The sequence below is a fragment of the Diplotaxodon limnothrissa genome, linkage group LG16 (assembly GCF_057381915.1).
Source record: "Diplotaxodon limnothrissa isolate DT_005_m linkage group LG16, D_limnothrissa_male_GT1.1, whole genome shotgun sequence".
Classification (NCBI taxonomy): domain Eukaryota; kingdom Metazoa; phylum Chordata; class Actinopteri; order Cichliformes; family Cichlidae; genus Diplotaxodon; species Diplotaxodon limnothrissa.
Genome location: NC_140611.1, coordinates 19,085,844 through 19,224,252, shown reverse-complemented (window position 1 = coordinate 19,224,252; position 138,409 = coordinate 19,085,844). Strand labels below are relative to the sequence as shown.

The following is a 138,409-nucleotide window of genomic DNA, read 5'->3' as shown; positions in this document are numbered from 1 at the left end:
GAAGGATCAGGTCAACAATCAATATTGGATGTCCGTGACTTAGAAAGACACCACCAGTGCTGAAAGATTTTAAAGCAACATATGCCTTACATATTTCAACAGCACAATGACAAACCACATATCGGATCTACAATATGGCCAGCATGGCTTTGTAGCAGAAGAGTGCGGGTGCTGAACTGGCCTGCCTGCACTCCAGACCTTTCATTGGCTGAAGACGCCTCGAGCGTCACAAAACAAAAAACATGACGAATCCTTTATCAGACAAGAATCGGTCAGCATTCCTCTCCTGAAAGTCCGACAGCTGGTCTTCTCAGTTCCCAGATGTTTACAGCCACACAATGGTAAACATAAACCCTGCCCCAACCTTTCTGAGACACGCAGCTCCCATCAAACTAAAAATGACCTTATTTTTTTCTTAAAATTGTACATTTTTTTCAGTTGCCTTCTCCACCCTATTGTGAATAAATAAACTCCAAAACTCATTTTTTATTTTTACACAGCATCCAAACTTTGTTGGAATTGGGGTTGTAATTTTGGGAGGGTGAGTTGAGTTGAGCGTTACCTCTGTGAGCTTGTAGCACTGCTCTGCTGTGCACTCGGCCTTGCTGGTAGGATTACTCAGAGCAAAGATGATTGGCCTCTCGTTGAAAGACGCCATGTCTTTAATTATCTTCTCTGTAAAGGCTCCTCCAATTGCAGCGACGCCTTTTCCAAAACAAGAACACGCCAGGTTCACCACAACAACGGCACTAACACGATGTATCAATGCTGGCATTTAAAGGACTCTGATCCTGGTTTAGTGAAATCTGTTTAAAATTAAAGCCTCAGTTTTTAGTTTTTAAGTTAGGATCCATTTCTTTTTGTAGTTATCTTAATTTATTTAACTTAATTTAAGTAACTTAAAAAATTATAACTTGAATGTTGAAACAACGCTGTCTTGTCATCCAAGTGGTTCTACAATTCTGGCAGTTCATCAAACATGCAGTGTTTGGAATTTAAACCAATAAACATTGAAAATACTGTTGAATTTGATGAATTGGGTTAAATGGAAAGAGAGAGAATTAGTTGATTTGTAGCAAATTACTAAGGTGTTACTGTAATAAACAAAGCTGGATGCAAGAAATTCACCTTAAATAGCGTTGTGTGTTTTCCTGTACCTGGTTGGGAATTAGTGTAAATGGTTAAATAAAAAAGGTTAAAAAAATAGTTTTACGTATGACACTGTGGATGTTTTTAGCCTTTAAAGTAATACAAAGCTAAAAAAAATCCCAGGATTTATCCACTGCATGCACTTTACTGAAGTAAACTCACCTATAATGGCAGTGGGTTTGATGGTGCTCACCACCTCCTCCAGCGTTTTGATTTGCGCGTGCTCATGAGCAAACTCCTCCTTCTCATGGTTTAGGTGGCTTCTTCCCTGTATTTGTGTATAAAGATCTTGTTTCACGACTCCACATCCAGCTGTTTTTTGCTTTAGGAAACACATGAGGAAATATTTTACCTTCACAATGAGGCCCTTTGAGTCCACCATCCAGATCTTCTTGGCAGCTTCTTCTTTACTCAATCCTTCCTTGGCCATGGCCATTATAAGCAGATGAGCAATACCCAAAGCAGCCTGGTGGGGAGAGAAAAGAAAAGAAAAATTCTCCATCTGCATTATAGTCCCCACTTTTAGATACAAACCTAATCTGAATAAATATTTAGGCTACGGTGGCACAAAGGCAGTTAGTGAATTCTGAATACGATGCCAGCACTACATTTAAAAAAACTGGGATTATGCTAGAAAGTAATGCTAAACAAATTGAGTTAATTTGTAATGGGAGAGGGTATTTAAAAAAAAAAAAAAACACCAATAAAAAAGATGGAGATAGCTGGACCACTCTGTGAAAGACTTGGTAATGAAATAGTCAAATGAAGGACATTTTTATTCATTGAGTTCTATTGACGTAGAACCCAATCATAACAATAGTCACCTCAAGGTCCTTTAGGCTGTAAAGTAAAGACCCTACAATGTTAGAGAGAAAACCCCCAACAACAAGATGATCCTCTATCAGCAGCACTTGGCGACAGTGGAAAGGAAAAACCCCCTTTTAACAGGAAGAAACCGGTGGCAGTACCAGGCTTAAGGAAAAGGAGCCTTTTGCCTCGATTGGTTGGTGGTGATGGGAAAGAGAAAAAGGAGAGCCCAGAGAGATGAGGGTGAGGAATAACCAAGGCGAGAGAAGAGCCAAATTTTAATGACATCCAGATGTGGTGTATAAACATCTGAGGCGATGTTCCAAAGAGATAAATGGAGAAAATTCACTCATGGGAAGCCACCCAGCCTCTTAGGACTTCCTCTGAGTCACCTATTCCAGCACTATAACTATATTTACATCATTATGGCCGAGTTACGACAATACCTGATCAGCCTATTACAACTGAGAGGTAAAAAGTAAAGGGTATTAAGCCTAATATTAAACGACGAAATGGTGTCTCCTAAAGCCAAACTGGCAGCTGGTGTTCTCCAGGTTATCACTCCAGGAACCACAAAATTCAACAAATTTTCACCAAAGAATTTGTGGATTTCATGATGCATCCATTCATTTTATTCTGCTTATCCAAGATCAGCTGATTTTATGATTCATTTTATCAAAAGCAGAGATAATTCTCTCTGCGAGAGACAACACAGAACCTTAAATGGTTGTGATCTTTAAAGCAAATAATATTTATTATTATTTATTTGCTAATAAACAATTTGCCAGTCTATTTTCATTAACAACAACCAATGCAAAATTTTAAAAAGTAAAGAAAAGACATAAGAAACACGTGTCAGCCATCAGAGCTGCCGGGCGTGACATGAACGATGAATAAATAACTACAAATAAAAATGTTAGGAAAATCTTTTTACATTTTGTGTTCCTGAAAAGAAAAGTTGCTTGCTATATTAGAATATTGAATTTATAAAAATCACCAAATATGTGATTTAGGGCCTAGCATTACAAACAGACACTGTGCTGCAGTGTTAATAACTCCCTTAAAACCACTTTCACTGGTGGCTGGGCTCGTTCAAGATGGAATGAGGTGAAGTGGAAAACTGTCCCATGACCCAAAAATCCAAAACTGAAATTTTCCTAGAAAGTTATGGAAGCTGTATTCTCTAAACTCAAAAGAATAACGACCATCTTATTCGTCAGTTCGCACACATTTCGAAAGCTGGGACGCTACAGAGGTGCATTAGTGGACATGTCATGTGAATCTCCACATCTGTGCACCATTAATGGCAGACTGTATATATATATATATATATACACAGCTAATGGCAGGGTTCATACACATTTTTCAGGGTCAAATTCAAGCACTTTGTAAGCACATTCAAGGTCAATTTTCAAGCTTTTCCAGCATATTACCAAAAAAGAAGAAAGCATGTTTCACTTTGCATCACCTCAGTAAGACCTTCAAGATAATTGAAACAAATCATCTTAGGTCGACTTAAATGTCTTTTGTTCCCCTTTTGTTAAAAGAGAAAAATGCAGCACACAAAAATAGTGAAAAAGGAAACGGTTGCCTTACATGCATATAGTGTACAAACTCAAAAAACACATTCCTCTTAAAAATTAAGATGAGCAAATGTGAACAAATCAACTTGTTAGAGATCTTCATCTCCATGTAAATAAACAACAACCAAGAAAACAACACCAAAACTGCACCAAACACCACAAACACCAACAAATGAATGTCTTCTCATCAGATATTGAAGCTTCTTTCCTGTGTGACATTAAAAATAGGAGACAGATGTTTGTTTGTTTTTTTGTTCTTTTTAACTAGTTAAGCACCCACGCCCAGAAAAATGGTAAATGGCCTGTATTTGTACAGCGCTTTATTTTACTAAGGAAAGCGCTTTACACGTTCCGTCATCCACCCATTCACGCACACATTCACACACTGGTGATGGCAAGCTACATTGTAGCTACAGCCACCCTGGGGCGCACTGACAGAGGCGAGGCTGCCGGACACTGGCGCCACCGGGCCCTCTGACCACCACCAGTAGGCAACGGGCAAAGTGTCTTGCCCAAGGACACAACGGCCGAGACTGTCCAAGCCGGGGCTCGAATCAGCAACCTTCCGATTACAAGGCAAACTCCTAACTCTTGAGCCACGATCGCCCAGTGGGGACATTTCATTTTTGAGCAGGAAGCTCCCCCTTTTTGTTATACTCTTTAGATCAGGGGTCGGCAACCTGCGGCTCCGGAGCCGCATGCGGCTCTTTAGTCCTTATAGTGCGGCTCCGCGTGGTTTGGGAAAATAAATTAGAAGTATTTAGCTGAAGTGTATTTTATTTATGTTAGTTCTTTTTTTTGTTAACTTGTAGTTCTAAATTGGAAGATTATTGTGATTTTGCAATATACAAATAAAATTATATTTTGTTATTTTTTCATCGCTCAAAATAAGCGTCACACTCGCGGAAGCCGGTGTACCCGGCGAAAAGCAAAACACAGAAACAATCGATGAGCTGAGAAATCTCATCCTGGAGAAAAAAGCGCTTGTGGAAAAGTGCATGAAAAAAAAAAGAAAAAGTGGTTCCACTTGTTCCGGAGGAGAGATGCTACTGCTTCCTCACCTGATGTAGCCTCGTCTTGCTCCACCTCTGTTAACCCCCCCCAACCAGTGCCGGCAGTTAACTGTCCCCTCCTGAGCCTGGTTCTGCCGGAGGTTTCTGCCTGTTTAAAGGCAGTTTTTCCTCCCCACTGTCTCCTCTGCCTTTTTTCTTTATTTACTTGCTTGTTTAACTTTTTTTCCCAACTTATCTAAATAATAAACCAATTGAATTTATCCTTTGAGTATTTTTCATCTCATCTTTACAGAATTTTTCTAAAACATTTTCAAACATTCAGATCTGTCTTTTATTTTCTTCTTGAAACCTAAATGGAGAAACACATTGTGCACTTTACTTCTCAAAGAAAAATGCTGCTTTCTCATTATTTTTTAATGTAGTGCTGGCATCAAATTACAAATCTAGTGTATAGCATGTTTTCTTATTCAAAACACAGTAAAATCTGGCATTTTGTCTTTCAAACATTTTTTTTGTAAAAGTAAATGAAACCCTTTGTCATTCCAATTTGACAGAAGGCACTGTTTTCCTATCTCTCGGGGATTAAGGACAGTTATTTTTGCTCCAAACACCATAAAATCCTAGAGAGCAAATCCTCTTACCTCGCCTGCCCCTTGGAAGACAAAAGTGTGGTCTGACAATTTGTTCTTGGTGATCTTTAAAGCTGCTAAGATCCCTGCAACAGCTACAGAAGCCGTGCCTGCAGGAAAAACAAAACACTCGTGATTGCAGTCTGAAGTCTCTCTCATGATCTCTTACAGTGAAACGCTGTACAAACAACAAACAGAAAAGGATTTGTATGAAAGTGGTCAGGTAGAAGAACGTGGTTGAAAATCAGTGGGAAAAAGCAGTCAATGTCCAGAGAAAACCCTCAGGTTAACTCTCACTGATGAGGTGAGAGTTAATAGTTAACAGGTGAACTGTGAGTGCACGATGACAATACGGAAAGTAAAGATGGTGAAATTTAAATAAATACTTTTTGATGTGTTGAAGTGAAACTTTGTAACTATTGAAAGAAAATTAAAGGGGCAACATTATCAGAACTGACACTGATGTTTTTAAATTTCCATGTGTGGTTTTCTTCAGCTAGTATGACCTGTTACTTTAATTACAAAGCATTAGTTTGACTTTTATTTGTATGACCTGCGTCACTGTACTAAACAGCCAGAAAGTAGCTGATCTTGGACTTAAGAAGTTTGCTGAAGCAGCAGCTATTTGATTTCCTCTAAGTAACCTGATGCGTTACAGTAACAAAGATAAAGTTTTTCTGATTTCCTTTTTGTTGCAGAACTAAAATGATGATCATCACTGGGGAACAGTTGGTGCTTTATGACTTAGGCTAGTGAGGGCAAATATAACCGCCTGTTTAGAGTAAGCTGCTTTATTTTTACTTCTTTGTTTCATTTTTAGTTTTGAGTCTTCACAGAATCTTGATCTGTGTTGGCTACGTTTTCGTTTGCTGTCTGAAGCATTGTATTTCTGAAACAGGAATCCTGAAATGAGGAAGATTTCAGAAATTTTTTACCCAACTGAACCCATCAACATATTGTAGTGTATATTATAAAAGGTAAGACGCTCCTGGCTGTAACGCCATGAGTAATAAAGCACCTTGGATGTCGTCGTTGAAGGTACAGTATCGATTTCTGTACTTGTTGAGGATGCGAAATGCGTTGCTGTTGGCGAAATCCTCAAACTGTATGAGGCAGTTCATCCCGTACCTGTGGAGGAACAGCGTGGTTAGTCTGACATCAGCACTGCCTCCTCATCCTTCATTCACCTGTGCTTTCACTTACTTATCTGTCACTGCTTGCATGAACTCATCAATCAGTTCATCATACTCCTTTCCTCTGATTCTCTTGTGCTTCAGTCCAATGTACAGAGGGTCATTGAGCAGTGCCTGAACGGAAGGACGTTTAACAGGTCAGCAAATTAATGAAAGACTTAAACCGTGCATGCATGCATCGACATCTGTAAACTATTGCCAGATCTTTGATGAACCAGGTTTTATGAGCTGCTATACTAGCTCATAAAACCTGATTGCTCTGAGGTCATGCTCACCTGGTTGTCTGTGCCAACATCCAGTAGCACAGGGAGACACTGCTGTGGCCGAACCCCACCGCAGGCTGTGTAGAGCGCCAGCTTCCCCACAGGAATGCCCATCCCATAGCTGCCCAGGTCCCCCAGGCCAAGGATACGCTCCCCATCAGTCACTACAATGGCCTGTGGATGAAGGCAAACACTTTCACTAACGTGTCTGAGACATTATTTTCTCAGAAATCAGCAGCCGCCAGATTAATTGCGTGCCGTTTACCTTTATGTCTTCTTCTGGCCAGGAGTTGAGCATCGTGGCAATGTGGCCTCGGTCATGGATGGTGATGAAGAGTCCTCTGTAAATGAGTCAAGTGATGATACAAGTAGTTAAATCTGTTTTCCGACTGACACTGACGCCGATGCACATGCATACCAAAAACGGCACAAAAATGAGCCCAAAACAAGCATGAGAACAAGGAAAAAAACATTTAAGCCGATGCTCAGTGTGGGGCTCAAATCTAACCCATTTATTTTAATTAAAGCAAATATCTAACCCAGCACTAGCAAGGTGTACCTAATGAAGTGGCTGATGAGTGGAATGAAGTTTACCTTGGTCTCCTGAAGGCGAGTCCATATTGCTGGCAAGCCAGGCCGACAGTGGGAGTGTAGACGATTGGCATGAACTCCTCGATGTCAGAGGTCAGCAAACGGTAGAACAACTTCTCATTCCTGTCCTGTAGTGTCATCAACAGGATGTACCTGAGACAGAAAAAAACATTATGATGTGTTTCAGAAACGCAGTAGGCCATTTCTGATCTAAATATTTCTGTATAATTACAATGTGTCTAGTACAAAAATTCCCTAAAACCCCTTTTAAAAATTATTATTTTTTTGCATATTTAACCATTATTTGGCTAAACGCAGTGAGATGCTGGTCGTTTGATTCAGTGAACCGCTTTGTTCAAGACTGAAATCTGGACAAAATTTTGGGAACTGAGGAAAACTTCTCCCGTGGTTTTGTGCCGTTCTTGTTTCATGTAAGATTTCAGTTGCTCAAAGGTTTGTGGCTGTTTTAGACTGCAGGCAGGTCGGTTAACACTCTGACTCTACTACAGGGCCATACTGTTTTTTGAAAAGCACCGCTTTGGTATTACTGCATTTTTGCACCATTGTGGCTTTAATATTTTAACCAAACAGTTTTAATGACTTGGAAAGAGTCACATATGATGTGTGAAACAACCACAAGTCTGGACACTGCTTTGAAAGCATTTAGCGGGAGCCCTGATAAGCAGCATGTTCAGTGGGTCAACCTCACTGAACTTCTGCAGCTGTCGTGTGGTTTCCATCTTGAACAGCACCAGCTTTATTGTTAATGAGTCTGTTCTCTCACTTGTCCAGAGGATTGGTGCGTGTTTCGTAGCTCTTCATGACGCGCAGGACTTGGACATCCTGGGACAGGAAGCAGGGGGGTAGCAAGCCGTGGATACCCAGTTGTAAGCGCTCCTCCAGGGTGAATGCCATTCCCTGTAGGGCGGAAGAAGGCCGATTATGTAACGCTAAACTAAGTAACCAACTCAGTCAATCCAGACCACAATGACTCATCCTTTAGGCATCACAATTTTGAGCTTAATTATGAGTTAGTCATATACAAGCACGGTGGCCTTTTCCATGTTTTTTTCTTTATGTAAACCGGTTGCCATCTTTGCACTGAAAACAAATGCAGAGCAAAAAGAACACGTAGTAAACAACAGGAGAAGGAGACTGACGTTTTTTTTCTGGTCAGCAGACTTGTACCCTTCTGCCTTCTGGTTACAGTTACTGTTGCTGCTCTCCTCCCTCCACGCTGGCATTCTTCCCACAAAGAGTGCTCATAGGTGGGGGTGTGGGGTTTAATCTATTTATTCTGCCCAATAGTAAAGGGAGCCTGAACCCACTCCCCTGTCAGCTCGACTTCTCTTTCCTCCTCGTCCCTTCCTTTGATTCTTCCTCTAGTGAAAACACTGACCTACATGGGGAAAAAACTGGCCTTTCTAGGCTCAGCTTGTTTTTCTGTGGGTCTTCATGAGCCCATGTCCTGCAAATTATTCATGCTGGCAGAGTGGGGGGTGAAATATGATAGTGCTATTTACAACTATTACTCCTAGAGTTATTACACAAGCTGCACGCTTTGCATTTTAATTGCGAGTTGCATGCCACGTGGCACCACCGTGCTCGACAATGGGTTCTGCAGCTTAGGGCAGGTCGTTAAATGGAAACGATGATTCATTAGTACATTAAATAACAAAAAAGATTGGCGTTGAACAGAAAGAAGGAAGGACAACTGTATGGAAAACATTTTAATGTATTCCTGGAAGCAGAGGTGACTGAGAAGAAAGTCACAGATTAACAAAGATGTGCAAAACCTATCAGAGCGAGCAAGTAAAGAGGCGCTAAAGTAAACCCATTAAGGTGACACGCCTCACCAGGAGTTATAATCAACCCACGTTACACACAGCATGTTAGCACACGGAGGAGAAAGTGAAGCTGAAAATGTGGGCTTGTGTGTGAGCTGTAAAGTGCTATTAGCTTAACCTTTAATCAGACCTTATCATTGGTAAAAGATTAAAAGCTGTAATATAGTTTTACAGCACAATACAGCGAAGGGTACAATGAGATTCACATGAACTAATTCAGTTAAATGTGTTTTTTTTTAGTTGGGTGAGGGAAGGGGGACTGATTTGGACTGTAACACTGTGTGATCAGAGCTCATCTGGTTTCTATGGAAACACTGAGTGCAGACTGCATACTGTCATCTGTGCTGTTTGACAGAAAGTTTGAAACACAAAGATTTCACTCGGTAGTTTGAAAAGTTGTTTTTTTCATCTAAGCGGGGCTTCACTTCCTGATTGCTTGCACTTAACTGACCTATGAATCAGCACGTAGCTGCTGACTCGACACCAGCGCTGGTGGAAGGAAACATGACCGACCTGATATCAAGCAAAATCTGGTGTTTTTGCAGTGCTAGCAAGGCACAAAAAAGTACTCTCTCTGTGAATTCACTTTTTGAAAATGGTGACAGTCTATGTATTTATTACACTCCACAAGGAGAGACAAAGGCAGAGTACGACAGATGTTACAGGAATCTGTAGAAAGACCATTCACAGCTATGTCAGTCTACTATGTTGTATAAATAGGAAGTGCTGTGGCATTCATAGTTTACTTAGGAGCAGTTCAGAATGTGATATTTTTATTGTACTCTCTGTTTATGTTCCCTCACCATCATACATGGTATGCGGGACATCATGTGGCCTGTAGACACAGCTGTGTGACCCAGGCTGGGTTTAAGAAATATGGTTCCTTGCAGTAGTTTGACATCAAAGTTAAAAAAGTATATTAATGTCCTTTGTTATGGCCTTAAAATTATGCGCTTGCTACTACCTCGGTGCCTTTTGTGATGCTTCCCCCCCCCCCCAAGCGTTGCTCATAAATGTCAAATCTTTGGTCATTTTACCATTTCACCTTATGTTACACACCCAAAAGAAATACATTTACATTACGATTAGGCTTTGATTATGAAGCCACTATCAGCTCTGGCATATGGCCTCTGTGTGCGTCTGTGTGTAATACAAACAACATCACACACATTATTCATTAGCTGTGTTACATCAACAGAAGCAACTAAAATCATTTAAAGGCACACAACAGGCAAATCACATCTACATGGATCTAAAGTAGAAGTGACTGATCCATAATAATAATAAGCATAATCTGCAGTGGAAAACTCACTGTATGCCGTCATTACCTGATATTAAACATATGCACGAAGCATTGTAAGATGTGCTGCTTTCCTCACTCTGGATTGGGGAAGCTGTAATACAGGACAGGCGTGTGCTCACCTTGTTGAGGTAGGGGTTTCTGGTGATGTCGTAGCCCCTCTTCTTGGTATTGACGGTGGGCTTGCGGCTTGTCCCGGAGTGGCAGACCCGCACAGCTTGGAAAGAGGCCCTGTCGGCCGACAGGACCCCTGCAGCCGGGGCACCTGAAAGGACCCTCATCATCCCGCCTGTGGCCGTGCGCCTGCACAGGGACAGTGCGGCTCTTCCTGGGAGAGAGTTCATGCTGCCAGAGGGTAGCAAAGACACAGAATACATGCTGTGAATAATACGGGTTCAGCTGATCCTGCACTGCAAGAGAGTCTGACCCGGGTCACCAACTAAGATAAACAACAGGTGCTCCGGTCTCAGCAGACCTCACACATACAGTGATAGCACTGAAATGAGTCAGTGATGAAGACTAAAGCCGCTGCGATAGGCATGTTTTTACAGAAACCTTGCTCCGTGGCGCTAAGCTAACAGCAGCTTTTCTTTACCGGCGGAATGCTGTCAAGCTGCTAATGCTAGCTAGCATGTGGCTAATACTTCGTTAGCCGCTGCCCTCACCTGAAATCTACGAAAAGCTGCTGTCCACCTGACTTCTGTCTTCACAGGCAGACGCTGTGTCTTCTCTGGCCGGGTACTCCGGTTGTTTTTTTTTGTTTTTTTGTTTTTTTTTACTTGACGCTGGGGAGGGTGGTGGTGGTGAGGGGAGGAAGGAGGATCGACAGCTAACAGCTGATCCAGACTCACTTCCCTCCTTCAGTCAGCCTCTCCAATCAGCTTGCAGCCTAACCCACTTTCCCCCCTCACAGTCTCCATCCTCACAGCCTCCATCTTCAGCATCTGCACATAGAAATGACACTTTAAGCTCCGTGGATTGGATTACCAAGGAGAACCGCAGTCTGTTTTTAATAGTAGAAGCATGCGCATAAAGTGAATGTTTGCACTTGATCTTCCTGATCACCTATATGCAAGTACATTGAAAGTCACTGTAAGCCACATTTATTGAAAAAAATAAAAATAAAAAATCAGTTCCCTGGCACCAACTGACATTTCAAAAGCCTTAGTCACGACCAGTGACTGTGTAAATAAATATACATGTTTTCAACAGTCACTGGTCATGACACCGCGCGAAAATAAAACATAGAAGATAAAACCATCTGTGGTCACAGGTCATATTAAAATGTGCTGGCTCCCTCTGCTGCAGCCTGACAGTATCTACAAATCTAGAGCACTTGGGAAAGACTTCATGTAGTGAACAACATGCTTTGCCTGAGTGGTGATACCCCGGAGCACTGTTGCCTACAAGTACAAGATACACAGCAGTATAAATGGAATATTCAGACCTCCAGTGAAAGGATCTACCACCATTTTCTGGCTGCTCCTGGTAGTAAATGCTACAAGTAGCTCATCTGCCTCCATCCAGGCCTTGATGAGGGATGAGGGAAGGTTTATTTTGATTGGTATATTACCACTTTTGCCTTCAGAACTGCCTTAAATCTTTGCGACATAGAGTCAAAAAGGTGCTGGAAATATTTCTCAGAGATTTTGGTCCATATTAACATGACAAGATCACACAGTTGCTGCTCGTGTTCCACCTGATGACAACGGTGCTCTACTGGATTAAGGCCATTTAAGTACAATGAGCTCACTGTCTGAGATGATCTAAAACAAAAGCAGCCATTAGAAGATGGGTAAACTGCTCATACAGGGATGGACACAATCAGCAACAATCAGAAGTGCAGCTTGCCACCAGAGGAGGCAGACAACATCTTGGGACCCCAGGTTAGTGGGTTTGACTTTAAACGTCAGCAGTGGCAACATGTAAAGTTTCCAAGGACAGTAGAAAAGACCTTAAGTGGGTTGAACAAAAAGATTGCATAAAAGTGTGAAGAACTAGTTTTGTCTTCAACAAGTGAAATGCATATTCAATTGGGTTAAGATCAGGTGACTGGTCTGGCCATTCAAGAATATTCCACTTTAATAAACTCCTGGGTTGCTTTGGCTGTATGTTTTGGGTCATTGTCAGTCTGTATTATGAAATGGCATCCAGTCAATTTGACTGCATTTAAAAACCTCAGAATTCATCTGGCTGGTTCTGTCCTGTGCCACATCATCATAAATACTAGTGTCTCAGTGCCAGTGGCAGCCATGCATGCCCAAGCCATCACACTGCCTCTGCCATGTTTTACAGATGTTTTGGTATGCCTTGGATCATGAGCTGTTCCATGCATGCTTTTTTCTTGCCATCATTCTGGTAGAGGTTGATCTTGCTTTCATTTGTCCAATGAATTTCTGTTTTCCCATCTTAAGGATGGCTTGTTTCACCTGCATAAAGAACTCCTTTAACCACATTTTTCACAAAATCTTCCAAATGCAAGCACCACACCTCAAATCAACTCCAGGCCATTTAGTTGTTTAATAGATAATGACATACCCTCAAATCAAAGCTGAGAGTCTACACATTATGTCCATTTGTTTTAGCATGTATTTAATGTTTTGGCTGCTCTAGGACAGTAATAATAAGGCATATTTTATTTCATTCATTTATTGTAGTGTGTACCATTTATGCACGCATGTACAGTAGATGATTCTGTGGAAAATTAAGTTGGAAAAAAGTTTGAATTCAATTCCTACTATGCTACATTTCTTTGTACAAACCTCAGTATCTTCAGTTACATTTGGTTAGACAAGTACAACTACAGAGAGCTGAAAGCCACTTCTCTCTGTCATATTTTCAGCAAACCTGCCTATGCATGCCCACAGTGGCCAGGTGTGGATGGGTTTTATGGGCAGGGCAAAGCCAAGTTGTCCCTCGCAGACCACAAATGGGTGTGCCCACACACAGCCCAGGGGTTTGTGTGGTTTTGGAGCCCCTGTGTAGGTTTTCTGTGGGCGCAAGTCAATATAGGCTAGGTCATGTTTTCCTCAATTTATTATGTTAAGATTAAAATGTTGTATTTATGTTAAGACCAACTTAAATTACACTATAACATAAATAATAACTGCAGCCAGATGCCTCTGGAATATTTTTACATTGTTGTAATATGAATGATCTGAGAACTTCTTCCACCACAGGCTTCAGTTTTGATTGAGAACAGTTGAGAAATACAGTGGGGCTTTTCAAAACAGTCCTCTCTGGTGACATCTGGTGGCCAAAAATATGAAGAACCGCTTGAATCCACAAAATAAAACCAACTGCTTCATTAAGATTGCCCGCTGTACAGAGTGGAATTCTATCTGATATTGGGCCGCCGTTGTGTTGCTTTGAACGTGTATTTTTTTTTTTTTTTTTTTGGTGGTTAAAAAAAAATGGTTTATTTGTTTAATAAATAATTTTGACCAGTAAACTCTCCTTGTTTAAACATGCACCATTGTGTGGTCTTTCTTTGCTTGAGACTTCTTGATGTTGGTAAATACAATAATTGAAAAATACCACGTTACATATGATAATGTACAACACATTATGGAGTATGCTTCTGCTGTGAGGTCCTGCCTCCATGCACTTATGCAATTAACCGCTAGACGGGTATATATATAAATAATATTATATTAGGGAAATTTTCCCAGACATATTTTTGACCTGGGGGTAGAATTGATTGTGAAATGGAAATTGCTTATGAACTTGCAAATGAAAAACATGATGCATTTAAAGTAGCCCTTTTTCATTTTTATTTAAGAAGAGAATTTGTTCCACTGTGCGATGGCCGAACCTGTTCCTTTTCGTGGCGATAATTTCTCCTGCCTTAAGGAAAATCCCTTCACATGGCCCAGAGGAGGCTGGAGCGCACAGAAACTGGTAGAGATGCAGTTATACAGTCTAACTGGGCCCCACCAACTATTAGCTAAAGAGAATAAATAAATTCAATCGCTGCACATTTGGCAGACTAACATTTTCAGATTAATTAAACAATAAAATATATATTTTACAACATTACATGTAAAGAGTCAAGTGAAAGTTTTTCTACCGAAGCAGTTAGGTTCTAAATGAAGCTTCGGACGTCACTGATCACATGACTCTGGCCAAACGAAGCAAGCTTCGACACAGTGCTTCTGAAGCAGTGTGCTGATTTTTTTGACACACGCACCGGAGCTTCAAGCGGGCCATCACTACCTCAAACAGTCAGACTCCAAACTCTGCCATGGCCAAGACCAAAGAGCTTTCGAAGGACACCAGGAAAAGTATTGTAGACCTGCACCAGACTGGGAAGAGTGAATCTACAATAGGCAAGCAGCTTGGTGTGAAAAAATCAACTGTGGGAGCAATCATCAGAAAATGGAAGACATACAAGACCACTGATAATCTCCCTCGATCTGGGGCTCCACGCAAGATCTCATCCCGTGGGGTCAAAATGATCATGAGAACGGTGAGCAAAGATCCCAGAACCACACGGGGGGACCTGGTGAATGACCTGCAGAGAGCTGGGACCAAAGTAACAAAGGTCACCATCAGTAACACACTACAACGGCAGGGAATCAAATCCCGCAGTGCCAGACGTGTTCCGCTGCTGAAGCCAGTGCATGTCCAGGCCCGTCCGAAGTTTGCCAGAGAGCACATGGATGATACAGCAGAGGATTGGGAGAATGTCATGTGGTCAGATGAAACCAAAGTAGAACTTTTTGGTATAAACTCAACTCGTCGTGTTTGGAGGAAGAAGAATACTGAGTTGCATCCCAAGAACACCATACCTACTGTGAAGCATGGGGGTGGAAACATCATGCTATGGGGCTGTTTTTCTGCCAAGGGGACAGGACGACTGATCCGTGTTAAGGACAGAATGAATGGGGCCATGTATCGTGAGATTTTGAGCCAAAACCTCCTTCCATCAGTGAGAACTTTGAAGATGAAACGAGGCTGGGTCTTCCAACATGACAATCATCCAAAACACACCGCCCGGGCAACAAAGGAGTGGCTCCGTAAGAAGCATTTGAAAGTCCTGGAGTGGCCTAGCCAGTCTCCAGACCTCAACCCCATAGAAAATCTGTGGCGGGAGTTGAAAGTCCGTGTTGCTCGGCGACAGCCCCAAAACATCACTGCTCTCGAGAAGATCTGCATGGAGGAATGGGCCAAAATACCAGCTACTGTGTGTGCAAACCTGGTAAAGACCTATAGTAAACGTTTGACCTCTGTTATTGCCAACAAAGGTTATGTTACAAAGTATTGAGTTGTATTTTTGTTATTGACCAAATACTTATTTTCCACCCTGATTTACGAATAAATTCTTTACAAATCCTACCATGTGGATTCATGGATTTTTTTTTTCACATTCTGTCTCTCACAGTTGAAGTGTACCTCTGGTGCAAATTACTGACCTCTGTCATCATTTTAGGTGGGGGAACTTGCACAATCGGTGGCTGACTAAATACTTTTTTGCCCCACTGTAGCTTTGCATTTGTTATAAGAAAGGAGGAAGAATAGAAGAATTGTCCGCTCGTTCACCTTGACATAAACAGATCACAATGTTCAGTTTGACTCAGTAACACCTCAACAGCTTCTAGACCAAAATGAACAATCTTGGACGCTATGGACAGGAGACACCTGGAACAGTTAGGGAAATATCCCCATCATCAGACTAGGGATTTTAAATTGCTTCCAGCTTATTAGAACTATTAGTTACAGAGTAAATAACACTGATTCTAAAAATCAACCATATTTGAGCCGACATATATTCTGCAGGACAGCAGCTTGATTTTTTACTTCTTTCACCATGACAACCTTCAAAAAAAATGACAAAAGGTGTTTCAGTGATGAACACATACCAGTAAACATGGATCTGTAGGGCAGAAACTGTTTAATGTATGAGCTATTGAGTTTGACTATAAGTATTGGGACCAATGAATGTACTACTTAAGCCTTTTATTTTTTAGCCAGCTGCTTATACTTTGGTGGAAAAAGTGACTCATATACAATAATGGATGCACAGCAGGAACAGGAAATAACAAGCTTATGGCAAATCTTATAATATTTGTCATTTGTTGTGAGAAGAACAAAAACACCATCTACGTATTATTATTATTATTATAAACAGTTTATTGTCTTCTTTTACTAACAAATTGTCATTATTATTGCTTTTAATCATTTTTTTTTTTTGCTATGTGTCCTTATAAGATACTGTATAAATAAAGGTTGTGCTGCATGATCCTTATATGACTTTTACACAGTCTCTGTGGGAATGACAGGCCACACATGAGTGATATCACTACAGTTAAACACAAACATATAGTATGCAGTAGTTACTCGGTTATTTAGCACACGGAGCGTCTTCTCTGCAGTCCCTTCTGCTGAGCGTTGATTGTAAAATTGCCTTATGGTGAATCAGCAGGGGTCGCTGTGGAAATTGCTCTCTGTGGCAAAGTATCCCCGTGTTATGAAAGCACACACGTGAGTTTGTAAACACGAGATAGAGAGAGAGTGGAGGAGGACGGCCATTCTCCCAGCTCAGTAATATGAGGCCTTCTTACTTTCCTTTGGCGCTGTTTGCCAACATCCTGTGTCTGTGTGAGAGCTACACCCTCAGGAGCTCCGTGTCCTGGGTGGTGTCCTCCAACGATGTGGTGGAGGACGGAGACTTGTCGGAGGAGGTCGCCCCGGCGCTGCTGGTGGACAGTGCGGGGCTGTGGAAGCAGGCGTATCCGTCCTCCAACGTCCTCGGAGACAGCGTGGAGAGCCCCGGAGAGCTGGTCAAGCCCGAGGGCGACAGTACCGCACAGCTTTCCTCTCGCCTGTTTTCATATCGGTTAGAGAAGGTGAAGAAGTCCGCCAGCAGCACTCCTCCCCCGCACCAAGACACAGCAAAGACTGCCAGATACATATCTCATTACAGTGACTGGGGGTACCTGGCCACCATTTCCACTCAAGAAAAGGTAACGCACACAGAGGGGATAGTGGTCCCGGTTCAGGATTTCTTTGCGCATTTAAGCGTAATGGGACAAGCTGAGGAACACGCCCATGTTCTCACCATATTATGAAAAAGATACCCCTCTACCTTTGTGCGTGGACCCTTTGATTTTACACGAAACACGATCAGCTTTTTAAATACACTGATGAAGATTTGAAGAAAATTCACCAGTGAAAATCAAACGCATATGCAGGAAATCACACCGAGTGACAAGTACTGAAAATAGCCTTAAAAAAATCTCCTTACGCAAGACCAGAACTGAGATCAGCCCGAAGTGCCCTTGGGATACACCCTGCGTATGTAATGTGAATTTAACTGAGAAATAGCTTCAGTCTAATGGGTGAAGCTCTGCATGGATGGGTGTCCTTCTCGAGCTTCTCCCATCTCAACAAACGAGCTCCATCTGTTTGTTATTTTAAAATGGAGCTCATGAATTTGCTGTTGCACTAAAAACTCTTCCGAGTGATCTCAAATATCAAAGCTGAAGGCATAGCTGTTCTGTTAAGCTTTTGGAAACTGCTGATTTCTGGAACTGATTGGTTGTCATTGGGATATTTCATGTAAAAACTTCATTACATTTTTTAGGATCACGTTTATTTCATTTTAGTGTAATTTTATTGGTTTTATGCGCTAAAATTTACTTACTTAAAACAAGCACAAAGGATCTGTGTTGCTTAAAACCTATGTCTTTATAAATGCATAAAAATATAAGTTTCTATATACTGTAAAAATATAGCACATTTTTTTATGTGTGTGTGTACAGATCAAAGGTCTTCCTTTTGGAAACATCTTCTCAGTGAGTGATGGACCACTGGACAACAGCACTGGAGTCATCTATTTTTATGTGACTCCAATGGACAACACTGTGGCAGACCTGAAAAGCAACCCCTATGCTTCTCTCACCTTCTCAGAGGCTGAGGGGGAATTCTGCAGGTAATCTAAATGTTGTTCTGTGGGGGGGAAAAACACCCATCTATCTGATTATTGAGATTCTCTAGCCAGATGCTCTTAGGTGTTGATTTAGACACAGAGGGGATTGGCCTTTTTTCACTCACAGCCTCTAGACTGGCACTTGATAATCGTACTGCACAGTCTATGCAGTCTTTAAAGTCCCATATTAAAGCTCACATTTTTACCTTGGCTGTTAATTTCAGTTAACTTTGAGTCTCATTAGGTATTCTTGTGTTGTTGCTTCTGTCAGTTTGTTTTTAGTCACATTTTATTGTATTTGTTTTTTTTTATGAGTTATTTTATTGTATTTATTTTATTGATCGCAGTTTTTGTCTCGTTTGCATTTGTAAAGCATGTTGGTCAACCTTGTCGCTTTTAAATGTGCTGTAGAAATAAAATTGACATTATTGCTCATTTAATAAAACACAAAGTGAAATAACAGTTTTAGATATGAAAGAAGCTTTCTTAAAAATATGCCCTAATTACTTCAAGAGAAAGATCATGGATGTAGTGAAGCAGGACATGCAGAGGAGGATGGAGAGGTATAGAGTGGCAACCCTTAAAGAGAGCTGCTGAAAGAAGATGTTTTGAGCTTCAAACAGTTTCCACAAACTAGTTGACACAGTAATCTTGGGGATTTTGGGACAGTTTGCTTGTTTGGTCTAACCTCAGCTAAATCACTGCTGTAGCTTTCTGAAACACTACATACAGCTGTGTGTCTTGCAATGTTGAATGCTCTCCTGTGTGTGTGTGTGTGTGTGTGTGTGTGTGTGTGTGTGTGTGTGTTCTTTTTAAGGCAAATGGTGTACGATCCAGAGGATCCCAGATGTGCTCGACTCACGCTCACGGGCAAGATGATCGAGGTGGCCCCGGAGGAGCTTGCGTTTGCGAAGGAGGCAGTGTTCTCAAGGTAACAGAGCATGTAGAAGATGTATTTTCCTTAGGGAAACACCATTTGGCATGCGTGACATGTATCCTGATATTTTGCACAATGTTTCAAAGGCATCCTGTTATGGCAAAGTGGCCAGTGGGACACAAGTGGTTCTTCATGAAGCTGGAGTTGATTCAGATCTGGCTGCAAGACTGGGTCGGGGGTACAACGCTCATTCCGCTGGAGGACTACTTTAAAGCTACTCCTTTCTGAGAATATCCCTCACAAATGCTATCTGCCCCACAGATATCACTCCAGTAAGGTGTTCGCAAATTCACAAAGCAGAATGTGCAAAGAATGTTTTACATCTTGTTTAAAATCCTGTTTCAATTCATCTGTAAGGCAGGGGTTGTTCTTCATGCCTACATTTTCTCTTCTTTCATATCTTTGTTTGTCACACAAGATCAGTTACTTGTGTTTGATGCGTGAATGTATTTATAGTCAATAAATGACTTAAACTCCTCACATCTGTGAATGCAGTTTGTATGAAACATAGATTGTTTGTTGATTGCATCTTGGGTTCACACTAAGATGCGTTTTCTTTAAAGAAATAAAATTAATATTGTGCATATTATTTAAAGTAAATATAAATTTGTTGTCTATTGTTAGTATTAACTGATTCACACTCCTAAACCTGTCATTTTCATTTTTAAACAAATATGGTGATTGTGTTATTAACAACAGAACATAGAAAACAAATCTAATGTTTAAATTGAGATATTTTACTGCTGCATGAAAAAAACCAACTCATTTTGAATTTGACAGCAACTTGTTTCAAAAAACATTGGGCAGCTACTTTTTGCACAGTTAAACCCTTTTAAATTTCATATTCGAATATGAATATGCTTCTTGTAGTTTAAGTCTTATTATTTGCTTGCATTATGTTCTGCGTTGAGAGGGTGCCAGCTGAGGTTGCATACAAATACAAGCTAAAGTTTTGGGCACTAGATGGTGCACTTAATGCGTGTTGGGGGGAAAAAATAGCCGGTTGGTGGAAAAAGCACAAGTTTGACATTATAGAGTTTTCTAGTAATTTCACAACAATTCCCACGTCAATAATGCTGGTTTATTTTATTTTTTAGGTTTCATCTACAGTGGGGGGTTTGAAACTTAAAAATGATTGTGTTAAAGTTGGAGTGAGAATTTAACAGATTTTTTTTTCCAGGTGCAGCAATGATAGCTTTAAACAAAGATATGAAAATACCAGTCCTTTCAAACGCCTGGAATGACTGTATGCTCGTCCCGTCGTGAGTTGCACCACTGTTGTCGACCACAACAGTGAGTCGAGTGAGTGCTTTATTTTGAAGGTTCTTACCGGAAGCCCAGTTTGCATATACTACCTTATGGGGCACGTTAATTTCCCTAAAAAAGCACCCAAGGTAGACCGGTTTATTTATATAACATGTAAAAAAAAATCATTTGCGCTTGGTTAATTTTAGGGGTTGTGTTAATTGAGGTGTGCCGTAGAACTCCTCCGCGACAGTCAGCGCAGAATGAGCCCCCTGTCCGCTTGGCTTTAGTTTACCCGGGTGGTTTCAACTTCGTGTTAGCTCGTCAGCTAAGTAGCTAACAGACGTTCTGTCGCAGTATGCGGGTCGACTAGCAGTGACGGTTAAAACTTGGTTGTTTTGTGGAAGAGGCTCAGTGAGTTAGCCGCACTCTACCGTGTTTATTTGTGTATGTTTTAACCCTGCTCTCCGTTAAAGCGAAATCAACGTGATTCGAGGCGTAGCCTTTAGGACACCGTCAGCGACCCACCAGCCTATCCCGGACGATCAGTAGTCACACTGTTGAGATGACATCTACTTGTAACTTGTAGCTTAACGGCTGGCTTTGAAAACACTATGGATTGTATTGGCAACTAGTTCGTTCTTTTTAAACCCACAATGTAAGCTATATTGTCTCACAAACAAAGCAGCCGACTGATAACCGATAGGCTAGGTTAGCACGTATGTTTTTTTAGTCCCGCGAACAACGAAAAGAGAAGACGCTCCGACAGGGCTACAGCAGCGCCCTTGTTTCCGTGCGGAGAAGTCGGTGTTCACCCTCCCCGTTAAGCGGAGCGTTTTTACGGGTTGAAGCACCCTATGCCCGTGCCTACGCCCGTCTCCACATCCTGAAGCCAGAGAGAGAGAGAGACGGAGGGAGGGAGGCAGTGGCAGCTCCGGGGTCCCCGACACTCAGCCGAGGAGAGGCATCGCTGAAATGAGATGAGGCTCAGAAATGGAACTGTGGCCACTGCACTTATCTTCTTCACGTCTTTCCTTAGTCTCTCTTGGTATACAGCGTGGCAGAATGGCAAAGGTAAGTTGGACATTTATGTCATCTCGGTTATCCCCCCCACCCCGTATAAAAAAATGTCAGAAGGATCGACGGTCTCTAGACGAGGCCTGGTTAACAAGCTGGCAGGCAGAAAGCTGAAGCATGACCAGCAAGCAGCATGTCTTAAGACACAGCAGGTGAAGTCACCCATCCCGTGGAACTGGTTTCAACGTGGTAATGCGTAATAACCCGTGTTATTGCTATAATAAATGGATGGAGTTCTTTTGTTTTAAGCTTTATTGTGCCCCATCTCCTGTCCCAGTTAATCATACCCAAAGTGCTGTTTCCAGCCATCCTCACTAACTTAGGGATAATCTAGTTTGCCCCTGCCAGGCAAAACCTCTAGATAATTACGCCATTCACTAACATTAGGTTTCTGCATACACGTCTTTTAATGACTCTCATCTGAGCATTACATGTCAGGCATCTGTGCCTGAGCTTATTACACAAGTGTGGCTGTGTTACAGTACACAGCTTATGGCTGAGTGCTTACTTTCCAGTGTGGTGTGGGCAGGAATATGGGCCTTGGTCTTGTTACCAGCAGGGTGTAAATAATTGCAGCCCGTATATAAATTTCAAACCAGGGATTCAGGTTGTGATTACTGCAGATCGTATCAGCTTGATGAAATGTTTTCTTTTAAATGGAGCAGGCTCAGACTGGTGATTATATGAAAGTGGGCGTATGGGGGGGTAGAGGTTATGAGATGATGCCACCATAAATGTTGCACCTGTTGATACAGTTAGTAAGTCTGTATGGGATAAAGCTATGGCAGGTCAGTCTGTTCAATTTGACAGTTGTCACAAGCCAACAAAATTATAATACTGGCTCCTGGTCTTTATATAAATCCTTAACATGTACTGTTTAATTGTGGCTCACAATGTAGATGATGTGCTCACCTGTACAAATTATAAACCATTAAGGTTGCCATTAAAAATACAGTGCATGTGTCCAACCATGGTTATCCAGTAGCAAGTGTATGAGACAATTTGTTATTTTAAATTTGACTTCACACTTGTCCACAAACCATCTCCACATCTCATCCCTGTGAACACAATAACTCAGCTGCTCTGTGAGGATATTTCCTCAAACTTGGCAGAAATAGTCTTGTATGCATGGATGAAGTGATTGAATATTTGTGCTCTGACAGAATAAAATAATGAAGTCACAACTTTTTATCCCAAAAGGTCACCTTCAATTTGACATAATCATACCCTGTATGAATACGTATCTGGACATTATACAACGGCGTAACTCAGGAAGACAAAGGTTGACTGTAAATAAATGTAGCCTGGGGTGGGCGGTTTAATTTGTTCAAACTTAAAATAAATTTTTTGCTTCTCAATTGGCTAAAATAACAGAAAAATACACAGATTTATTTTAGATAGTTAAAAATAGTTTTAGTTAAAATGACATTTTCCCTTCCCATTATCACCAACTGCGTACATTTAGGTGTTTGTCTGATTGTTGGAGTTTCACTTTTTATTTGTTATTCCAGGATTTTTACTGTACAATGAAAAGCGATTTGAGATGACCGTTGCTGTGATTTGGTGCTATATAAATAATTAAAATCCCAAATAACTATTTTGAACCTGGTAAATCTGTGATTGCTGCCAATAGTCTTCAGTTGTAACACTGAAATTGTGGTAATTGAGTATTTGGTTGCGAGCCAGGTGTGCTTTAGAATTTGTAGCTTCCTTGCAGCAACACTCAAATCTGACATTTTTTATACTGTTATTGCCACAACTAAGTGTTCACACTGGGCTTTATTTGTGAAGCTTGTAAATACCTGCAAGGAATTTGACTTTTGTGTTACTCACAATAAAATCACTCCCTAATTGTAGACATACAATTAGAACAAGAAAAAAAAGCTCAGCAAAGTTATTTCCGGTGATTGTTCCTGTTTCACACATTAAAGTCTTAATATACAGTCAACGTCTGTAATGAAACAGAAAAATACAGATATGAAAATGTGACCTGTCTGGCAAGTTGAGCTGATAGTTCTGTTTTTCCTAGAGTCTTGTGGTAATGAAATCCAAACATTGCTCAGTATGGAGTTATTATAACATAGATTTGATCTTGTCCTAGAAGGAGAAGAACTGGTGTCACTTAAAACACAAACCATTAACTTAAGGGCGATCGTGGCTCAAGAGTTGGGAGTTCGCCTTGTAATCGGAAGGTTGCCGGTTCGAGCCCTGGCTTGGACAGTCTCGGTCGTTGTGTCCTTGGGCGAGACACTTCACCCGTTGCCTACTGGTGGTGGTCAGAGGGCCCGGTGGCGCCAGTGTCCGGCAGCCTCGCCTCTGTCAGTGCGCCCCAGGGTGGCTGTGGCTACAATGTAGCTTACCATCACCAGTGTGTGTGAATGGGTGGATGACTGGATATGTAAAGCGCTTTGGGGTCCTTAGGGACTAGTAAAGCGCTATATAAATACAGGCCATTTACCATTTTATTGTATTCAGCTCGGCCTTCGCAGCGGCAGTTAAAGCTCTATGCTCAAAACAAGGATCCTGAAACTGACCTGAACTCCGCTGTTGTCAGTTTTATTACAGCGCTTGTGACTTTCTTAGTGTGAAAACATCTTTGTAGACGAGGGCTACACAGACGGATGCAGTAATGCTGCTATTTAAAGAAAAATGCTTTGAGCTGAAAGATCTCAACATGCTAGAGCTTAAAGGATCCCTGTGGAGCATTTGACCTCTGTGCTTTTTTTTCTTCTTCTTCTGAGTGGCTCCCTGTTTTTGTTTGTCACATGCACGAGCACGAGTGTGTATGTGCAAGACCTCTCATGCACAGTGTCAAATACAATTCACACAAGTCCACTCATCTATGGTTGCAGGAAGATGCCAGGAATGTGCCAACAAAGGCTGGGAAAAACAAGATTGCCAGCTAATAGACGTGCATGTAAACGGATGTTGGTTCTTAAGCTTTATTTGTGCCGTGGTGGCCTGGGGTTTGTGTGTTTGCTTGCAGTTTTGTATATGAAACAAGCTCTTCTTTATGCTTTGTTGGCAAATTGGCCTTTAATGTGATTGTGCTTTTATTATTTGGAGCATTCCTTTCCTAAATGCCGTCTTTGTGTTGAAGTTTTGTTTATGTCTGCATATGCTAAGCTACAGCGCAATAACATGATCCTGAAATAGGGGGGAAAAAATGCATATTTTAAAGAAAATTAGCCGTGACTTTGTTGTTTGTGTGCATCTGTCTCTCGTGTTCTATCTATTGTTAAAAACACCAAACTGTGGGAGTGGGACAGATAAAAGCTATTTAGTTAGAATTAATAAAAATAAATTGTAATTAAAAGCTATATAGCACTTACATGTACACTTAGATTTTTTATTTTTAGAAAGTGATCTAATCACTCAGGCTGTATAATATTTATCAGATCTGTTCCTATAGTGCATTTCATAGTATTAATTCTCCTGATTAGTGTGTGGCTTTTACACGTGTCTTTAGGTATTTTATCTTGTGTTTCACTGGCTCATGGTCTCTGTCCTTTTTCTTATCTTAACACGTGATGCTTTAGCACAGATTGCTTTTCTGTTTTTAATCATATTTTTTATATCATATTATTTCTTACTGTGGGAATAAATGGCTTTTACTCTTAACTCTGGCCAATGTGAGCACTTCTAGTGTTGAACATGAACTCAGGCAGTGAATAATTTTAAAAATGTAAATGTTCAAAACCTCTTTAAGTACCGGTAAGTGTTTTTCAGTGGACTGGGTTGTATAGATAAATATTTGTAGCTCAAAGAGCAATTTCTTTATTGGAGTAGAAAGATTACCTATCAGTTGTTTTTTTTTTCCCTCTTTTTGTTTTGCATTAACCTTTGCTTCTGATAGCCTGTTCTGTTGCTGGTCACTTGACTGCTGTGAATGAGCACTGTGCCAGTCAGCTGTCCAAACACTCTACGGTGAATGACTCTCCAGAATGTGTACTTCTCTGTCAGTCTCCTTCTTTCCCTAGTGAGAAGCTGCTCTCTACTATCTCTTTGGTTATATCTCAAGTAGATCAAAACAACAAGAACAAGCTAGATAAAGACGAATAATATAGGTGAGCTTTGAGTTGCTCAAACAGTATGGTGAGGTCCTCTCTTTTTGTGTCAAAGAAGAAATGCGTATCCACATTTCTGTGTATTTCCTCACAATGAGCATGTCATTGTCGTTTGTTATCATAAATGGGTAGGGCTTTGCAAATATATATCATTTCCTTTCCATCCACAGCAAAGTTCACACACATTAATAACAACCTTGTTTGTCATGAACCTTAGATATGATACCATCATTGTGATTGCCCCCACATGTTGCTTTAAACATTTTTTTCCATTTAGTATTTTTTTTCCTTCAGGCATAGTCAAATCAAGGGGCCTTTGTATTCAAAAACTTTACATTTAGGGTGTTTATATAGTTTAATGCAGTTTTAAATACTGTTGGAAGAAAGGAAAATTAAAATCCTACTGATCTCTATAAATGATTTAATTAATTCTGCTTGGAATATCTATGGAGGGAAAAAAACAAGTGATTTTTATAGTCTTTATAACTTTGTCTTGCATTTCATTCCTATTATTCATTCTTGTAGTATGTGACAGCAGTCTCCTTGTGTTAAGACATCACATGAGGAACTTTAAAAGCCATCTTTCAGAACCATCTGATCAGTGTTGTTCTCTTTGAAGGAAGTTGAGTGTCTTGGCTGCTTTTACACAGTTGAAGTTACAAAAATTATGTGTTGCAGATGTTTTAAAAGCACTCAGTGTTTCATACAGTTGTTTAGGACGTAGTCCGTTATTTTGAGACTAGGATAGTGCCAGTTCTGTGCTTATAGTTTCAGCAGATTCGGTCAATCTTCAGTGTCACGCACAAAACACCCTTTAGTTATGGAAATGTCACTTCCTCCTTGCCTTCCCTGAGTGCATTCCCCTCCCCTCCTCATTGTTTAAAGGCATGACTTCTTCCATCATTGCATCAGTCCAAACACAATGGGACAAAAATAGCTTGTGCTAAAGGAGAAAAAAGCAGGCAGATTCTATAAGGTGGGCTAGCGATGTAGTTTATTAGTTTGATTGGGAGAAGATACGGCTTGCACATTTTGGTTCTTCTTTGTGATATCTGGCTGTGTGTGCAATTGTGTGTGTTTGCTTTTTGGCTTTTGGACTTTGTGAGGTAGGGCTGTCTGCCAGACAAAAGTAGCCTGGAAGGAAGAAGAGTATAAAGACTAAATCTTAAAAGAGGGAATAGAAAAGCCTGAGGTGGGCTCTTATTGTGGAGAGAAAAGGCAGATAGTGCTGACATAGCAGAGAAACAGTAAGATGCTTTTTTTTGTGGAAAGTTGAGTGTTTCTTGGGGGGGGGGGGGTGTTGAGCCTACAACTAACTTTCAAGATCACAAAACAGGCCTTTATATTTCTGAGGTACATAGCATTTTATTTTTTAGATATTGCAAATCCCCGATTGTCCTTAACTATAACATACACGTAATTTAAGCGTTGAGCTCACCCTGAAAGCACGACTCACAAGCACGACTGCAGTGTTTGCTACAGTCATCTTGATATCTTTCCACTTCACCCTGTAGTCCACTGATTACTGGTCAGACTACTTTATCAGATGCATTATAATATAAAATACACTATCATTTACCGTTGCCAAAGGCGGTGTTTTCAGACTAAATCTTTTGCAGTGCCAAGCTCGTTCAGTTTATTGTCATGTCGACTGTAGCACTGAATCTTAATAACATTTGAGAAGAGGTTCCAGTAAACATTTGCTTGAAAAATGAATTGATTAGACAGCAGAGTGTTTTATGTTAGTCAACTAATCTGTATATCAACATATTCTTTCAGCCCCCCAAAAAGCTTTTAATTGACTCGAAGGTTCAAGTCCCAATGGATATCATTAAAAAATTGATTGGACACGACTCTGAAAGTGGAGTTTCCAAAAAAGAGCGCTAGCCTTGGCTGAACGTGGCCTTACAGCAGCCAAGAGGAGGCAGAGGAGTGGAAGTGAGCCGAGTAAGGCTGTGCTCTGAGTTCAACGCTGTCAGACAGCACGATCTTCCATTAAGAGAAACGACCGGCTGCCAGAGTTTGTCATGACTTTTAGCACAATGGAGGGAGAATAGTGGGTGGAGGTCAGGAGCAACTATGAGGCCATGGCGAGGAAGCAGAATTGAAAATATGGGTGGGAAAGTTGCCAAGGGGGCAAACATTTGTCTGGCTTTTTCAGATACTAATTCCCTACAACTTTTTTTTTCTTTTAATCCTTCATTTTAGTGAAGTGAAATGGGCTGTGGTATTAAAAAAACACACACACCAAAAGGATTAGAGCTGTGCCTTCTTTTTGTCTTCTAACATTTGAAAATTGCTCAGGTAGTATCACTTGCCTACTCAAGGCTTGACTTGCAATTCTTGTCAGAAAAATACTGCAAAAAATCTATACTACAACTTTGTGTTTGTGTGCCAAGTATTTTTTGTGTGGCTGTGTGTGTGTGTGGATGTGCACAAACTGTTTAACCCAAAGATGTTTTAACTGGTGTTAACTAGTGTCACTTGAAAGTAACATCTGTTTGATCTGTTATTACCCTGGTATATATAAAAACAGAGCATATCATGCCTAATATGAATGTGGTCAAAACCTAAATACTCATAAGTTGTGCCAACATTTGGATCGCGTTTAAGCAAAGCCACAAAATTTTGTAATGTTGCCTCTCATGGCATCTGCCTCAGTGGATTTGAATTAAAGCAATCAAAATGAGATTTAAGTGTCGAGTTTTAACTTTATTTCAATGGGATTGACAGAAGTACTGTATTAAGTGTTTAAAAATGTGCTTTCTGTATTGTCCCCAAGTCCTCAAACTAACATTTTAGTATTAGTACATGGCTTGTTTCCTACACTCGTGAGCAAATTCTTTGCCATCAGTGGCTCATATCTTGAACTTGTGCAAATCACCAGATGTCAGGTTTCCTCCCCTGAGAGTATGCCAGGCATCTTATGCTGCTATGTTTTAGCCTAATGTAGGTAACTATGTAAGTAACTATGTATAATCAACACAAAAACACTCGGTCACCAGATTGATTTGGGTATTCATTTGTTTGTACACAAATCATCTTTTGATCCTGTTGACATGCGTATTTGTCATGTAGAAGGAGAGCCGTTAAGTTTGCTTTGACGATTTATCACACTGCTGTATTATCAGACATAGACTGCGTGTAATTTACAATTTGACCATATTCAGTTACTGATGGCAACAATCATGCCAGGTTTTAGTGACAATCTTTGTCGTGCTTGACAGTTTAGTTTTCCACTACAACTTCAGAATTTATGAACAACTTAAGTGGGCTAATGTTATCTTATTGGATAAAACGGTTGTTGACAGTTTAAATTTTAGAAGGATAATTTGAAGTTGAATAAAAAGTAATAAATTACAGTAATTGTTATTGCAAAACTCACCGAACCGCTAAACGTTAAAAATTGCAGTATTATGGTATTATGAGTAAAGTATTGTGATAATATTGTGTCGTGGGGTGTCTGGTGAGTCCCACCACATCACTGTTCAGATCTGGCTAAGTCCTTTGTCTTGCACACAGCAGCTGCAGTATAGAACCACATGGCTGACAGGTGCACCACTGCAGGGGCTTCATACATGCATAATGCAAGTAGACATGCTTTTCCCAAAGACTCTTCAGTTTGTTATGGTTGTTGGTTGTATAGCAAAATATGAATGAAAGCTAAAGTGCTTTTAAGGTAAATTAGCAACTGTGTAGAGACTGAATGGCCTGTGGGATGCTGCCCTTGGTTTTGTGGCATATGTGGATAGCCTATAATTGTACGCTGCTCTGTGGTTGGTATGGCACTTGTATACTAATGCTATACTGGTTATTCACCATTTTGTATTGCATGTAACTTAATAAGGGCTATACTTTCAAGGGAATTTTTGTTTTTTAGGAAGCAGTTCCAATGAAAACGGTTGATGGATGGATCCGTTTTAACAACTTTGGACAAGGCCAGACATGTTCACAATACTGGCAGCACTCAATGTTTAGACCAGGAAGGTGACTAGATAGAGCATGTTGAAGGCAGCCCATTTCGCCTACTTGCTAGCAATACATGCATCTAACTATTAGCTGTGCTATTTGCACCTCGACACAATCTGTCATCACAGTCTTTGTGCTAGGGAGCTGTCAGTGTTATCCAATCTCAGGAACTGACGTGTCGGGTAAAGGTTGTGATTTTGTATATAAAAATGGTTTCGTTTTGAACATTAGTAGCAGGGAAGCTGCTTTTGTACTTTTGGTCCACAACCATATTTCTTTTTCCATTTCATTGGAAAGGGTTATATCCCTAAACTGCAGAAAATAAATCCAAACCATTACTATAGTGGGATATTGTGATGTGTGTGTGTGTGTGTATGTGTGTGTGTGTGGGGGGGGGGGGGGGTCTAACGGCACACACATGTGTAACTGTGTTAAATTACCCTTTAAACACAATTTCCTCTTAACAGCTGTTGTATCATCCTCTAGCTGAGCTTGTTTTGAGCAGAATGATTCACGACAAGCCTTTCAGTATTTCGCAGAGTCAGTTTCCACAGTTTTCCAAAGCTCCTTTTATCAGCACAGAGTTTATCCTGTGTATGGATTTCTTGATTATTCCTTTATAAATGGTAAATGGCCTGTATTTATATAGCGCTTTACTAGTCCCTAAGGACCCCAAAGCGCTTTACATATCCAGTCATCCACCCATTCACACACACATTCACACACTGGTGATGGCACCAGTTTATACATGATTGCTGTTATTAAGTGCTGAACTGGGCTGCTGTGCCTTTCACAGTAAAAATATGCTTTAACAGGTGCATCTACATATAATGCACTGCAGTTCTCGTACTGGTGTGGACATAAACTGGACAGTCTCCTCATCAGCACTCCTGAATTCGCTGTTGGCAGCATACATCAGCAAGGGAAAATCAGGTCAAGGACAGCATCACTGTGAGGGCTTTTGATGAGCTAATAGACAGGCTGATAAAACTCTTTAACACTGCAGTGAGCTCAGGGATGGGTTTTTATGAAGTGTTTCTTAGCACTAAGATCATCCTTGCCCTCACTTAAACTGATATGTGCAGGAGTTCTCTCTCTTCCTCATGAATTTAGTCAGATGCTTAAATTACTGATGGCAAGATAAGTAACAGCACTGTCACAATAAATTCAACAATTATCATGTCATGACTGTGACTCGCTAAGTGCTGCTAAACATTGTTTCCAAAAGAGAGTTTTGAGGGTTTTTAAAAAAAGAAATATAATAAACTGCAACCTTGATGTAACTACTGATATTCCTTCATTAAACTGTAGTTATTCCTACAGAACCAACAGTATGTTCCTCTTTCTTGGTTAAAAATAAAAATTAATAAAGTTTAACATTTTTGCTGCTTGACATTTTCTTTACTTAACTTCTTAAACCCCATGTGGTTTAACGGGATGTTATTTAACCTCCTAGGACCTGGCGTCCACATATGTGGACATCACATTTTGGGTTATTTAGACCAAAATACTCAATTTTGCTCTACAAGGGCCTGATATCCACTTACGAGGACATTATACTGCTACTGTTCTATCAAAATTTTAAGCGAATATCCTCATATGTGGCTCTCATTTTTCTTAGAAACAAAAATTAGGTTAAAAAAATCTGGTAATTCTTTGTTTTTACATTTATCAGGTCCCAATCAGCCGAAATATCAAAGAGAAATGAAAAATACATGCCGTGTAAGAGTTCGGGTCTTAGGAGGTTAAATATAGTTGTCAAAATTTCAGCTTAAAGCTCACAAAAACCATTTCTATGTCCACCAAACACAGCTAAATAAACAATTAAAGTAGCAGGTAAACAAATTGCACAAATGGGTGTAAACACAAAGCACCGATTCCCCTGTTCGCTCAACAGCATGCACGCAGACAAACGATGCCGCTGCTCTCTGAGGTTTCATCACGCTCCAACCAAAACATATTGAACCAACAGCAAAAAGAGACCAACTCTTCACATTTGAAAAAGCGTAACATGAATTCTGTCCTGCCTCAAAATTATTATTATTTTTGCCTTATTTGCTTGTTTACATACTTGAAGCATTACTCACTAGACTACTGTTGTGCATAATGTTGGCCTCCAAAAAGAGAGGCTATTTCTTGTTACCTAAGAAAGTTCAGCTTTCACAGGTGGTGTTAAATTGCAAAATGCCTAGCTACATTATTAAAAAACCTCTGTAATTTTGCTCTGTTTCACTTCAGCAGCATCAGTCTTTCCACAGTAAATGCCCATGTGTTCATTTGTAGTTTTCTTGAGTTTACTTTGTGTTACTTTAACACAATGGCACCTGCTGTGAAGCTTACACGTCTTATGAAGTCTCACAAGTGTTAGCTTTACTTTGATAGCAAGATGGTTTACACACTTTGTAATTGCTGAAAAATACTCAATTTTATGCATATCATTTTCCAGCAGAAAGACCCTTGGGGCTTAAGAGGACAACTCATCACAGAGCATGGCTGTAGAAATTTGCAGCGCTGTCAGTTTTGGCATGAAGTTTGAAGTCTGAACTGTCTTTTCTCTTTTAATTCATTTTAACACAGGGTCCTTTTTGTGTGTCTGTCTGTGAATGTGAGGGCTTGATTGAGTTAGTTTTAAAGAGTAGTTGCCAAATTTACATACACCTATGATTCATCCAGCATTTCTCATTAATAAATAATATAAACCAAGCAAAGGAATCTAGGATGACAAATCAAGACGATATCTCACAGGAAAGGCCATTACAAGATACTGAAATATGAAAAAAATTGTATCAAAACATGAGGCAGGAATAAGAAAACAGAAAAAGGAGATCTTATTTAGTTCTCAGGCAGAGCGTAGCCCTACCCCCACTACCCATGATGCTAGAGAGCAGAGAGGAATAATGAGATTTTATAGCTGTACTCCAGACCCCAGGTAGGTCTAATTATTTAATGCATCTTGTGCACCTGTCCTTCATCCAAAGGCTCTGTAGCATGGCTGTGAAGTATGTCAACCATTAACCCTGTAGACCATTTGACCAGTAAAAAATTAAAGTCCTTTCTATAGATTAGGCAACATTTTTGAAGCCGGGGCTAAATTTTCTTTAACAGTAATGAGATGTGTAATGAAATGTCAAGAGGGTTGTGTGAAAACTGTCTGGCGTATATATGTGTTACCTACTAGGTAATGTACTTCCAAATAAAAAAAGACCCATAGTTTTACCACCTAATACAACTGTGGATGAATAATCCAGTTAAATAGAAACCTTATCCACACCTTGTCCCCCTTTCTGAGGTATTTGGTGTATCTTTTGTCTGCACTGTGGGATTACAGGTGTGGTTTCACCTCAGCAGACCTGGAGTCCTCCAGTCAAAGAACTGATGTGAAGATGAAAGTCTTGTTTTAGTTTGAAGCTGCCCTATTCAGGAGTATTGGACCAAATGACAGCATCTGTCTGTGTGTCTTAGAGATCAACATTCAGGAGGAACAACATGGTTCTGTGCAACAGAGTAGCCAGGCCAGAGTGGATGGACAATAGCTCAGTGAGAGAGAGAGCGATGGAAAGGGAAAGATAAAGGCAGGGGTTTTCTTTTTCGTTGAAAGGGCACGCTAAACCTATGAGAAGAAGAAGATCAGAGACTAGCCGACGCACGCACGCACACACACACACACACACACACACACACAAACATGGACCTGGATTTTGGTCACTGTGAGGCACAAATATAGTCAATTTCAGATTTTTGGTCCCCACCAAGAAAGGAAAAACCGGTACACACACACGCCAGATATTTTCTTTGTAGCCTCTCTCTAATCTTATAAATTTTGAAACAAAGTAAAGTCTTTACTGCTGCTTATACCAAACTATAGGACTTGCAATGATTGGCATAAATGTAGATTTTAACCAACCAACAGACAACTAAGGGTGTTCGCAGACTGACTAACTTGGTTAACTCTGTGCTTTAGTCTGATTGCACAATAGGAGGCATTTGAGTTAGAGAGAAACCTGAAAGTCAAGCTGGTGCAGAGTAAGCTTTGCACTGTGACTTCTGTATAATGTGGTCTCAGTGCAGTTTGCGGTGGACTTGGAAGTCTTCCTACACACCACTCAGCTTCATTTGTTTTCTGAAAGCAAATGGACTGTTGTGTGCTGTTTGTGGGCGGCTCAAGAAGGGATCTGATCGATCACTTTCAGAGATGTTGATGCAAATCCTTTGTTACCGGTAGTTCTAAAAAAGCAGATGGCAATGTTATCTAAACCAGAACAGTCCCCATAAAATATAATGTAAAAACAGTAAACCTCGAAATACACACTGTCCTGCTGACAGTCAACCAGAATTAGATTTTCAGACACAGGTCCTGACCGTTTCCTGTTAAAGCAAGGGGTCATCACCACAACAGTCCAAGAGCATTACCTGTCAGTCTACATTACATCATGTCATACATACGTCATCTGTAAAATGTCTTTGTGAATTGGAAATTTACCAGAGGTATGGATCACATGAACACAGATTCTGGTTAAAACTCTGAGGCTTTGTCAGTGTTGTATCAAGAATGTTTCTTACAGCTGTTCCCTTTTTCTTTCCAGCTTCTTGTTTCAAACTCCTACACACACTACTCAAAGTCTGCCCCATGATGAATGATTAGAAAGACAGTTCTGTTCAGTTTTTCGCAGTAAATTACCTCTAAACTTCATGAGTAAGCATGGGGGTATTTCCAGTAATGGCGTGATCATGTGTTGGTCACAGATTTGAAAGCTGGGTTCTTTTGCAAGTTCTTTAGGTCCTTGCACCATCGGAGCAAGCAATTTTTTTCCTGATTTTGTTTTTGCTCTCGTTTTTATTTTTTTTTGTGGTGTCTCTTTTCCTTCCTCTTGAAACTTAAACATTCACCGACCTCTAAACCTGTTTGGTAAACCAATTCAGAAAATGATCAGATTAGATCTGTCTTTGCTGGTCAATTTAAAGGTTTTATGTCTGTAACTATGCACATATTTTCAGTTATTATTAACAAGCTTACCTCCTTGGTATAGGAATTGATGCCTGGGGTCGGCATTTACTCATTTTTAACATCAGTGCAGGTTCTTGCCTAGCTTAGCATTAGCATGTTGTCTGTGCAGATGTTTTCAAAGAGTGGAAGTTGTGTTAGCAAGTTGTGATTAATTCAGTGAAAAATTCATTACATTTCTGTATATTCTCACTTGCTAATGTCTCCTAATTTTTTCCCCTTCATGTAGAGAAGCTGATAGCGTACCAACGGGAGTTCCACGCTTTGAAAGAGCGCCTTCGTGTGGCAGAGCACAGGACGCTGCAGCGTTCGTCGGAGCTCAACAACATTCTCGAGCAGTTCAGACGCGCCATTGCTGAAACTAACAGCAGCAAAGATGCCCTCACAAACTTCTCAGGTAACAGAAGTAACTGTTTTTACTCATCAACATCCGGCTGAGCTTTCAGTCATTTGCGTGCAACAGATGTACGAGTGTTTGTGTGTAAAGTCTGGAAAATTTCAATAAAGCGTCACCTTTTATCTGCTCTGCATCTTCTGCTTATTGCGTTAAGCTTAAAATATCCTGCCCTTTTAGATGTTTTGTGTGATTATTATGACAGTGCTGTGGGAAAGTACCTTTCTTTGTCTAGCTCTAGACTTTTGAATGTCTCCACTCTTCAGGCTAGATTCCTAAAAAAAAAACAACAACCCCAGAAATAAAAAAACAAAACAAAACTCCTGCTCTTCTTGAGCACCACTAGTGTTAAGCAGGTTGGTGTTGTTCTGGCAACTGAACAAAAATGGGGAACATATTGAATTTTTACGTTAGTGCCACTTCACGCCCAAGCAAAACCAGCTTGTTGGAGTGGCTTAGCATCAGTTTCGACCTCAAGTGACTTTAGATTCATGGGCATGTGTTGGTTTCCTGTCTTAAGTTAGTGGAAATTTAATTTCCTCACTGATAGAAAGCTGCTAGACTAAAGTAACGTCAGACTTAAAATAGAAACTGAGTACAACATGTGAAATATTCTGAGATCAGGCTGTACATTTTCTAAGACGTACTTCATTTGTGAAATTTTCCTTGATCAATTTCAGATAGACAGACTCATCTCTCAAAACCACCAGGTGGGTTTAAAATCTAGGTGGGTGAAAGACAGCAGTCAGACAGAGAGATCCAATCATGTTGCTTATTTTATTTAGTTAAATAAGTAAGTGAAATTTGTTTTTGAAACACATTTATACATGGAAAAAAATCTGTCCAAAGGTGCTGTACAAAAGAATAAAAAGTGAGTAACGTACAAGATTACAAAAAAACCATGGATTAAATACAAAATAAAACAACATGGTCAACAGATTATGAACCCAAGAATGCCATAAAATACAAGTAGGTCTTTAACCTAGATTTAAAGATGGCAATATTTGGAGAATTTGCAGCTTTGTCAGTAATCCACATCAAAGTCATTTATTCTGAAGAGATGACGCTTCTGTTGCTTTTTTTCAGTCATTAAAGTGATTGTAATGGCAGAGATATGCTATCGAAGACAATCAAAATAAGGGATGACATACTCCCATCTCCCATCAAGAATATCATTGTTACATGATCTGTGTGTAAACAGTTGGGTCATGTCTCTTAAATGTTTCATGAAAATGAGGAAGAGCGCTTCACTTAATGTGTTTCTCTGTGCTTGTTTTCAGATGAGACACAGAAACTCCTGAAGGAGTTAGCAAACAGGAAACCTCTTCAGGTGCCAAATATCTACCACCACCTGCCTCATCTCCTCAACAATGAGGGCAGCCTGCACCCCGCAGTGCAGGTTGGTCTTGGCCGCACTGGAGGTGAGAAGTGCATACCTACACTGCAGATTCAGTTTAATGTTCCTAATTTACAAGGCTTTCTGTTTTGTTTTGTTTTTCTCTGCAATGTGCATTGCATGCTTATCCTGCATAAGCACAGCAAACCCTCCAGAGATCCTCATTACACCAGAGAGAAAATCAAGTCTCAACAAGTTTTCACTCTTTGACTAGTTCACAACAAGTACCCATCTGGACTGAGCTATGCAAAACAATATTTGCACAGTTGGAGATAATTGTAGTCTGTGTTTGATTTTTTTTGTAGTCTAACCGTTTAGATTCAAATAATTTCACTTTCACATTACCCTCCTTTGTTCCTCTGACTTATTTCTTCACTTGCTTACACATTTTTCCTGTTTACTTGTATAAGCCACCCGAGCTACATACATTCTGGGTTCTTATGAAAGAGCTTTAGAACAGTGTGAAGATGGTAATCAATAAACATGCCTGTGTGTATCAGCCCTGCCCCCGTGTGTGTCTGTGTGAGTACAAGGCGGATGAGTACCGTACATCCTGATGAGTAGGAACTGGAGAATTGTTGTTACTTTTTTACTTTCACTTATCTTTTTACTTTGGCTTTGTAAGTGTGATAGTTGGCCTGAGTGCCAAACAGTTCATTTGATGTTTTCACATTGCAGTTAATGGCTGGACAAATTTAGATTTAAGACATTTTAAAGGAAAACAAAACAGGGACAACTCGGAGAAATAGTTTACTTCTCTCTGGCTGCCTGCCAGGTCAGTGGTTAAGTAGCGGAAGGTATGGTGGCTCATAAGCACAAAGCTGATGGAACGCTAAAAGTACATTAAAACTAAAGCCATATGTTCCTTGATGCTAAACTACAGGAGAAAAGTTTAAAGCTGTTTTAATCTGCGTCCTTTGGTTGGTGAGAAGGTGACCCTCAAATTCCAAGTGCTGGTCAAATAAAGCACATGTTACATAATAAGGTACTACATTAAAGAAAAAAGTGCAAATTCTGATGTTGCCATCTCTTGGTTGTTACCACCCCATCTGATGTTTCACAGATTGTATATGTTACCTGCATTTTGGCTTTCTTTTAGACATGAGCCTTCCCACTGATGATGCTGAGTTTGTTGCTGCCTGTTGTCATCCTGTCACCAACTTTCCCCTCTAAAGTGCTGTCAGTTGTTTTCACTGGAATGCACAAATGAGCTGGAGTTGTTGCTGCTGGGAAGTAGTCGCTGATCTGTGCGGTTGGTGGGTCACAGAGACAAATGACTCCACACACGCTTTCTGCCCCTCCACTAACCATGCATGTCATATGGCATACTTGGCTGGCTGCTGAGAAGTTTTGTGTCACGATACCAACAATGCCTTTAATGCCCCTTCTTCTCTTAGTTTGTTATTTTTAATCTATCTTAGCTTTTTTTTTTAACCCTTCCTTTTGTTTCTTTGCTACTCTAAGCATATCTGACATTGGGATAATTATAGCTATGAAAATTAGGACATGACACTGAGCGAGGATAAGAGATGAGGATGAGAGAAAGAAACCGTTGAAGGAACCTCTGAGACCTATATGATTGGAGTGAGACCTGCCTGAAATCCCTTCAGACAAAAGTCAACAAGAGTGTTACTGTAAAAGGAGCCGTGCCGGGTCACACATATGTAGCCTTTAGCAAGTCATCTGCTTGTCATCTTGTGCCGTTACACAATGACTGCTTTGTCCGTTGCTAAGCAACATCAGTTATACACTAGTATTTGCTTCTGCTGACCATCTATTTAACATGTCACAGGCTACACTTGAAGACCTCTTTTCATCCTTTTTTTCCAGAATGAGAAATTTCTTACAGTGATCTCTGTTGCTGCTCGGTTGTTGATCATAGGAAGTTATGTGTTTCTCTTAGCACACACGCTGTTGTTTTCTTCCTCACAACTGGAAAAAACAAAAAAGCAAAGTAAATTACCTCGAGGGCTAAACGTAACTTGCTTCACAGATCTCTCCGATACTGTTTGACGCTGCCCTGCTTGTCTCTGTAAACTAGGCGTGATGCAACAAAATGCTGAACAAACCACATCTTTGCATGTTTTATTCTTTGCTCTTTTGCCTGGATCACATTTTCATATAAACCATGTAAAGCGGTGGTAAATATCAAGTCTGTGTTCAGTGGGATCTTAGCTGGGATCGTAGTTCATTATTGTGGCTCAAGAGTTGGCAGTTTGCCTTGTAATCGGAAGGTTGCCGGTTCGAGCCCCGGCTCGGACAGTCTCGGTCGTTGTGTCCTTGGGCAAGACCACCAGAGGGCCCGGTGGCGCCAGTGTCCGGCAGCCTCGCCTCTGTCAGTGCGCCCCAGGGTGGCTGTAGCTACAATGTAGCTTTCCATCACCAGTGTGTGAATGTGTGGGTGGATGACTGGATGTGTAAAGCGCTTTGGGGTCCTTAGGGACTAGTAAAGCGCTGTACAAAATATAGGCCATTTGCCATTTAACATTTCATTAAACAACACAAAACCAATAAATTTAGTGTTAGCTCTAAAGATTTTTAACATCCTGTCATATCTGCTTCAGTCATATCCACTTTTACACCAAGGACTGGGGTTCAGCCAAAGTCCTTCTAAAGAGCACATCCTGTCACTTGGAACGTCTGCAGGCAGTTATTTTGAAGCATTATCTAAATTAGCTGATGAAAAAAAAAAACAGTTCAGGGCGTGTGCAGATTTTAACCCAAGGCAAGTGTTAAAAAGCTTTTTTTTTTTTTTTTCCATCTGTCAGGCTAAGTGGAGACAATGCTATGGCATAGACATGCATGGCTGGCCCCAAAACCGTGCCATTGGTGTTTACTGATCATGCCGATAGAAGCAGCAGGATGAATTGTGAAGTATACAGGGCTATCCTGTCTGCACAGGTTCTGTCAAATGTTGGAAAAGTGATTGGAAGGCGCTTCTCAGTAAATGGATAATGACCCAGTGCATACTACAAAACCAACCCAAGAGTTTCCATTGCCAAGTCAGTCATCTTATCTCAAACCCAGTACGACATGCTTTTTAGTTACTGAAGCAATAAAAACCTGTAAACAAGCACCAATAAAAGGTGGCTGCAGTAAAGGCCTGGCAGAGGATTTTAAGCGAGGAAACAGAGCACTTGGTGATGTCCATGGAGTCTAGACTTATTTATTATTATATTTGTATTCTATATGTATCCTCTAAATAAAAAAAAATAAAAAAAAGGGGGAAATGACTGAAATCCCTGAATAGGTCAATTAAACATTTTGGGAAGTTCCTTGAATTAAAGCTTGAAGGCTTCACTTTGTCACATATTGATTGGTTGACTTTAAAGTTCACTATGACAGTGAACAGAGGCAAAAGTAGAAAAATTGTGCATTTGTCCAATAAAATATGGCCATAAGTGTACATATACCTTTTGTCCCAGACTTGGAGAGTAATGGAACAAATAATGCCTTATTTGTAGATATAGTTGAAGACCTGCTTTTCTTATATGCATGCTCTGTCATACGCAGTCCTTTCACTGCTGTGCCAGAAGCAGACAGAAATGCTTTTTTTACATGAAGGAGATGAAAGGGTGCCAGAATGATGCGGGCGAGCTGATCAAGGGACATGGGGAGGGGGCGACGCTGGAGTCGGGCCTGTTCGTGCTGCACTCGCATGCATTATCACTCATTCACTGTCTGCCATCCTCTCTTATTCTGCCACTCTCTGTCTCTTTTCCTTCCTCCCACATTCTCCTTTCATCCTCGACCTACTTTCTTGGTAGTGGTGGTGGGTGTCGCTATATGACATGGAGCTCCATGTGAAAAACACAAAGCAGAACTGGGACAGATTCTCCACGCTCTGGAGCAATCTCACTCTGCTCCTCACTTATCCACACCTCAAGTTTGTTTTATGCTTTTGTTGTAGCCCCTCGTGTCCCCACATTGGCTCAGTTAGCATGGTGCTCCCTACAAATACACCCCTGCATACACACAGGTTCATGCACATAACATGACGTGCACTTCAGTCATAATTTTTTCTAAGAGGTCTCTTGTAACTTTCATGAGCACTGTAGCTCTCTGGGAGCTCCCAGAGAGCTCTGGGATGTTTTCCTCTTGGACATCGTTGTACAGCTTATGTAAAATACCCCAAACCTCCTTTATGTGTGAACTTGGGATTTAAATGCAACATATGCAATATAGACATAGAAAGCTGAACATAAAAAAGGGGGCATACAGATGAATAGCCATTTTCGTGCTGCAGGAAAACACAAATTATTTGTCAGATAGCCAGCCTGATTACTTTCACACCAGTGTGGGCTTGCTGTACACTTTCTGCTCACTCATTTTATCATTATCATGTTCGCCAGAAAAGGTGATTCGTGTGTCCTTCAAAGTAAAATAAACTGCTTTCAGTCTGGTGTAGATATCGGCAAATATCTCGATAATAAAAAAATAACCCTGTTCAATATCAGCCATAAAGAGGTCATACAATTAAATTTCCTAATGATCTTAATGTTGTTAAGATATTAATAACAAATGTTAATAAATGTTTTAACGATTTAATTAATGTTGATCAGCTAAATGTAATGTTAGTTGATGTCATTTCTATTGTGGATGTCACGTCTCCTTCTAATTGAGGGCTCACTTAGCTTCATAATTTGTGACTGGTGTTTGTTTCTTTGTTTATTTTTAATCTTCTCCCAGCATATGTAGTAAATTAACTGATGACAGTTTAGGTTGGCTGCCATATATTAACAGACTGGGTTTACCAGCTTATCAAAATGTGAAATTTTGTTTTTATATTACCATAACTATAACTTTTAGATTATTCATATAAAGCAAAACCCTAGAATATATGAGGTTATAAAAGTATATGATTAAATCAAAAGCTCTACTTTGTGGCTTTGTTTCCTTATTTCTCTTGGCTTTGCCCTGCCTTACTTTTTTATTTAATGATTATTATTTTAACTTTAAGAATGTTCTACAGATCCAATGTTGAAATTAATGTCACATAATAGAAGTTTATATATTATTTTAACCTATGTCTAAAGTCCACTAGTTTTTGCCTTCACACAGTAATTTGGGAAACCTTTGCCTTTGAGTTAGTGTTGATTAAAGAGAACATTTCGTTAAGAACACAAAGCATGGTATTGCAGATGCATTACAAGCCGTCTTCATCAGTCATCCTTCCCACTGACATCTGTCATTGTGGGCATGAAGTGCTGTTCATGTGGCTTCAGGCCAGTGTTGGCCTGTTGTCTAACAGCAAACTTTATTTGGTTTTGGATCCACTTGATTAAACCGCCACCTCTGCAGCCCTGGACTCTTCTTGTTTCTCACCTGTCTCCGTCTTCCTCCTAGTTACCATGGTGATGGGGATCCCCACCGTGAAGCGGAAGGTGAAGTCTTATTTGTCAGAGACGCTGCGCTCGCTAATAGACAAGCTGTCACCGGAGGAAAAACTCGACTGTGTCATTATAGTCTTTGTTGGGGAGGTGAGATTTTCGCATTTATAAACCATGAGTCACAGCACCGTGTTCTGCACAGTGAAAGAAAAATTATTCTAAAAGGTCTCTGTCTGATATGTCTTTATGCTACGATCGATCCAGACTGACCTGGAATACGTTCACAGCGTGGTTGCTGGCTTGGAGAAAGAGTGAGTATATTTTTCTGCTTTTTTTTTTTTTTTGATGGGTATAAACAAAAAAGTATAAATATTGTTAAGGACTGAAAAGACTGTAAATGCGTGTGTGTGTGTGTCCCATATTTGATGTCACAAATGGACTTCATTCCCCAGGTTTTCTACAGAGCTGAGCTCAGGCTTGCTGGAGGTGATCTCCCCACCAGCTTCCTATTACCCCGATCTCAACAACCTCAAAGAGACTTTTGGAGACTCCAAAGAGAGAGTCAGGTATGGAAGTCAGAGCTGTGACACTGAATGAGGGCAAAAAATGTGATGGCAATTATTATGGAAACGGTGGAGAAATCAGCCCTGGGAGAATGAAATAGGGCAGAGCTGTGATGAGGATTGCAGAAAAACTATAAAGGATGAGTCAGGGGAAAGTAGGAGGGGAGAGAGCAGGCGAGAGCTTTTAGGTAGGTTGCGTAGGTACTTAGTATTCCACAGACATTTCTCAAAGTCAGATCAAGGTCATCAGCAGCAGCACCCTCTGCCTCTGTCTCTCTGTAGTGTTCAGCTCTTGTTATCCTCCCTACTCATCTTCGCTTTGTAGTAGGCTAACAACTGGCTTAATTAAAAATCTGTTCATGGTGCAGTTTGAGCCAACACTTGTGAAGACTTACAATACACACTTGAATAATAGGACTGTGTGTTAGGTTCATTTGTGGGTGTTTGTTAGCACTGATGCTTCTGATGGGGATATAAATAGTACAGTGTGTTGTTGAACATGCTCGCTGTGGTGTGTTGTATATTACACACTTATTTTCTGTGTGAGTGTGCATCCATGCCCTCAGCCTGTATCTTCTCTTGATCTTTTTATTAATAGTATGTGTATGTATATGTGACAGTGCATGTGCACCCTCAGGCACCTCCCACACAAGAACACCTGCTGCCTTCAGTCAATCTGCAACACCATGTAGATCAAACAATTAGTGTGACAGTTTGGTTCATCAATTATTCAGAGTCTGCTGCTGCAACTTTGTGTGTAGCCGAGACTACAGCTTTGCTTTCTGCATGTAAAGCAAAGTGTCTGACATGCTGCGTGCACATATATGATATTCCTGAGAAGAAAATACAATAATCTGTTTGTTTGTTTTTAATGTTTTTTTTTAGATGGCGTACGAAGCAGAACCTGGATTATTCTTTCCTCATGATGTATGCTGTAAGCAAAGGAGTTTATTATGTCCAGGTATGTCTTTGGTGCAGTAGCATGTAAAGCTGAGCACACACTTTGTTCAGTTCTGGTATTGGTTTGTTACTGGTTCGGCCCGGGTTCGAACCCAGAACCTTTCGGTACATGTCCCTCTCTACTTTCCTCTCTACTTCATTGTTTTTATTAAACGTTAAAAATAGAAATATTTTTAAAAAAAAGTTCATCAGGAAGAACAGTGCAACATGTTCATATTGACCTTTGATTATCTGTTTTATCCAACAGTCCAGTTTGGGCTTTAGAATCAAAAGTGAGGCTTTACGTGCTCTGAAAGTCATTTAAAATTATTCTATTTTATCGACTTCCAAGACTAAACTTTCTCCTTTTCTCTGCTACGGCAACACTGAGGACACAGTCATCTTGGTTGAATAAACTTTATTGGAATTTCTGTGTAAGCCTTTGACCTCTTTCACTTCCACTCTGAGCTCCACGTCATTGTTGGTTTGTTGCCAGCAGAAAAGACTCCGGCTTTGGCCTTACAGGGAGGCCGATTAAAACGTGTAGTGCGTAATTAAAATTGGATGGTGTCTGCCCAGATTTAACAGTTAATCCTACTAGCATGCTATAGCTCATAGATAAGAACTGAAGCAGAGCGAATGACAGGGTGTACCAAAACAAACATGTATCACACTGGAAATATACTGTGCTCAACAATTTAGGCTGACTATGCAAAATGTTACACACTCAGTTCCCAGATTTGGATGGACTGCGATGTATTTTTTGCAAATGTGAAAGCCTGTTTTCATGCATAGTAAGGAAACAGGTTTTCTTTTATCAATGAAAACCAGGTCATTTTTCAGAGGCACTATGGTTTATTGTTGTAGCTAGGTTTACTTAGTAGGCTGATCCTCTTAGATTTCTGCAGCCCTGAAGTTAAAGTAGATGTCACATATGGGATTTGATTCTTATACAAGCCATTCAAAACTGAATGTAACTGCTGTGATCTTTTATCTTTCTGTCTTCTTTGTGCGATGTGTCATTTCCATACTGTGCTCTCACCTGAAGGCAAAAGGTACTGCCTAGCATAGCGTCGCGCTACTCTAGTTTAGTGCGCAAACTCAGAAGTGTTTCTTAACTGAGCTCAGAGAGCTGTGCTTGTGTGAAAATAGAAGAGTCTCCCTCCTACTATTCACCCTCTATGCCACAATTAAAGCCCTAAACTTTAAGGGTTTCTTCTGTTTTACAGTCTGATTTTCCTGTGTGTGTTTGTTTAGCTGGAGGATGACATTGTGGCCAAGCCCAACTACTTTGCCACCATGAAGAACTTTGCCCTGCAGCTGTCTTCAGAAGACTGGATGATCCTGGAGTTCTCTCAGCTTGGCTTCATTGGTACTACGCATTAAGCACTGAGCATCCACCAGTGTTCTGTCAAAACAAAGCACAGTCAGCAAAAACACATTTGTGATAAGGCATTTCCATCCTGTAGCACTTGATTATGACAACAGTGAAATGAAATGAAGCACATTGGGAGCAGCCAGTAAAGAAAGAGGAAAGTGATATTGATCACTATGGAAATTAGGTAGTTGCAATAAGCAGGAAAAAACAAAAGTAAATGAGGAGTGGGTACGTCTTTAGCTCATGTTGCATGCCTTTTAAGATTTTTAGAGAATTGAGGTTTCCAAAACAGTATTTTTACTTTCTTGCTGTATTAATTCCTGTTGATTTGCTCTGTTTTTCTCTTGTTTACTCTGTACCAGAAAGTCCCCTGAGCCCTTTTCATGCTTTAATCATCTTGCTGCAGATAATTTGTTGCTAATGAGCTTCTGTGGAGGATCAATGAATGTCTATAAACTTGTTTCCTACAGGAAAAATGTTCCAGGCTCCAGACTTGAACCTTATTGTTGAGTTCATTTTTATGTTCTACAAAGAGAAGCCCATCGACTGGCTGCTGGACCATATTCTGTGGGTCAAAGTCTGCAATCCTGAAAAAGATGCGGTATGCATTCTACTTCTACTACTTGTATGAATGAGAGAAATAGTCTAGCAAAAATAGGTCTTACCATTGTTCTCCTGCCACTTCCCCCCCAGAAACACTGTGAGAGGCAGAAGTCCAGCCTTCGTGTACGGTTTAGACCTTCACTATTTCAGCACGTGGGGCTCCATTCCTCTCTCGCTGGAAAGATTCAGAAACTTACGGTGAGTCACGGGTGTTTATTTTCCACAGCAGTTGAAATGTCTTCCTGTGTAGAAACACTTGTTTCCTCTTTGTGTAGGACAAGGACTTCCTGAAGCCCCTTCTGCACAAGATGCATGTTAACCCACCTGCTGAGGTCTCCACTTCAATGAAGGTATCACTCTGGAGTTTTGGTACCTTTGTATTCATTGTATAGTTACTAGTAATAATTACAGATAAAAATATAATTAGCTATTTGCAAAATGATGTGAGGAATAAAAGAGCGTGTCTCTTTCAGGTTTATCAGGGTCACACGTTGGAGAAGACGTATCTAGGGGAGGATTTCTTCTGGGCCATCACTCCTACTGCTGGAGACTATATCCTGTTCAAATTTGACAGGCCTGTTAGCATAGAGAGGTAAATAAAGAGCTGCTTTATTTGTGTGGTTTTTACCCCTTATTGCCCCAACAGGCAAGCCACGTGGACATCCAAATTTGCAAACAAGGTGTCATACTTTTCAAGTTTCAAATTAATACCATAGGTCCACCTAATAAAAATGACCTTGACCCCAAGGTTAGAGATCAAGTTTAGAGATAGTGTTTATTCAGATTTAGCTTTTGTGCTTTCTGTGCAGTGCAAATCCAAGGAACGGGATGAGCTAATGAGAGTACTCTAAATGAAGCATTTTCAGGCCGGCTTCCTACTCTCTGTGGAGTGAGGGTAGAAAGGGAACAAGGAGCTAATAACTATACTGGCAGGTTTAAGCAGAGCAGACAGAAATATTGCATTTTATAGTATTTAAAAATAATAATAATGGCTTGAATATGAAATCTAAGAAACACCAGCCTGGACATTTTAACCAAGCTGGTGTACCCAGTTGTCTCAGCTCAGATATAGCGTGCAGCGGGTTTGTGTACTTTTGCATACCCAAATTCAGCCGTCTTGGCTCCCAGCTCCAATTTGACAGACTGTGTGCATCTGTGTGGCTGGTACCATTGGGGAGAAAGAAAGTGCAGGGATGCTTATCCATGAATGACGGCGCTAAAACATGTGCTTGATTTGACTGGCAGGTTCCTGTTTCGCAGCGGTAACCAGGAGCACCCAGGGGACAAGATCGAGAACACCACGGTGGAAATACTGCCCGTCTCGGTATGAAAACACCCACACACACACAGACTCTTACACACGTCTGCCACCTTTCTCTGGTGCGGTGTGTGAATGGCTCTGATTAGATTATATCGAATGGCTGCTCTGAGGGACGTGGGGTATTGATTATTGACAGGAATGTGAGTGTGACAGAATCGCATACTCTTCCAGAGGTGATTCATTCTGACACTGTGCGCCACGCTTTGAGAACTGTTGCCAACATGTCTTTGAATGCAGCTCAAATGAGAGTCATCATTAAGATTATAAGATGAGTGTTTTATTTCATTTCATTTCGCTGTCCATCTGTTGTTGCCCTCTTATGTTAGGAAAGTGGACTTCAGACCAAAGACAAGTACAAGCGAACTGAAGATCGCTTTTATAGGATCGGTATGTGAATGTAATGAATTGCTACATGCTGTTTAAATACATGTTTTCTAGTTAGCTTTAGCATATTGGTTTAGAAAATATGTGTAAATCAGTTAAGGTTAAGGATCGTTTTTGCCTCTGATCGCTTACAAGTTTTGAGGTGTGCCTGTTTATTTAAACACACAGGTCAGTTTGAAAAGGGTGTGGCCGAAGGGGCTGTAGATCCTTCGCTGAATCCTGTTGTTGCGCTCCGACTTTCGGTTCTCAAGGACTCTGCTGTGTGGGCCATTCTCAGTGAAGTAAGCCAATCACACTTGCCATCTGTTGATGTGTTGCACAATAAACAATGAATATCAATGCACTAACTCCATGGTTGTACCTGTTTCCCCACAGATACATATAAAAAGGGTAACAAGCTGAACGGTCCTGAGGGCCTACGTGAGTGATGGCCCCTGGGGAACAGAGCCCCCCTAGGCTGCTTATGCAGGGCCCCTGGCACCTAGCGACCAGCAGTAAAGTCATTAGGGCTTAGAGTTGCTCGTCCGAGCTTGTCTGACGAATGCCACCTGTTTGTCCCCCGCTCTCCCTAATATACTTTTGCTTCTCATCAGTCTGTTTCTCCCCTTCTTCATTCTTCTCTCCCTCACTCTTTTGCTCTTCGTTTATTTGTGAGAATGTGAATACTACTGTCTGACAAACAACAGCGGAGTGTGTGAGGACTTTTGATCCATGCTCTGTTGTTAAGCAGCTTTTAAAACAATCAGAAAAAAAATACTGGGACAAATTAATCAAGCATCTGAGGGAGAACCGGTCACCTGGCCACTGGTGTAGATGCTGCCAAATCCTTCAGTTACTCAATGCTGCCACCTTTTGGGCGAGCTGGGGCATTGCACTGTCACTAGCGCCTCAGCGAAGCCTGCCATGATCAAGAATGTTGTCATCACTAGTGGCCAGTTGCTCTCTGTTCTCTGCAGAGATGACGGAGCTCCAGATCAACACCAGCCCAAACATTAGAAAAAAATGTTTCCATCTAGAAAGGTGTGGGTTCCATTTAAATGCTCAGCTTATCCTGAAACACACACTCAGGATGAGCTTACCATTAAAAAGATCCTGCCTGTAACCAGACGGTGACACCTTTGACCACATGCCAGTATCAGTGGTAACTACCCTACTCCATGAAGACAATGAATACCAACACCTCTTATCTGACAGGCTGTGTATGACCTCAGTGTCCATTTATAGGAAATCAATCGGACATTGCCTTGGCACCATTTTCCTGAAGGAATATATTGTTATATTGATATATTATTACAGCTACGACTGACGATCTATGAAGGTGATTTAATTTATTTGAAATAAATCTTTAATTTGTACAAGAGGTAAAATATATTTTTATTCTATCAAGAGATGTTTATGGTAGTTCAGAGTCTGTGTCTTTGTGTACTTTTGTGCGTTTTTCTTTTCTAAATGCTATTGTACATATTATTTTCATTATAACAGCTACTTGCAGTTGCTTTCTCTGTCAGTACAAATAGCTTGGTTCAGTTTCTTATTGTTTCTCTCCTTTTGACGCAAAATGTCATAACTAATTTATTGGAACTGACAAAAAAAAACTTGATCGTAGGAAATCTGCTGAACAAAGCTGTAGCTGTGTGGGTCGAAATTGGTAATATGTGCCTTATATGTTGGTCCCTTGAAAGTATTTAACGTTATTCCCGCTCACGTTTGCCTACACGTCAATTGCTGGATATACTAATGTTTTGAATATTTTGAACCCACACAGTCCAATTAGTGATTGGATGTCAACGACAATAATTGTGTGTTGTGCTGAAAGTGGTAAATGAGCAGGGTTTGTGCCAGACGACCATCTGAAACGGCGTGATTTGCACTGCTTTCTTTTTTACAATCTTAGCCTTCATCGCTGTACCCAGTTTTCCATTTTTCCCACGTTTTTTTCCTCCACATTGCAATTCGTTTGTCCAGTCATGTGTCAGTTTTTTTTTGATTGGACATAATATTATGACTACTGATAATTGTGGAGAGTGCCACTGATTGTATATATAAATACAGTAACAATTTATGTCTCTCTATTACTTCCTCTTGCCTCTCTGATAGTTTCTAGAAATCAACTTGTATTTGTGGCTGATTTACTGAGTGGAAGCTGTTTTAAAGTGGAACTTCACTCATTTTTACTTGTTAAAAGGGTTTTTTTCAAGGGGGTAGTGAAGTGCCTTTTGGTGGAATCAATATGAATATTTTTTAATTGACTAATCACGCTTGTTCATGTGCATTATTATTATTTGTAATTCATTAAAAAATGCCTTTTGGGTCACAGCAGGCTCCTCTGCCCCCTGATCAAACCTGAGCTGACTAAAGAAAAGTGGTACATTCTTCACATTTACAGAGGAGATGGGAGAAAATGCAACTCAAGTTGCTGTTTTGAGAGTTTGCTGCATCCATATTTAAACAAACTGAATGCATGTAAACGGCATGAAACGGTCATTTGATCCTTAGGACCCCGCTCCTTCCTGCATTTGTAGAAAGTAGAAGGCAAACAGGAAAGGAGTGTTGCTTCACAGCTGCCGCTCACCTCCAAACATCCATCAGTTCATGTGCCTTCATCGTGTACATGCGTATGCCTGACTTGCATCATTTTTCATTGGACATCTTCCCAAATAAATGCTAAAGGTTGTTACGAGCCATGGCCATTTTGTGTTGATTTTGTTCTACTTGCATTATTCATGTCATCTGCATCACCGGGTTTAATTAAAGACATTGAAAACTTTGCAAATAAGACCTAAAAGTCCAGCGTGTTAAGTTTTCGCAAGTTGATGAATAAAAAAACATACAAGGAAAACTACAATCGTTCCCAGCATGCATAGCTGAGTACTTCCGTTTCCCCATCATGCCATTTCAGAAAGATGGTAGCTTACAGCTTTCATAATAACGTCGGTTTTAGTGCTGTGAACTAGCTGATTTTTCTCACTTGTTAGTTTACTAGTACGGTGATAACTGGTGTTAAATTGAATTCCGAACAATGCCGAAATATTACGAAGACAAGGAGGAGGATAACAGAGCATGTGCAGGCATCAGAGAAGACTTTAAGGCATGTCTCCTTCAGCACGACTGTGTTGTTAAGGTAAGTTAATGTACCCTAGTTGAGGGTGCTTAGCTTAAAACCAAAGCAATCAATTCTGTTACACCTAAAAGACAATCTGGAGACAGAGCCATAAATAAAGCGCGGGAAAGAAATACTTGTGAAAGATTCCTGAGGTTAGCCATGCTTTGTAGCCTACCCACTGTCCTAGAGTACAGCCCATAGACAGTGCTTTAGTTTAACAGCTGCTAGAAACTATGAATTACATATTACCCAAGATTATTATTGGTTGTCCTTCTTTCTGTCGATTGGCGACACTTGTTTACCTTAAAACTTACACCTGTCCTACGATCGTCATTTCGCTGGGTTGTCAAATGTTGCCAATAACAAGAATTAGCAGCACCACATTAGCCAAGTCGGCGCAGTCTCCCCAAAATACATGTTTGCTTGTTTTTTTTGTGCCTTTAACTGACCGGAGCTGTGGTCGAATATAATAAATAAATAACAACTACTTCGTCTTTTTCTTGACCTCGATAAAAAACACCATGAGGTCGTGGAATAGCGAAAGACTTGGGTAAACAGGATCAGAAAGCCTGCAGGCTCTGCCTCCCATTCTACTTTTAAAAATACCTGTAATCACAAATTAACAGTCTGAGAGCCAAGCGATTCGTAACTTTCTGTGTTAAAAGGATTTAACGGGGAGCCAATGAAGAGAAGCCAGTATGGGAGGAATATCCTCTCTTTCTAGTCCCTGACAGTACCCTCGCTGCAGCAACTGAAAGCTTTTCAGGGAATTTTTAGGACAGCGTGATAATAATAAATGACAGCAGTCCAGCCTATAAATAATAAATGCACCCTGTGTCACCCTGAGACAGGATATTTTTAATTTTAGAGATATTGTGCAGGTGAAAGAAAGCAGTCCTACATATTTGGTCAGAAATGACTCCAAGAATCCTCACAGGAATCTTTCCCTGAGGCCGGGGTAACTCCTTCCATAGCAAGTATCATCAAAAAAAGAAAGCTCACAAAGTGAAATAAAATGTTTATCACTGTGAGGTTACATGAAAAAAACAGGTGGTGATCCTGTCCACTCTTATATGAGTAAAGAGGATCCAGTGTTTAATGGTATGTCACCGATGCCAGTTATACTTGTGTTTATATACAGTGTGGATATAATGTACATTTTACTAATAGGAAGGGCCCAGTGTATGAAGTGGTTTCTTATTTTTTCAGGAGGGAAAGAAACCCAGTGAGTGTCTAAAGGAAGGCCACTGCAAAGCCCTGCAGACATCCTTCTTTGAGTGCAAGAGGTCAATGGTGAGTTTTAGGAAACAGTCAACTAGTCATTAAAACAGAGAGCTTTCTAATTTCTGATAGGGGCTTATTGTGCAGTTAAAAAAAAAAAAACTTAACCAAGATCATCTGTTTACAGCTGGATGCAAGGTCAAGATTCAGAGGAAGGAAAGGAGAATGAGGAACCAGGCGAAATCTGATGCATCTTTTTAGGGTTCAAGCAGCTCCGAGTACGTGCATTGATGTCCAGGGAATGTTCCAGCGTTACAAATACCTGCTGTGGACATGTGTTGAGAAAGTTGGTGACGCACTGAAAACAGGATTACCGACTAATCAAGCGAAGTGCAGGACTGGGGACAAAACCTGTACAACTCTTCTGATCGATGGGAGTTTTTATTTCTTGGGAGAAAAATGTTGGATGAGTGTGTGTTTAAGGAAATGCAAACACTTGTAATAAATTAATGATTACAATGGACAAGATTTTGTTTCAAAACATTATATTGAACTTCTGATTGATAGCAAACTTGTCTACAGTATAAACATTATACAAATGAGGTGTCCTGCAGAGAGGCAGTTCCCAGGTGTAGCTTGCAGTTTCTGCTCTATGCAGGGTGCTGACTTATGACCACCATTGCAAACAGTTTCTTCAGTCACAGAACAAGCAAATCAAGTTCTTCATGTCCTCCCCATGTACCTTCACAGTTGGGTCAATCCACAATTAAAGTCAGTTCAACGCCTTCAGAATTAGACTATAATTAAAAAACTAACAAACAAACAGATGTGGCTCAAAACTCTTCATTTTTGAGTCCATTTAAGAGTGAGCTCAAATTCAGTGTCATTAAATAAAGATAAGTCTGATTTTTATTCAAGACCTTTTTTTTCCTTCTTATTAACTCTGAGCATCGATATCATGGGATGTGTCTGTTTCAGTAGCAAAACTACAACACTTGTCCATCACAGTAATTATGAAGGAAATATAAAGGCTTTCTAAAATCCTAGCGGGAGATTGGCCGATCACAACAGTGATTATAAACTTTCTGTTAAGCAGGGCTCTTTATTTTAGGCTCCGCATTCTTTCACATAATAATGGGTGTTTTACATGCCACGCAACTCTTCCATATGAAGGCATGACTGTAGCTGAGCAAATCATCGACTGATGGAAGACTGGTGGTTTGATCAGAATACAGAATTAGAATACTTTATTAATCCCTAAGGAAATTATGTCAATTTTAATACTCGAACAGGGACTTGGACCCTCAATCATCGCATTCACAAACCTGGACGTCCATGTTACCCGCCCCATAAAAACAAACCTGTAAAGGTGCCGCTTCTGGCCGATTTAAATATTATTGTAAAGCTGCCATCATCATCTGCTTGAACTTCTCCAAGTCCACCTTCCTCATGAGACAAACCTCGCGAGCGTCCTTCAGGAAACCCACAGTGTCTACTATCATCATGCCCCTGGTGTGCGTGCCTGACAGCTCCACGCTGACTGGGTATTGGTCGCTTTCTATGATGAACGAATCATCTATGGCGGCAGCCACTGCATACGAGTCGCAGGAAATGAAACCCGAACCCGCGACGCACTCTTTCTGCAAGCGTTCAGTCTGCGCCGCCTGGTAGCTGTGGTGGAATATCTTCTTCATGAAGCGAGCTTTACTGGTGTTCTGCGCCAACCATTCATCGCAGAACTCCTGTTGAAGTGCGAGCAGAGAAAAGTGTTTTGTTTTGGTCACTTGACGACAAACATGTAGCACGAATCAACTTCTAAACGCTAAAACGTGTAAACACAGGCATTACCCAGGTTAACTTGTTGTAGCAGGTGAACTCCCAGCCGGCCAAGTAGGTGGGACAGCGGTACTCTTTAAGCACGATGTATGCAGCTTCTGGATCCACAGCAAAATTAAACTCCCCACACACTGTGGTGTTCCCTCGAGCTGGATTACACAGGGTAGAGACAATAATGAGAACCCCACACAGACAAAGATTACAATTCTGGTGAAAAAATAATAAATTACCAGTTGATATTTGATGGACTATGTTGTAAACAAAATGTTACTGATAAATCCAATTACCTTGTTTTGTTTTGAGATTAATTTAAACTGAAAGGGTGGAAAGCAATACTTGGAAAACTTCATAAAGTTTGGTAATGAAAAGCAACAGCTAACGACTTAAATGTTCCATCAATTAAATAATTGTTTCTGCTGTTAGAATGGGTCCACTGGTTATTTAGTCACGTCTGTCTGGAAACACCATAGAATTCATTCTAACGTGTATTTCTTCATAAACAGTTTATATCCTCTGGCCCTATGTAGACTTATGAAGCGACAGTGTTTTACTGACATTCAGTGTTGCCTCCCATGATGTAGAGGCCTTTGAGTTTGCTCGGCAGAGATGGATCCATCTTCACAGCCAGAGCCAAGTTGGTGAGGGGTGCCGTGGCAACCAGAGATACCTGGGAGAAGACACACGGATTAAAATTTTGCAAAAAGCGCACTTGTGCAAGCGCAGAGAGCTTTCCCCCAGAACCTTTTACGTGATAAAGAAAATGTCACTGTGATATTAATGACATTTATTGCTGACATAGCGACGTCATGTGTTTACTTTCCCTAGCGCACATGATGAGAGGAGCCCAGACATCTCAGAGAGCGAGACAGACTGTCATATTTGACAGCAACTTACAGGAGAAATATGGAAACTATCACAATCTCATTCTGAGGGTCTATCACTCACACATTCCTCACCTCTCCTGGGTTCTCGTTTACAATCCTGATCATAGCAATCGCAGCGTTTTCCTTCTGAACAAGCTCCAAACCGGGAGCCTTGGAGTCAGGAGCGTCACCCAGGCCATCCTTCCCGTGGAAGTGCCCCGAGCTGATGCCGCTGTCGCCGAGGATCGGCATAGCAGCGCCTTTAAACACTGGAATCTGCAGAAACATGCAAACGCAGAACCGGTTATAATTCATCCCTGCTTTTATTCCATCAGCATTCCCAAACCAACTTCAGCTTTTAGGCAACTGTAACATTCAGACTTCTGTTTCAAGCTAGAACATACTGCCACTAAGCAGCAGTGGCATTTTTATTTATAGAACACATTTCATTATGTTCAAACTCAATGTGCTGAACACAGAGGTTTAAATATAAAAAGCTTTTGAGTCTGTTTCTGTGTGTTGGCACAGATGTAATTGATCTCAGGTCAGCAGCTTGTTACAAAGAGCTGGAACACACTAACTGAAAGCACCTTCAGCACACTTAGATTTCATTCTGGGAACAGTTAAACCATCTGCTGATGACTTGAGAGGTCAGAGTGGCTCGTAAACAAGGTTGTAAACGGGGGAGCAAATCAGATTAGTCAATTATGAAACTTACGTGAATTTCAAGAAGTGTTTAGAGTTTATTACACCTTCTGTGTGCATGTGAATTGGGGTGGCTGTAGCTCGGGTGGTAGAGCAGGTCATCTGCTCATTAGAAGGTTTGTGTGCCAAATATCCTTGGGCAGGATACTAACCCCAATTTGCTAGAATGAATATTACATAGCAAACACTTAGAAAGAAAAAAAATTGTATAAAATCTAATTTTCGGATTCATCCCTCTCAGCAGAGGTAAAACAGTGCTGTGAGTGACTTTCCACCTTCTGACAATGGTCATTCTGTGGTAAACATAATAAGAACAGTATTGGTTTACTTAGCAGGGAAGCTAGTTAGTGCTGATCGCGAGGAAAAGCCCTCTCAGCTTTGTATATCAATAAAACCAAAATAATTATCTCTGGAGTAACATCTGAATATATTCTGTTCTTCTTTCTCCTAGAAAGAAAAAGCTGAAAGTATTCAGAGTGACCAGAAGCAGATGAGGGAGAGGCGACTACAGAGCTCAACCTAACATAGATAGAAGGATAGATAAAAATCTTTATTTCCTCCAAAGGGAAATTCAAATAAAATTTCAAGGAGCAATAAAAATAAAGGTGGGCTCACCACTGAGAGTACTATGCTCGCCATGCTGTGTGTATTTTAATAACAGATACAGCCTGGTACATCCTCCAGGGTAAAGAGGGTTAATAAAACACCTGATTTATGTTACTCATTTATCCTGAAGCCTTTTTGAAGCGGCCTAAACTGGCAGTCTTCTGTTTTGTATGTTTGGAAAAAAGTAGAAAGGTACATCTCCATGTGGAAGGATTAACTTGAGAAATGGATGAACATAAATCCTGTAACTTTTGTGCTCATTTCTCTTTATTCATGTTATGAATACATGCATAAAAAAAAAACTAAGTAAATGTCAACAATTGACCACTTTGACAAATCTGAATTAACAAAAATATTCCTCTGAGTGAGACGAGGTGCTTTGTGTTTAACTTTGCCCAATTGTTTCCAAGCAGTAGCTGGTTTAATATAATAACTAATATGTGAGATGCTTGATTTCATTTTCAGAGAATTTGGACAAAACTAGAGAACTAAAGCCAACTCCTTCAAACTGTCCACTTTCTGCATCGGGTCATGTGGCATGAGGAACAACTCCTCATTGTTAGACAATTCTATAAAATGCAACCTCGCTTATCACATGAGGCCAGGAAATTCCAACAATGTCACGCTACTTGATTTTAACACGAGTGTGCAACTACAGAGCACCCTACCTCGAGGTGACTGCAGGCTTTCAGGACTCGCAGTGCGTTTTTACACACATTCTCCACTGAGGTGTTTCCATGCACACAGGTAATGCCCAAGATCTGCACATTGGGGGCAGCCAGGGCCATCATGATGGCCTGAGCATCGTCCACGCCACAGTCCACATCCAACAGCAGCTTCTTCCTCATCCTGGACCCTGCGGTAAGAACACAGTTATCCAAGTGTCTGGTTAAACTAAGCTGAAAGAACACGGTCTTTGCACTGTGATAAAGAGGGCAGGAATCAGCTACACCGAGATCAGCTACACCATCTCAGTCAGTGAACCTGATATGAAACAGAAACGTATGCTATTTTCACATCATTACCTGCAGCAGTGTGACAGAAGGATAACCTGCAGTGGGTCACTCTCATAGACGGGAACCGGCCAAATTCAACTGGAAACAACCTTTGAACAGCAATAAAAACACGAAAAGCTGAATGGACAGTGGACCTTGTCCTAGTAGCAAAAGTTAATATTCCATCTACTTTATGGTCTGCTGATTAAAATTCATAATCTGTGACGGAACTACAATCAACCTGTGGAAAGACTGCTTCCTTAAATCCTTCCTACAAAGCGCTTTTTGCAGAAGAAATGTCCCTGAAATGACAGAATAAAGCATCGATGCTGTGTTTTCTAAAACTAAGCAGTCAGTTAAACGCAGTAAAATAAACGTAAACAAGCAAAGCCTGATTTGAGTCCAGCAAGAAAAAGTAACACGTTAATCCCTCACCTTTCCACAGAGGTCGACAAAACATCAGCCACTGCTACAAAGTCCCACAGAAACACAAATTGCTTCTGGGTCCTTATTCTTCGTCTTCTTCTGCCGCTGGTTCTTCTTCGGTGGTTAACACTAACAATCGGGTAGATTACCGCCACCCAGTGAGCTGGAGTGATATTCTGCAGCACGGGATAGGAGGTTCCCAGTTTATCTTTTTATTTATTTCAAATTTTATTTAATTAGTGACAAATTAAATTATTTAATTATGTATTTATTTAATTTATTCTGGCACAGCAGAGAGTTCAATTCAGTCTGCCAGACGGCTGTGGAAAATGTGAAGGAGGGCATAGATTTTTCATGTCTAACTGCAACTATTTTTTTTTTTTACAGCTTTTCTTGCTGAGAAAGATCTCTCTCGTGGGCTATTCATACCACGCCATAGTAATTACGTAATGAATAAAATATTAAAACAGAAAAATTCAATTTTTTTTCACTGTTTAGAAATAGAAATTTCTTTTTTTTGTACAATGGATCTATGTGAAGGAAAAAGGACATTTACTATGAATGATGTAGATTATACATCTCAGCAGTGAGCTACCAGAACTCTGTAATTTTGTATTTATTCATGCTGGCAGATTTCTTACATTTACTGCAGCAGCAGTTATCATCATTTGACTTCATCAGAGTCTTGAGAATTTAATTTCTCCCTTTCTATCTCATCCAGTTGCTTTTCTTTGCCCCATTTTTCCTGTATATTAAATATGCCTTCCCTCTGACCCTTGTCCCACCTCCAATGCTTTTACATTCATTTTACTTAGTGCCAGCTCCACTGTTCCCTGTTTAAGTGCCTGTTTTACCCCAGTGTCCCAAATTAGCTCAGTCACCTTGTCCTTTGTTTTTGACTAGGTGAAACTAGGTTGCTTCATACAGTAAATTTGGCTGGCTGTTTGAAGTAAACTGATGTAGGCTGGTTAAAGCAAAAGACCTCTTTTTCTTCATATGAGTTTTCTATCAATTTTTAATGGATTTTAATGGATGTCTTTTGACTGTGGGAGGACCAAGAAAGAACTCACCCAGGCACAGGAGCAGGCAACAGTGCTAACCACTGCACCAACATGTCACCGTACCATAAATTAACCATAATGCATAATTCACAGACACACCACTTTGCCATTGACAAGCCTTTATTCATTATCCAGCTTCAGTTCATACCTTTGTGGTGTGCAGGTCGCTGGTACCTGTTCATCCTGTTTGCACATACAACTGGTCAGATCAAAGTCATAACTTACTCGATAACAATGGATGAAACTAGAACAGCATTTGGCAGCACCAGCCATGTGAACATAAATAACATGGTCAAAATAAAACCCCTTTCTCTGCAAGTATTGCACATTATAGAATTTAAGCAAACAGCTAATAAACAGAAAACAAAAGAGGTGTTCGTTATCACAATAATGCAATATGCATTATTTCACTTGAGTCTAAAAACCTTTATCAACTTCTCATTGATAGTCAAAACTGCATATATCCCATACATCACTGCAGAGGTGTACAGCTGCAATAACATATAGCTGAAGATCTTTTCATGCAGGCAAAACGAATAAGATTTCTGATTCTAATCAAGAACTTCTGCATAATTTTTCAGAGAACTGAGAAAAACCAAGACACACATTGCTTTAATCAATAAAAACCTTTTCAAGTTTGAAGGGCTCTCAAACCACCATAGCGCTGCATATGATCCTGCAGAAATGTTTCCTTAGACATGTTAGAGTTGTGGAATAAAGTGATGGACCACTCTGAAGCCCACCATTTGTCCACAAGTTCTCCTTTAATGCTTCCAGTGTAGCATCAGAAGAACATCAGAAGTTAGGTAAGACATCATTTCAATAAAAATGCCAGAGTCGTGTCAGATATATGCCGTACTCGTCAAAGAACTGTGCTTGTATTGGAGTGATGTGGTGCAGAATATTCACGTGTTTGTAGAAAGACAAAGAGATGGCTGCTTAAGGAAAATAAACAAAATAAGCTCTTTGATTTTAACAACTCCTGCAGATTCTGCTGAGCAGATTATCTCCAGAGAAACATCTCTAACAAGTGACTACGCTTGCTCTGATGAACTTTATTGACCTGTATGTTGCCTAGAGTGGATTTAAAGTTAACAGCAGGAGATAGGTCATTAGCATCCCGTGACATCTTGCTAGCTTCTCTTGTCTTTTAAACTTGTCTTTATATGTTGATCAAAAAGAACAAACCTTAATATCTGTTCCCATATTATTCCCTGTCATTTGCCAAAATAAGTAGGACAGAGGACAAAAATCTATGAGATGGAAATTGTTTTACGTAGTGGATTTATATTGTACCTCAGTGCTTTAGGCTTGGCTTGACGTGAACCACACATGCTGTGTTTGTGGTGAGGCACAGATCAATATGCACATAAATTTAATGCCCCTTTCAGACATGCACTCCTTACAGTCTGGCAACATCTGAACCTTAGGCTTCCTGCCTAAGAAATAGCCAAGACAGAATCCAGAAATCAGCAGACTTCAGTTGTTTTAGGCTTTGGTTCACAACAGTGACTTCAGAAAAGAAGATATCTCCTTTCAGCTGACAACCTAAAACACCACAGCAGCATCTCCACACTGGTACACAAGCTCTGCCATGCAAATCAATTTATAATTTTTTATGAGTTTTTTTCTGGATTTTTGGTTCATATTCTGTCTCTCTCCATTGAGCAAGGGATCAAATGATTATTACCCCCACAGTATGTCTGAGGCTCTGTTAGTGTGGTGGTTTACACATGTGTGCTTGCCAAGCAAAATGTTTCAGATTCACATCCAGCTGGTGATACAAACTCCTCTTTGGAATTGAGTCAGGAAAGAAAACAGATCATACATCCAGAGCTACCTGCTGTGGTGAACCCTTTGGGATAAGGGACCAACCGAAAGAAGTGATTTATGTGATGAACATGAAAAGTAAAATGACTTTTGCGTCAATGACACACTAGGTAAAGCCAGTGGGAATCCAATGTCTGAAAAGGGCTCAATGCGTTTTATGTTTTGTAGATAATCAGCAGTCTCACTTCTTAACTGATGGTGTGATAGCGTCAACAAAAGCTGCTCTGCTGAGTACAAATACATCTGTGTGCCACATCTTTTTTCTTCTAAAACTAAAGGCTTTTGCACGTCTCCTTAAAATAAATCCAGAGAGACTGTACGCTTCCCGATGCTACAACTGGTACAGCAGCAAACACTGTCTGCACACTGGCTACGAAGTAACACAGAACGCCGACTGTGGCTGTGAAGTATGTGTGAAAAGTGTTTGAATCTAATACTACTGAGAGGAGAGGGGAGTCTGCTAGAAAATGATCTACAGTGAGCACTGGCACTTGGACATTTATTATCTTAACAATGACTAAGCACAGAACAAAGGGCTGCTGTTCCAGTTTGTGTTGGTGCTTTTGTTTGTGTGGCGCCATCTTCTTCATCCCCTTACAGTCTTTTGGTTTCTGCCAAATAGCAGAGTCCACTTAGGTTTCGACCTTCCCATATGTCCCCTCTGGAGGGCGGTATTGTTTGGGAAAGGCCTTAAGCTGGAGGGCGTTAAAGGCATATTTACGACATCCCACATTCTTCATGGTGTTCTCTCTCCTGCAGCCCTCGCTGTGAGACAGAAGTCATACTTTTTTTTTTCTTTTCCCTTTTTTGGCAAATTACTATTTTTCCAGTGTGTTTTAGGTGTAGATACTGACCTGCGCATACAGTCCAAGGCCTGATAGAAGACCTGTGGGGCCAGGGCGTGCTCCTGCTGCAGGATCTGACACTGTTCCAGGGTCACAGACATGGCTGTGCGGTCCTTAGCGCTCTTACAGCTGGTAAAACGCACTCCGTTCAAGCGGCGACACACCTTTGGGGATTCGGAGGAAGAGATTAGAAGAAGGAGACAGAGCTTTTACGCTTCAGGGGCTAGAATTAGAGGCAGTGGTGATGAGTCTACCTCAGCTGCTTGCCACAGGATCTCCACGTTCTTGTTCTTCTTGGTGTTCACGTTCTGGCTCAGCAGTTTGAGCAGCTCGGGCACGCTGGTGGTACTACGAGAGCGAGGGAGACCTGAGGAGATGACAGAGGACGAGTGGTGAGCAAAGAACAAAAAAAAGGGGGGAAAATACACTTTTCTCACTAATAAATTATGTATTTCACTCACAGTCTTCTGGAAGGACCTCTTTAAACTGGTCGTAGTACGAGCTGAGGCGAGTCATGCTTTCCATGTTGATGACATCTTGCAGCGATGTGTCTCCGAACCTGCACACACGCATGATTTAAGAGTTAAAAGTTTTCATTAATATAACACATAGCCTGCTGCTGTCTGGCTTTTCTGTACTGAAGGAGGTTCACTTCCAGCACAGCCATTCAAAGTTTAATGCAACATCAATAAAAACGAGCGCACATATGTATCAACCCAGTTTTTAAAAGTTAGTAACTTAAAATCTCGTCTTTACAGTCATTTTTTAAGAAAAATCTAAATTTGTTGTCTTGCAAGAGAGAACATTTATGCAGTGACCATGCAGTGAACAAGCCTCATTCAGCCAGAGGTTTAAAAATATGCTTTAAAGCCGAATGTGCTGCTCACTGGCCTTTTTGCGACTGACCTATCAAGCTTGGCATGGGTATCTCTTTCTACCTTTCCTGCCCTCTAGTCTCAGTGACTCACTTCTCAGCCAGAGTCTGCTGTTCGTTAATGCCAACGTTGAACAGGACGGGCTGAACTCGCAGCAGCATCCCGTTTTGGATCTCTCGTGGCAGCATGTCAAACATCGCCCCGGGCATCGGGACCCTGACGTTAAAGCCGCTCCTGTTCCCCGTAATTACCGGCAGCATGTCGGGGCTGAAACCAGAAGTTGCCTGGGTAACTTTAAAGGTGACATTTCTCAGGTCCATCACTCCGACGCTCATGTCCTCCAACATGGCCAGCTCCTCGCCTTCATTTATGTGGCAAAGGAAGAACAAAATCAGGGCATGGACAGGGAGTCAATTCTGATTGACTTTTAATATTAAAAGACATTAAAAACCACAAAACTTAGTTTGCTAAAGGAAGCTTTGTAACCAGTTTTATATTAGTTTTTCAGCAGCTTTTGAATTTTTGTACCTTTAAACAGATCCTAAGTCAACTACTACCTTTAAAAAAATTATACTATAGAAATTATAGTTTTTTCATTCTCATTATTATTTGAAATGCAATGCTTTAAAAATAATTTTACTAAAAATAATAACAATATTTTCTGTGTAATTTCATGGAGATCATTAGTGGAAGATGCACACAGTCTTTTGTGATTTTACATATTTCTATATACACAAACATGCACAAACAAAGTTACCATAAGTGCTGAGCAGGCCCTCATACTGCACCAGCAGGCCGATGGTGTGCAGCTGCCTGAGGAAGCCTGAGTCACAGAGGCAGTTCCTCAGCTTCAAAATGAAGCCGCAGATCAGAGCGGTGAGCTGTAAACGGCACACATCACATCATCACAATCGTTGAGTAAGGACAAACGTCCAAGCCTACACGTGCACGGGTTTCATGCACTGTACATGTAACAGTCATAGCAGTTAGCGGCAGACCGTCTGGCAGAAGACGACGTCGCGGCGGTACTGCAGGGTGAGGCTCATGGCGATGGTGGGGGCGCTGTCCTGCATTAGCAGAAACACCATGGCTTTCTTGGCTTTGTCGCTCATCAGAGACACGCAATCTGTCAGCGTGGTGAGGAGAGGATACAGGGCGTCGCTCCACTCACCTGCAGGGATTTGAGAGGACATTTCTATCAGAAATCCTGAAATAGCCTGAACAAATGGCTGAAGTAATAGCTATACACACAACCCCACAGTGTCTGCAAATTTAAAATGATTTGTGCAGTTTTCATTAAACATCTTTCTTTTTTATGGTTTATTTAAAAATAGCAATAATTTGGAGGACGAACAAAAGAATTACAGAGAAAAATTTTTTTTTTTTGCCTGCATCAGTCAAACATCAGTGTAAAAGTGAGAGATCTCTCCTGATTCTATCAGATGTTGCTGCTTTTTGCAGAAACTATCACATCGCTGCTATCCTGGCTCTCTCCACAGTCTCACTATAGGCTTTTATCATTTAATTTAATACTGATCACTCTCAAAGCAGGTCTAGATCTGGGCCCAGGCTATGTAGCAGAAACATTTTATTTAACCAGTTAGCAGCCTCAGGTCCTGCAGCCCTCCTGGCTGTTCCAAAGTTGAGACTGAGAATGTTGAAGACACCGTGTTTTTGCCTCCTCTTTTAAAGATCTGCTTACATGTGACATTACATGTGATGTCTTTTTCCTTCTAATTACAGTTGTGTGTGTTTTTTAATCTACTCTGCCTCTTTTTAATCATCGGTTCTTGCACTGTGATACTTTTTCATGTACCTACTGTTCGTAAAGGAAACAGTGCTCCTACCTGGGGATGACTTTTCAACCTCTGGGCTGCTTTCTGCAAATGAGAGAACATAAAAATGTTTGGATACGGACAGATTTCCACTTGGACTTGTATCTTAAAGATTTATTTCAGCTGTTAAACAATAGAGATGATTAACATGACTGAGACAGCATGCCAGGGTCTGCTTCAGGATAGTTGAGAGGGATGATAATGATGATGACGTCTGGAGACTCCTGAAAGTTTATACCTGTACCTTTGTTCGTATTAGACGGCTGAGCTCACTCAGTACGTGGATTCATGCAAAAATCTTGTCTACGTGCGTTTACCTTTCTTAGCGTTACCCGGCTCGTCACTGGCGAGCAGGAAGACGTCCTCAGAGCTGCTGTCACTCTGGAGTTTGTCCCGCTGCAGCAGCCTGTCCACTCTCTGGATCACACACTCCAAGCTTTTATCCACGTTTAGCCAAATCTTCTCCTGCACAAATAACCATCAATCAAATCAAACATATATACATGCATATAAAAAACATTATTAACCAAAAGTGGCAGATGGACTCCTCTCTTACCCACTCCTCTTCATGCAAATCTGCCTGCATGGAAGCGCGCTTGTTTTTAGTCCCTTCACTGCCCTCCAGAGGAGCTGTGTGGCGAGAGGGTGAGGTGGTAGCACGAGAGGGCGAGGTGGGGTGACGAGAGGGGGAGCGGGACGGAGAGCGAGAGGAGGGCGAGAGGGAGGAGGATGGCGACGGGGTGCTTTGCTGAGAGAACTCTGGGCGGGCTGCTGCCAGAGCCACGATGGCTGTGGACAGCAGCTTGGAGTCGCACACGGTCACGAGCTGACGAGTCTACAGGAGCAGCGGTGCAGGACAGACGGAGACGGATAAGTTATACTGAGAAATGTTACACTACAGACATTACATGAAAGCACGTTAACACATTAACATTTATTAACTGGCTCTTAAAGGTAATAAAATGAAACTGAATTAATTTTTCATCCTGGTCAGTCTGTGTTTGTGTGAGTCAGAGGTTGCCTGGCAGTCACAGTGCTGTCAGCATTGTCGTGATATATAGTGCTAGTGCACTGGCTGTAATCTGCAACATCATTCATTTATTATTTTTTCATTTCTCTGTGGTTTCAGTGCCCTCTCCTGTGTGTCTCTTCCAGTCACTTCCTGTTTTATTTTGAAGGTTTTTTCTTTACGTCACCTTTTATGTTTTTACTCTGTGCTTTTCTCTGCTTGGTGTGGATTTAATCTGTGTGAGTTCCCTCAGTCCTTGTTAGTTTGTCAGGTTTTTAGAATCCTTTCCTGTATTTTCTTTTAATTCTAATGAATCTTTAACTCTAATGACCTTTTTATCTTGATGTTGCAATTTTTATTAACTGGTCTTCAAAAATAGTTCTCCAGGCTTTCTGAAAGTCTTTCAAAGTATTTCTTTGGAGACTTTCAGTCCAGTCCTTGTACCTGACTGTTGACAGATGAATGTGTTTTTGGTTGTTAAGCCCATTAACACTGACCTATTAATCATTCAAGCACAAAAAAGGAACATAAATCAAGGGATGAACCGGTGTTGTGTTTACATATAACATAAAACTGAAGAGCTGATTCTAATTCGCAAATTTAGGCACTAATCACAAAACACATAATTTCTTTCCATTACTTTTGTTAAATTTTTCAATATGCCAAATATAACACTGTTTGACAGGCATAAAATAGCACTTTTGAAAATCTTATATGATTATATGGTGGCTTAAGACTTTTGCACAGTACTGTACATATTAAGTATCCCTGCAGTTCAGTCTTACCTTCTCTGTTAGGATGGCCAGAGTTCTCTCCAAAGCATTGGCTGAGCGCTCCTTGGCAGCTCGGGACAGACGTTCAGTGTAGTAACACACTTGTGTCTTAAGAGTGTTAATCTGACCAATCAGCTCCTTTGCTTTTACAACATCCTGAGGCTGGTATGCCATTGCTTTAGAGCTGGAGCCAGGTGTGCATTGATGCGTGTGCAAGAAAGAAAAAGAGGTTACTTGAGAAACAAGTGTGGTTTGGTTTTATCCACTTTTAAAGCTTGTAATAGGATTTAGAGAACCTTACCCCTCCTCTCCATGGGTTCTGATTGAATTTAAAAAAAAAAAAAGGTTTGTTATAAACTTCAAATGAAAAACAACCACCAAATCCTCACGCAAGCTTCAAACAACTCACTGTTTCCTGGCTTCTTCGAGCTTGTGCAGCAGCTTTCGGAGACCGCAGCCTTTAAAGCCTTGATGATGTGCTGCAGGCGCACCAATAGTTACTACGTCGTACGTCCGGTCTGATTAAAGGTTAGAAAATAAAATTAAGAAGGGAGGAAATCCATGAAAAACGTGAATATTAAGTTACAGAAAGCATGCATTAAACATTTGTGGACAAATTCGTACCGTAACCAGACTCTCCCTGTACTCTCATCCTCTGGATATGTAGGTTAGTGGGGATGAACTCCAACTTCCTCTCAGCTTTCAAGGTGCTAGACTTAAATGACGGACCTGTGGGGCAGCAGAAATGAGAAAAAGCAGTTGTTTGTGATTCTGTGTAAGGAAGATGGAGAAAATAATGATTAAAACCCGCTAACAGCTGTACATGATGTCAGAAAGGCTATATTTTCAATGTTGTAACATTTATCTTATTAGGGGAGTTAATGCTGTTTACTTCCTGACATCAGGAAACATCCCTAATTGTAAAACAATACATTTTGGTCACATTGTGCAAGACTAATTTTGACATTTAAAATCAGTGTGATGGCCCTTTACAATGTATATTATGGAACTAACCCTTATATTCATGCAGGTCACTTATGGTCTCCTGGTAGGTGAGGATGATGGTCTGGTACTGAGTAATGATCTGCCTCCTGAGGTTCTCCCAGCATGGAGACAGCTCACCCAGTTCTTCCAGCTCGCACACCCTGCACATGCAGTAACAATCAGTGCATCCAGCTGACGCACGGAGCAGCTCACAGAGTGCGTTTTGTGCTGCTCATTCAGTTATAAACTGAACGAGCAAATGAACATAACAGTAAAGCAGTTACAGACATTAAAGTCAACCATTAAGGGAAAGCCTGCGGATATCTCTTCAAACCATTTTCTCTAACCTTTGCCATTTTTGGGGTTCGGAGTACTAAGCAGCGTTTTACCCTCAAGCAGTTATTATTTAATCGAAACAATCTGTGAAAAGTACACGCTTGGTTAGATTCCTCATAAGTGTCATTTCTTGACAGGGAAAAAGGTTGTAAAAAAAAAAAAAAAGTAAGATGCATCTAGAAGAGCTTCACAAATCTAACAAAAACACAATAAGAATGCAAAGTTAAAGGAGCAAATAACACCACAAATAAATAAATTACAGTAATTAGTCATTTACATGGACTAATTTATATGGGATGACCTGTGTCACCTTTATTGGCTCAAACACAAGTACCCCGGATCCTACAGTATCAGAGAGAAAACCCCCAACAATCAAATCCCCTTTTAACAGGAAGAAACCTCCAACAAAACCAGGGTCAGGGAGTAGAAGCCATCTGCTGTCACGTCACCAGTTGGGGTTGAGGGGAAAGAAACAAAGAGAGGATACAGCAGTGGCATATTAACATATGGGGAGTCTTGCAGCAGTCTGAGGATACAGCAGTATAACTAAGGGATGACCTTGTGAGGAGAAGGACTTTAAATTCAGTCGTCGGTTTAGAAGGAGCCAACGAAGAGAAGCAAATATAGGAGAAATACGATCTCTCATCCCTGTCAGTACTCTTGCTGCATCACTCTGAGAAAGGATGTTTCTAATTTTAGCAGCATTGCATAGGTGAAAGAAAGCAGCCCTGTATATTTGTGCAATGTGTGCAATGAAGGGCAAATCCTGATATATAAAAATAACTTCAGGATTTCTTACAGTGTTACTGAAGGTCAGGGTAATGTCATCCAGAGTAAGTATCTAGTTAGACGCCATCTTTCTGACTCTTTAGGGTCGAGTACAATCACGTCATTCTTGTCTGAATTTAGCAGAAGAAAATCACAGGATGCATTTATGTCTTTAAGACATGCCTGTAGTTAAATAAGTGATTTGCATCGACTGGCTACTGCATTATCTGCATATCATAGATGATACTTACATATTACTGTGTATCATCTGCAAAATGTGTGCAATGTTTTCTAATAACACTGCCCAAGGGAAACCTGTATCAGATGAAAAGAAAACTACTTGTTTACATGCACAAACTGGAATCTATCAGATTTTTCCCCCCCAAGTGTCTGTATTAAATAGCTTTGTTTCATGTCTTAATATTTATGACCTAAACAAACTGTGATCTTAAAAGACTGCTTTGACTTCAGCATCAAATTACTGCATTTTTAGAGAAGGGGGATAAAAAGAGATGTATTCATATAAATTCATCAAGCTGAAGCCAAATCACTACTTACAGCCTTCAGACGTGAATGCAAAATTTATTTTGTGTGGATGATTACATTTTATATGTGCAGACGATTGTGTCCGCTACATAGCTTTAGGTACTGCTGGCTACATAATATGACCATTAAAAAAAATAAATTACATTAACTTACTTGTACAAGTTTAAGTTTTTCTTACACAGAGCAAACAAACTGGGTTGCTACTGTCATGGTCCTGGGCCATGTGGGCCCAGTATTCTTAGTTCCTTGTATTTTTGTATTTCGTTCCTTATTTAGGCCATGTTTTCTGAGTTGCCCTGTTGTGTTGTTCCCTAAGTGTTTTCCCTTCATGGCTTTTACCCCCTGTGTGCCCCTCTGTGTATCTGTGAGCCCTCGTCTCTCCTTATGTTTTATTCCATGTTTCCCCAGCCCGTTATGTCTGTGTTTTCCCCGTGCTCTCTCTCCTCCTGTCTGAACCTCTGTGCCTGTACATGTCATGTTTAGTTCACCCCACCCTGTCTCGTTATGATTATCAGTGTCACCTGTGTTCCCCGTGTGTGCCCACTTTCCTCGTTTACCCTCTGTGTATTTCTGTCTGAGTCTCCCTCTGTTCGGCGTCGCGTTCTCCCTCATGCCGTGTGTGGTTCTCCCCGTGTCTTCCGGTATATGTTACTTTAGCTTTTCCCAGTTTAGTGTAGTTTTGCATTGCTTTTGTATCATCGTTATTGTTTATCACTTGTCAGCAATAAAGCTGCATTTTGAGTTTATCCCCCGTGTCTGTGAGTTTGCAATTTGGGTCCTCATCCTGCCTGCCACACGGCCGAATCATGACAGAAGAACGCGACCATTACATGGACCCAGCAAACCGCTCTCAGCTGTATGAGCGCCAGGAGGCAGCCCTCGCCCAGCTGGAGGAGGAGCTCCGCTGGAAGCCGTGGCGCGCTCCGGATTATGAGCACTTATTCCGCGGAACTCGGCTGGCTTTTGGAGGTCCCCGAAGTTGCCAAAATCCTCCGCCTGTTGCCCCGCTCGCACCCAAGCCTCGGCCGCTTCGGGTGGGAGTGCTCCGTTTTTCTTCGGATGCTCACGCTCCAGCCTCTGCATTGCCGTCCCGCACGTCAGAGGCTCAGCTGTATGCCCCGTCAGCTTTCTCACCTCAGAGGAGGCGACGCTCACGCCGCCGTCACTTTTCATTTGCTGAGCAACTCCCGGTGGTGAGTTATAATGACTGCCTTTCACACATCCCACCTGAAGCCATAACTGAAAAGGACAATAAATTCACCCCAGACACGGTTGGAGTCTCCCTTTTGGATGATGACATAGACTGGGAGAAGTTTTTTCATTTTGCTCCCTCTGAACAGGGAGAAATCACAAACAATAAGCACTCGCCAAAGGCTGTAAAAGCTGTTAAACCTAGGACTGCAAATGCTAAGACTGCTAAGCATGAAGTGGACGGCGGGTTCATTTTTGATAGATCCGTTTTTGTCGACCCTGTATGTGTTGACCCTGAGCCTGCCGTTTCTACGACTGTTTTTTCTGAGCCTACTCCCGTTCCTGCTCGTGTTTCTCCCCCCGGGGCAGCTCGGGCCCAGCGTACCTCCGCACCCGTACCTACTCCTCGGGTGGGAGTGGCTAGTGTCCGGCATGTGCCTACACCCGTCCCTATTTCTACTGAGGGCTCAGGAGAATTCAATCTACAACCCACACCGCCATCGCCACTGCATGCCTTTCAGTCAGTAGTTCGGTCGTTAGCTCTGTTAGCAGCCCGGCCCGTAGCTGACATTCCTGTGCTTCCGTTAGCGCAGCCACCCTCAGTTCAGTTAGCTCCCTCGCAGCCACCCTCAGTTCCGTTAGCTCCCTCGCAGCCACCCTCAGTTCAGTTAGCTCCCTCGCAGCCACCCTCAGTTCAGTTAGCTCCCTCGCAGCCACCCCCAGTTCAGTCTCCAGTAGCTCCAGTGCCGCCTGTAGCGCAGGCCCCAGTAGCTCCAGTGCCGCCTGTAGCGCAGGCCCCAGTAGCTCCAGTGCCGCCTGTAGCTCCAGTGCCGCCTGTAGCGCAGGCCCCAGTAGCTCCTGTAGCCCAGTCCCCGATAGCAGTACGGTCCGCTGGTCAGCTTAACATTCAGCCAGGGGTCTCAAATCTCTCTGGCTCTGCATCAGCTCCTGCTGGGAGCTCGGATGAGCTCATCCAGGACTCCGCGGCTCCCACGCCGCCATCTACCTCATCCGCTGGAGGGTCCGAGGGGCCCGTTCAGCCTCCTGTCTCCGCTGGAGGGTCCGAGGGGCCCGTTCAGCCTCCTGTCTCCGCTGGAGGGTCCGAGGGGCCCGTCCAGCCCCATGCCTCGTCAGCTGGAGGGTCCGAGGGGCCCGTTCAGCCTCCTGTCTCCGCTGGATGGTCCGAGGGGCCCGTTCAGCCTCCTGTCTCCGCTGGAGGGTCCGAGGGGCCCGTTCAGCCTCCTGTCTCTGCTGGAGGGTCCGAGGGGCCCGTTCAGCAACCTTCCTCGTCAGCTGGGGGTTCTGGAGAACCGCACCAGCCTCATGCCACGTCAGCTGGAGGGTCCGAGGGGCCCGTTCAGCCTCCTGTCTCAGCTGGAGGGCCCGAGGAGCCCGTCCAGCCGCCTTCTGCTACGCCTGGTCCAGCCTGTGCTTCGTCAGCTGCAGCTCCAGCCTGTGCTTCGTCAGCTGCAGCTCCAGCCTGTGCTTCGTCAGCTGCAGCTCCAGCCTGTGCTTCGTCAGCTGCAGCTCCAGCCTGTGCTTCGTCAGCTGCAGCTCCAGCCTCAGAGCCTTCGTCAGCTGCAGCTCCAGCCTCAGAGCCTTCGTCAGCTGCAGCTCCAGCCTCAGAGCCTTCGTCAGCTGCAGCTCCAGCCTCAGAGCCTTCGTCAGCTGCAGCTCCAGCCTCAGAGCCTTCGTCTGGCCCAGCTCCAGCCTCAGAGCCTTCGTCTGGCCCAGCTCCAACTTTGGCTTCTGCTCCTCCTGGTCCAGCCCCCGCATCGCCATCGGCTGGTCCTGCCTCGTCTGGTCCTGCCTCGACTGGTCCTGTGCCCACCGGGCCATGGCCAGCACGCCTGACACTGGAGAGCCGCCGCTGCCTTCCGCGCGGCCGGCCTCCTGAACTGCTCCGTCGTCTCCTTCGCCGCCGCCGCTGCCTTCCGCGCGGCCGGCCTCCTGAACTGCTCCGTCGTCTCCTTCGTCGCCGCCGCCATTGCCTTCCGCACGGCCGGCCTCCGGACCAGCTCTGCCACCTGTGCCACCCGCCTGGTCGGCCCCCCGACCGTGTGACCCGTGAACTCTTGTGCCTGTGGGCTCTGGGTCGGCCCCCTGAACTTTATTTTGACTATGGTCATGTGCTCCCGTGTTTTCTGTTGTTTGTTTTGTTTCCCGTTCTGGTCCCTCCGTCCTGGTCCCCCGCCTCCCGCCCTGGGTGGGTTGTTTTCTGTTTTTGTTTCTCGGGTTTGGGCTGTCGGGAGCCAGCCCTTTAGGGGGGGGTGATGTCATGGTCCTGGGCCATGTGGGCCCAGTATTCTTAGTTCCTTGTATTTTTGTATTTCGTTCCTTATTTAGGCCATGTTTTCTGAGTTGCCCTGTTGTGTTGTTCCCTAAGTGTTTTCCCTTCATGGCTTTTACCCCCTGTGTGCCCCTCTGTGTATCTGTGAGCCCTCGTCTCTCCTTATGTTTTATTCCATGTTTCCCCAGCCCGTTATGTCTGTGTTTTCCCCGTGCTCTCTCTCCTCCTGTCTGAACCTCTGTGCCTGTACATGTCATGTTCAGTTCACCCCGCCCTGTCTCGTTATGATTATCAGTGTCACCTGTGTTCCCCGTGTGTGCCCACTTTCCTCGTTTACCCTCTGTGTATTTCTGTCTGAGTCTCCCTCTGTTCGGCGTCGCGTTCTCCCTCATGCCGTGTGTGGTTCTCCCCGTGTCTTCCGGTATATGTTACTTTAGCTTTTCCCAGTTTAGTGTAGTTTTGCATTGCTTTTGTATCATCGTTATTGTTTATCACTTGTCAGCAATAAAGCTGCATTTTGAGTTTATCCCCCGTGTCTGTGAGTTTGCAATTTGGGTCCTCATCCTGCCTGCCACACGGCCGAATCATGACAGCTACGACAACTACAGCACTTTGATCCCCTCAATCAAACAGGACATAATAATATTTTGATGTAAAATTGTGAAGAATTCCATCAATTACAGTCTGAAGTCCAAACCAGAATCAAACCATTTGAACAATTACAGAAATAAGACTGAAGAAAATAACCAGGAGAAACACTGAAGCAGTACTCTGACTTCAGCAGGTCTACACTGTCTGTGTTTAGCCAATATGGAGAAAAGCGACAATGCAACAGGCGAAGTAACAGTTTATTGCATCATCTCAGGCCTGAATGCCTTTTTATTTACCTACAGTTTGTATGACACAACCTTGTGACTATTATACAGATGCTTGCTAATATTTGTTCTCAGTGTTGAGTGACTGTATTTACTGAAACAGCTAAAACGGTTCAGTTGTGTGAGTTAAGACCTATGTTTTTGAGTGTTTACAGCATTAGGATGGGTCAGTATTTTTACCTGTCAGATGTATACTTTGTGTTTTTCAGTCACTTGAAACAAATGAGCCTGATTTTTCTGCCCAGCAACACGCACATGCTCCCAACAGCATGCTGCACAGCCTGCAACAAGCCCTTCTAGACTCAAAGAAGGAAAACCAGGAGGTGGCTGCAGAAAATGCTGCTTTGAGGCAGCAGCTCACCAGAAAAGAGATCAGCTGGGAGAAAGAAAGAAGCTGCTTAAGTTGCTAGGAGGCATTAACAAAGAAATAGCCTCTAAGACTGAGGATATTGGGAGACAAACTAAACCAATCAAGAATCTTCTCAGTCCATGAACAAAATGATTCATTGCAAACAAAGACACTGAAACCAATAAACTGGCTTAAAATCATTCACTGATCAATGCGTGGGTACCAGAGATGGGCCGTAACTGTAATCTGATTACTTTTTTAAAGTAACGAGTAAAGTAAGGGATTACTATTGCAAAAACGGTAATTAGATTACCGTTACTTTCCCGTAGGAACGCTGCGTTACTGCGTTACTAAAACCGTGATTTTTTTTGCAAGAATGTCTCATGACAGTGACGTAAGCGAGTGCGCCGTTAGTGACAACAGCTGTGTGCAGATCAACAATGGATCACATATCGAGTGCGGGAGAGAGTATGAGCGTGCAGCGTTTAAAGCGTGGAAGTACTGACCTTACTTTGAGTTTGATTCCATAAAAAGTGACAAAAATATTAGCGTCCATCGTGCGTGGGAAGAAAACTTCTTTTTACAGCGAAAAAACCCCTAAACTTCCAAGCAAGCACCGAGTGCGCAACGACGTAATGGGAAATTCACAGAGAAATTCGTGGATTCTTCAACTGACCGCGGCACACCTGCACCAGGGTAAACCTCCGCCTACCGTAGTCCTGCTTTACAGGTGAAAATAGCGCAACAGGACCGCTAGTCTTTGACTTTATTTATTTTCTGCTGTGTTTTACTTGCATCTATTTGAAAGACTGAGTGTAAACACAAAAAATATTTTATTTTATGTGCTGGAATGTGTAGAAAATAGGTTTAAATGTTAAACTAATTTATTCAAGTCAGAGAATGTTGCATATAATTAAATTTTTGCTTGATGCATAAAGTTAAAAGATTAAAACTGATAAAACAAGTTTAAAAAAAGAGACTTTTCCATTTGATTACATTTTGTATGATGGATTATGTAGAAAAAGTAGAATTGGGCTGAAAGATCTATCGCTTTATCACCTCTTCAGGTTGTAAATCGTGTTTTTAAAAAGTAACTAAGTAACTAAGTAATTAATTACTTTTGAAAATAAGTAATCAGTAAAGTAACGGGATTACTTTTTTGGGGAAGTAATCAGTAATTAGTTACTGATTACTTCTTTCAAGTAACTTGACCAACACTGGTGGGTACACAGATAGATGGATGGCAAAACATCTGCTTACTAGGCATCACCTAAGCTAATTTGAATCTCTGCTCCTACACGTGTTTGTGAAGTTGTGGAGTATTTAAAATGTAAAAGCTAACTGTACAAACAAGAAGCATGTGCCAACCAAACATGCTAGTTTCACCTGATAGCTTAGCGATCCAGCCTCCTATCCAAATGTGATCACTTACAGCTTCAAAATGCCAAGAAGGTAAAAACTAAACCAGAGGCTTCAAAATCCACAAACCAACTGGCGACAATACGGAACCACGTCCATCTTTTATATACAGTCTATGGTAGCACGCAGAGAACGCTTTCTTAAAAGGTTCGCATTTATTAGACGTTGACATCACTTCAAAAAGCATCAACACATCTTTCACATTATACCTGACAGCATCCTCCTCCAGCAGCAGTTTGACATACTGTCGAGGAATATGCAGGGAGAGGACGCTCTCTGCCATCTGCTCCAGGATCCGCAGGTGGTTACCATCCGTAGTGGGGAAACGGTACGTCCGTGACATGACGCCGCCAAACACTAAAACAAGGAAAAATATAAATGAGCACTGCCATTGTTACTGCCAGCAAACTACATGTTACTGGTTGTGAAACTTTCCCATAACTCGGAGTAGCAACAGCTCACATAAGAGTTCACTCACCAGCCTTCAGCAGCGGATCTTTACACAAAGAGGACGACTTGGATTTGATGCCCATGGATTCAGTTAGGCTTTCATCCACAGGCAGAACCATCTGATGCACACATAAACAACAATGTTTGCATAAAGAAGGATGTGCTGCTGACCTTTACATTACCAAAAAAGTCAGAAAAAGCAGGAAGTTCAATAAAATTGTTTTATATTGTTTTAATCAATTCAAGCACATTCACAAGCCCGTGGCTGTTATTCCTGGTATGTTTCATGTACTTTGACATCAGGAAAAAATTAAAAGTAAAACAGGAAATTGTCTTAATGTATCAATTAACAAAAAATAATACATTTTCATACTTTAATTTCAAATATTGCCACAAACTATAAAACAAAGTCTCATTCGAAAGTCATTTTTGTGAATTCCTACCCTTCCATTAACAGTATCCCCCCTCTGTAATCTTGCGACAGGAGCTCTCTGCTCACGTTTCTCCTCTATCTGCCAGGCAATGACAGTGATGTTGCCCACGCGCTCGTTCTCCGCTGACCTGACAAATCAAGCGATAACCAAGTGAGTGCAACGTCCCCAAAAACCCAAATGCGACCTGCAGTTCGTAACACGGAAAAGTCACATTGTGCTCTGCGTGCCTCTTACCTGAGAGTCAGGTGCAGTCTGTGGTGCTTGTCCTGCAGCAGCTCCTTCACGGAGAACATGGCAGAGCCGAGCATGTACATCTGTCACATAAAAACACACAAACCGAAAGGATTTAGAGGGTTCTACCCAGATGAGCATCAACTACGAAGGATTTGTTAAAGAAGAGCATTATTTACTTTTGCAATGGAAAATCTAAAGACAGTTTATTGACTTTGTAAGAAATTGTCTTGGCGGGGGTGGGGGGGTTACCGTGCCCTGTGAGCGGTCCTTTACGTCGTAGACTGAAAGCTTGACCTGCGTCTGCTGAGTGATCAGAGAGTCCTGAAAGAAAGCTATACTGCTCAGGAAGATGGGGTTACTGGTGCCCTGAAGACAGAGAGACGAGGGGAAAAGGCTGTGTAAGCATCCAACGGCAGGCAGGAAGTGACAGTGAGGTAGAAGGTAGCATACCTCTATGATTTCAGTCTGAGCGTGTTTAGTCCAGAAGGCCTGGGGCGGAGTGGTGCAGCTGACGGCCACAAAGCTGGTCGGCTTACGGTCCAGTGCAGGAGTCACCAGCTCACTGCAGGCTGCAGGGACATTTAAACACAGGCGATTACAAACTGGGGGATTTAACAGTGGGATGGTCTGTAATCTGTAGCAATGGGAGGATTTAAATATAGTATGTTGGAGTAGTTAGTACTTGACAAGCAGCAGCTGTTGAGTAATTCTTTAGTGGATAAAAAATAAATAGGAGCCAGTAATTATGGGGACACATCATGTTTATGAGTTTTTCTTAAACTGACTGAGAATGAAAAAACAAAAACACAGCATCGCAGTCAAATCATCATGTTTTAAAGTAGAATATTTAAACATTTTTAGCCAGTTAATGGTAGTGAGGCAAAATATTTTTTTAAAACTGCTGAACTATTATCCCCTTAGTTTCTGTTTCTGGCCTCATTTCTCTCTCTGTCTTATTTTTTGCTCTCTTACTGCTTATTAGGGAACTTTCTGGCTCTTCAGATGCGAAACGCTCTTAAATGTTCACTAACTAGCTGACTATCAGCGTTCACTGAAAACAGTGAGCTGAAAACTCACTGCAAAAAAACAAAGATACTATTTTGGATATAGAGTTCTTATTCAAGATGTTCTCCTCCTTGTTGTTTATCATTTTTCACCTTGACTTTCATGTGTATTAAATCTTTGGTTCATAGTTTCAGTTTAATACTGCTCCTCAGTATTTTCCTGTACCATTCTGTGTCAACTCCACTATTTTAAGTTCATTCATGTGTCTATGTTTCACTTCCTGTTTTATTTTGATACTTGTCTCTAGTGTCCCGTGTTTAACTTTATTTCATTTAACTTCCTCGTCTATCTCATTGTCTATGATGATGTTCACCTGTATCTTGTTATCTTAACTCTGGGTTTCAGCTTCCTCACCATCTTGCAGACTTTGTAATTCTGGCCTCTCAAATCATCCTAAATAAAGGTTTGTTTTTTGTCTATGTCTGCCTCACTGCATCTAGCAATTTATGCTGAGCAGTGGGACAATCTAAAAAAAATGCTTAAATGCTGCACAGAGTTGAGGATAAGCAGCACCTTACTCCAAAGTTTTAATGACAGATTAGTGTAGCTTTGTAGGATGATGCATCCCTATGTCAAAGGAATCATTTTGAAACACCCAAACAGTGCATTCGAGAAGAGTTAACCAGCTGTGGACTTCAGATAGCTGCAGACATATGATGCATAAATGAGTTTTTGGTTTTGGAGTGTTGGCAGCACTGTGACTTGTTAATATGCTTTAGAGGATTAAGGAACATCAACAGAGACAAAATCCAGAGACAGCAGTGGAAGATGATATGTGGTTTAAGAGTTAAAAAAAGTTTCAATATTTCCTTATTGTGGGGATTTTTATTGTGCTGTGACTAATTAAATTAACTGCCAAATGAAGTGCTTATGGGTGTCTCCAAGATGGCTGCTGAGTGGTGAGTCTTGCTTCTACAGGGACTCTGATATCAAGCATTAGCTGCATAAATGCTCGTGCATTTGTGGATCGATCAAAATAAAATAATTTGAACACTACCATATTAATTCTAGTAGAACATAATAAACAGTCTGGTGCATCAGTAAGGTGCAGCAACAATATCTACAAACACATCCTGAACATACCCACGCTGAACTCCAGCACGGGCTCATCTGGGTCCTGACTGCTGCCTGTGGGGAAGAGAGCGAAACAGAGATGAGCAGAAGCTCTTTACAGTTTTGTTATCAATGAAGTAAGGTTACCATGGTAGCAGTTACTTGGTTACCTGAGAGAGCCAACCCCATCATCTCAGCAGAGAGATCAAACGTATTAGCCCGGTAGACCGACCATGGCCGATGGCGGGGGCTGCGCTCCTTCCCAGACATGGTGGTTTCAGGTCAGGGCTGAGGATTTTGTTTTTGAGTAAAAAAGGCCTGAAGAGCAGAACAATGTCGAGCAGGAACAGAGTCAAAACTCTTGCGTAAGCCTTCTTATGACGTGTGTGCGTGTGGATCTGAGCAGTCACACTTTTGTCACTGCGGAACCTGACAGAAAGAAAGAAAACGAGGCAAATCAGACAGAACTGGACATCTTCAGCTCTTTGATACTGACATCAAACTCATCATCACGACAGCAGCTGAGCTCCGAAAAATAGTTAGTCACATAAAGGAAGCCACTTTGCAGCACACATGCTCAAAATCCGGTTACATTCCTCTTTTTTTTCACAGGGTTAAAGGATGAATAACTAATAATAGCTCGATGATGTTTCCACAGATGCTTCATTCTGAGGCGAACGGCGCTGTAGGTTTTGCAACTCTGTGTCATTGCTCTAAATATTTTTATCCCCATGTTAACGTGCTAATATAGGCGGCGAGAACATTTTCTGAGAGAAAAAGTGAGACTTCACACAGCTGTAGAAAAAAAACAGCACTGCAGCACACTGAATTGACGTCCTGATGCTATTCGTGCTTTCCTGGTTTTAGACAAACCTAATAACCAACACAGGAACAGGGAGTCAGGTAAAGAAAATCAGAAATGCTCACATAGAAAACAGACGTAACAGAAAAACTCATAATCTCCACAACCTCTCAAACCACGTTCACAAAACTGGCTTGTAGATGTGATGCACTTGTCTAAATCAAGTGATAGGTCTGTACACTGATAATTGCACTATACAATCAGGTTTTAATAGCAACAATGCTGTTTACTTCACTCTAATAGCATTTTATTCATAGTTTAACTGCAAATACAACAATCACCATTTCACTGGGGCTGACAATACAAAAGAAACAGCACGTAGGGTTTGTTGATTTCCTGCTGACGCTGCACCTGCCAAAATTATTCACTACAGCAGGAAACTAAAGCTGTGCCAAGTGTGCCAGCAGAGGAGATCTGGCTCCAGTGCAACATTAACAATCTCCCCCTGACTTCATCTTCTTCCAACTAACAGAAAGAGACAAAAGATTAAACCACTGCTGATCTAGATCTGTTGGAGACGTGGATCTACATTCACGGGTTATTTTTTATTATCAGTTAATCTGGAAATTATTTTCTTAAATGATTAGTAATAAGTTTATTGTTTGGGTTAACTGTTTTCTTTAACTTTCAGTCTGAAAAACAATTTTTATTCAGGCTAAATGCTTAAAGAAATCAGTGAAACCACAAAAATAATAACATATGGTTAAAAAAATAGAGCATTGTCAGTATTTTAAGTTAAGTTTTTTAAGCCATCCCTCATTTCTTTATAGTTTATTCACAAGGATCCAGATTTTATTTTAATATTCAACTTTGCAATTGTTCACCAGGCTTTGAGGAAGCCTTTCAAATTATTTCTTTGGACCTTTTTTCATTCGTTTTCAGTCCGGTCTTTGTACCTGATAATATTTAGAGGAAGATTTCTTTGTTTGTTAAGCAATGTTAAGTCATGTCCTTAAGAAACAGGAAAAAATCCAGCAAAGAATGACACAGGGCCTGAGAGATGCATCTGCCTTCAGTTGATCCATGTGCTGCTCACTGGTAGCAGGAGGAGGGACAGTGAGCGTCCACCGCTACCTGTAAAACACGGTGGAAGCTCTGTCGTGGTTTAGGATCACTTCAAAGGATCTTGTCAAAAGGGATGGATTCAGAAAAATACTGTCTGATTTTGATCAACGCTGCACATATTTCAGTAAATCACAGCACCTCCTCTTCCTAGAAAAATATTTTAGAAAAGAGGGCTGACACAGTTCTCCATAGTGAGTACACGTCTCTTCTGGTGTGCAAGTAATTAAAGCTGTTTCTATATCTATTTTTGTCCTGTGAGCTGACACACTGTCGCAATATTGTTTTCTGCAGTAAGCGCTCTCCTTTCAGCAAAGACAGAGGAGAAGAGATTTGAAAGCAAAAAGCCTCGGTAAGGAATACTGTATGCCAGAAATGCATGAAGCAAACGTGTAATGTTAAAAGAAATGAAAAGGATTCAGCAAGTGGTCCGATGAGCTGCTTCAAATTCCTGTGAGATGTCAGACTCCGTTAACCTCTCTGGTATATGTTTGCTTACACAACTATACAAACTGCCTTTGCTCAGCGCGATCACTGCCTCCTCATACACAGAGACGAGGGTCGTATCAACGCGTTCATCTGTCTCTGTGTGTTGCTGTTTATTTGATGCTACACTGATGAGGGGAGAACATCTGTGTGTGAGTGTTTCTGTCCATTCATGTGTGAAGACCTCTGCAAAGGAAGTCTATTTTTACACATGAATCCTCTCTGACGTCACACGACACGTGCAAATGAAAACGCGGCGTCCCGGCGACACACACGCACAGCGCTAGAACTCACCTCACACACATACAGTTTAGTCAGCGTGATTCTCCGTGGTAGTTTAATTCCTGTCTTCACACCTTCATGTGAGATCTAAACAAATGACAATTACAGCATGGATGCTCTGCCTCATTAGGCTGTGTAGGAGTCATTGACAGTGGGGTTGGCATTTAGCACGCTGTAATCGCCACTGCCTGGGGCATTGTGGGAAGCTCTCTAGGAAACCAATAGAGGATCTAATGCAAAGCCACAGGGAGCGAAGGATAATCTTCATTTCATCTGTCTGACGGTCATCAGATACACTCAGTTCACATATGTGGGGCTGGAACTAGTGCTGAAACAACCACTTTCCAATCCAATTAAAAGACTTAATCATCATTAGAAGTGATGAATGATAATCACTTACTAAATATTTACGTTTTTACTTTTTCAGCTGCTGTTTTGGCAAAAGATGCTATTTGATGCTGTGAATTTTCCCCATTTTTCCCCACAAATTTCTGCTATATCACACAGAAGGTTCCATTTTCTGAACTTCAGGGTTATATTTTTAAAATGTTTATAAATCCAACCAGCAGTCTAAACCTTCATGTCTGTCACATCTGTCACAGCTCATAGTATAGCTATAGTAGAAAAGTGGGAAGTAGAATAAGTAAGTAAATTGTAAATTGCAAGTAAAGTTTACTAGCAATTTACAATCCATACACACAAAATGAAGTGGGAATTTGGTGGTAAGCTTCACTAAGACTTCCTTTGGATCCTGTTACATTATTTAATTAAACCATTATTTAAGTAGCTTTTCACTCCTTTTCACTCGGTTTGAACTTCAGCAGGTCACCTCGAGCTAGATCAGCTCATTTATGAAAAGCCACTTGATGTAATGCAGCTGAACCTGTTCACTGACTTGACGGGGAGTGGAACTGGGAGGAGACTTGACAGAAATTGCTTTGTTTTTTACTTTATTGTTAGTTAATTGTTGAATGTAGTAGCGCAGCAAACACACCAGACTGGGAGAGCTGCAGGAGTTCTCATTTTAAACCTAAATAACTGCGAGTCAGCCATGAATTATCAACAGCAGGTAAGTTTCTATCTATCTATACTGACTGGACACTTTTACCTTCAGAGCTGCTTTGATTCTTTAATTCCTCCTGCCATTCAACAAGGTGCTGGGAACATTTCTCAGAGATTTTGGTCCATGCTGACACGATAGCGTCACACAGTTCCCCATCCATGAGGTGTCCCCAAATCCCAAAGATGCTCTTTTGACTGAAATCTCGTAACATTTAGTTCAGAGGACTCAATATCATGTTCATGAAACTAGTTTAAGATGATTTGAGCTTCCAGATTTATTTTCAGTAGTTGGGTACACATGCTGGTTGTGGTGTTTAAACGGTGCTTAGCTGGTGCTTAGGTCCAAAGTGTGCCAGAAAAGATCCACCACACCATTACACCACTAGAAGCCTGAACTGTTGGTTTATGGAGGATGGATCCATGCTTCCATGCTGTTTATGCCAAATTGTGACCCTAATACCCGGATGTTGGAGGAAAAGTTGAAACTCACTGAATCAGGCAACGTTTTGCCCATCTTCTCTTTCTCAGTTTTAGTGAGTCTCTGTGAACTTTAGCCTCAGTTTCTTGTTCTTAGCTGACAGGATTGTTACTCAGTGCGGTCTTCTGCTGCTATAGCCCATCTGCTTTAAGGTTTTATGTGTTGTGCCTTTAGAGGTGCTCTTCTGCATACCTCTGCTGGTATTTGAGTTGCTGTTGCCTTTCTATCAGTTCAAAGTATTTTGACCGCTACTTTGAAACAGGGAACCACCGCTCACACTCTCTGTAAACACTAAAGACAGCTGTATGGAAAAATCCCAGAAAATCCGCATTTTCTGAAAAACTCAAACCAGCCTGTCTGGCAAATAATAAAAATACAGTATAATAGTTCTGCAACATTAAATGTATTCAGATGCTGACTGAAACTGGGTAAGTTTTACCTCTGACAAGCAGATTGCCTGTACTAAAAAAACAAATGTGTCAGCCACTTTCTGTAATGTAGCTGAACCTGTTATCTGGGTACACGGGGAGTGGTAGTGGGTGGAGATGTGTCACTACTTGCTTCTTTTATTCTAATTATTAACTGTTATTAACACAGATTGATAACATTGTATCCACTGCAAAATTTGGAGACTTGATTGAGTTTTCCTACCCACTCGGATATTCGCACTGGGCCATCTATGATGACGATGGACATGTAATCCATTTTGCGGTTGCAGGTGAGTAAAACATGTGTGTTCATTGCATTCATTAAACAGGCAAATTATAACACTAACATTTCTTGTTTCCTTTTTTTTTCCAAGATGAGAAGCAACTAATGACAACTGTTCGTACTTATCTGCAAAAAATCATGCCAGTATGTGGGGACCTTCTCCTTGGAGAAACCAAGATTCGCAGAGTCCCTGTTGGTGAGGTCAATGTCCCACATGGAGCCCATGCGTTGGTCAGTAACAATCGCCATGCCTTCACACCTTCAGCACCTGAGGATATGAGGCTACGCCGTGACGCCCTTCTCAATCAATCCCTTCCATATAACCTTTTTACTCTAAACTGCGAGCACTTTGCCACTTTCATACGCTACGGGAAAGCTGTCTGCAACCAGGTAATGCCATCACTCGAAAAAACTTCTGATTATCATTTAAGATGTGGTAATACACTGGCCTTCATGTGCTTGAAATCATGCATGATAATGTTGGGACATGCTCCTAATGAGAATATGAACGGTTTCCTGGGGGATCTCCTCCTAAATCTGGACCAGAGCATCACAGAGGACAATCTGAGGTGCAACCTGACTGTGTTGGATGGACTGAAGCATATTGTCCCACAGGTGCTCTACTGGATTTAGGTTAGGTGAGCATGGGGGCCAATCAATGGTACCAAAACCTCCTTCCAGGAACTAGCTGCATTCTCTAGCCACATGAACCCAGACACTGTTTGCAGCAGGAGGAACCCAGCACCCACTGCACCAGCAGAGGGTCTTACAGTGGATCCAACGACTCTATCCCGATACCTAATAGCAGTCATGTGCCGTTGCCCAGCCTTTAGAGGTCTGCGTCGCTCCAAGAATATACCTCCCCAGACCACCGCTAACCCACCACTAAACCGTTCATGCTGAACGATGTTACAGGCAGTATAATGTTCTCCACAGCTTCTCCAGACCCTTCTCTCATCTGTTAAAAGCACAGCACACAAGTGGTGGATCTGCCAGTATTATATGGAAAGTACCAATGTGGCTCCACAGTGCTGAGCAGTGAGCACAGGGTACACTAGTGAATGTCAGGCACTCAGATCACCCTCATGAAGTCTGATTGTGATTGTTTAGTCAGAGGCATTCACACTGTGTCCTGTTGGACATCACTTTGTAGCTTTGGCAGTTCTCATTCTGTTCCTCCTTCTACAAAGGAGCAAACAACAGACCTGCTGATAGGTTAACGACTTTCTGCAGCCCTGTCTAGCTCTCCTAGAGTAACTGCCTGTCTTATAGAATCTCTTCCATGTTCTTGAGATTGTGCTGGGAAACATACTGATGTGGACTACCTATGCAACCTCTGTAGGGTCCAGATAGCACTTCATGCTATGAGTAACGACACTGACCCCAGCCAAATGCAAAAACCAGTGAAAAACCAGTCAGAAATAAGGAGGAGGGGAAAAATTCCAGTAGTATACCTGTAAAACCATTCCTGTTTTGGATGTTGTCTCATTGTTGCATCTTTAATGCACCTGTTGTCAATTTCATTAACACCAAACCAGCTGAAACTGATTAACAACGCTGTCTGCTACTTAAATAACCTGATCAGTATCCCAGATGTTAACAGACTTCATGCAGTACTCTGATTAAAAAGTCTTCCTTTAAGTTGTTTGAGCAGCGTACAACATGAGAGAACATCAACAGCTTTGTCATCTGGACTGATTTATGAACTGCACTTCATATATCAGTCGGTACTGGAAATTTTACAAAACCAAATATGTTTTATATTAACAGGAAAATGGTCAGATTATTATTAGCAGTAGTAGAAGTATTGTGAGTATGAGTGCTAATCGTATTAATAACACGGTTATTCTTTCTTTAGATCCCTGCAAAACCCAAGAATGAAGAGTGCACAGGAGCAACTACAGTTTTCAAAGACATTGTCAACTCAAAGCAAACTGATTAGAAACCTTTTCATTTCTACATATATGAACTTGTGCGGTGCCTCGGTTTGGTCTTTCTGAGTCACATCACCGTAAATATCCAACATGTTCTCTTTGTCTGGCCCTTTATGGAGCTTAGCCTGATTATTTTTTTATGAAGCCACTTATGGGATTGGCAGTATGTACTGCAAGGTTTAAACTTACTTGTTTTTTGCCCTTATTTATTCATTTGCAAATGCTTAGTTGAAACCGATAAATATTTTTTCTCAGCAAAATATCTTTAATAATTCCTCCAGAGAAAAAAACAATCTTGGGATTCATAATTTGGCCGAGCAAAAGCCCTGAAGCTATAAGGTTCACCACGACAAACCACACGCTGGCAAGCTGAAAGCACGTGATGATTATAACGCCAAAAGATAACGTGTGATAAAAAAAAATGTAGATACTGATGTTCTACTGATGTTCTCATATAATATATCAGATATATTTTTCTGTTCAGTCACAAAACATGAACAAATTCACCTAACATTTGTTATTTGTATTTATTTACTTGTTTACTCGTTTACGCTCTGAGGCTGCTTCCAACAGAGAAGCTGCAGGGAGCCCTCTGGTGGATGAACTATGCAACATCAACACTCAGTGTGGTGAAGGGTGTTTCTCCCATCTTTTCTTAACTTTGAAAAAAAAAGAAGGTTCCTTTAACAGCTGTTATAAATACTGATACCAATAAACATATATTGGATTAATGACCCAAGAACACCAATGGGTTGTTTCTGGTCTCAGGGATGACCACAGTGTATAAGTAGCTGATTTCCTCTCTTTGACATAATTTTATGCTGACGTTAAAAGTGTGTGCAGCTTACCTCGCTGTATAGCTGCTGTCAGTAAAGGTGGTTTTATGCATATTTTATCTGAAAGCAAACTACCTGAAACAGTGTATTAAGCAAAAGTCCACTCCAAGATCTCAAACATCCACCAAAGCTGATGACAACAACAATCTTGCAATGTTAATTTGGTTTTACTGGAGTTCAGCTGAAGAAGATGATAATGGTCAAAATGAATGCAAGTTTCTGTCCTGCACCAGAGGGATGAAGTCAGACAGCGCGTCAGCTAATTCTTCATCGTCATCCTAAACTGAGCAAGAGGATAAATCCAGCTGCTGTCCTGAAGGTGACATCTGACCCCAATCACACACTAAACAGACCCTGTTTCTGTTTTCTAGCTGAACAGTGTGGCAACAAACATGGTGAACATGCTGCAGGGAAGCAGGTGAAATGGTGTGTAGTAAGAGTGCGGAGATTCGGGAGCTCCTGAGTCCACTGGGATGCTTTGGAGACAAATGTGTCCCAGTTTGTTGGTCTGGCGGCTCACCCCCTGCAGGTGCTGTCAGCACCGGCTGCACTGCAGCGCTTCCACAGCTTCTCCTCCTTCTCCTCATCCCTTTGTGATCAATCCTGTGTTTTTCTTTTGTTTTTGTTTTCTTTTTGTTATTTAAGCCAACTTCCTTTCCCTTGTCCCTCTGTAACCTCAATGTTCTTCTTCATTTCCATTTATTGATTCAGATTCAGTCCAGAGCTGGCCTGTGCCTCGCTGCTCTCCCTTGAATCTGGTCTACAATCAGCTTACCTGGCATATGGAAATGTCTGTCACAGCCACGTGCACATGGATGCACCAATAATCATGGAAGCTGAGCCGTAAAATGCTCTCTGATCAAACTGATTGAAGAAGATGAGAATATATGAAGAGAACATTTAGAAAGCGGGAAAAAGAAGTCTTCTTCAGAGAACTGAGAATTATAAAGGAAGCTCAACTGAGATGAACTGCTTTAGGTTATGTTTCAACCAAATGGATTCTCGGGAGAATAAGTCATGGATTTCCCTCAACACACTAGGCAGAACGTGGCAAATCTGATTTGTTCAATCAAAAATACTCCTCTGAAACACACATGAGCACAGGACAGAAAGGGCAGACAGAAGTGAATCCCCAAAGAACCCAGTGCCTGCTCTGTTATGAAAAGAGTGGCTCAGAAGATCAAATTTAATCCTTTCCCTGCCCCTTGGGAACATCAGGGAGGACTCTGGCTTCATAAAGCAGTAAATATGACACTGGATGCAACCAGTGCATTATAAAAAAAAAGCCCCCAACATATAACCTCATAATATCAGATACACACTCTTTCAGGCTTCAGCAGAAAGCTGGGTGTTATTCAGCAGGCAGTCTGCGTGGAAATAAACAACAGGCCGAAGCTTCCCACTACAAATCTATTTATGGAAGGTTTAGCCAATGACAGGCCCATTGACACCATACTTAAAGCGTGGATATATGCTCATTCACCGACACTACCAAATAATAACAAACATTGCGTCATTATGTCTGCTGATGCTCACTGAGGGAGGCAGCAGCACGGCGCTGCGGGTTGTGACCCACAGCTCGTTTAGCACTGTTTTAAATTAAAAACAAATCAGCTGCACACATTTTATTTTATTCATTTGTTTTTTGCTACGACTGTAAAACACGTATTATTGTGATCCCGCTGCGAGGCGGTGCTCTCGCTTTGAGACAGCTTTCATATCCGGGAGCAAAAACCCTCGAGAAACCGTGAAATAATAATACGAGGAATTAGAAACAAACACAAATGTCTAACCTTCAAGAGAAAAGCGATGGTTTCTTGTCATGCTGATGAGCATCCTGCGCGCATCGACGATGTCTGCAGTCGAGACTCGCCCTGACTCCCTCTGACACATCAGAGACGTAATACCTACATAGATGGTAATGCCTCCTCCGTCCACTGGGGGAAGATGTCGGCCAGGATTTATTCTCTCCAGGCTTCGTTAAAAGACATTCAAAGCTCTCTTTTAAACGTTGGCTGCCTTTTCCCTTTTTGTTGTGCGTTCTGTCAGAGTTTCTCTGTGTTTTTCTATCCAGGGACAGTTTTACTCCATTGGCAGTGATCTTGAGATCACTGTCATCCTGAGAAATGAAGCTGCTGCCAGTCAGGACATCCATGAACTGCATCTCACAGCTGTACACAAAACAATCCCAAATAATGTTTTTGATGATTAACTAACAAAAATTTTTTCGTTTTCGTTAAACAATCTTTAAACTATCCCTCTAAATTAAATTCAGTGAGTCCTTCGGTGTCATTCAAATCAGTTTCCTCTGCAGGATATATATATATATATATATATATGGTGGCACCATTCATTCTTTTTTTAATGATCAAATAATGCAATTAAATGTTAATTTATGGGAAAAAAAACATTTTGCAATAGAAGGAATCATGAGGGGTGTTGTGATCTTTCGCTTGAGTGCACCCATAGACCTTTGTTATTTGTCATTTACACGTGATTTATACGTGAAAGCTGAAACTTCTGTCACCGAAACTCGCCACTGGCCCCTGAATGGCACAGAAACGCCTCGTCCCACCTTTTTTATCTACCTCAGGTGACGCCCAATCAGAGCAGGGCTCGTGGTCTCACCCAATGAGTATCGAAACTCGTGGACTCAGGTAGATCGCAGGTGTGTCGTAGTCCGGCACTGTGAAGAAGACTCGATCATCCGGGCCAACTTTTGTGAAGTTGGTTAGAGTTATTGAATGTTAACAGCGCTGATATTCACGCCAGTTTGGATTACTGTGAGACTATTATTTAATTTTTGCACTATGAATTTAGTTTTTATCAGACAAGCTGGGACTCTGCTGTTTATTTGCATGATTTTAATTCTTCTGCATGGCTCCAGAGGCGAAATACCTTCTAAACCAATTGCAGCCACGATTTTGCCATCGGTTAAGCCTAATGATGGAGTCCAGACTTATGCAGAGGACCAGAAAAATAATTTACCCGTGTTTACAATGAATTATCCAAGAATCCAGATTCCCTTTGAAATTACTCTTTGGGTGCTGCTGGCTTCTTTTGCAAAAATTGGTGAGTAACAGTCCCATATGTGCCAACAGGTGTGGTTTCTCATCTTGCTGCTCCCTGTGACCTTTTATCCTCCTCTTTTCAGGTTTTCATGTGTACCACAAGATCACCATCTGGGTGCCTGAGTCGTGCCTTCTCATCAGCATCGGCCTGATAGTGGGCGCTATCATGCACTCTGTTCACGAGGAGCCCCCCGCTGTGCTCACCAGTAATGTCTTCTTCCTCTACATGCTGCCCCTAATTGTCCTGGAGTCAGGCTACTTCATGCCCACCAGGCCTTTCTTTGAGAACATTGGCACGGTTCGTTTCAAATCAGGCACTGTTTCTCTAACTCTGGTCAGCTTCCTGCTCAACTTTGACAGTTTTGTTGCTGTTTTCATGCAGGTGTTCTGGTTCGCCGTGGTGGGGACGCTGTGGAACAGCATTGGCATCGGCATCTCTCTGTTCGCCATATGCCAGATTCCGGCCTTTGGCGTGCAAGACATCAACCTCCAGGAGAACCTGCTTTTCTCTGCCATCATCTCGGCCGTGGACCCCGTGGCTGTGCTTAACGTGTTTGAGGACGTGTCTGTGAACGAGCAGCTCTACATCGTAGTGTTCGGAGAGTGCCTCTTCAATGATGCTGTCACTGTGGTGAGTGAGCGGACTGCTATTTGTTATTAAAACACTTGACTGTGAGCAAGGGGCAATTGCAAACTGTTCTTGTGTGTCAATTGTTTTGTTCCAGTGACAAATACACAGCCAGGTACCCAGCACGGCAGTGCAGTTTACTCTTCTGCATGTGCTCCACAAAGAGTATATATTTAGCATTTTACACTGATTTAAGAATATTTTTTGCTATTTCTCTCTATGTCACAGTCTCATACATGTAGTTTCCTGTGGAGACCATTTCAACCACCACCCACCATTTACAGACATGGTTAGGCATTTAATTTCATGACTATTACAATAAGCTCAGGTTTCATGAAATACTGGTCATATTTGTGTTTTCCCTTCTCTTCTTCGGGTTGCATGTACGAGGACAGAATGTGTGGGAGAGAACCGTCTGTGTGCTGGCAAGATTTCTAAACAGAAATTACCCAGGGAGGAAAAACTGAACTAAGGGAATGTTATACACATTAAACAAATGTGTCTATAAAGCACAATTCAGTCCGTTTGCTCAGATGCTGTCAAACCAGTTTCTGGTTGCAGTTACATTTGTTTGTGTGGGTTTGTCCACATGTAGTTTGTCCACAAACTCAGGGATTTAATAAACTCAGAGGAAAGACTCCCACAGCCATAAGAAGCAAACAAAACTTCATTTGCTGTTAATGTTTTCTCCCAAACAGAACAATAGTCTGACCTTGTTAATCTCAGAACTAATCTTTTACAGACAGGCCTACGTGTGAGCCTCTTTGTTAGTGGTGGCTTTTCTATGTGCAAAGAATCTTTATTGTCTGTGTCTTGAACTGGATCTGATGGTCTAGCAGAACTTTTTCCACTTCATCTTGCATTTAAGTCGTTAATTATCTGCACACGATGATCCCTTTTTATCCAGTTTTGGTACACGTCATGCATTTAAAGTTTAAAGCACTCAGTTTTGAGAAATGCAGTGAAATGGTGTGGCTAAATACGCCATCGGGTTCATGCGAGTCGATGTTAGTCACGTGTTTTCATGTAGCAAAAGCTTCATACTGCCCAGGCAGGAATGGTAGATTAAGGAGGAACAAAGCTGGTTACTTTACCTAATGCACCTTTTCCATGACTCAGTCAGTATGTTTGGTGAAAATCTGATTATCAAGTTGCAAACAATGCAGAGTAAATATTTCCAGTAAATCACTCTTATCTGGAAAGGCGTCATTAGAGGCCACAGCGCCTGACACCACACCTGACCTCTGACTAGCATATGTGGGATATGGTGCATAGGTGCAAAAAAGAAAGAAAGTGTGCATATTTATTTATTAATTTTTTAGGTGTTGTACAACATGTTCAGCTTTGTTGCGGAAATGCCGGTGGTGGAGCCGGTGGATGTGTTCATTGGAGTGGCGAGGTTCTTCATTGTGGGGCTCGGTGGGATGGCATTTGGCATCCTGTTTGGCTTTGTGGCAGCCTTCACCACAAGATTCACCTCCAAGGTCCGAGAAATCGAGCCACTCTTCGTATTCATGTACAGCTACCTGGCCTATCTGGTGGCAGAGCTGTTTGCCATCTCATCCATCATGGCGTGAGTAGGTTTTATAACATTTACAGAATTAAAGAAAGAAAGAAGAATAACAAAAAGTTTACCCAAATACTCCCCACAAACCCTCTGTGCCCATGTGCTTCTGCAGCATTATAACCTATGCCCTCACCATGAAGTACTACGTCGAGGAAAACGTCTCGCAGCGTTCCTGCACGACCATCAGACACGTGATTAAGATGCTTGCCTCTATCTCGGAGACGCTCATCTTCTTCTTCTTAGGGGTCGTCACCATCACAACTGACCATGAGTGGAACTGGGGCTACATCCTCTTCACGCTGCTGTTTGCTTTTGTATGGAGAGGTCTGGGTAAGGAAATGACCGGCGTTATCTGTGTCGTGTTAAAGCTCAGGTTTTTGTTTGACTGCAGTTATCTAGTGGAGCAAAGGCTGAGAGCTACTGCTGCTACATGTGCAAAGAAATGCAAGGAAGACAGAAAGTGCTGCTAAGAAAATAAGCTGTGAATGTAAAACTGACAGGTAATCTTTTAATGTTGAATCTAGCCAACCAATATTGAGCCCAGTATGTCTTCTCAGTCTGTTTTGGTTTCCACCAAAAACCACCAAAACTTTGGTCAAAAACCGAGAGCTTAATGTTGTCAAAATGCTTGTTGAATCTGAAAGGAAATGTCCAGACTTCTCTGCAGATTTATCTCTACAAACAGAGTTTTTGGCAACATAATATAATATGCAGAACAGCTTTAAACTTGTTGATAATGAAACCTCTGATATTTTCTTGCCTCTCCCTCTCAGGTATCTTGGTGTTGACTCAGATCATTAACCCTTTCCGCACCATTCCATTCAACATGAAAGATCAGTTTGGTCTCGCATATGGAGGTCTGCGAGGTGCAGTTTCTTTCGCCCTTGCCTTCACACTTCCTGATACCATTGGCCGCAAGCAGCTCTTTGTCACTGCCACCATTGCAGTTATCCTCTTCACCGTCTTTCTTCAGGTAAGGGAACATCTGTGTAGGTATATTTTTAAGTCTGTATGCTCTGAATAACTTGAATGAAGGTGTTATTTCTTTTGTCCCCGCAGTGGAATGAGATAGAAAACGATTTTTTCTTTAAAATCACATTTAGGAGTGAGACAGAATCTTGGTGAGCTGTTTGGTGTCATTTATTTTTGTCCAGTTAAAAAACAAACAAACTGAGACCCGATTCAAAATTATATGTATTATATACACTGATAAACTCAAGCTTTTAATTTCTAATCATATACACTGTTATCCTTAGAGAAGAAATACAGAACATTTATTGTATGATATATAAAATGCATGTATGCATCTGAACTTTTACCTTCCAAAAAAGACATTTTACAAAGTTCAACCTCATGGCTGCTAAAATGAGGGGAAATTACTTTGGTTCTAAACTGTGTCTCTTATACTTGTAATCAAAAGTTTACACACAGTCATTATGAGCATGAATGCCATTATAATTTTGGGCATTTATTGATTTCTTTGAACTCTTCTTTTTCCAGGGTGGAATGATTGTACAGCATACATCTTTATTGACTTAAACAAATAAACAATAAAAAGGATTGGCTGCACAAGTACATACACCTTCACTAATATTTAAATGCCCATTACAAAGTTGTACGTCGACCACTTTTGGTAGCCATCAACAATTCTAGCTGGATATTTGATCACTCTTCTTGGCAGAGCTGGTAGAGATCATTTAAATTGTTGCACAGACCCGGCTTTTAAGTGTAGTCCACAAACTATCAATAGGGTTGAGGTCTGAGCTTTGAGGAGACTATTCCGGAAAGCCCGTTAGCCTCCTTTATCGATCCATCCAAAACCTGTTTTGATGTCTGTTTGACGTCAAAGGAGCTTGCAAAGAAAAGCGTCTGGACTTCTTTAAGTTACTTGAAGACGTTTCACCTCTCATCCGAGAAGCTTCTTCAGTTCTAAGGTCAAATGGTGGAGAGTCCCAGATATAAACCTAGTGGGAGTTTCCCCCCACAGAGGGACAAAAGGACCCCCTGATGATCCTCTAATCGCCTGAGCCAAGGTGTGAAACTGGGTGTGGGTCCCAATCAGCCAGAGTTTCCGGTGAGTTCATTGTGAAACCTGGCCCCACCTTATCATGCGAATTCCTGAGGTCAGATGGCCCAGGATGTGAGTGGGCGTTAAGGCGTCTGGGGAGGGATCTCAAAACTGGATTATAGATGGCAGAGAGTTGGTGTCGTAAACCACCACCTCTGTTCAAAGATGGTCGCTCACAGTGGACATAGATGGCTTCTTTCAGAGGTGAAATTGAGAGGTGAAACGTCTTCAAGTAACTTAAAGAAGTCCAGACGCTTTTCTTTGCAAGCTCCTTTGACTACGATGACCTGGATGACTGAGAACCTTCATAGACATGTTTGTTTGGCATCATTTTCCTGTTATGAAACCCAGTTGTGTCCAAGTTTCAACCATCTGTTGATTTGAGCTGAGGTTGAAGAATTTGGAGGTAGTCCTCCTTTCTTAGTCCAGCCACTTTGTGCAGTGAACCGGAACCACTGGCAGTGAAACAGCCCCAGAGCATGATGCTACCACCACCATGCTTGACAGCTAGTACAGTGTTCCTATGTTTGGAAGCCAGTGCTTTACTTGTCCAAACATGCCTCTTGTCACTGTGGCCAAACACTTGTCCAGGAGCCATTTGGCCTTCTGGAGGGATTTTTAACTATCAGTCAAACTTGAAGGTGTTGATTTTGGAGTAGGGGCTTTTTTTTTATCGGTCAGCACCCTCTCATTGTGTCTCAACGCAAAACTTCCTTCACTGTAGAGAGTGAAGCAGCCATTTTTTTACAGCCATTTTCATTTCGTGGCAGGCTTGAGCCTCAGTGGTTGTTCCTGAACATCCTAAATAATTTCATCTCATCTGAGGATGACAGTTTGGGTCTTCTTCCAGACCTCGTCGAAGCTGTGACACATGTGAATAACTTGACTTAACTTTAATCTGCTGCTTTTTAGAAATGAGAGACGTTTCTAACTTGTAGCTGTAGCTACAACTACAAGTTGTAGTTAATAACTAATTTCTTGTTTTTCAAAGGGTGTGTATCCATGTATGGGTAACCCTGGAAAAAGAAATTATTAAAATCCCCAAATTACCATAACATTCATGTCTATGATGAGTATATGAACTTCTGGCCACAACTGTATCTACAACTCTAGTGTTCGAAGTAATTTGTGTTTTTCTTTTTTCCCTCTTCCCCACAGGGCATCAGTATCCGACCTCTGATTGAGTTCATCAACGTCCGAAGAACAAACCGCAACCTTGAAACCATTAATGTAGAGATTCACTGCAGGGTAAGTCACAGACTGCATGCATGTATCGGACATTACATTTCTGCGCACGGTGCTGACAGATCGCGCTTTGCTCGCAGCTCATGGAGCATACAATGGCAGGCATAGAGGATCTCTGTGGGCAGTGGAGCCGCTTCTACTGGAAGGACAAGTACGATTTTTTTGGTGTCGCGGTTTAATCTTTTGTCAGTAAATTAGCAGATATTGCTCATCAGATCTAATGAGTAGTGAATAATACTGTATGATTCACAGTAACAACAATAAAACAAACCCTCACAAACCCTCCTCATTCCTGCTTCTTGTTACCACTGTTCTTTTATGCCACAAACACTGTATGCGAAAGTTTGAGTCCATCTGATTTGCAAAAATTCTATATGTCAACTTGTTTTTACTATTGACTATTTACTATTACTATGCTTTCATGCATACTTAGCAACTGATCAGCAAAAAAGGGCTTTCTGAAGGTTATTCATATTAATACTTTATCTACAGTCTTTCAGGCAGTTCAGCAGGATGCTGATGTCAAACTTAGAATACATAATTAGGCATAATTATCTGCAACTGGCTGAAAATACAGTAACTCAAATGTGTTGATGGGATGCTGGGAAAGTCCAGTAGCACCACATATACAGATAAAACATACCTCATAATTCACAAAAGATTCTTTACATTACATGCCTACACAAATTTAGCGGTTTTGACAGTTTGACTGATATGCAAATTTCAAAGCTGAATGTTTTAAATAATAAAGCCGGTAATGCCTTATTTTTCTTGTTGTCCACAACTTGCATGAAAACACCAAAAACTATATAAAAACCGTCCGTGAAATTCTTCTTTCTCTCAATGTCAGGTTTATGAAGTTTAACAACAGAATCCTGCGTAAGATCCTCATCCGAGACAGCAGAGCAGAGTCCAGTATTGTGGCGCTCTATAAAAAGCTAGAGCTGCAGAATGCCATGGAAATCCTGGACACGGCGTCCGGAGACATCAGCGCTGCTCCTTCCATCGTCTCCCTCTCGTACGTATGACTTTTGCACTGATCACATCACTCTCCCTTCTACCTGTCAAGACCAAATGTAGAGCTACTAATGATTGCTTATTATTTTCTAAAATCAAGCGAGGAAAAGAAAAGCTCTTCTAAACTCCAGAAAAAGTTCCTGGCTGCTGACCTGAGGAACATCCACGACATCCTGTCCAAGAACATGTACAAGATAAGGGAGCGGGTAAGATGAAGAAAGGATCTTTGCTGTATGCTCTTTTTTTGGTTTCTGTTTAGTTTGTCTGTCACTGTGTCAGAAAGTAGCTGCGAATTTTTAATCAAATACTGCACTTAAATAGTTGATTTATGCTTGTGGTAGTTCTTCCACTTTCTTTTCACTTTGGAGCAAATGTTGTGCTTAATCTTTGCAACATTTTATTGAAATGACACTAAAGGCCTATACAATAAAAAAACTATACATATAGTTAAACAATAAACTCATTAAAACAGCAAACTAGTTGGAAGCACCTGTCATATTTGACATGTTTGAGTGCTGAGCAGAAGGAGGTGAAGAACAGAAGAAGCTGTTTAAATTCCAGACAGGTTAATATAATATATAATGTATAAAAAGCTTCCTTTTTACAATAAAGCAATTTTTGTATCTTTGATTCATTTAATTACTTAATCTGAATTATTACATTTTGCTGATATACTTTTTGCAGTTTGAAATGTTAAGATCTGTACATGTCATTCGTTTTTACATCAACGTTTCTTTAGTCTGAAGTTGGTGACGGATCTCTTCAGTAACGATGGAGCAATTTCCAGCTACACTGACATGAATAATACACAAAAACTATCACTACCATAGTTTGATGTTAGCGGGTTTTTTTTGTTTGTTTTTTTAATATCAATGGTTATTTGTAGAAAATGTAATTTAATGTATAAGTTTGCCATTTGCGTTTTAAGCGTTGTCATTGTCAACTTTTGCCAGATGACGGCACATCTCAGAAGTGTGAAACTCGAACCTTTGTTTGTTTTGCATACATGGTAACGTAGTTCAGCATCAGCTTTGCACATGCTCAACTGCTTAAAAACGATTAAAATCCCCGATAAAGATGACTAAAATAAAGCCACGTGCAGCTGCACCTCTTTGCATTTTACTTGAAAAACATGAAGTTTGAAAAATGTCCGTTAATTTGACACAAACAAGAAAAGCACCCCTCGATGTTGTTCTGTTTCTCATACCGACGATCCCACCAAGTGAAACTCGGTGCTGTTTTGCATAGCCACAGGCAGTGGCCAGCAGTACTTTTCCATTAGTGGCATGACATCGCCCTTTTAACAGACTCTTTGATGCTTTGATGGAGTTTCTTCTGTGGTTTCACAGTTTATCACATAGCTTTATCAATAGCTCCTTGTTTCAAGTCTTTTTTTCACATATTTGTGATTCTTTCACACTAAACTGACGTCACCGTGTCACTATTAATTTATTTTTAAAATGCATTATATTTGATAAAAATGCTAACTGTAAACCGTGTTGGCTTCTGGTGACATCATACAGGCCCATAATATTGTCATGCGACCTCTTTATAAAACACAGTGGTGACCTTTGGAGGGTTTTAAAGGCAGCTGTGTTTGTTTTTGGTTTAACTAATGGCTGCAGGTCAGAACCAGGGGTGGGTTTACTGCATGGAACAGGTTAAGGTAGCAGTCCACATACAGACACCTACCCCTGCCTCAAACAGGTGTTTCCAGTTTTGGTGGCGTAACCTGAGCTTTAAACAATGCAGTCCCCACTAAGAGCGTCTGAACCGTCCATTCGTGGGAACCTCTGTTGTCCCAAGTCCCTGGCATTGACAGTGGTCATGGATTTTGTTTATGGAGTTTTTAAGTCTATGTCTTCACTGTGTGTTTTCCGTGTGTGGTTCTCTGACTTTCTGTTATTTGTAATTAGATAATTAATTTATGTATTTGGACTTAGACGGTGGCATACAGAGGAAAACATGCTCTGCCCAATGACAGCCAGACCAGAGAGATACTGATCAGGCGCCATGCCACCATTCGACGAAGCCTCCGACCTCGTAGTTGTCAGTCATCGGTAAGCTACCTTGCCCAATTTATTTGTATTATTTTAATTAATTATTTATTTTGTTGGGAGCGTGGGTTGGGATTTTCGGTACATCCCCGGGGTCTTAATTAGAAGTACTTTGGGCAAATAACAGTCACAAATGTTCTTTTTGAGCTGATTATCTCACACATGAAATTCAAACACTAGATTAAATGTTCTCACCACTTTTCATCAAGTTTTTTCCCCATTGTTATTCTTAGAACGTGCCCAGGACACACAAGTATTTCTCGCTTCCTGCTGGAAAGAGTCTGGAGTCAAGATTTGATGCTGCGAGGTGGCACTACACAGGTAAACTGAGATTATCTTTGAAATCCCTTAACACAACCTTACCCTTCATATAAATGAGAATAAATGATGAAAACGTCACTTCCTTACAAAGTTTGGAATTTTTCAACCTGATTCGAGCCTTAATTCATCAGAACTGAAATGAATTGTCTTTTCTCAGCAGTGTGCACAGAACAAATGAAGTGCTTTGTCGATAATTCATCTGAATCTTAGGAGCGGGACTCCCTTTACAATTCTGTCTGTATATGAAACCCCTGCACTACAAGCTGTTTTCATTTTCTTGTCCCACTCTTCCTTTTTCAGTTCATCTCACTCTCATTACTACAGAGAGATCTGTCTGGCCCGGAAGCTGCCGCCAGTCCCCCTCCGAGACCTCCCCAAAACCGCTGCCTCGATTCTTGCTTACGCTATCTGCCATTATCTACTAGAAATGGAGTCAAATATAAATGAGGATGTGGTCCAAGCTAGTAAATGATCTCCCTGGTATCAGAAAACCACCCCCAAAACTATTAATAAGACTTTGTCAGTCTCATTAATGTCACAGTATGTGTCTCCTGAAAAAACAGAAACCCCCTCCCCAAAACAGAGCGATGTGCACATATAAGAATGAACCAAAAGGGAGAGCTTGTAGATATCAATCTACATTCAAGACAGCAGCTTGACAACTAGATTTTTATCACAGAAGCGTAACGTTCGTGGTTCAACAGCAGCTTTAAGAGGCTGTTCTTCAAAATGTCGAGTTTTTACCAGCAGGTTATGGCATGAAATTGAAAACAGGTTCAGGTTAGTTTGTTCTTGTGGTTAGATTTGTTCTGCAGCAAGCCATCCATCCTACCATGTACACTCTCAGTGCAAACACAACAGACAACAAATAAGCATAGTACAAAATACTGGAAACAACAACTAATAATAAGCATTGTGTAACCCACACAGTAACAAAGCTATAATTTGTCCATTCGACCAATGGCAGCTAGAACAAAGCACTTGTAATGCTCATTTGAATGATTTGTACCACTTTGTTGGTTTCTTGAGTGGCTGGTTTGTGTATTGCTAGAATTTGTAGGATGGCATCATTTCACCTTCCTTTCATAAAGGTAGGTTCAGTGGATCCTTTGCTAAAGGAAACGATTGAAAAGCACTGAAGCCTTTTTCCTTATGTTAGGGTTCAATTCAAGCAGCAAGGCTTTTTGAGGACTTATCTGTGATCCTAAATTGACTGTAGGAATAGATGTGAGTGTGTGTGGCTGTTTATCCTCATGGGTTAGCTCTATGATGGTCGCAGAATTGGGCTTCAACCAGATGAATGAAAATGGATGAATAAGTTACCCACATTATTCGTGGACAACAAAACTTGAACAGTTTTGCCTTCCTCATGAAGCGTATAAACCGGCACTTGTCCAACACCACTATGAGGTCAACATTTATGATGTGAGTGCAAACGCATTGCCATGAAATGTTTAGCTCCACGATCAGGTCAGCATCTGATTTGTGAATCAGCACAGGTAAGGTTTAGGACATTGACTTTACCTGTACTTTGTGATTGAGTCTACTTGACAAGTTGTTGGTATAGTAGTTAAACATAACCATGTTGTCATAGTGAGCGTGTTAGTATGAGTGTACTTTACCATTTTATTTTTTGTTTTCAATCTCATCCCAGATGATCATGAGACCCTATCAGAAGTTGCCTACCCATCTCAACGCTCCCGGTTTGGCAAGCCCGCACGCTCCTCCTCCTCCAAAGCCATGATACCTCTGCACAGGCTGGGCACTCTGGAAGAAGTGCCATCTACTGATGTTCTGAATGAAGAGAGCAGCAGTACGGGGGAGGGTGTGTTCAGGACAAACTCCTCCTACAGTGATTCCCGCGTGCCTCGTCCTCGCCGCTTAAATTCCTCATTTGATGATAACAACAGTTCGGTGGACGACTTAAGAAATGTTCACGAAGAAGACGGCGTAGAGCAGGTGGGGCAGCGTCAGCCTTCGTCTCCAGCGCCAGGCTGGGAGGCTGAGTCCAGAGAGACCACGGCTCGAAACCCTCTGCTCAGGCGGCCTCAGTGGAACCCCAAGAAGAAATAAAAGTGGTGCAGCTGGACTGTCTCCACCTAATCAAGCAGCTGGAAGTTTCTGCTTATGACTGTAAGCTCAAATAACTTTAAAGACATTTAGAATAACATTGAAGGTGTCTTCATTACTCATTAGAGGTAAAACGGTCTTCAAAATGAGCCAAAATGGACTAACGCTTCAGTGTCACACTCCTCAGAAGCACAGTGAACTGTAGCAACTGTACTGTAAATAAACTGTGAGACTTTTTACACATGTACTTATTTTAACTAGTCTTAGAAAATAATTTTAAATGTCTTTTTTTCTTCATGTAGGAGTTTTTAAATGTGGAAGGTGAGGTTAATTAAACTATGTTATTATACATTTGCCCTTTGTGTAAATAGGATAGTTTTTTGTATTTTATTGTCTGTCTTGTGTGATAGTTACATGACTGAAGATGTACATTTTGTGTGTATATAAATGTTTTTTAGTCAAACAAGCTGTTGCTGCACAGTACAAAGTACTTTTTGAATGCCTGACAATGATAGTCCCTCTGGCCCAGCTGCTTTCCTTTATTCTGTAATAAATTTTCTTTGTTGAAAGTTCTTATAAGTTTTAAGGTTTGTGACACTGAATAAAATGATGTCAGATATTAAAAGTGAATGTTTTTAATATGGTTAAAAAATACAATTCAGGAGACAGACACAAAAGTACAAACTGTTTATTTGCTGTAACAGTTTTTTGGGCCTTAGTGTGGCAGGTCCTTCATGGAGCCTAGAGATAAATGAGATAACTGTATAAGAGAGCGTTTCCGATTGTTCCAGAGAGGTGCACTATGAAGGAAGTTCAACACAGCCAGGCTTTCTCTGAGTTAGCTGGCTTGACAAAACCTATGATGGCGGTTATTAACTTTGTCTGCCAAGTCGGACTTTCTGCTTCAGGCTCCGTGTGCAGTTACATAAAAAGGGGTGTTTCACATGTCACATGACACTCATCCCGCACAACAGGATCCCTGTGAGCGCCACCTACTCCAACCAGAAACGACATCAGATGATGACTGACTAGTGATGAACAATCTATAAACAATACCAACATGTAAAAGTGAAAGACAAGACAGGAAATGAATGCTGCAGAAAATCTGCTTATTTAGTGCAGAGAGTGGTAGAGTACACATTTTAATTCAAGTTAATTCTTTTAATATTGAGTGCACTCTCATTTCTAAAGTGATGGCTGCATGTTAGAACTGTGAAACTTTTCAGTTTATTGCTTGAACAGGTAACCTTGTTCTGTGTGCGTGAGAGAGTAAAAGAGGCTAAATAGATTAAAACCAAGTATAAAAAGGTTGACATTTTCTGCATCATGAATGCATGCACAGTGACATTGAGTTATGTGTTTCATCTCACTTCATATTACACCTCTCTGGCTCTGGTGATGCAAGTAAACCGGTGTTGAAAATAATGTTATAAAACTTAAAAATAGTGAATAACAAATATGCATTTAAGCCTCTAATTAGGTAAATTAACAAATCTCTATTCTTTATGATCAGTCAAAGAGGAACATTAGATCAGATACTGCTATAACGACCATTTCGGATACTTTGCATTAGAATAAAAAACAAAAAAACCCATTGAGGTAAAATGTGTAAAAATCAAACTCATACCAAAAATGTAATAGCCTGCCTTTGACAGTCATCTTTTTAATTTTTATTTAATGAATTAAGTATTATTTCAATTAAATCACCCTCCTCTTCGGGCATGTAGTGCAGACCTGCTTTCATCAACTCCAGCTAAATTGCAGTGGTTACAAAACTTCATTAAAAACAAAGTCATAAAAATACAGTCATAATCCAGTAGTTTGTGCCCAAAGGTTGCTGTCAAACGTCAGCATTTTGCAGCAGTGTCTTCATTCCTACAGTGCACGTGACTTTTGATTCACCTGTCCCCGAGACGAAGACTTCAGTGCTGGTGTGATTGAAACGTCACAATATTTCCACCCTGTGATGTCATCGCACCAACAGAAGGGCTATCCTGTTTAAGAATAACACGTTCGAGTTGGCTTCACCGTTCCCTCGAGGAGTCTGCTGTTCATTGTCCCAGCTGGTCTCCTGCAATTAAGAGCACTTCTTTGTGATTTCAAAATTCATTTAGAGTTTCTGAGTTTGGCTGTTTTTGTCATCTCCCTCGCGTCCCATTTGGGAATTCTGATGAGTAGTAAAGCCACAGCTGCGAGGGCCAGCACCACTCCTAGACTTGGGGGGCCGCAAGGGCTGAACTCTTGCGCCAAACCAGACAGGAGAGGAGCCAGGATTCGACCCACAGCTGTAACTGACTGCCCGGCTCCAATCAGAGTCCCGCTGGCCTGGACCCCGCCCCTCTGCAGCTCCAAATCTGTGATACATGTCCGTCCGATAGTGGTAGAAATGGCAAAGAAGGTGGAGGTGAGCAGCACTTGCCAAACATTCGGCGCAGCAGCATAGAGGAAAATAAGCGTACAGGTGAGCACCGTCGAATGGAGCAGTAAAGCGGGCATGTTGTTCTTATACAGCTGCGTGACTGGCCCCACCAGGAACCCAGCCAGGGCCCCTAGAGTGCTGCTGTAGCTGATCAGGTAACCGGTCATTTTTGGTTTGAGTGAAAAGCGCTCCTCCATGGCCAGAGAAAAGTTACTGTAGTAGAGCATGATAGCTATGGCCATCAGAAGACGCACAAGGAAGAGGTCCCACATGTCAGATGAGGCCACTATGTGGATCCTGGAGCCTACTGAGGACAGCTGTTTCCAGACTGGCTGAAGAAAAGACACATCCCTCCACCTGAAACCACCTTGATGCTTTCCAGGAGATGTAGACTCTTGCTGCGTCTCTGCTGTCAGCAATGGGTGGTGGCTATTTGTATGAGAACCATTCTGTACAGATTTACTAAAGTGGTTTTCGTGATACCCTGCACTCGTGTCGTTTCTGCAGACAGTGTCATTACGGTCAGCCAGAGTCTCACTCTGTGGTATCATCCATACGAGGCCTGCAATGACAGACACGCTGTATTGACATACATTTTAATTTTTACTTTCATGAACTCAGTTTATTAATCTCATTTTCCAACTCACCAGCATTAATAATGAAGATGGCTGCACAAGTAAAAGAGGATGTATAAAAGCCTCCTTCACGCTCAGTTAGGTAGCCACCCACCACAGGGCCCAGGATGAAGCCCACGCTGGAGGCGGCATTGAAATGTCCCATCACTAGAGGGCGCTCTGAAGCAGACACCAGGTCAGACAGCAGAGCTCTGCAGATGGAGAGTGAGTGCTTGAACAACCCTGAAACAGAAGACACACTGAGAAGAGGCAGCAAAATAACAGTCTACTTAAAAGGCTCTCAAGCCACACAACTGTTAATACTTAATCTAAGATTAATTTATTAATCGGATTATATCTAATATAGGTAAGTGGACGTGATAAAATGTGCTGAAACCAAGGTGCAGAGAGCCCTGCCGTTTTCTAATGAAACTAAGCAAACAAAAAAAGCTGCTAAGCATTTATATTTCTGAGTATATGGTAGGTTTGAGTTCATAACATGAAGCTTTAAAGCTTGGTCAGTGGAAGGATGCTGATAAATATCCTTCAATGCAGGACACTGGAGATTATATGAAGAAAAAAGCAAAACAAAACCTCAGGCATGTTATGTAGAGCTGTGAAAAAGTACTTCACCCCTTCCTGCCTCCTGCATATTTGTCACACTTACATGTTTCAGATCATCAAACACTAGAGGTGGGAATCACCATACATCCCACGATACGATATTATCACAATACTTAACGCACGATACGATATTATTGCAATTTTTTTTTTATATTTTGCGATATTCAGATTCTGTACATAAAGGTAAACTTTATCAATATTCATTTTATCTAATATCAAAGTCTCGCACTCAGTCTTTCTCTTTTCAGTCAGTATTATTGTTGACAAACTGAACAGTTTGTATTACAGTCTAGTCCAACTTAACTGAATGCAACCATCTGGTACAATTATAGCTATTCTGAACTATGCAATTTATGAAAACTATGCAGCCCCTTCAGCAACTGAAGAATTTGAAAGTAAAATAAAACAAAATATAATTTTACATTAAATAAAAAAGTTTTAAACTTAATTAAAATAAAACATGTCTTAAATTAAAATAAGTAAACTGTCATGTTTATTGCTGCCAAAAAAAAGTTAAACACATTTGGACAGTGAAGGAATGTCAGGATTCTTGCTCAGAAAAAGGATCAACATGCTCTGAAGTCAGAGCATGTTCCAGTCCACAAAAACTTTTTTTGCAACAAAATATCGATTTCTGCTGTCCCTGTATCGATACGTTATTAGCAAACAAAATATCACGATACTACACAGTATCGATTTTTCCCCCACCCCTATCAAACACAGTTTAATATTAGACAAAGATAACCCCAGTAAATGTGAAATGCAGTTTTTATTCATTGAGGGAAAAAAGGTATGAGATAAATCCTTTTCTAAGGTATGGATATGTGACTTAGCTGATAAACACCAGTGATGCGCCCCTTTGAGGTTTCCGACTTACCCACAGGTATCCGTGCAAGTACAAACAAAGCGATGCTGGTGGACATCCCCAGCAGGCCGTAGCCTAGAGCGCTGAGCTGCAGGCAGGTCAGCAGAGAGTACCTCCGACCCACCACGTCGCTCCAGCTGCCCTGCCAATCACACAGAGGAAATGAAACACAACCACAGAAAAAATGTAAACGTTTATAATTCCCGAACTCATTTTCAGCGGTGAGATGACGGATATTTCCACAGCCCTGCCAAACATCTGAAAAGAGGGAGTTGATGCTAAATTGCTCGAAGATTCATGACAAATACTGAAAAACCGAAACAAACAGAAAGCAGACAAAAATATACCAAATTAAATTCTGTTTCTGATCTGTGAATGTTAGTCTGAAAGATCAGCTGACTCGAGAAATATCCTAAAACGCTGCATTTCCTCCATCGAGGCTGTCACACAAGTCTTTATTAGATTCTCGCCCTCTCTCACACACGCATACAAGCATCTGATGAAATAACACAATTAGGGCCAGTTGAGATGGGTGGGATTATCATAGAGACCCAGCTGTTCACATATCCCTACATTTATCAGGAATCAGCCGGTCTGAATACAGGAACTAACAGATGACTCCTTATCTGTTTAATTTGTCCCATGACCCCTGAGAATTTAAACCAATTTCAAGACCTTTGGATGGGCAGGAAAGCTGCGTGTCCAACTTCAGATACGACGCTTATTGTGTGGCATTTGAATGTGGTTCTGATTTGATTTTTCATCATGGCACCCAAAGGACTGCACAGATAAAACAAAGTCTCTCCCCCAGTATTCAATTAGCAGTGGAGAAAAAGGGTAAAAATCTATTTCTGTGTGTATATAAATTTGTACAACTGGGGCTAAGTAGGAGTGTCTTGTGTGTATGAAGGGATGGAGACTGGGTGCATTGTGTGACCTAAAACAGACAGTGTTTATTGTTTTCATGAAATTCCAGGGATGACAAAGAATGTCTCGACCAAAATGGTTGCAGAGTTAGTACTTACAACTATAGTGCTCGAGAAAAGCTGCAAGATCCCATACGTAGATCCTGCAACAGAAGATTTGCTCAAGTTTACATTTTAAATATAAAAAACACAGAGCAGACATCGCACGCGCTGAGATCCAGTGAGTCTAATGCCACTTTTTGCAGATACTAGACATAACTTCTTTTTTAAAAAACATAAGCAGACAGTGACACATGGGGAAATTTAGAAATATTGTGTCAGAGTTTTCCCCAGCATAGCGACTCTGAATCCAGTGATATCTGCAGCATAAATGGCACAGCGACATCACAGCTGTGCAGAGGAAGGCCCAGAGTCAGGGTAAGTCTTTACAGTAAATCACTCTGTATATACACTACTGCACTGGCAACTTTATTAGGTATGTCTACTTACTAGCAAATATGTAATCAGCCAAACTCATGGCAGCAACTCAAAGGCATGTAGACATGGTCAAGATGACCTGCTGAAGTTCAAACTGAGCACCAGAAAAGGTGATTTAAGTGACTTAGAATGTGGCAACTGTCTTGAGGGTTTACAGAGGATGGGCCGAAAAAGAAAATATCCAGTGAGCGGAAGTTCTTTGGGTGAAAATGTCTTTACACCCTGTCTGTCTGTCAGAGGAGAATAGCCAGACTGGTTCAACCTGATACTAAATAACCACTTGTTATAACCAAGTTATGCTGAAGAGCATTTCTGAAAGTATAAGACTTTAAGCGAACTTGAAGCAGATAGGCTACAGCAGCAGAAGATCACACTAGGTACCACTGCTGTCAGCTAAGAATAGAAAACCAGGGTAACATTTTGCACAGGTTCCTCAAAATTGGACAACAGTTCAGGTGGTGGTGGATAACACACCACGTCATGAAGTTCAAATCATCTAAAACTGGTTTCTTAAACATAGCAATGAGTTCAGTGCTCTCAAATGACCTCCACAGTCACCAGATCTGAATCCAATAGAGCACCTTTGTGGTGGAACGGGACATTCACAGCACAGATGTGCAGATTTTGGTGTATTGTGCCAAGACAGACCAAAATCTCTGAGGAATGTTTTCAGCTGCTGTTGAATCTGTGTCACGAAGAATTAAAGCACTTCTGAAGGGTAGTAGAAAAGTGCACCTAATAAGGGGCCTGATGACTATGGCTATTATTATTCGGCTCATCTTTCAACAACACAAGGTCCTGACATACTGCTAAAAAACTATTATTCAATTGATGTATAACAATAAAAATAATCACAGAACATGGCACTGGGACATTCCCATATTATATTGTGCATACAGTGTGCTGAAGTGAGGATTAAACAATATATTATTGAGAGTGTTTGTTTGATTGTTTTGTCACTTGTAGTCTCCACAGCCTTCCAGTCTGCTGTAGATTTATTCACTTTTGTGTCACTGTAAGGTTGGTGCTTGCAGTACACCAGCTGCATAATTTAAACAAATGTATGTTATGTATTGCGGAAACAACATACCTACAATACCGGCCACAGTGGGACTTGCTCCAAGAGCCTTCACGTGATGGCTCAGCAGTGGGATGATCATGCTCACCCCAAACAAGTCCTGTAAAGAAATATGGAGGAACAAAGGTGGAGTGAGGCCGACAGGAACATGCAAATCAAACATGGTGTCCAGCATACAGCAGTCTGTGGCCGGATTCAGCAGCCACGTAGAGTTGTTGCTCATCCTGTTTTTCCTGCACCGCTGAGATCAGAGCAGCTCTCCGAGCCAAAATCTTGATTGAAGTCACACAGCAGCTCATACAGTGTTCCTGACCCAGTCCATTACAGAAATTACTTAACCTTCAGTAGCTTTACTGTGCCAGTGCTGCACAGTGCCAAATAAATCTGAGCTGACTGGATCCCTCTAGTCATCTCTAATTGGATGCTTGTTTAGCCAGGTATGACAAAGTTATTTCTCTAAGGCACGACTACAGGCGAGCTCTTAAAATAACACCTTTAGAATGATCTAGACTTGTAGATCAACTTTGCATTACAGTACTGACAGCGATGCTTTGAAGAGGTAACGCCAAAAACATTAGGAAATACCTTCATCTTAATTTCTTTTAGTAGCCAAGCATTACAATGGTTATTATAAAAGGTCTTGTAGATACATGACAGCTGTCTCCAGCAAGGATTTCCAAGAGCACCACAGTCGTGCTGAGTCTAATGCTCTATAAACAGACTTTGGACCGACACTGTGCTTAATACATTCACATCCAGTCAAAGCAACTGAGTGCAGAAGCTCTAGAGTTTCCTTTCTTTGGGCTTCAAAAATTATAAACGTGGTGCAGAAGTTAATTTTTCAGTACGGGACAATTATGACGCGTAATAAGGGCTATTGTGAGAGTTTGATTCAGGTTAAAGAGCTCAGGTTTATTATTTGCATGTTGGAAAACTCATTTTAGCTTGCAACTTCCTTGAACTTTTCCCCCTTTATTATTTGTTTAAATAATAAATGTCTTAATGTATTCTATTTTTTTGCTAAAATAACAAAAAACAACAAGTAGGCATTATACAGAGTTTTAAATATGAAAAGGAAGGGATTAAAAAGCCCCAGCATGTTTTACACCATCATACCTGAGTTACGAAAGCATGACTAGGAAACAGCACACCTAAAAAAACACCGAACTGAGTGGGGTCATCTCTCAGTGAGGCACTCACCATGAAGCCCACCACATAGATACATTTTATAATCCTCCTCCGTCTTCTGTCTTTCAGTAATAAAGTGCTACATTTCTGGTTGATCATCCTCCCGCTTTGACAGCACGGCTACAGCCAAGGCGGTAGCGCTCATCCGCTCTAACTATCCAAACAGAAGCGGTGGTCTCATAAGGACGGGGTGATCGCAAGCTTCCGGGTTTTATCTGCGTGAGAAAACGTGTCCGATGTGTAAGCTGGTTGTCTGTAAATAAGACTATCGAGTTTTCGACCTACGATAAACTTGACTTTTTAAGTCTGGGTTCATTTAAGAGTTGCTGAACCGACGCGTTGGCTGGTCTGAAACACCTATAGATGGTATAACCCACTGACGTCACAAAATATGAGCTTTCCCCGTCATTTTTCCCAATAATTTGTGGAAAATCATAAAGCGTTTTTATTTATACCTGTTTAGAAAAAAGGTTTAGCCTTTATCTTAAATTATTTTAATTTGTTTTGCATTTGTTATGTTGTATATTTGTTATAGCTACTAAAAAACGGCAGATATTTTCAGCACTGTAGATTGTAGTCTAACCCACCTAATGTTGTTACTTAACTCACAGCAACACTGCGTCTCGTATCGGATAGATAGTATTAACAGTGTCGTAGAGTTTTGTTGAAAGATGTTTAGACGTTATCAGAGAGGGAGGTTTACTTGTACGCCACCTGCTGGGGTTTCCAAAACATTGCAACAGACACTTCAGCAGAATTTAAATTAACGTTTAAAAAAATGTGAACGAGAGACCTATTGACCTATTAGACAACGTCTGGCCAGAATGAAGAAGCTAGCTGGTAAAGTATGCAATTCACTATATGTAGTCATTAAATTCAATAATGATTGAAACTTGACTATAACTTATTCAAGTTTCCTGCAATATTTGTAAGTGTGCTTGGATATTACTTTGGTAATTAAGCATTGTTAGTTGCTATATTTCCATATAACAGCCTTGCTCCCACCTTATTACCTTATTATTAGAGTGCCACCAAAAAAATCCCTATAGATCCATGTACAGATAGATCTATATACATGTACATGGTTACATAACCTACAAACTTTTCTAGCACATTGTGCAAACATAGACTGGAAATTGTGCTCAGAGGCTTCCAAAACGTCAAAAAACACCCCCAAACCAAAACCAGTACATATATATCTATATATTTAGGTTTCAGACAAGAAATAATGATATCTGATAAAACTCTGATTTGAACTTTTGATCTTTTTGATGCTAACACACATACCGAACCTTTGAGTGAGTGTGGCCTGGATCACATCAGTGTGTAAATTAGACAGAGTCCCCTTATAGTTTTACTGCTAAATATTCCCCCCAGATGCTAAACCGGCACTTCCTCTCAACTCACACTGAGCATGAATACAACAAAATTATATTTCCGAAAACATCAGTGGAAGATACATTTTAACTTACATTTTAGCACAGTTAAAAGAAGTAACCGTGTTATTTACTTTTACATTATTAAAGGCTGCATATACTTTTTATAATTCCAGTGTAATAGAAAAAATGAGATCTGTATCAAAATGTCTAAAACGATGAAAAAAATAGTTGCTTTAAAGAGTTTGTGTGACCTCCTTTGTGTGATCGCTTCAATTTGTATAAAGTAATTTTTAACTTCCTATTGTGTCTTATTGCATGAGGTCTGGTTAGTAAAAGTCATTTTTATATAGATTATACTTGTATGAATCAACTGAAAATCAGCAAAGAAGTTGCATGAAAGGCTTCATTTACAGTAATTTGTAACACTCTGTTGGCGTTAGCCACTGTTGTGTGTGTTTATGTGTGTGTGAGTGTTGGGGGAGACTTTACTCCTCTTCTGTCCTTTCGGTCTCACCCTGCCCTGACATTCCTGTGCAGAGACTGGGTGTCCAGTTGCCACCGGTTACTTTGGTGTTAATTCCTTCCCTTCATACTCTCCAAATGCTGCACACACTCTGCTCCATAGTAGAGTGAAGCAGCCGCTTAGAGCCAGAAACCAAAAATAGCACAGGGGTAGGGGGGTTCAGACCCCAGTGGAGGATCTAAAGGTGTCACATGGACAACTTTGTCGCCCCATAACACAGACAGAGAGACGGGAGTGGTGTTAAGGTCCAGCAGCCCAACAAAACCTAGCTGAACTTATCTCACTCGCTGGATATAACACATAACAAGAGGAGTGACTGGATCTGACTCAGCTTGTCACATGCACTAGTTGGAGGGGAAAGTCAGACTGAGTGTGGGCATCCTGTAACTAAGTGGCTGATCAGTCCTGGACCATGAAGCTTAGAGTGGCGTTGTTCTTCGCAGGGCTCTTTGGGGCGTTGGCAACTGTGTTCATCCTTCTCTCTTTTGGAACCGATTACTGGCTGCTGGTTTCAGAGAGCTGCCAGTTAAGGCCTAATGAATCTGCTGGCCCAGGTGGCGTGACCATAAAGGTGAGTTTTTGACCTTAGAAGAGAGTCCGGTATAGTTTATTTTAAGCTGAAGATCAGGTATGTGTTCATAGCTTTTACTGTTTACATGTGAAGTCTGTGGAACCAAAGAGAAAAGAGTTGTTCTTCCTTTAAGACAAGAAATAAATCCAGCAGATTGTTGTTTTGCACCATATTTAACCTCTTAAAGGTGAACTGTGTATTTCCAGTCTATACAGGTTAATGGTGGATCTTTAAATTCAAATTTGATCAGTTGTTTCAATAAGTCTTTCAGTAGTAGGATTGCAGGGTGGAAAGGCATCCCCGTAGGACCTACTTGTGTAATAAGACACTGTTTAATGTGGCGTGTGTGCAGCTATGTAGTGATTGAGTCACCGAGTGTAACATTTGGCCCCCTATGATTGAAATACAAATACCAGCAGTCTCAGTTAGTGTATTAAATATCACCGACTAACAGCATACTTAAGTTTTCAGGGTTGGCACTGTTGCTGGAATCAAGACATGATGGCAACACAATAAAACCAACATGTTTATATATACAGATATAGCTGCCCTGTATGTCAGCTATTTGGCCTTCTGGCAACTCCAACCTTTCAGCCTGGATCACTTTCCTTATTTTTGCAATCATTTGGCCACACACTTACTCTGCATGACATCCCTATGTCCTTGCTTTAGAGCCTGGTGAGTTGGATCAGTGAGTCATTATCTCACTCATTCATGGCATATCCAGCTTGATGTCATCCATGTTGAGGAGGTGGTTCGTGGTTATATTCGTATCCACTCTGGCGGTGAGCTGGTTCAGGGGGTAGAGTCCAGTGAGTTTTTCTCACTCGTTAGACTTGTTTGTGCGGTATCACACACCTTATTTTGTGTGACAGTTTGTGTCAGTGTGCTTGTGATAGCGTCTGATGCCTATAATTGTATTTTGACACCTCTGATTTATCATCACCTGCCTGTGGAAACTTAAAGCTTTGAGTGAGAACCATCTGCTTTCCTTTAAAAATTGCAGAAAAATAAAATGTTTCAAATGTTTTGTAAGGCTAATTTTAAAGCCTGGCTGGATACGGCTGATGTCATGAAGCCTGAAGCCTCAAGATTCTTCCCAGCTCCACTTTCATTTCCCTGAGAGCCATTCAGTGAGCATCAGTGAAGAGCTTGGTCTGTTGGCCTCTACACACATTTGGCACCAATTCAGTTTTATTTATATAACCCCAAATCACAATAACAGTCACCTTAAGCAGCTTCATATTGTACAGTAAAGACCCTAGACCCTAGAAGCCCAGCTAAGTGCGCTTGCTGGGCTTGACCCTTGATCCTTGACCCTAAATATATTAACCACTCTGTAACACTTTGGCAGCAGTCTGAGCACCTGCCTCACATAATTTTGACACATCTCTTATATACTTTAATCCATCAGCTAACAAAATGGCGTGCATACATATCTGTCCCATATTTGTAAAAACCAAATGGTAAAATGGATGATAGCTTTTCTACTCTTATTGAGCACTCAAAGCATATTTTATTACCCAGTCACACACATATTCATCAAGCACTTCTTTATTCCATGCCTAAACTCCATGGAGCGATTCAGGGTTTGGTATCTTGCCCAAGAATACTTTAATATGCAGGCCGGAGGAGCTGGGGATCAAACCACCGACCTTCTCACTGGCAGCCCTCCCACTCTACCTGCTGAGCCTCAGTCATCCACTCCGCACTTTATTGTTCTTCTCCATTTCAGCCTGGAGATGTGGTGCTGGAGGGCAAGGGCAGTAGTGATGTCACTCTATACCACGAGGGTTTTTTCTGGAGGTGTTCCTTTAAAGGCGACATGGAGGATGACGACCTGCTGAAGAGACTCTGGTTCAGTAAGTAAGACTTTATATTGCTTTATTTTGAATTTGATTAAAGTTCATGTCTAATGTGCTATATGCACTATTTGTAAAACCTTTTAACATCCAACAGTTTCCCTGTGACCAGTTTAGGGGTTTAGGGTTACAGTGACATCCACACACTTTTTTGTGGTGCGTTTTGCCTCTTTGGTACACAGAGATTTGATCTGAAAACTTCTTGCTTAATAAATTTCGGCCGCTCTTCCACTTTCTTCACTCCCAAAAATGAATTCATAGACAGAAATGTCCAGTAATTTAATGCCTTTGTTTATGTTGTTTTTGTTTTTCATATTTAGAATTATTTTGACCCCCAAAAAAGTCTGACCTTGTGAATGTGAACTGGGTAGTTGTGCGTAAAAATGACTAGAAATACGAGAGAGGAGATTTCAATTGTATTTCTATTGTTATTTTAAAATTATGAATAGGGCTAGTGAGCCTGTCACATCCATGACACCAAACAGAACCCTGGGCTTTAATTAGTCCTGCTGAGACAATCCTTTGCAGGTAAAAGGCAAAATGTAAAGACAATGTGAGCACAAAAAAGAAAAACCAAAAGCTTCAGGTAAAACAGAGAATACACTGGGGGAAAACACACACTGTAAATGGGGACCCCCCCCCTCCCAAAATGGTAACAATTCACATGACTAAATAAGCATTAAAAGAATAATAACCCAAGACATCGGCTCGAATGAAACCAACACAAGTGTTCAAAACACAAGAATCTGAACTTTAGAAATTAGACTAGGATACAGAAAAAGCATGAGCAGTTCCACGGATCATGACAGCAGAGTGAAAAAAATGAGGACACACAAACAAGAAAGATATTCTTGCATTTTTCTTCTGAAACTGATGCTTGTTTAAGTGCAGTAAATTGCTCCCCTCAGATGTTCTGCTGCCACCATCACATGACAGCTCTACGACCGCACAGTTTTTAACATGCTGCTGCTATGGCTGTTAATATTGTATGACAGCATAGCCGTAGAAGCCCTTTCATGTGACTGTTTTAAGGCCATGCCATGTGATGTTATTCGGTTGTTTTGTCAGGTGATTTTGTGTCATCTTTTTTTTTCCAATGGCGACTTTGAATGGTGAGCCATTGTCAGGAATAGCCTCCAGAAAGAAAAGGGCCTCGTGACGATCTGTGGAATTTCATATGTTGGGAGCAAAGAGCAAGAAAAGAGAGACAAAAGCACTTGCATTGTACTTTTGTAGCATAATTGCTGAAAAATATACATGTAATTAAATTAGATAAAGTCACAATTTTGGGCAAAAATTATTTTTTAATGTTGTTTTGTCTGTTTAGTTCCAGTGCTGAAGATTATGTGCAAAATCTGCAAATTAGAGCATTTTCCCAGAATTTACATGAAAATATTCAAAACAAATTCCAAAATGTAACTCTCTGTATTTTCTGCAATACACAGGATGCATTTGTATCTAATTGCTAAATAATTCAGTTAATTTGTTTATGCGGGTCTAGTGTGGCATTAGGTCAGGTATGCCACAAGCCATCCTCAGCTCAGCTTGATACATTTGTGTGAGTTGGCGAGTTACATAAAAAGCTTCAGCTACTTCAGCCTGCCTGCAGTTGCTGCTCTCACTGCAAGCCACTTTGCAACCCACCGCCAACTGCTCACTCTGGCTTTTCCATATATGCTCGTATAGACAAATAGAAATGATTTCTCTGCAGATGTAAATAAAAATCAGTATTTTTCTCTTTCTGTTTGTAGCCAATCAGCCTGACTCAAAAGTATGTATGCCTGCCTACCTCTTCCCATTCCCTGTGTCTCGTCAGACCCACAATGCCACAGAGTACGAGTCTTCCATAAGTAAGTATTTATTCACATCTGTGTTTTTTATGTAGTGATTTCATTGTTTAGTGTCACAGAGCTGATTAACATCCCTCTTGTTCAGCTTACAGAGGTTTCTGGAGCGTCTTTATGCTCATTGCTGTAGCAGCTGTGGTGATTGGCGGCTTCATCATCATCTGCGCTGCTCCGTTTGCCGGCCACCGCTTGTATAAAGCAGGGGGTGGCCTCTTTCTGATAGCTGGTAAGTAAAAACCAGGTGACACTGTGTTTGTTTGTTTTTTTACACTGCCAGCATTTAAAAAAAGAATTCTGACTAAAGCAATGACATGAAATGTACAACTCTTTTATTTTTTCCATGGTTAAATAAAGTTTAAATAAATAAATAAAATAAAACTAATCAAAGAGCTCTAGCTACAGGTGGATCTTCAGATGCAGATGTTTTTTTAAAAACAAATAATAGGCTAATGACATTGAGATTTAAAATGAAACCTGTACAATTCTGCTTCCCCACAAATGCAAACATAATTTACTATAGAACATGTACATGTCTCTCCCACAGACGGTTAGATTGTTGATCTTATTAATCTGATTTGAAGCACATGTTGTCAAATCTCACTACCCCTCTCCACACCTCTAGGTTTTTTCCTGCTGTGTGTGGTGGTGATGTACGTACTGTGGATGCAGGTGTTGGATGTGATAGACCTTTACATAGACCACCAGCGTGCTCTGTGTTCAGACTTCCGTCTGACCTTCAGCTACGGTCTCTCCTTCATGTTTGCCCCAATCGGCATCTTCTTCTGCCTCCTGGCCGGCCTTCTTTTCCTCCTCATCGGCCGAACCATCCAGATTCACTCCCAGTGACTTACCAGCAGTAGAAGAAGAGCCCGAATGTCGGGATTGTATGAGGGTTTTATACTTTTCTCAGTCTTTCTGTCGTGTAAAAGCTGGAATCGGTTTGGCAATTATGTGGCACATGCTTGAATATTTTCAGCTGTTGTTGAGCTCGTCATGCTCACTCAAACCTGAGTCATTTTCAGCTCAGCTAAGATAGCACGGAGACTGCGGAGGACCCAAAACATTTAAAATGAAAAATAAACAAGAAATTTAAAAAATGCACGAAAATGAATATTAAAAATAAAACGAGGCGCTAATTTCTGAAATGTGCCATAAATTAATATTTCTGCTGGTCTTCTATTTATTTACCCTTCTGTTAATTTGTCTGCTTTCATATTTAATATTTATTACTTATTTAATTTCTCTTGTATTTCTCATATCTATTAATAATGAATATAAAAGATTTTAAATGTATATATAAATTAATTTAATTATCCCCTAGTTTTTTCCCTGAAACTTCCCCCAAAATTCACATTTTCTTTATCAAAGAAAAAAATAAATACAGAAGCAAATGAAAATAGAAATATAATATAAATTGATCCGTGTTTATTTTGATGTAATTCTTAATGCATTTAATGGCACATTAATGCATTCATGACGACATTTAATTATGCTTTTATTTATTTTTTTCATTCTTGAAGTTTTGGTCCTCTGCTGTATGAAACATTCACAAGAACAATGATTATGCTGAAGTATCTGTGGAGCACAGCTTTATTAGAGTCTCGTGTGTCTGTGATATTTTGAGGTATTTTCTGAGTATTTTCATGAAATTCAGGCACCAGCAGTGATATGTTAGTATGGAAGAGTGCTGTTGGAAATATTAAAGGATTGTGTATGGGTTGAAAATGTAATTAAAAAATATAAAAGAGTTTGTAAAATTATCTACAAAAAGCTTCTAAGGTGGCATCGTGATCTGTGTGTATAGTAATGGGAATCAGTACTGGGAAATAACTTCTGCCAGCTCATTGCTTTAAAGGTTAAAGCTGGTAATTCTTGATATTTGTTATCCTCCATTAAACACATGTAAGCACCAAAACCATCAGTATTTTCTCAAACTGCTGTTCTCTGACTGTAACCTGACTGTGAGGACAAAAAAATAAGTTTAACTGATCCTTAATTATTCCAGTGATTTTAGTTTTTATTCAAATATGACTCGAAGAAGAAAAAAAGTTGAATTTTATTCTGTTCAGAGCTGAATATAAATACACTGGTGAGTATTTACACAAGCAGGTCAGCAGATGTGCATCAACTCAAATGAACCGTTCACGTCAGTGCAAAAGGTATCCCTAATTTCTGTGTTTTAAATAGTTTCTGGATAACAGTGGAGCTCATGGTATAGATTCATAAGCTACTGAGCCTCAGATTGTGGGTGAACATTTTTATTGTTGGTTTTGGTGCTTTTTGATCATCAGGTGATTGCAGGATCATATTAATGCATCTCATTGTGTTATCAGATATTTATTTGTCACTGTGTGTCAACATTTTCTTATTTGTCACCTAAAAGTGTGCATTTTTAGCTTTGACCACATTATTGGCTCGGCACAGGCAACAGTTTTATGTTAACGCTGTTCACAGTTCCCTTTCTTTTTGTGCTGTTCTGAGTGCGTTGCGAGATATAACGTCATGTCTGTCAAATATATGTACATATATATATTTTCTGTGATCTGCTTTTGCTGCCAATTAAAATCCTTTTACCATTGTTACAAAGCAATGTTGATTGTGCATTGTGTCAGATGCATGTAAATAAAACTAATAATAAAACAGTCCTTCTTTATAATAAAAGAAAAATGGGAGAAAAAAGGAAAGAATTTTAATTTGCAAAAACAATCAGTTTATTTCACGTGCATGAGGCGGCAGAAATTGTAAAAATGTGTAAAATAGGACCGATGTAGCGCAACTTACAGATTTGTGACACCAGTGGCATGAATAAGCTAGGGAACTAACAACAATAATCAAACAGGATTCACTGATTCTTTAAGCATCTCTTAAGCACTGCACTAAAACCATAAATATATGTATATATATATATATAAACTAAATGACCACAAGATGGCACTGCTGCCTCACTTGAATCACACACCAACCGCCACCTTGAGAGACAGAAATCCCATTTTGCTTATCTTGACTCTATGTGGAGTGTATGTGGCGTTATGCATTTAATCACAACTTCAGAGGCAGAATCTGTAGATGAAAGAATTCACACCTTGGCTGACAGACGGATGGTAATTTCACTCATGAATGGAGCATTTGATCAGGATCTGAATGGACTCCTGTGTTGATTCTCATGTGTCTGCATCAACTCTGCGCCTTTCGAGACTCATAATGTACTTATCATACATAGGGAAATGCATCTGCGCTTTGCCTCAGAATGCAGGAGAGAGTGACACAATGTAAGGCATTGATTATTTGCGAGACTGACTTGGGCTTCACAGAAGGCTCTAATGATGGAGTTTCACACTTCCAAATTCCTGAAATTTCAAATGACTATCCCCACACAGAGTCCATCAAATTTGGCTCAGATTTATGAGAAGCCGCACTGAGGGAAAGCCCCCCTGCAGGTCATGAAAGGAGGCCCAGCATTGGTGGGCAAATGCTAATAAATTATGAGATAAGATCACAGGATTTGTCCTGTTTGAGGTTGCAGCAGTCTTTTCAGCCAAGTCTCCCCTAAGAAAGACATTTCTTATCTGGTGGACTTCCTGGTTTAAATGAAATCCTAATAAGATTAAAAAAAAAAGAAACTTTAATCATTTCTCTATCCATATCCAGGAGAGAGTGTGTGACGAAGAGAGAGAGAGGGAGGTGTAATGCAGGTGTGGAGCAGGCTACCTCCAGCAGTAGCAGGGCCTTGCAGTCAGTAATGTCATCAGAGTGGGAGTCCCAGCTGAATTCAGCGCTGTTCTGCATGATTGCCCATGATAATTGTGTGTTGATAGGGAGCGCCGGAGATGGAGTATAATTTCCACCGAGAGATTCCTAAACAAATACCTGTGCTCAGCAGAGGGATGGAGTGCAGCAGGAGGTGAGGAGGAGAATAGTGGATGAGGGGAGATAGAGGATGAGAGGGTAACACTTTCAGAGAAGGGGGAGGAAGAGGAGGAGGAAGCAGTCACGCTGGAAAGGGTGGACAAAGTCCCTGGTTTTAAGCCAGGGCCAGAGAATACGCTTTAAACTTAAAAAAAGAATTAGACCCAAATCTGTGAATTCCTGACAGAACAGAACAGAAAAGCACAAAGAAAACATACAAACCTCTTTCAGACAGGCTTTAAAACATATAAACACTTTTTTTCTACTTTAAATATTAATCCGTGTGATAGTTTTTCCACCTCGTTAAAAATTTGTAAAATTGTATTACATCAACGCCGTATATAGTTTAACCCCTATGTCCTGACTATTATCAGCAAAATGTGAGTATAACTCGGTATAATTTACTTTCTCAGTGTACTCTGTGCACTGTAGGCAAGCTGCATATGGACGCAACTTTGATTGTATACTGGTTGAGTTTTTACACTCTTTCTAATGATCAGATACTATTTGTATGCATATACGTATGGGCAAATGTCTCAAAACTTTCAACACAATAACCCTGAAACTGTAAAACAAACCCACAAAAACATTACACACTTCTTACAAAGCGGTTTTTACGGAGTCTTGTAAAATATAGTTTTTGATTTATCATGTTATCTCATGAGACCTTTAATTTCTCCTAGATGCCTGGTATTAGTTGGACCTAATAGCTAAAACTGAAACTAAACATGATCTTTGAGTAATTTCTGCTTTAAAATGTGCCTTATATGGGGACGAGGATAAAAGAATACATATACCCGTTAAGAAATAAGGTCACTCTCAGGTGACGGTTTCCTCGTGGCTGCATGCAGCGGGGCTAGGGGAGGGTCTGTGCTGACGGACGTGGGTTACTGACCTGGTAGCCTGGCTGCCCCTGGGTGGGTCTGGGATGGGCGTGAGGTTCTGGGGGTGCTCTGTCTCTGGGCTGGGGCCCTGGCCGGGCCTCGGGGACTTGGGTCCTGGTTGGTGTGTTGCCGGGGTTGTGGGCGGGTGGGTGCATGGGGGCCCAGCCCTGGCGCAGGGTGCCGCCGGTGCGTCGAGCCACCTGGGGGGCTCTTCAACTGGTGAGGGAGGTTGTCACATCTTGCAGGAGCTTTCCTCTCTTCAGGAACTCTCTCTGCAGGAGGGGGAGATACAGGAGAGGTGGAGGAAGATCTCAGCCTGGGCGTCTATTGTCTTATGTAGTCTGGAAGATGAGTGGATGGTGGGGTAGGTGCAGTTTTCTCTGTGGTGGGGTTGGGTGGACTGTCCCGGGCTCTGTGGGGCCGGGCGGCCTGGCGGGTCGCGGAGTATGGGGGTGCCTACTGGGGTCAGCGGGGGAGCTGGCCCCAGGGAGGGGTCACTTGCCCCTCCCTTCCTTCCCTCCCCATCTCCAGCTGCCTCCCTCTTCCCGCTCCACCACAACCACCCACACATGCAGGGCCTTGGAGTAGGGGTATGTCACCAGGGTGCAGAGGAGGCTACCCCCCCCGTCCCCCCCGTCCCCTTATGGCTGCCTCCGCCTCAATTTTATCCCACAACTTAGACATTCACATTACCGGTACTCACACTCTCATTACACATACATATAGGATCTTGGGGGTGGGCACGCTACACGGATTCCAAAAGACCATCAGGGTGTACACCCCACCCCTGGCGTCGTTGTCCACCTCTCAATTTTAAATACACGTAGACATTGAGGGCTAGCAGGAGGGACTATGCGCTTACCTGCTGCTCTCTGGCAGGTAGCTCCATGCCCTCCTGGGTTTTAAATGCACCTTACAACACATGCATCAACACTACAGTGAGCGGGTGGAGGGAGGTTTGGAGTCTTCTCTCACCCCCGTTCTCTGCGGCCTGCTGGAGCAGGGGGGCTAGGAGGAGGAGTTGGCCGTCTGACTGCGGTCTGGAGTGTGGGGCCTCCCTGCTGCTGCGGAGTCGGGGCGGTCTGCCTCTCCGCATCGCAGGGAAAAGGGTAACACCACCTGGGTCTGGGTGCAGTTCCCCCCTCCAGGGGCAAGGGTACCTAGACCCGGTTCGTAGAGTACGCTTGGGGAGTGTGATCGTGTGTACAGCGTCTCTTTATGTTTGTCTCCACGTTGGTTGAATGTGGAGTAAGTGCATATGAGAGCATGAGGGTGGGAATGGATGTTTGTGTCTGTGTGTGCCTGTATGTCCAAGGTTTGGAGGCCTATCTCCCCCTACCACCACTTCCCCTGCCTGGGGCTCGCTCGGGCCACTTCGGAGGTGGGGTGCCCCCAGCCTCTCGGCCTGGGGCTCGGTCACTCAAAATCAAATCAAAATCAAATCACTTTTATTGTCACATCACATGTGCAGATACGTTGGTACAGTACATGTGAGTGAAATTCTTGTGTGCGAGCTTCACAAGCAACAGAGTTGTGCAAAATACAATAACATAAACAGGCAAAATATACGAATGGCTAAATCTGAAACTAATAAATATATGTACAATATATCAGAATCAGAATCAGAAAGGGGTTTATTGCCAAATGTTGAGCAGGTTTACAACATTAGGAAATTGCTGCGGTATATAATAGTATATGCAAAAAAAATAAGAATTTCTTTTGGATGTGTATACTAAATGTTTTTCTATGTGTGTGTGTGTGTGTGTGTGTACACATATTTTACAAATTAAATAGAGTCAACAATAAATAAAATATATAAAAATATACAGAGTTGAGACATGTGCAAAACAGTGGCATTACTGTACAGTATGGAGTGCATAATGTTAAAGTTCCAGTAGTGAAGCTGAGGTGTCTATGACGTGTTCAGCAGTCTGATGGCCTGGTGGAAGAAGCTGTCTCTCAGTCTGCTGGTACGGGACCGGATGCTGCAGAACCTCCTTCCTGATGGAAGCAGTCTGAACAGTTTATGGCTGGGGTGACTGGAGTCCTTGATGATCCTCCCCGCTTTCCTCAGGCAGCGCTTCCTGTAGATGTCTTGGAGGGAGGGAAGCTCACCTCCAATTATCCGTTCAGAGCACCGCACTACTCGCTGGAGAGCTTTGCGGTTGTAGGCGGTGCTGTTGCCATACCAGGTGGTGATGCATCCAGTGAGGATGCTCTCAATGGCACAGTGATAGAAGGTCCTGAGGATGCGGGGGCTCATGCCAAATCTTTTCAGTCTCCTGAGAAAGAAGAGGCGCTGCTGCGCCTTCTTCACTGTTTTGTTCATGTGTACTGACCACGTAAGATCCTCAGCCAGATGTACACCAAGGAACCGGAAGCTGCTCACTCTCTCCACAGCAGCGCCGTTGATGGTGATGGGGGCGTGTACTTCTCTGCACCTCCGGAAGTCCACTATCAACTCCTTTGTCTTTACGACGTTGAGGGTGAGATGGTTGTCTTGACACCAGTGGGTCAGGGCGCTGACCTCCTCCCTGTAGGCTGTCTCATCACCGTTGGTGATAAGACCCACCACTGTAGTGTCGTCCGCAAACTTCACAATGATGTTGGAGTTGTTAGTGGCTGTGCAGTCGTAGGTGTAGAGTGAGTACAGGAGAGGGCTCAGTACACACCCCTGTGGAGCACAGGCACAGCTGGCTGCCGGCGGAGCTCACGGGCGCGTCACTGCAACCCCCCCTGGCTTCTGCTCCGCGGCTGCTGATTGAGCCCTCATCTGGGACTCTCCTCAGCTCTTTCTGGGACAGTGGCGCGGCTGCCCCTCTGTTGGTCTTCCTTGGTTTCTTGTGTTCTGAGGGCCTCTGGATATCTGGAGTTTTGATCTCCTCCATACCTGCTTCATGCCCTGGAGGACGGGGCTGTGGCCCCCCCACACCCTCTAGCAGATCATTACATGAAGGAACCTTTTAAAAAAACAAGCGCGTCCATGCTCACAGGTGTACACCAGTGTTGGTCAAGTTACTTGAAAAAAGTAATCAGTAACTAATTACTGATTACTTCCCCAAAAAGTAATCCCGTTACTTTACTGATTACTTATTTTCAAAAGTAATTAATTACTTAGTTACTTAGTTACTTTTTAAAAACCCAATTTACAACCTGAATAGGTGATAAAGCGATAGATCTTTCAGCCCAATTCTACTTTTTCTACATAATCCATCATACAAAATGTAATCAAATGGAAAACTCTCTTTTTTTAACTTGTTTTATTAGTTTTAATCTTTTAACTTTATGCATCAAGCAAAAATTTAATTATATGCAACATTCTGACTTGAATAAATTAGTTTAACATTGAAACCTATTTTTTGCACATTCCAGCACATAAAATAAAATATTTTTTGTGTTTACACTCAGTCTTTCAAATAGATGCAAGTAAAACACAGCAGAAAATAAATAAAGTCAAAGACTCAGCGGTCCTGTTGCTCTATTTTCACCTGTAAAGCAGGACTGCGGTAGGCGGAGGTTTACCCTGGTGCAGGTGTGCCGCGGTCAGTTGTGAGTTTCCCATTATGTCGTAGCGCACTCGGTGCTTGCTTGGAAGTTTAGGGGTTTTTTTTCGCTGTAAAAAGAAGTTTTCTTCCCACGCATGATGGACGCTAATGTTTTTGTCACTTTTTATGGAATCAAACTCAAAGTAAGGTCAGTACTTCCACGCTTTAAACGCTGCACGCTCATACTCTCTCCCACAATTGATATGTGATCCATTGTTGATCTGCACACAGCTGTTGTCACTAACAGCGCACTCGCTTACGTCACTGTCGTGAGACATTCTCGCAAAAAATCACGGTTTTAGTAACGCAGTAACACAGCGTTCCTACGGGAAAGTAACGGTAATCTAATTACCGTTTTTGCAATAGTAATCCCTTACTTTACTCGTTACTTGAAAAAAGTAATCAGACAGTAACGCGTTACTGCCCATCTCTGGTGTACACACGGGTGATCACACCCACAAACTACACCCTTTTTGGCTCCTACCTCAAAGCACACTGTGTTCTGTTGATCTTATGTGCTGCACAATAATGTTTAATATTTAGTATTTACTGTCATATTCCCATATATCATTGTGATGTTGTTTATTCTATTACTCTTGTTCTCTTCTGCTTGTTTTCTTTTTTCTTTCTCAACAGGTGATCCAGGTGATCGATAGATGCATTTTTTTCTTTTTTTTCCTCTCTGCCCATTCTGTTGGTTTTTGTTTTTTGCCCTTCTCCCCCGTCCCTCTTCTCAGCTGTTTCTCTTTCCCTCTGTCTTTCTCCCCTTCTTTCCCCCAGTCAAGTCTGTCCCATATTCAGCAAGTGAAAATAAAATAAACAATAAAAGGTGAATCAAATGGACCATTACGGCAAGGCTGGGATGGTCAATTTGGTAAAGTAAATCCGTTGGGCATCTTTCTTTGCCTTTAGACAACAATTCTGATGGCAAAAGAGCCAAACGGGACAGGTGCAAAAAGAAAAAAGGAAAAAAAAGAAATAAGGTCACTTTCATTAAGCAGAATGAAGTATAAGGTGAAGAAAAACGAAAATATAATGTTCCTCTATGAGGATGCAGGGTCTGCAATGATTACTTTAATTACAATACTTGTGTAAATAGCATATAATACTACTATTATAAACGTTTAGTACTTTATGAAATGAAAAACACTGCTTAACTCTTTCCCCCATTAAGACTTGGTGGCCTCCCCTGAACCCTTCATAACGAGATTTGACATCTCAGTTTATATGAATAAAAATGTGTTTTGGCGACCATTAAAACAGGTTCCAGGTTGTTGCAAGAGTAGACATAGTAACCACTGAGTTCAGAAGAGAGAAACAAGGGTTACGCCTAGTTGTTGGAATAGCTGTTAAGCTTGGTCATACATGTAATAAATATTCAAATTTGCAATGTGTTATATATAAAATATAAGATACTATCAATACAAATAAGTGGAGAAAATATATATTTTTATTGTATTTCTAAATCCAACACCCTAAACACCCCTCGCACAAAGCACAGTACAGACAGAGGTCTCGCCTTCTTTCATGAGATGATGTTTTGGAACATTTCCAGCATGGATGTTAATTCCTGGACCGTCTTACACGAGTCTAAGTAGTTGCTAAGTATAACAATTTTTATTTAAAGTTTTGCTTTAAAATTAGTGTAAAGCAGAGAAGGTGCATTCACTGTAATGTCAATCCTCAGCGCAGCGGAGGAAAGCTGTATCCACAGGATTTTGGAAACATGTAATTAGTATGTACTGATTTAGGGTGAGAGCACAGACAAATTTCCATGCCTGCGTGTTCTACACAGCAAAGCTCCAATATCACAGGGAACAGTAAGGAACACACTGGTGAGACGAGGAGGACTTTAAGAGAAGAGAAAGCGTAATAATTGTAAAAATCAAAAAAAGAAAAAACCAACGGTTATGAATAAAAAACTTGTTCAACATTTTCAGGGTCCTGGAGTCTACTCTGATAGTAATTTTTGTTGGGTTTGTGTTTCATTGGTGCAGATTTTCCAGCAAATTCTGGATCCGATGGCCTCTGTGTTAGATTGTTATACATTTGCGTTTGCACTGGGATCTGAAAAGAAAATCTGCAGAGAGACATTACGAGACAGGTCCTCTTCTCGTCTGGTCAAGAAAAGAAGATGAGTTCGACTCTGAGTCAACACTTGTATATTTAACCTTGAGGGAGGTTTAAGTTAATTGGAAAACACTCTTTGCCTGAGTGCTCTCACCTAACGGCGCGTAAGTAGAGTTATCATAGCTTATCTTCCAAATGTATCATAATCCCACATGACATGCAAGTCAGATTTCATTTAAATCTGATTACTTTCAACTCTCAGAAAAAGCAAAGTATTTGAATTGCATGAACAATATGGCAAGTCATATTACACGCTGCTTTCCTCTTTAGAGATAGTTTTACATAATTTCCCATTCGTTTTGAAATAATGAATAGACAATGGGCTGTATAATTGTGAGAATTTACAATTCAGAGGACTACGTCGCATAATCACCATGCATAATTCAGTGGGCTGAGCGCATAGGTCACCGGTGGCGCAAAAAGTAACTCGGGTCGTCAAACAAACAGTTGGAAATCTACACATTTATCCGTGTGCGACTTGAAACGTTGAGCAGAAATCTCTGTGATGAGGCAACATATACCTTAAAGATCACACAGCAGATACAAGAAAGCGCACGCACAGCATCCAATTATCTACACACCTCTGATGTGACTTTATTCAGCGGTGAGATTGTTTCAATAGAGACTGTAACTTCAGAGGAACTCGGCGATGTGTAAAGAGGCCCTGGCAGTATAAAAACGGTTATTACATTGTTGGCCAGTGAAAGCTACACCTGTATTGAGTGGATCCCTTCTGCCCCTCCAACGTCCTCTGGCCTCACACCTCAGTTTGTGCATATAAATTACATTCCAAAGTGTGTATGGATAGCCCTTGTTCATACCCAAGGTCTCTTGTTTCAAAGGCATGCTAATGTCTTTCACAGTGAAACTCCTCTCAGCGGCTCTTTTCTAACTGCCAGAGCAACTGTGTAGGAGATGATTGGATGATCTTTAGTCATCTTTGCACATGAATATTCAGACATTTTTAATGGCACATATGTAACCACACATCCTAAACAAAGAAGGATTCGGTTCACAGTGTTCCCTTTTTTTCCTCCTTTTACTTCCTTTTACTTAAAACATTGTATGCTTGTGTTAATTGCTAAATGAATCTTTCAGTACACTCCTGCGCTATTTGAAAGATTCACAATGTGTTAGCGCTCGCTAGTTACGCACTTATCGCTTTCTTGTTCTTTGGGCGTCCTGTGTTTCAGCATCGAGGAGTTCAGCTCTGTATTTGGGTTTAGCGTCCCCTCAAGCAATTAATTAATGCTACAGTGGAAACAGCCGATGGATTTGGTCATGAATATTCAATTCTACTTCTTGCATATCATTTCTCATGCAGCGTTGTAACACTGCACTTTGGTGAGGCACCATCAGGGCTTCAAAGTCAGTGGAGACAGGGAGTTTGTATGGTTCATATCTGCCCCTGTGTGAACAGTATAGCTGTTTCCTGCTGTGCACGACAAACCCAGAGTTAACACGATGTCAGTGTGAAATATTATTGCGTTCTAATGTGACTAATTTTATACTTTATTAGTGAAGCTAGTTTTTCCTTTGTTATTAAATGCACCTTCCTTTGCTTTATACTTAACATCACATAATTATTTAAATTATATATTTACTTTCCTTAAGAAAAGATCAACTGAGACAAGCTTCATTCCACTTTAAAATGTATTCTTAACATTTAAGTTATTTTTTTCTTAAATTGCTTCTACAACAGCAAATAAATAAAGTATTTGTTTAAAGTTTAAGATCTGTTTTTTTTTTTTTTTGACTCAGTATTGCTCTACACATTCTCGCTACTATGGACTGTGGAGCATAATGTGAAATGCATTAAGAACTGAAAAAAGAAAATACAGAAATTGAGACATAGAGAGAAACTAATAGAAAACAGGAAAAAGAGTTTGGAAAATTAAAGGTAAAGTGAACACATTTTGGAATTATTGCAACAACTGAAAACAGCTTCATCATTTTATGAATAGTTACATAAAATAACATAAAAGTCTATACATTTTATGATTTTGGGTATTTATTTATTCCAAACATTTATATATTTCCTACTTTTAATTTTGTCAGTTTTAACCCTCCATACACACTCGGCTTTAAAATGTTTTGAACTATAATCCCAGAGACTGTTTTAATGTTACACATGTTTATTAATGGCATGTTTCGAGAGGGGGTGCTGTCATATCTGTTAGGCTTACGCATGTCACAATGTGGTTAAATACATTCAGGAAATAGCAGGCACAAGCACTGTTTACCATATCTAATAGAAAATAAATATACAATTATAATGTAACTATTCAAATGACTTCTACCTTCTTTGTTCCCCTCTTCATGTGCATTCATGTGTGTTGCATTGGTAGGCAACCTCATTTCATTAGTGTAGCATTTATGAAAATGATATAATGAAATCACTGAAATGCCAACACGGGCCTGTTAATAACGCTTGAACTGCATCTGTACAGACATTCGAGTCACGTCGCGAATGAAGTTACAGCAGATCGACTTGACGAACTGACAAAAGCAGGAAATCCTTCTATTGCTGGAGGTGTGTATGGCTTTGATTAGGAAAAGAAATGGTTTTTAAAAAGTCTGAAACCTGTGAATGTGGCTTTTTAAACTCTGTAAAGAGGTAAGTTTAAGCAGCATTACTGAAAATATTGTTGTAGTTTAACAGCAGTAGAGTAGACAGTGAATGAATCAAAAAGGCATACAGAGCACACCACAGTAAAGGAAACAAATGAAAAGTAAACAAACCTGACAAGCCAGTAAGAAATACTGAGTTTGGATTGAAGCTGATTAACTTACCTGCAGATTTGCTATTTTGTAGCCACCTAGTTTGACTCGCCTGAAACACAATCCTTTCTCGGCTGACGTTTCAAATCCTTGTAAGCGAGAGTAAGAGTTACAGTCCTCTTACTTTACCGCTGCAACCAACAGGCTTCACGTGTTGTCGTCATCCCGCGGCTGCTGCTGTGCTTTTATACCGGTTTCAACTTGCAAAATTATACCTTTGACCTCAAGTAAGCCTGACATTCCTTGAAAGTAAAATCTTGTATGTGGAGAGCAGTGCTTTGATTTTGCAATGGTAAAAGAAGACTTTGTATTAATAAAAGTTTAATGGAATCCCTAGCATGGATGTTGAGGGAGGGGAAGAAGAAAGCAGTGAATAATGTATCTCCATGCAGAAGATTAATGAATATGTTCATATATTCATTTATTAATTTATACACGTGATTTACAATTTAACTTGCCCTTATACTTGCCATTACTTAAAGCATATCTCTTTTAGCCCGTCATTAAATCTGTAACATTAAATCTCTGCACAACTTTCTCAGCTGTAGGATTGTGATTGTTTAAGCTTTTGCAGCATAATAAGTAGTTTACGTTATTTCTGTCATAGTGAAACCTTTAAAAGTAGATCTTTATAGTCTAGTTTTTTAACAGTTTGAATCACCTTATGTAGCCTCCTTCCTTTATCTCCACCTCTGTATTCCTATGTCTCATTCACATCTGAAGATGAACCAGGGGGAAGCCGGATAAACAGAGCAAAAAAGTTCTGCAAAGTTTCGCAAAACAAAGGAGAAAAAAAGAAATGCCAGTTGAGGAGCTACTGCTCGTGCTTCAGGCAGTTGGGGTCACATGCCAGAGGGACTAAACGTGGGCTGAAAAATGTTACCGGTGATAAATAAACATTATTTAAAAGATCTGTCAGCTCCTGTTAGAACGTAGCCGTGGTTCATTTGTTTCGCTGCTCTGAGGGTATAAGGAATATTTAATCACTCTTCTGAATGACATGAATAATCACAGATACCGTTCTCTGGGAGCCACGCACGCACACACACGGTGATGACTCGTGCACTGGTGTTTAAAATTTGCATGCTAACTATTTAAATTTGTGTGCATTTGAAAAACAATGTGAAGTTTAAATGTTACATACTCTTACTTGAGAATAATTGCACATAGCACAACAGTTATATTTTAATAATAATGACCAAGTGAAAGGACATTTGCAGAATCCTCAGTGGCCTATTAATCTACGTAGATAGTTGTGGTATCAATATTGTTTTTCTGTCACATATAAATAATACTTCTACAAACAACTTTATACTCCATGAGTCTAAATGTTAAGACTCGGCATGCTAATTTGTTGCGATAAAAGCACTGAAAGCAGGACTATAACTAACAAAACAGGAAATAAAAGCATGCAGCCACTCCGCTCCATATTGATTTGGATGCGCATCGTAAACAAATCTCTAACAATAACAGCAAAGTGAAGCTAATGAGCTGAAATATCATAAGGATTAATATAATTCACATATGTTCCAAACCATAATATCTGGAAATCTCTAATAACTTTAAAGACACTTATGATACTAGTTGTCGACACTTCTTCTTACTGTCACCGGTGATCTGACAAATCTCGGATTTCCTTTTGCTGCCAGTCTGTTCAAGTTTTGGTGGAAATGTTAGTACTCCCAGCGAGTGAAGAAGGTGTTCAGGCAACAAAGACTAAAGTGAACATACTGTACCTTAGGCTGATTACACCAGTGCATGTTTGCGCTGCAGCTGCAGTAGGTTAAAGTAAGGACTGCTAGTGACAGCGATCCTGTGGCAGGAAAAGGAGCCATGTTGTAATGTGAACCCCCTAAGATTCGACTTAGACTTAAGCACATGATTCTGGAGAGCAGGTAAAAGTTCTCGAGTCTTTACTTGAAAAAAGAAAGGTTCAGTACACTGACTCTAAATTGAACAGGTCAAACAAAACCACAGGGAGCAGGCGGAGGCAAAGACCAGGAGAACAGTTAGAGCGAGTGAGAATCGGAGACTAAAACGAGAGAAGAAATGCTGGAATGCTTGACATGTGGGAAGAAGACGGTGTGGCGACTGGAAAATTGGAAGGAGAACTAAATTAAGGTGCAGCACAGCAATCACAAAAGTAGGAAATACAAGAACAGGAAGTGAAGGACCTGAAATAAGAAAGTAGTACTGCCTTCAGCCCAAATACAATGTAGCAAAGCTTTTTAAAGCAGAAAAGATGGTGAATCAGAGACTTTGTTATGACACCGATGTGCATCATACAGCTCATTTACTGCATGCACTGCCTTTTTAATAAAGCCGTGTTTATATATACGCCAGTGTTGATGGGTTAATGGGCTGGCATTACATAGTGCTTTTCTACTCTTAGTGACGCTTTAATCTAAAAGATTTATTCAATTGCACATTCATTCAGTGCTTCAGAGAGTTTATCCACCTCTCATCCAGAGCTGATTTAGAATCGCCAATTAACCTAACATGCATGTCTTTGGACATAACACACAGACAAACCCGATACGGAAAAAAATAATACAAAAAGAACAACACACGACATCGGCTCCCACGTGAGCGGGCAACGCATTTTTGCTTTCTTTGCACTAACTTTCGTCCTCGTTGCATTAGCCTGAGTGTAAACCCAGTCCAGTCCCCGCTGTGCTCCTCCACACTCAGCAAAAGATGTCATGCCAGTCTCTTGCCCATTGGCACACACGACACCTGCTAGTTGGCATGGTGACATCTGAGCCTCTGGGACGACCAAAGGGGCATCTGTTCAGCAGACAGAGGGGCTGAACGGGTTGCCCTTGACAACAGCCTTCTGAGAAGGCCTTGGCATCTGCACACAAACTGGAAAAATGAGAAGGGTTTTCACAGTATGACTGGGAAATGATTTGCTGGTGTAATCCTACAATAGTCTGTGTTATGTAACATTCTATCTATCTATCTATCTATCTATCTATCTATCTATCTATCTATCTATCTATCTATCTATCTATCTATCTATCTATCTATCTATCTATCTATCTAGTCATGCACTCACAAAAACTCTCACAGGGCTGGACTTCAGTTTCTTCTCTTACAGACTTGTAAGACTGGGGACTACTATGATAAACTCTGATTAATCTAATTTGCAGTACATCATGTTCTCCCATAACCTCAGTTGCAAAATAATGGATTTAAGTTTATTCTCCAGCAGTTAAATTATTAGTGACCAGTGGAAAATCAGAATCTGAAATCATCTTCGCTGCTGTTGGTTTAAAGAGAAGGAACCAAAATAATTTATAATCATGCTGTCGTAAGTGCAAACACACCAACAAGGATTTTGAGTATTTGCTTCGAGGACACAGCGTGCCCACTTAACTCTTTCTTTGCTTCACTCGCACCTGGTCCTACAGATTTCCTATTGATCCATTGATTTAGCAGCCTTGTACTTTGTAGAACACATTATCCTGATGTATCGCTGGATTTTACTTAATTTTATGATAACTGCAGAAAGATTTCATCAGTTAGTTTGATGATTTCAACATTGAGTTATAAGTTAATTACTTTCTCCTAATTTGTTACAGCAGGAGTTTGTTCTTAAAAATATTTATACGCGATCATTTTCAGTAAAATAAGCATCAGGTTCTGATTAAATCAATATTACAGATGTCTATATATAAGAGAATAAATGTGTTGTAGTTTTAAGTGTTGCACATGCAGTCTTCTCCTTTTTTTAACCTTCACCAAGTGCTTAAACAGCATTTTATTCTTATTTCAGTCCCCGGGAATCCATTCACAGTGAGTTTAATATCTTTTTTTGCAATATGTGGCACAGTCATGGATTATCTTGATTGTAGATTCAAGCGTTGACAAGAATAAGAGTGGGGGTGAGAAACAGGATAAACCATCTTCTGGTGGCGTTTGTCCAACTTCCCAGAGCTACTAAAGCAGGACAATAAATCTTCTGAATGCATATTTAACACTGAATCAATGTACAGTGTAGCTTGAAGGTAACCTGCTTTTTGTTTAAATTTGTTATTCAAATGCAGGCTGGTGTGGCAGCATTTGTCCATCCACGACTCTTTTTTATGGTTCACTGGTGATCTGTGAGCTATGGTAAAAAGAGGAGAACAAACACAACTGTGTTCCTATATAAAGGTCATCGCTTTAAAGCAAATTAGTTATCACAAAAATGTCATCAAAGTACAAAGCTCAGCTGATCTTAAGGTGTTAAAGTCTTTTAACCTTCAAACTCAAAATGAAAGTTTCCAGGCCTAAGCAATATTTTACAAAAAGCAGAAAAAATTAGTAAGCGTATTATTATTTTTTCATTAAGATGCCAAATTAAAGCAATTTACTTGCGTTCCTCTATAGAAAAAAGAGTTGAGGTGGTTAAATGTTATGCTTGATAACCCTCTGGAGTTAATAGATGGCCGATGCATCCAAATCACATACCTGATTTGTCTAGCTGTGTCTCTAGCGACAAAGCTAGAGAGGCTAAAGAAGTGATAGCGGATGTATTCGACAAAGGATGGGGAACATGGAGCTGCCTGGCAAGAGGAAAAGAGGAAGATAATAGGAAGAACTGATGGGAGATCAGTGTGTGAGGCAAGCTGCTTTTGGTCTACTTTCGCTGCTCTGAGATCAGTTACTGTGGTGGTATGAAAATGCAGCTAGCATTAGCAAGTAAACAGGTTCAGTAATTTAGCATCGCAACAGATGAGTTTCCTCTTGCTAATCACTTATGTGACGTAGAGGAGATGGAATGTGAAAACTTGTTCATTAAATGCACCCCAGTTACACTTGTTGATCCCTAATTATGCGATAAATAAAACTAAAGTTTCCATCATTGTTATTTTATTGACTTTGGATTGAATTCAGACCTGTTGCTCAGGGTTATCTTTCTAGGGATTTTCTTAAAAATGCAAATCAAAAACCATCTATACCTTGAAGCGTTGGGTTTCACACTTTCACACTTAGCAACCTACATCCCAGAAGACTGCTGCTCATAGAGGAAGACGTGTGAAACATGCACACTGCACACAGAAAGGCTCCAGCTGAAGATGCCTGCAAAATTAAGAGATAAAACTTTTAAAACCTGAATTGATACGAAAAGAATCTTTTGGGGATAGAATATGTGAAGGGCCGTATATATTTCTTGTATTCATTTCCATTTTATTTTCTGTGGATGATCAACACAGAGGTTTTGCACATACAGTGTATAAATGATGAGCTGATATAAATGACACATGATCAGTAATTTATAATCGGTAAGTCCTAGGAGTACTGCACCCCCTGGACAAATCCCTTGATGAGACATTTTCTGATGTTCTTTTGTCTCAAAACATGCTTGGGTTCAAATAAAGAGAAGAACCAGCTAGTTTCAATTTAACAACTGCTACCCAATAAATACTAATGTTTAGTTGAGTCACTGAAATTCTAATTTGTTTTATTAGATGTGCATCATATAATGCACATGCACACACTGTAAAATTAACAATGCGGAAACATGAATATTTTTTGCACTACAGTAATTTGATAAAAGACTCCGGGAGGAATTTCTTTCCACCCGAGCATGGTGTTGCGGGATTATGATGACCTGCTCTGTTAACAAGGTGGTGTGGCGACAAATCAGAGCTGCTAATGACTTAAGGAGCATATCAGCTATGGCTCGTTTGCTGAACGGTAAAGAGCGCAGTGCCTGGAATTTCTGCTTTAATTAGAGGTCGGCTAAAACACCGGTCCCCCTGGTACTGACACATTACCACTGCTCGTATGCTTGGGTCTATTAGTGCTTAAAACACCTCCACACGGGCTGCAGGTTATCCCACAGCTGTCTGGTAAATGATGTATATTAGAGCAATGTTTTTGAAGTATTCTAATGACATGGCCTGTCCGTGTACATGACAGCTGAGGAGTGTAATGCACGTCCTGCACTTTGCAATCGCTCTATGAAGGTGTAGGCTGAGATCTGCGTGTAGGTCATAAGTTCACCTTCATTTGTGAGCAGATGTTCACATTTTTACACGGGGGGGAAAAAAGGCAGTCAGAGATCCTCTCAATCAAGCTCTGATCAAGCACAAAGTCGGATTCGACTGTAAATAATACATGACTTGCCTTCTAACATACATTCCCCACTGGGACACTGAAGAGAGGGAGCAGGTTCAAACATCTTTCCTCACCTTCAAAAGTCCTGCCTTCATCTTAGCTACTGCCAGAGTTTCTGACACTACTTGGAAATATCAGGAAGGAGTGACTGTTAAAGGGCAATGTCACTCATTTCAAAGCAAGTTTTTCTCTCCTCTGGAGACCATTAAATAAGGATTTTCTATACATTACATGGAATATAGGCTAAAGGACTGCTGAACCATATTTAGAGAATTTTAATGAATGGTTTTATTATCAAATTCATGCTTCTGACACAGGACCGCCAACTTAACATAAAAGCACATCTTTACAATGACCCTTGGACTATTGTGTTTATTAAGATTATCTATAAGCACCATTTCCAGTTAGTCTCAGACAATCTCGATTGATGCGGCATGGTAAACGGTGTAATAGATGGCAGTTTATGTAAGAATATGGTTAGTAAAGCCTGTGAATGGTCCCAGAAAGGATGATAAACGGTTGGGTGAAATGGTGTGCTAATTTACAAACGCTAGTGAAGCAAAGGGCCGACCCAGTGATGCTGAGAAGACTTGGTTTGGAAATTGTCCTTCTGTTACTGCTCTTCTGTAAGATGATGTTATTGAACCTAACCAACTGAGCAGTGGTGAAAAATGATTTCTTCCCTGCCAGTGTAGTAACTTTGCAAAGAATGCAAAATGCTAATTGAAGTCTATGTTAACTTTTTTTTCTGCAAATCCCGGTCATTTGATTAGAATAACATAATATCCCCTCTTCTTTGACTGTGAATGGAGTCACAAGCACAGAAAGCAGGCGGCACAGTAGAAGTCACAGCGCTGCTGCTCTTTGGCTGGTGATAAAGATTCAGCCTGTTCCTTTAGCTCCAAGTGTAGCCATGTGTATAATTGCTCTGGGACTGGAAATGCACCATGCGTGAATATAAAGGAAGAGCCATTTAATAGGAAACACTGTCCAAACAACATAGCTCCGGTTTGTCTAAATGTCCCATGTCACCGAGAAGCTGCAGAGGACGGAGAAAGGTTCATGATAGCAGAAGCAAATGGTGAGCGTGATGGGAGAAGGCAGAGAAGAACAACAGGCAACGTGAAAAGTGATGGAGGAAATCTAATCAACACAGACTGTTAAAAACAAATAATATGTTGGTAGATTTAAAGTATGCACTGTGCTCAGTGTTTAACTCATTGTTCTCCTTTGCTGATATGAACATTTTCTTGCTCCCCAACATTGACTCTCATTTTAGCCATGCTGTAGGCGTCGCTAAACCCTCTTAGGAAATAGGTTTGTAACTGCTCAATATTACACTGACTGAACACTTTATTAGGTACACCTTGGATCACTGGCCCCCTTTTGCCTGCCTAATTATTCATACCATAGATTCAGCAAAGCGCTTGAACCATTACTCAGAGATTCTAGTTGTTTAGTTGACATGATAACATCACGTAGTCGGTGCAGATTTGTTGGCTGCACATCCATGATGTGAATCTACAGTTCTACGACTGTGGAGGCCACTTGAGTAAAGTGAACGCACTGTAGAGCCAGTTTGAGCTCTGTGTGCCATCCTGCCGAAAGCAGCCCTCAGAGGACCATTACCAATAACAGTATTTTATAGGCAGTCACTATCTATTGTGAGTATAAATAGTAGGTCGGTGAATGCAATTAGCCATCACAGAGAATGACAAACATTATACTACCTATAGATGCTTAATATAGCATTATATCTGTCATCATCATATTTTAGAGATGTTACTTGGTTGACATTTTCAGCAGCATTAGAATAATTTCAAACATTTCATATTAGTTTCTTCCTGAAAACCCACTCATATCCCAGCCTTTAACCTGAGGAGGGCAGTGCATCAAACTGTTGATCTCTAAAAATTTAAATAAATTAAACCTCACCTGAAAAGAACAAATACAAAATAAACAGGAGAGATGAATGACAGCGAGTACAGGCAGTGGATTGTAGGAGTGGGAAACGTGGGCTTAGTACGATTTGTGTCGAGTGGCTGAATGTAAATGTGTCATCGATCGTTTGATCCAGGCAAACGGAGAATCTGCTCATATTGATCTGCACAAGGCCAAGGGCAGGATGAGGTTAAACCTAAGACACTGACCTCTGCCACCTTGACCTTGGCCCAAAGCCAGAAAACTGCCCTTTAACCTGTATCGCGTGACCTTTGACCAGCCCAGATGTGACCTGAACACAATGTTTTGGTGGGTGGCTTTGCTGCCTTTCTCCCTGACGCCGCTACCTGAGCCGAAAGGAACATCTTCCGAAAACCCGGGAGGAACGAGGGGGTGTTAAAATAGGCAAAGAGGTTTAACTTGAGTGCAACTTCCCCCACAAGATGTGATCACAGTCTCAGAGCCGAGAGACAATGAGAGAGAAAGGGTGAGAGCACAAAGAGGTAAGAATCTCTTCTCCACACTTAAGAGGCACTTGTAAGGTTACTAGCTGCTCAGTGCTATTGATTTGGTAATTTAATTACAAGACCATGCATTAAACAGACATACACAAGCACCGACATGGTGATGGATCACAGCATCAAGCGGCTTTCACATCCTTAGTTAGCGCACTTCAGAGGACGATTCTTCAGCAAATTGCTCTCACTCAGTTGCGCTTTGCTGAGTCCTTCAGCTCTCACACTACAGCGAGTCGTGTGATTACTTGTTTGAGACATTTTGAGACTTTAACCTGACCCAGTATGAGAGTGTGGATGAGGCTGTTTAGGGGTACTTGATTATAGTTCACTTTCTGTTTATATCGTGCTGTGTTTTGAGTTTTGTGTCTCTTATTTTGAAGATTGTTCATATTGTTGTTTTGTTTCTGTGTATATCTAAAAAAGTCCAACTCTTAACTCTGTTAAGGGAGAACGGGAGAGGCTCGACATTCTGTTAAATATCTAGACAACAATAACCGATAAATATAATGGTACTTACTGTAAATGGCATCCTTCTATTCAATTTGAGCACTTTCTACTACAAGACAAGGCAAGTTTCTTTATATTGCATGTTTCAAATGCTACAGTCAGTCACTGTGTTTTACAAGATAAAACACCCAACCAAACAAAAGAATAGTAATAATAACAGGAACAACCATAAAATGAATAATTAAAACAACAGCAACACTGGTGGTTAATTAAAAGCAGCTGTAAAAGCTTCGTTTTAAAAATAGCTAGGTTTGGAGATGATCTGTGAAGGTGATCATGGAGACCTTGGAGACCTTTAGTCTCATCTTCCTCCCCTCTCTCCAAACCAGTCACAGCAGATGGCTGCACATCCCAGAACTTGGTTCTGCTTGAGGTTTCTTCCTGTTAAAAGGGAGTTTTTCCTTCCCGCTGTCGCCAGGTGATCTCACAGGAGGTCGTCTGATTGTTTTACTCTACTGTAAGGTCTTTATTAAAATAAAACTATTTGGAGCTATGTAAATAAAACTGAAACTGAATTAAATTAAACATCTCAGATAACTATGACTATAAACAATTACCTATACTTTTAATTCATTTCTGTATTTTACTGGAAGCCAATGCATGGAGGTGGGAATATGCTTTTCAATTCAATTCAATTTTATTTATATAGCGCCAAATCACAACATAAGTCGCCTCAAGGCGCTTCATAGATACAGAGAAAAACCCAACAATCATATGACCCCCTATGAGCAAGCACTTTGGCAACAGTGGGAAGGAAAAACTCCCTTTTAACAGGAAGAAACCTCCGGCAGAACCAGGCTCAGGGAGGGGCGGCCATCTGCTGCGACCGGTTGGGGTGAGAGAAGGAAGACAGGATAGAAGACATGCTGTGGAAGAGAGACAGAGGTTAATAACAGATATGATTCAATGCAGAGATGTCTATTAACACATAGTGAGCGAGAAAGGTGACTGGAAAGGAAAAACTCAATGCATCATGGGAATCCCCCGGCAGCCTATGTCTATTGCAGCATAACTAAGGGAGGATTCAGGGTCACCTGGTCCAGCCCTAACTATATGCTTTAGCAAAAAGGAAAGTTTTAAGCCTAATCTTGAAAGTAGAGATAGTGTCTGTCTCCCGAATCCAAACTGGAAGCTGGTTCCACAGAAGAGGGGCCTGAAAACTGAAGGCTCTCCCTCCCATTCTACTTTTAAATACTCTACTGTAGGAACAGCAAGTAGGCCTGCAGAGCGAGAGCGAAGTGCTCTAATAGGGTGATATGGTACTACAAGGTCATTAAGATAAGATGGGGCCTGATTATTTAAGACCTTGTATGTGAGGAGCAGGATTTTGAATTCAATTCTGGATTTAACAGGAAGCCAATGAAGGGAAGCCAAAACAGGAGAAATATGCTCTCTCTTTCTAGTCCCTGTCAGGACTCTTGCTGCAGCATTTTGGATTAGCTGAAGGCTTTTCAGTGAGTTTTTTGGACATCCTGATAATAATGAATTACAGTAGTCCAGCCTGGAAGTAATAAATGCATGAACTAGTTTTTCAGCGTCACTCTGAGACAGGATATTTCTAATTTTAGAGATGTTGCGCAAATGGAAGAACGCAGTCTTACATATTTGTTTAATATGTGCATTGAAGGACATGTCCTGGTCAAAAATGACTCCAAGGTTCCTCACAGCGTTACTGGATGCCAAGGTAATGCCATCCAAAGTAAGAATCTGGTTAGATACCATATTTCTAGGCTTTTCAGGGCCGAGTACAATAACCTCAGTTTTATCTGAATTAAGAAGCAGAAAGTTAGCGGCCATCCAGGTCTTTATGTCTTTAAGACATTCCTGCAGTTTAACTAATTGGTGTGTGTTATCTGGCTTCATGGACAGATAGAGCTGGGTGTCATCAGCATAGCAGTGAAAATGTATGCTATGTCTTCTAATGATGCTGCTTTCTCTTCATGTTTTTTTTAAAAAATTCTAGCAAGTCTCATTTACCCAACATCACACACACACACACACACACACACACACACACACACACACACACACACACACACACACACACACACACACACACACACACGCACCACATTTATGGAGCGTTTTCTTCTATGCTGAGTGGAGGAAATACCAACTGATCATCTGACCTCCTGATTGTCTACCATCTGAGCCACATTTAAGAAAGTTTACATCAGCAGAAATCCAGAACTTTATAGTTTGTTTATATTTATATTATTTTCATTCTAATCACCCTTTGCGTATCGGGACAGGTTGTAAGGTAAATGTAGGTGAGGCTGACATTAATTTTTCTTAAATGTTGTTTTATTTTATTTTATTTTTTATGAAGTTTAAACTCTATAGGGTTTAATAGGTATATTATGTTTAATCAAGTGTTAAAAAATAACAAATTTCTTCACCTCCTTCTGCCTAAAGACATGCTTCTTTAATATCTATTTTTACAGCTCACTGGTGCCAGAAAACAGCATCTGTCTCTAATGTGGGGTCACATCACTATACCAAAAGACACAAGACTGGTATCAATCTTGTCAGTGCCTTTTGTTAAGAAAGCACGTTTACTAAAACTTGAAACTGTTCTTTTATGTTGGGGCAAATGTTCGCCTTTAAAACAAAATGGCAGTCAGACAGACACCATAGACCGTGAGATCCAGTAAAGCGAGAAGGACCTTCTCATTGCCTCTGTCCAAGTATACGTGCAGTACGTGTTATGTGATCGTGCAAGATAATCTTCTTACCTGCATGAATTCAGCGTGAATGTGTTTTTTTCCAAGAAAGCTTTAGGTTGCTCTGTGTAGGTGTGTGTAGGTGGTGGGTTATTGATTGCTACCACCACCACCAACCTTAGCCAAGGGAAGGAAACACCTGAGTCTTTAATAAATGACAGTAATAGTAAATGAATTTGTTAGGTAAGAACAGATGATGACCACATTAAAAGGGAAAATTTGTTTCAGTTAGTGAAATTACGCACTCACAGGCTGCACTTTGATTATGCTAAGGCTCGCTGCATGTGGTATAAGGCAGTAATGACTAAGGCAATTAACTCAACTGATCTCTTCAGTAACACCTGCAGCA

General features: G+C 41.1%; 10 protein-coding genes across 14 annotated transcripts in view; 6 read left to right on the top strand and 4 right to left on the bottom strand.

The window, feature by feature from the left end:
• Positions 1-11,264, bottom strand: part of me3 (malic enzyme 3, NADP(+)-dependent, mitochondrial) — a 13,675-nt gene extending 2,411 nt beyond the window's left edge. The window contains exons 1-12 of the mRNA XM_085375096.1: positions 11,041-11,264; positions 10,498-10,720; positions 8,013-8,146; positions 7,232-7,381; positions 6,903-6,978; positions 6,650-6,811; positions 6,385-6,488; positions 6,200-6,309; positions 5,194-5,291; positions 1,502-1,615; positions 1,312-1,417; positions 563-705 (exon numbers count right to left, since the gene is read on the bottom strand). Of these exons, the coding sequence (XP_085231222.1) occupies positions 563-705; positions 1,312-1,417; positions 1,502-1,615; positions 5,194-5,291; positions 6,200-6,309; positions 6,385-6,488; positions 6,650-6,811; positions 6,903-6,978; positions 7,232-7,381; positions 8,013-8,146; positions 10,498-10,719 (1,419 nt within the window). The 5' untranslated portion in view covers position 10,720; positions 11,041-11,264. The remainder of the gene's footprint in view (positions 1-562; positions 706-1,311; positions 1,418-1,501; positions 1,616-5,193; positions 5,292-6,199; positions 6,310-6,384; positions 6,489-6,649; positions 6,812-6,902; positions 6,979-7,231; positions 7,382-8,012; positions 8,147-10,497; positions 10,721-11,040) is intronic.
• A 5,614-nt stretch (positions 11,265-16,878) lies between these two features.
• Positions 16,879-19,680, top strand: creg2 (cellular repressor of E1A-stimulated genes 2). The gene is made up of 4 exons (XM_085374677.1): positions 16,879-17,340; positions 18,139-18,308; positions 19,123-19,236; positions 19,329-19,680. Exons 1-4 carry the CDS (start codon positions 16,924-16,926, stop codon positions 19,468-19,470), a joined length of 843 nt encoding a protein of 280 aa, XP_085230803.1. The 5' UTR covers positions 16,879-16,923; the 3' UTR covers positions 19,471-19,680.
• A 929-nt stretch (positions 19,681-20,609) lies between these two features.
• Positions 20,610-49,586, top strand: mgat4a (alpha-1,3-mannosyl-glycoprotein 4-beta-N-acetylglucosaminyltransferase A). 2 transcript variants are annotated; one of them, XM_085374161.1, is made up of 16 exons: positions 20,610-21,561; positions 34,832-34,999; positions 36,277-36,417; positions 41,739-41,872; positions 41,987-42,033; positions 42,175-42,288; positions 43,171-43,246; positions 44,482-44,596; positions 45,073-45,203; positions 45,296-45,403; positions 45,481-45,555; positions 45,679-45,797; positions 46,451-46,529; positions 46,853-46,913; positions 47,079-47,191; positions 47,286-49,586. In XM_085374161.1, exons 1-16 carry the CDS (start codon positions 21,468-21,470, stop codon positions 47,310-47,312), a joined length of 1,602 nt encoding a protein of 533 aa, XP_085230287.1. In that variant the 5' UTR covers positions 20,610-21,467; the 3' UTR covers positions 47,313-49,586. The 2 variants fall into 2 exon arrangements, with proteins under 2 accessions (XP_085230287.1, XP_085230288.1); XM_085374162.1 differs by lacking the exons at positions 46,451-46,529; positions 46,853-46,913; positions 47,079-47,191; positions 47,286-49,586 and adding an exon at positions 46,015-46,051.
• A 231-nt stretch (positions 49,587-49,817) lies between these two features.
• coa5 (cytochrome C oxidase assembly factor 5) lies at positions 49,818-51,775 on the top strand. Its single transcript, XM_085374714.1, has 3 exons — positions 49,818-50,031; positions 51,223-51,306; positions 51,422-51,775. Exons 1-3 carry the CDS (start codon positions 49,930-49,932, stop codon positions 51,461-51,463), a joined length of 228 nt encoding a protein of 75 aa, XP_085230840.1. The 5' UTR covers positions 49,818-49,929; the 3' UTR covers positions 51,464-51,775.
• Positions 51,776-52,196: 421 nt separating this feature from the next.
• LOC146616027 (inosine-uridine preferring nucleoside hydrolase) lies at positions 52,197-56,751 on the bottom strand. 2 transcript variants are annotated; one of them, XM_085374126.1, is made up of 8 exons: positions 56,675-56,751; positions 56,481-56,541; positions 56,270-56,349; positions 55,913-56,100; positions 54,027-54,209; positions 53,626-53,737; positions 53,083-53,219; positions 52,197-52,976 (listed from the first exon to the last, which is right to left on the bottom strand). In XM_085374126.1, exons 1-8 carry the CDS (start codon positions 56,697-56,699, stop codon positions 52,629-52,631), a joined length of 1,134 nt encoding a protein of 377 aa, XP_085230252.1. In that variant the 5' UTR covers positions 56,700-56,751; the 3' UTR covers positions 52,197-52,628. The 2 variants fall into 2 exon arrangements, with proteins under 2 accessions (XP_085230252.1, XP_085230253.1); XM_085374127.1 differs by lacking the exon at positions 56,481-56,541 and having other exon boundaries at positions 56,675-56,732.
• Positions 56,752-60,188: 3,437 nt separating this feature from the next.
• On the bottom strand, positions 60,189-77,157 carry inpp4aa (inositol polyphosphate-4-phosphatase type I Aa). 3 transcript variants are annotated; one of them, XM_085374079.1, is made up of 23 exons: positions 77,058-77,157; positions 76,918-76,962; positions 75,220-75,338; positions 75,019-75,135; positions 74,770-74,849; positions 74,545-74,662; positions 74,130-74,220; positions 73,861-74,008; positions 65,908-66,038; positions 65,518-65,622; positions 65,303-65,411; positions 65,195-65,212; positions 64,906-65,077; positions 63,668-63,946; positions 63,429-63,576; positions 63,124-63,162; positions 62,275-62,447; positions 62,034-62,157; positions 61,370-61,637; positions 60,863-60,960; positions 60,656-60,768; positions 60,411-60,565; positions 60,189-60,321 (listed from the first exon to the last, which is right to left on the bottom strand). In XM_085374079.1, exons 1-23 carry the CDS (start codon positions 77,155-77,157, stop codon positions 60,189-60,191), a joined length of 2,883 nt encoding a protein of 960 aa, XP_085230205.1. The 3 variants fall into 3 exon arrangements, with proteins under 3 accessions (XP_085230205.1, XP_085230206.1, XP_085230204.1); XM_085374080.1 differs by having other exon boundaries at positions 63,124-63,156; XM_085374078.1 differs by lacking the exon at positions 65,195-65,212 and having other exon boundaries at positions 63,124-63,156; positions 64,906-65,110.
• A 3,473-nt stretch (positions 77,158-80,630) lies between these two features.
• Positions 80,631-83,772, top strand: LOC146616025 (phospholipase A and acyltransferase 2-like). Its single transcript, XM_085374147.1, has 4 exons — positions 80,631-80,648; positions 81,717-81,837; positions 81,922-82,220; positions 83,689-83,772. Exons 1-4 carry the CDS (start codon positions 80,631-80,633, stop codon positions 83,770-83,772), a joined length of 522 nt encoding a protein of 173 aa, XP_085230273.1.
• A 3,572-nt stretch (positions 83,773-87,344) lies between these two features.
• Positions 87,345-98,647, top strand: slc9a2 (solute carrier family 9 member 2). The gene is made up of 13 exons (XM_085375202.1): positions 87,345-87,672; positions 87,755-87,969; positions 88,054-88,302; positions 89,622-89,872; positions 89,979-90,196; positions 90,640-90,839; positions 93,093-93,182; positions 93,260-93,330; positions 94,030-94,197; positions 94,297-94,402; positions 96,140-96,256; positions 96,487-96,574; positions 98,229-98,647. Exons 1-13 carry the CDS (start codon positions 87,345-87,347, stop codon positions 98,645-98,647), a joined length of 2,520 nt encoding a protein of 839 aa, XP_085231328.1.
• Positions 98,648-100,675: 2,028 nt separating this feature from the next.
• On the bottom strand, positions 100,676-106,934 carry slc67a2 (solute carrier family 67 member 2). Its single transcript, XM_085374751.1, has 6 exons — positions 106,848-106,934; positions 105,660-105,747; positions 104,192-104,235; positions 103,179-103,308; positions 101,711-101,920; positions 100,676-101,625 (listed from the first exon to the last, which is right to left on the bottom strand). Exons 1-6 carry the CDS (start codon positions 106,932-106,934, stop codon positions 100,751-100,753), a joined length of 1,434 nt encoding a protein of 477 aa, XP_085230877.1. The 3' UTR covers positions 100,676-100,750.
• A 1,990-nt stretch (positions 106,935-108,924) lies between these two features.
• Positions 108,925-115,661, top strand: tmem182a (transmembrane protein 182a). The gene is made up of 5 exons (XM_085374058.1): positions 108,925-109,308; positions 111,044-111,170; positions 112,922-113,020; positions 113,106-113,243; positions 113,640-115,661. The coding sequence occupies exons 1-5, from the start codon at positions 109,150-109,152 to the stop codon at positions 113,861-113,863; spliced, it is 747 nt and encodes a 248-aa protein (XP_085230184.1). The 5' UTR covers positions 108,925-109,149; the 3' UTR covers positions 113,864-115,661.
• The last annotated feature ends 22,748 nt before the right edge of the window (positions 115,662-138,409 follow it).

Excerpts from the sequence above, each read along its gene's own strand:
- creg2 (XM_085374677.1), top strand. The coding sequence starts at position 16,924 with ATGAGGCCTTCTTACTTTCCTTTGGCGCTGTTTGCCAACATCCTGTGT. Across the intron at positions 17,341-18,138 it reads CCATTTCCACTCAAGAAAAG|ATCAAAGGTCTTCCTTTTGG; the intron begins GTAACGCACACA and ends GTGTGTGTACAG. Across the intron at positions 18,309-19,122 it reads GCTGAGGGGGAATTCTGCAG|GCAAATGGTGTACGATCCAG; the intron begins GTAATCTAAATG and ends GTTCTTTTTAAG.
- mgat4a (XM_085374161.1), top strand. The coding sequence starts at position 21,468 with ATGAGGCTCAGAAATGGAACTGTGGCCACTGCACTTATCTTCTTCACG. Across the intron at positions 44,597-45,072 it reads CTCTCAGCTTGGCTTCATTG|GAAAAATGTTCCAGGCTCCA; the intron begins GTACTACGCATT and ends TGTTTCCTACAG. Across the intron at positions 47,192-47,285 it reads TGTGGGCCATTCTCAGTGAA|ATACATATAAAAAGGGTAAC; the intron begins GTAAGCCAATCA and ends GTTTCCCCACAG.
- coa5 (XM_085374714.1), top strand. The coding sequence starts at position 49,930 with ATGCCGAAATATTACGAAGACAAGGAGGAGGATAACAGAGCATGTGCA. Across the intron at positions 50,032-51,222 it reads AGCACGACTGTGTTGTTAAG|GAGGGAAAGAAACCCAGTGA; the intron begins GTAAGTTAATGT and ends TTATTTTTTCAG. Across the intron at positions 51,307-51,421 it reads TTGAGTGCAAGAGGTCAATG|CTGGATGCAAGGTCAAGATT; the intron begins GTGAGTTTTAGG and ends ATCTGTTTACAG.
- LOC146616027 (XM_085374126.1), bottom strand. The coding sequence starts at position 56,699 with ATGTTTTGTCGACCTCTGTGGAAAG. Across the intron at positions 56,542-56,674 it reads TTGTCGACCTCTGTGGAAAG|GGACATTTCTTCTGCAAAAA; the intron begins GTGAGGGATTAA and ends CTGTCATTTCAG. Across the intron at positions 53,220-53,625 it reads CATGGGAGGCAACACTGAAT|CTCGAGGGAACACCACAGTG; the intron begins GTCAGTAAAACA and ends TGTGTAATCCAG.
- inpp4aa (XM_085374078.1), bottom strand. The coding sequence starts at position 77,157 with ATGTCTGGGAAGGAGCGCAGCCCCCGCCATCGGCCATGGTCGGTCTAC. Across the intron at positions 76,963-77,057 it reads GATGGGGTTGGCTCTCTCAG|GCAGCAGTCAGGACCCAGAT; the intron begins GTAACCAAGTAA and ends TCTTCCCCACAG. Across the intron at positions 75,339-76,917 it reads CGTGCTGGAGTTCAGCGTGG|CCTGCAGTGAGCTGGTGACT; the intron begins GTATGTTCAGGA and ends ATGTCCCTGCAG.
- LOC146616025 (XM_085374147.1), top strand. Across the intron at positions 81,838-81,921 it reads AATCCATTTTGCGGTTGCAG|ATGAGAAGCAACTAATGACA; the intron begins GTGAGTAAAACA and ends TTTTTTTCCAAG. Across the intron at positions 82,221-83,688 it reads GGAAAGCTGTCTGCAACCAG|ATCCCTGCAAAACCCAAGAA; the intron begins GTAATGCCATCA and ends TTCTTTCTTTAG.
- slc9a2 (XM_085375202.1), top strand. The coding sequence starts at position 87,345 with ATGTTAACAGCGCTGATATTCACGCCAGTTTGGATTACTGTGAGACTA. Across the intron at positions 90,840-93,092 it reads TCTTCACCGTCTTTCTTCAG|GGCATCAGTATCCGACCTCT; the intron begins GTAAGGGAACAT and ends TCTTCCCCACAG. Across the intron at positions 93,183-93,259 it reads ATGTAGAGATTCACTGCAGG|CTCATGGAGCATACAATGGC; the intron begins GTAAGTCACAGA and ends CTTTGCTCGCAG.
- slc67a2 (XM_085374751.1), bottom strand. The coding sequence starts at position 106,934 with ATGATCAACCAGAAATGTAGCACTTTATTACTGAAAGACAGAAGACGG. Across the intron at positions 104,236-105,659 it reads CACTGTGGCCGGTATTGTAG|GATCTACGTATGGGATCTTG; the intron begins GTATGTTGTTTC and ends CTTCTGTTGCAG. Across the intron at positions 101,626-101,710 it reads CATCTTCATTATTAATGCTG|GCCTCGTATGGATGATACCA; the intron begins GTGAGTTGGAAA and ends CTGTCATTGCAG.
- tmem182a (XM_085374058.1), top strand. The coding sequence starts at position 109,150 with ATGAAGCTTAGAGTGGCGTTGTTCTTCGCAGGGCTCTTTGGGGCGTTG. Across the intron at positions 109,309-111,043 it reads CAGGTGGCGTGACCATAAAG|CCTGGAGATGTGGTGCTGGA; the intron begins GTGAGTTTTTGA and ends TCTCCATTTCAG. Across the intron at positions 113,021-113,105 it reads AGAGTACGAGTCTTCCATAA|CTTACAGAGGTTTCTGGAGC; the intron begins GTAAGTATTTAT and ends CCTCTTGTTCAG.